Source organism: Cibotium barometz, chromosome 21 (assembly GCF_041138505.1).
Source record: "Cibotium barometz isolate CiBa-2024 chromosome 21, ASM4113850v1, whole genome shotgun sequence".
Taxonomy (NCBI): Eukaryota; Viridiplantae; Streptophyta; class Polypodiopsida; order Cyatheales; family Cibotiaceae; genus Cibotium; species Cibotium barometz.
The window spans coordinates 11,519,811-11,663,989 of NC_141066.1; the positions used below are offsets into that span (position 1 = coordinate 11,519,811).

General features: G+C 41.6%; 2 protein-coding genes and 1 pseudogene across 4 annotated transcripts; 2 read left to right on the forward strand and 1 right to left on the reverse strand.

Moving 5' to 3' along the window:
* Window positions 1-54,301: 54,301 nt before the first annotated feature.
* On the reverse strand, window positions 54,302-105,868 carry LOC147626862 (RNA cyclase family protein). Of its 3 annotated transcripts, XR_015268425.1 has the most exons (8): window positions 105,631-105,868; window positions 105,398-105,547; window positions 64,594-64,775; window positions 64,085-64,260; window positions 55,632-55,830; window positions 55,168-55,393; window positions 54,980-55,042; window positions 54,302-54,779 (listed from the first exon to the last, which is right to left on the reverse strand). XR_015268425.1 is itself a non-coding variant. In XM_086815384.1 (7 exons), exons 1-6 carry the CDS (start codon window positions 105,827-105,829, stop codon window positions 55,184-55,186), a joined length of 1,116 nt encoding a protein of 371 aa, XP_086671510.1. In that variant the 5' UTR covers window positions 105,830-105,868; the 3' UTR covers window positions 54,634-54,779; window positions 55,168-55,183. The 3 variants fall into 3 exon arrangements, 2 of the variants coding, with proteins under 2 accessions (XP_086671510.1, XP_086671509.1); XM_086815384.1 differs by lacking the exon at window positions 54,980-55,042 and having other exon boundaries at window positions 54,634-54,779; XM_086815383.1 differs by lacking the exon at window positions 54,302-54,779 and having other exon boundaries at window positions 54,816-55,042.
* Window positions 67,198-67,973, forward strand: LOC147626863 (uncharacterized; annotated as a pseudogene).
* LOC147626864 (uncharacterized) lies at window positions 81,859-84,435 on the forward strand. Its single transcript, XM_086816060.1, has 3 exons — window positions 81,859-83,060; window positions 83,144-83,465; window positions 83,588-84,435. Exons 1-3 carry the CDS (start codon window positions 81,859-81,861, stop codon window positions 84,047-84,049), a joined length of 1,986 nt encoding a protein of 661 aa, XP_086672186.1. The 3' UTR covers window positions 84,050-84,435.
* Window positions 105,869-144,179: the final 38,311 nt, after the last annotated feature.

Here is a 144,179-nt window from a genome sequence, read left to right on the forward strand (position 1 = left end):
GCGTCAGTTGTGCCCAAATTAGACGAAGTGCTTGTCATAATTGAGCCGTAGTGCTCATAACCCTTCACAATCTTTTAACAGTTGCTAGAAGATTGTGATAAACTTTGGCAATAAGAACCATGTACAAGAGTAGTCTTGATGTGGTTATGCCTTGGGTCCAAACAAGTTGCTTACTGTTTGTAGCAACACGAGAACCTTGGCCCATAGAGGCAAGCTGGCCTTGTTGGTAGTAACAAAATATGGTCACTACTTGGGCCTAGAGATTAGTGACTAGTTTGATTTAGTCACGTGATTGCCTGGTAAAAGTAATCCCTAAGGTGTGTATTACTTGGGATAAAGGGGCTAGTAGTGCTGCTAGCAGTACTCAATTGAATGGTTTATCTAGGAGTACTAATCTGAGGGATTAGCAGACGCCTAGATAATAATAGCAGATTTAGGATTGATTTGTAAAAATCAAAGGTAAATCTGAAGGGGTATAGTCTTGAGATGTAATGCTCAATGCCCTTATAGAAGTTGATCGACGAAGAGAACTGTTCTTAAACTTACTAGCATGGTTTTCTCTTCTTTTTATTGCCATGCGTCGACATCCCACTGCTCGAGAGTTTGTGGTGATCTTTCGAGAGGGGAAAGAGCCTTTTTATATGTCACATCAATTGGTTTGGTGGTAATTTGATGGTATGGGACATCAAATTCTCACGGAATCGATTGTAGTCTTGGTGGAATGGGACGCCAAGGCTTGTGCATGTAACTTGACTCTTTGGCAGGTCTGTATGTACACTTGTCTATAGTGATAAAGTGTGCAAGATAAAATTTGAACTTTGAAAATTACCAAATATAGCCATAAGTTGGGATAAAATCCAGTTACAGAGTTCGGAGAAGCTCTAGGTAGCAAGACCATGATGGTGTACTATTGCTAACAAAGTGATTTAGTTCCGGAGTGATCTAAATCTAGAAGTTAGCAGTAAGACTAGTTTGGTTGGACAATTTCATGCATGGGGGACGCCCTATAGCATTTTGCAAGCGTAGTCTTGCCTATGTTCAACATAAGTGTGCGATTGTGAGCACATTTTAGTTGCTACCATATGAATTTGGGAAATATATTACTTTCCTACATAAGCAATTGTAATATTGCATGACAGGCTATTTTGCTTACAAAGTTCATGTGCGTATAAACCCTATAAGTCGTATGACCCCTGGGGAATGAGTGGAGCATTTCTAGGATTTAATAAGGTTTTACATGGCAATAGTGAGTAGTATCTCACGCCAGACGAGCCTGGTTGTTGTTAGTATCGGATCCGACATATGAAGTGTACATAAACTCGGGCTAAGTTAGGATAGGAGGCTAAGCCGGAGAGCTTAGTGGTAAATCCTACTGTATCTGGTGAGTTTTGCCTTAACCGGAGTGTTAAGAAGTAAACTCAAAGTCTGGGGCTGAACTGGAGTGTTCGGAGGCAGACATATCTTTTGTTAAATCGAAGAATTTAGCAAAAGATGAGCTTGGGGTGAACCATGGTACCCAGGAAAAAAGCTCTTCACACTAAAATAGTGCACAATAATTTTAGGGTGATAAAAATCCATCGCAGGAATGTTTTACAACTTTCCATAGATGATAGATAAAGACCATGTACTTTACGGAGTTAAAGTATATAGGTGGTGACTTCGGCGCCACATTTTTTGTAAGAAGTCACCAGTGGTGTGGTTAGGTTAGCCGAGACTCCACAAGACCTATGCACTAGTTTTTAAGTTGACCTCTATGATAAGGACGTCCAAAAATTCGTGTTGTAATACCAGAAATTGTACTGCAATGTGCAATGGAGGGGTTAATTTGTGTAGTCACTTCTTAGCAGCAAGTGACTTAAGCATCTTGTTATAGATGGTTGTATATGGTACTCCCACTCGGGGGAGGTACGCCATTGGGTACGGAGTTACTCACAGACTAGTATGGAGCTACTAGTGTGATGATAGTGGATACGTAGTTACTCACTACTAATACATAGCTGCTAATAAAATTAAGATCCTCGAGTGAAATACTCTAGATCAGCATTTTAAATTACCGAACCACAATCCATGAGTATCGAGGTACTCATAAATATGTTGACGTTGCTCAAATTGAGGGACCGATTTGTTCGATGGTATGGAATAAGCAAGGAGAGTGGAGTAACTTAAAAGTTACACATCACTAGTCCTAGTGAGTTGTCGAGGTCATCCGTAGTTTGATGATCCCCTCTACCTATCAGATAACATTCAATTTTGCAAGCCCTGGCATTTAATCCGTAGTGATTATGAGTGTGGTGTGAGATATGGTTATGAAGTTCTTACAAGAGTACTCGTTTATTTGCTTGTCATTGGTTATAGCTTGGTAGAGATTGCCACCTGTGATGGGTAGGTAGCTTTGCCGCTATAATGAGGAGGCAGCAAATAATGTTCTCATAGTTATACTTCATACCAACACCAAACAGGGATAGGATGAAATTCCTAAGTTCATCATCACGAAGTACTGTGATGTTTGCATTTATATTGAATGTATGATATAATGAGACATTGGGCTTGTGTAATTACCAAGCAACCTATGGCTTCGCAGCAAGCTCAGTCATTATCTGTGGATTGACAATGTGGTTATTAGTAGTTTGGAATTTTCTTGATAGATGGTACAACCCACCCACATGATTCATAAGTGTGTAACCGCTTATGAAGGTTAATAATATGCAACAATGAAGCACTTTGTTACAAGTGTGAAACCATTGATCTATTGCAAAGCAGTTTATCAATAGTACCACCATATGTGCGTAGACACTATACCACATCTTCGTTGCAAGATGTTTAAAAGTTTCTTGGAAGGACTCAAGAATATAACATATGATATTAATCTCGGTCTAGATTTGTTCTTAGACCTATGACACCAGCGCGTAGTCCGCTTGAGATTAGAGTTTTTGAGGACAAAAACCTCAAATATCACATAAGCTCGAATAGTTATGTGAGTCCAGACAATACTTGAAGGGATGTGTCTGGTAATAGCAACAAAGAGTTGTAAGTGATTGGATGTAACTCTAGACACCCGTAGTGGTGCAAGAATCTTTATCAAACATCTCCACATACTATATGGCCCCCGCAGATATAGTATGGCATAAGAGATAGAAAGTTTGAGTGTTATATTTGAAGGGAAATCTTCAAAAAGTTACATTTACTCTGAGTTAGAGTGGAGTTTAACCATCCATAGATTGATGGTAGTTAAAAACTCAACAAGATTCTAGAGCATATGCTTGTGCAAAGATGTTACTCTAAGAAAGAAAGTATCTCTTAGCTTTGGAACTAATCCTTGTGATGCATGATTAGATTGGCTCTAGTTTATTTCTCCTATGGCCGTAGAGCTTTCCAAGGAGAAGTTTTAACAAGTTGGTGATGCAACATGGTAGCGTAGTCTACAAATATCTAGTAGCATGGTCTAAGAACTTACGCTACTAGAGTGCTCTCCAGTACATTAGCTTTTGTGCTAATGACATGATGCAAAATCAAGGCATGAAATTTGCCTTAAGGTTTTGGTTGAAATACCAAATCATGGCTTGTGTAAGCATGATCCTGCCTTTACAGAGGTCTGGCACACTGTACGCGTACGCACTTTGTCACAGCCTCGCCCACCTCCCTCGCCGACACGTAATGCTAGTCCGGAGAGACTGGCCGTAGGTGCGACGGGTAGCGAGGCAAGAGTTAGTCCGGAGAGGCTAGCCGAGCCTTCGAGGTATAGTTTTGATAGTCCAAGTGCGGGTCATCCTGGGATTCAGAAGACCTATGCACTAGTAAAAAGACAGTTTTATTGGCCTAGTTTGTTTAAGAACGTCCAGACTTATGTGCTGAAATGCAGTAAGTGCCAGGTCAATAAACATGAACGTTTTAAGGTTGGAGGACTACTCCATCCGCTGGAGATTCCTCAAGGAAAATGGGAAAGCATTTTCATGGATTTCATTACCGGTTTACCCAGACGAGTCGAGGAAATGACTCGGTGTGGGTGGTAGTGGACAGGTTAACTAAAATGGCAAAGTTTATTGCCACGAAGAAAACTGTAAAAACGCCAAAGTTGGCAAAACTCTTTATTGAACATCTCTACAAGCTATATGGCCTGCCCGCAGATATAGTGTCAGATAGAGATAGAAAGTTCAACAGTCATTTTTGGAGAGAAGTCTTCAAAAAATTGGATACTACTCTGAGTATGAGTACGGCGGACCATCCGGAGTCTGATGGTCAAACAGAGGGTTAACAAAATACTCGAGGATATGTTGCATTCTTATGTAAGTAAGAAGCAATCAAATTGGGAAGAATATTTACCCATATTGGAGTTTGCTTATAACAGCTCCAAGCATTCAGCGAGACGACAGGATTTACACCATTCATGTTAATGTATGGATTCCAGCCAAGATCTCCGATGGCTGTAGGCCTAGAAAAGGAGAAGATTCAATCTGTCAAGGATTTCCTTGAAGATATGAATGATATGCTCAGAGTCGCACGTGAGAGCATTTGTAGCGCTCAACATTGCGCTAAAACTTATGCGGATAAAGGACGAAGAAAGGTGACCTTTGCAGAAGGTGACTTTGTATTCCTCAAGGTTCATGCGCAGTCAGAAACCATGAAAACGAAAAAGTGTGATAAACTTTCTCCGAGATATTGTGGTCCTTTTAAAATCCTTAAGAAGATTGGGGACGTAGCATATAAACTTGAGTTACCGGAGAGTTCTCAAGTCCATCCTGTCTTCCATGTCAGTAAACTGAAGAAATCAGTTCACGGGTTAGAGAACGCAATTTCTCCAGAGATTTTGGTGGACTTGATAGAGCCACCAAAGATACCATATGAACCGAAAAAGATTCTAGAGTATCGTGACAGACAAACCCGACATAAAGTGTACCAAGAGGTACTTGTTAAATGGACAGATAAGGATGAGGTGGTAGCTAACCTGGGAACGCCGTAGTGCAATTTCCAAAAGGTTTCCCCAGTTTGTTTTCGAGGACGAAAACTCTTCTTAAGGGGGGAGTAATGTCACGTAGGCTGTAATGCATGTGACCGACGGCAGACCGGATGGCCATGTCTAGGGTTCAGTGGGAAAGGACGCCCATGCGGAGTCATGGGCGGCCAGGCTAGTGTGGACGGCAGCCCACACACTATATAGCCTGGGGGATGAGGGGCAATCCTCATTCTTCCTCTATGGCTGGGTGGTGAGCCAGAGGCCGTCCCCTCTCGTGGTAACGCCCGTTAGCGGCGTTATGAAAATGTAACAGGTTATGTATGCAAGTTGAGGCTATCTTGCCGGATTTGTTGCCAGGTTTATGCACATTGTGACATGCGTTAGAGAGGTGCTTGAGCTTTGCTTTGGCTCATGTTTACAGATGGTCTTGATGTATGATCTGTGCGGATACGAGACATGTGGTCTCCGTACTTATGCATAGCTATTTGACAGGTTACATGTTCATGTATGGCTCACTCGACTGGTTGACATTTACAGGAGGTGAGCGAACAATGTGTGCTTTGCATACAGAAGACTGTCAGGGCTATTTGTTAGTCGATTTTTTGCAGGTTTGAGGGCTGTTTTGTGGGCTGAAAATTCAGCCATCTTTCCCTCCTTGCAGGTGCCTATGTTCGGCTCAGTTGTGGGCTGATTTGTGGCACATTTGTGGGCTGATTTTGTAGCTATTTGAGGGCTGAAACTTCAGCTATTTTTCCCTCTTTGCAGGTGGTCATTTATGCACAGTTTGAGTGCTGAATTTGGTTGGTGATGTGATTCATCGATATCGCATATCATTTGGACACAGATTTGTGTTCTTGTATCCACTCTCGCAGGAGTGAGATTGTTTGTATGCTCGTAGTGGTGGCTACGGGTTATACATAGTCACAAGTTATAGGTTCTGCAGGTTTACAGGTACAGGTTCTGCAGGTTTACAGGTACAGGTTACGCAGTTGTCAGATTTTGCAACACTACTTGTGGGATGCGTTTTGAGCATTGTGTTTGTTCACTACTTGCGCATATGGTTATGCGCTTTACGCTCGGTTGAGAGCTGTTATCCCCGTGTTGAGTCGTTGTGATTTTCTACTTGGCTTAGCAGAGGTCGAACACTGCCTTTCTGTTATCTTTGATAGAGCTATACTTGAGATACAGTTTGCATATGCGAGCATCAGGTTGATGCGATTTTATGCTTGATTAGCGTAGTGGTTGAGTGGTCTCCCACTTTGACGCATATACAGTTTTGACATCCAGCTAGCAGATATGTGTGATGATTCCGAGTCTACGATGATGACTCGTGAGAGACGATGGTCTTGTTCTTGTCGACAGTTCAGATGTTGGCATTGTGGTCACACAGGACACATTAGACGACGTTGCTTCAGACGTATGAGGCAACAACGACGATGTATGCATGATGCATGTGTGGTATTGACACAGACTAGAGAGGTGGCAAAGTATGCTAGTGACGGTGATGTCACGTTTACCTCTAGTGTTCCTCTTGTTTACATGTCTGGTATAGGTGGCACTTCTTCGCGTTGGTTGCTAGATGATTGTGCAGAGTTCCACATATCCTCGCGTCGTGAGTGGTTTAGCACTTTCTCTAGTGCGAGACTTGGCCATGTTCATCTTGCTGATGGTTCAGCGTATGACATAGAGGGTGCATGAGATGTATGCTTGTCTTTACCCAGTGGTGCATCTTATGTGCTACGGCATGTGCGATATGTTCCTGGGATTGCGCAAAGTTTGATCTCAATGAGACAGCTAGCAGACAATGGATGGCGTGTACTGCTTGGAGAGCAGTCATTTCGCATGCAATTGGGTCGCCTAGTCATTGTGCGAGGAGCTAGGTCCTACATTGTTTACCCATCGCAGGTTTCTGAGATACGAGACGGTATAGTCTCAGTTACGACACTGACGTGTGATGAGCGAGAGACGAGACGTCTCATTCGCAGGTGAGCTTCAGTGTGCTCAGGAGCCAGAAATGGATGCATTGTTCTTTGATGCATCCGATTCTCTTGAGGATACAGCTGTGCATGATATGTCTGTAGTTGAGTTAGCGATTTGCAGAGGTAGAGCCGCTTTGCTCTACTGAGTCACAGCAGGGCGAGCCATCGGGCGAATGTGTTGACATAGAGAATATCTTCTTTATGGAATCTCGTTCTTTCAGGTACTTTGGAGAACGGAAAGAAGAAGGGATCGTCGATGAAGAGGAGGACCCGGAGTTCGAGGACGTTTGTACCGGATGAAGATGAGGAGACTGCGCAAGCGCTAGGGGCCATCGGCTCGCACGAGAACCCCATCGATATTTTACACAACGAGGACTCCCCGCCGCAGCCTGTGTACTATGAAAAGTTCACCTCCGTTTGGGAGAGGCCTACCATTGTGGATGGTCGTGCCAGCTTTCTCAAAGGAATACCTGAAGGCGAGGATTTTGTCCCGTTGGGAGACAAGAGCCCTCAAAAAGATGCTTGCTTCATATCTTGACTTTCAGTTTGTAGTCTCCGAGCTAATGTAAAAAAACACTTATGCATTAGTTTGAATTATGCAGTTTCTAGTGTTGTTTCTTGTTTTGGGCTTTGCTCCCTTGTGAAGCAACCTTGTAAAAAGTTGTGGGATCCCCAATATGAATAAAGGTTGTGCTTTTACACATATGTCTCTCGCTTTTCAAAGTTTTGTTTGTGAATATGTCGGGTGCATCGCAATCAAAGTTGTAAACGCTCTGCCTCTATTTTTTTCGAATTGTTAAGACAATAGCTAACGCTCTACTTATCTTCGTTTAAAAAATATTACAATCGAAGTATTCAAATTTTAAACCTTAGGTGCTCTAAACTAAGGTTTCATTTTTTTTGTACCTTAGTATAACCTAAGGTATTAATTAATGCCCCGCGCGACAGCGGGGCATTAGTTAATGTACCTATCAAAAAGTTGTGAATATGTACCTACCAAATATTATTCATCACATGCCATGAGGTGAGTGTTCAAGAACAATGTCATAAAGAGGGACGTACCCTCCAGCTCCGAAACGAGGATTTGTAGAGGCAATTCCTCTCATTCGCCTCAAAAAGTTAAGACCACACATAGAGGGACAAAGCAAAAAGTCCTTATAAATCAGAATATTATTGTGGTTGCATGGCCAATTTGCTCACAATGAGGCTGACTTGGCTTCCAGGATTTCTCGTTCCCAGAAAATCTACGATTCAAGGGTTTAGGGTCTAGGGTCTAAAAACTGGAATACTGCAAGACAACTAGCGGCAACGCAAGTGGAGAAAAAAAAAATGCAAACAGCCGATTTTCGGGGGCCGGCTTCATGCTAGCAAAGTGATGCACCGGTAAAAAGAGTCGAGCAGGGCTACTTTTGAGATTTCTCGTTCACAAGATCGCACTGTGACGCGAGTGAAGAGGATACGTCTCGAAAGTAGAAGGGAGCGAGCCAAGAGATTTCTCATTCACAGGATCGCACTGAGGCGCAAGTGAAGAGGATACGTCTCAAGACAAAGAGGTGGCTAACGTTCCTACCTCAGCGGGAAGTGATGAGTAGGCAGAAAAAGGTGCTAAAACATATTACATTCATGGCTCTAGCAAAGCTCAAACTCCAAGCAGTCACAAAAGGACCTTCCAGAATTCCGTTGTCAATATCACAGTTTAATGCTGCTCACAATTTATCCAATCACACGACAAAGTTTAATGCTGCTCATAATTTATCCAATCACACGACAATACCACTTTCAAATATCAAACTGAAAGGGAATTTGAACAACAGCTGCTGATGGGTCGCAATATCCAAGTGCAGAGCTTCACACACTAGACATCAAGTCGATGCCCATGGTGTTTATTATGGTGAGCAGAGCTCAGCACCTCAGCAACCGACCGGGCAGCGGCAGTCGGACCGAGACCCCAGACTCTTGCAGCACCTGGCGAAATTGCTGAGCCTCTCGCTGATCTGGTTGGCGGGGCAGTCGTTGCCGGAAGCGGCTCCTCCGACGCTCTTGCAGCAGGCAACGGTGGCGGCAACGTTGCCACCGCACTTGCAAGCCTCTGTGGCAGTGCACAGAGCGATGATGGTGACGATAGCGAAAATGATCTTCATCATGGCGATAGGATACCTAGACAAAGAAGAAAGGATACCGACCCAGATACTTATAAGTTATAAGACGTTGCCAATGCACAGAGCGATGATGGTGACGATAGCGAAAATGATCTTCATGATGGCGGTTGAAGTCATTAGTGTGAAGGTGCGGTCCAGCCGCCAGCGCCAGTGGCAATGCACAGAGCGATGATGGTGACGATAGCGAAAATGATCTTCATGATGGCGGTTGGACCGCACCAACTTGGCTCTGTGGCAATGCACAGAGCGATGATGGTGACGATAGCGAAAATGATCTTCATGATGGCGCTTGAAGTCATTAGTGTGAAGGTGCGGTCCAGCCGCCAGCGCCAGTGGCAAATAATAAACGACGGGAAGAATCAGCAAGGTGGGTGTATTTATATCCAATCAATAGTGCATTTATATTCTCATGGGCCATGGCTGTCTTATTGTGTATAAACAATTCAAAACTATCACGTGAAGAAGGTGGGCAGTCTTTGGCTATCTCTTTGGCACATGTCCAGAACACCTTCAATATGCATCACCCCTCGCCATACACCATCTCCCATGGAGGGAAAAATGATAGGAAATAGGTGGTATTTCCCTTATGCCCTGCAAAATGGACAAGAAGGGAAAACAAGAGTGCAAACCTGCATGAAAGCACTACCTCCTGCTATATATAGAGTATATGCAAAGGAAAACTCAATCTATAAAACGCTTAATTTTTAGGATGACCTCCATAAAAAGCAGCAACTCAAATAATTAAAAAATAAAACTACGCGTGGAAATTCACAAAGGACCTAATAATTCTTTACTATACCACTGCCTCTAGTGCTAATAAAGGAGACCATGACAAATAGCATTCCATGCTCTAGGCCTCACTATAACCCTCTCTCATTTTTCTATTGGATCATAAGTCATGCATGAAGGAAAATACATTACATCTATATTCTTCTAAGGAAAAACACATCCCTATTCCCCCTCCGTGAGATAAACCATCCACTCCTTTTCGCCTCCATGACATAAGCCCATAAGGCTATCTTTTAAAACTTGGCTAAGACATCAAGATGTTTTTACAAGCTTGCGGCGGGCTCCCACCACCTACCTACAAAGAACTTATGGAATATCTGGCATGTGTACATGATGGTCCTCATCTTTTATATAATGGTTTAGCACCTTAAAAACATGTATACACAATCCAAAATAAGTAGCCCTATTAAAGTCAAGCCTAGTAACAAGATTTAATAGCAATGATAACAAATCCAATAGGAGCTACTTATTCTATTGCAAAGCTTAACATGTATTAATTAAAATATCAATAAAAGTACTTCCTATAGTGCAATGACCACAAACCATCAATTACTATAAACTACTTTGCGTTGGTACTTTAGCTAAGGTATCTCACTAATATATGCATTCAGAACCAAAAGGCCAACAATTGTGATATTCTCATGATTCAATTTTAGATTGAACCTTTAAAAATGTGGTTGCAAAGCTTGCAAACTTTTAAATTACAAGCTAAATAAGTGGCTGAATTATAAGATTTATTGTATATGAGATATAAGTCCATAAACAAAGTAATTTCAAATCGTTAGCGAGAAGAAACAAGCCACTTGCATTAAATCAATACATTCAACTATTTGAAGAAATTTCCTAGTTCTCATATACTTTGTGCTCACTATATCTTTAAGACAATAAGTCATATCATGCACATAGCTTTCCATTTATAAAACTATACACTCACTTTATTCCTACTTTATTACCCACTAGCAAAAGGACACTTATTAATGCTTTCTAATGTACACCATTTCACTTTCTAGTTTATACCATTTCACACTTTCTATGCAAGACCTTTTCCTTAGGCCTACTACATTCATGGGATCTATTTAATTGCACATCATGCATTTCCTCTTTAGAGTCCAAAGAAAATCACCCACAAGGTAATCTCAAAATTAACAAAGTAGATATTATCAGTGCTCAACATAGTGAGGGTAATTTTTGTTTTAAGAAAATTATTCTTCAATGTTATGCTTTCTTTGTCCATTGCAGCAACCTTCAACATTTAACATAATTGTAACAACACATGACATGCTCCACTATAAGAAAGTGTGTCTGAAATAGCGGCAAAAAAATAGCGGTTTTTGGTTGGCCACTATTTTTTTTGACCAAAATAGCAGCTTTTTGGCCGCTATTTTTTTGGTGCAGTGTTTTTCGGTGCAGTGAAAATAGTGGTCTTTTGGCCACAATTTTTTTGACATGGTGAAAAAATAGCGGCCTTTTGGCCATAATTTTTTGGTGCAGTGAAAAATAAAAAAATAGCGGCATTTTGGACTGAAATTTTTTGGCACGGTGAAAAATACTGGCCTTTTGGTTGTAATTTTTCCCGCATGGGGAAAAATAACGCCCTTTTGGATCATAATCTTTATCACATGTTGAAAAATAGAGACCTTTTGGACCGCAATTTTTGGTGTGGCAAAAAATAATGGCCTTGTGGGTCGTAATATTTTGGCATGGTGAAAAATAACAACCTTCTACGACACTATTTATTCGTCCAATTGAAGAATTACAGTTATTTTTATGTGCCATGCGAAATATAGTGACTTTATGACCGTAATTTTTTTCCAACTTCATTATCATAATATGTTCCATTTAAAAATCTTAAAGTTAAAAAAACATTCATAAATAATACATATGGAAGGCATATTTAGGCATCCATAATACCATAAAAAGTAAAAGAGAGAACAAATCCTTTATAATAGAAATGAAAGAGAGAGGTTTGCTACAATTGCACATCATCCCATGTCCCTCACATGTTTCAAAAACAAGTAATAAACCTCTAAATTATGAAAGTGGAATGCACTTTGCTTGAAATATTCATTTAAATATTCAAGAATATACTTCATTTACATTTTGAGGCATATAGTTCATTATCATAATATATTCAATTTGAGAATCTGAAATAAAATGATCCATATTTATAAATAATATAAATTGAAGGTGTAGTTATGTATTTACTATACTTTTTAAAGAGTTAAAGAGAGAATATTGTTTTCATAAAAAATAAAATGATCCATTGTTCATATGCGATACATACTAAAGATATAGTTATGTATCCATGACACCAAACATTGTTTTAACAAAAATTTGGCTACTATTTTTTGTGCCCTCTAACTTTGAAAATAGATTCTGATTGAAAAGGTCAAACTTTGTACAATAGATACTTTATACAACCAACTAACATGATTATATTATCATGTGACACTAGAGAAAAATGTTTCCAAGCATTGTTAATCCTACTACTTTATACCCCTACTTGAACAATTGAAAGATAGGTGGTGTACATACGCACCGTGCTAATATGAGCCATTGTTGATTGTTCTCTCAGACAGGTGGTGTGCATACACACCATGCTAATATGAGCCATTGTTGATTGTTCTCTTAGATACATGGTGTACAAACACACTGTCTCGGACAGGTAGTGTACATATACACCATACTACGAGCAGCTGGTGATTGTTCTCTAGGATAGGTGGTGTACATATACACCATCTTAGTGTCAATATACACCTTTCGTTTATTTAAATAAACACTGGAAGAAATTTTGAAACACATCGCTAGAAAAAATAAATCAACTCTTTATTTCAAAAGTGGATTTACATGACTGAAGATCACTCTTCTATACATTCTCATCTCCTCCTTCACTTTCATGGGTCCGTGCCTCAACTGTTGAACTCTATGTAGTAGGCTCATTTGTTGTTGGTCCTGTCATCAAGGTTTGCATTGCAATCACATCGGCTTCTACTTGTACAACCCCTTCCAATGTGGACCCTCCCTCTCCAGTTCCATCTATGCCTCCTTCCAATCTTGTGTCACCCACTACACGTCCAAGTCTTTCTCCTTCCAATCTCATGCCACCCATGCCACCCTCTCCACTTGCATCTCCTTTGAACATGAACTCCTTTTCGGCTTCCTTTGCATGTCTAGAACCTCCCAGTGCCTTTCCTTTTCCTTCCATTACCTTTACTTCTCCTTCCTCTCTATTCCCCCCTTCCCTTATGATTATGCCCTTCTCGATTTGCCTCTGTGAACTCCGATCCATTTCAATTTTTGTGCGGCGTTCCAAAAGTCCTTCCTCTGATGCATCCTCGGATCCAGATCCTGATCCCTCTGTTTTTGACCCCTCTGTTCTTGACCCTTGTCTCTCTTGCCCTTCAGTAGCCTCAAATTTATGTACGCAACTTAAGTATGCATCGAAGAACCTTATTTATTCAGGTTAATCAATGATACACATCCACGCGATTATGCAACAAAGTCCTTGAAGGTGAACCCATTCCGTACAATGCCACATCCAAGTTCATCATCTGGTATGCTTCCACCATTTCCTCGATCTGAGGGATGCTTTGGTCTATGATATTGTAGCTTTGCCAGATCTGTTTTTGTTTTTTTTGCCTCCTCAAAAAGTAGTCATTGTTCTCTTTGGAATGTGTACTGCAGGACCGTCACCCCTATGCACAAATACAACCATGAAGGGTTCCAAGACTTGAATGCCAAAGTAACCTACACAATTTTGATCATATTGTAGCACCATGCCATGCATCACCTTTGCAATCACTCCTTTGAACAATGAAGATGTCAAGTTCACTAACAATGCATCATGTTGTGTGTCAGTAATTATCAACATTAGTGTCGCCCTTTCTTGTTGGGCCATGGGACCTTGTAGCACTGATCATACAATGTCAACAATCCTTGATAATGCAAGGTCTTGCAGCTCATCAAAGAGGAATAAGCATGGACTCAGCCAAGGTTCCCCACCCTTTATGAATTTGTCTTTTGTAATTCCCCTCACAATGATAAAGCCTGCCTCCTCTTTCGGTAAATCTATATTATAGGAGAAAGTGAAGTTTTGGAGGCTAATTGCAAGTTGAGATGCACCTGACAATGCCTTTTCCTTTTCCTCCTTGTACAGTGAATCAATGCATGGAGGCATCTTCGCAGATAAATCCTTTGTTGGTGTTGCAGCCTTATCCCAACATTTCATCCACTTGTGTGCCCAACTTTTCTCCACTATTCTTTCTAGTCCACGCGCCTTTTCCTTTTCCACCTGCAATTTTTGATTCTGTCCGAACGCCAGAGATACTTCAATGCCTTGTATGCAGCTTCTGATTTGATTTCTTCATTGACCACTTCCTTGAGATTGGCGTGCTTGTTCTTCTTTCCAAAGAAGCAAACACCATTCAATAACCTAAGACAGATGGCTTTTATCATTTTATCCGTACAATATCTCAGTGGCCTCCACCAGCAAATAGTCATAGTCCTTAGAGTTTTCTATCTTTTGCCCATCTCATGTTCAGGCGACTCGAAAGACATCTTTCCAGCCTCAAATGCAATGCAAACATGTACAATACTTCGAAAGGCTTCTTCCTCGTGATAGACAATGAGCATGAAGTCTTTGTATATTGAACTTGCTGTCTTTGGACAAGCCTATCTTCTTCTTCTTTTCAAATGATTCGTTGTTTAGCCCGAGAGATTCCAATATGTACTGTTAACCAAAAAAATGAACTCTTGTAAATGTAATGAGTAAGTGTGTGAATGCATGTGTGGCATTAGTTTCATAGAATAATACATGTCCATGGCCCCATGGTTGAGGTGGCAAGGAGCTCCATGTGCCACCCTCCATGTAGGCAAGCATCTTTTGAATTATGCATATAGGTTAAGGTGTGTGCATTATAATATGCATAAATGTGATGAGATGGAGGAGCATCTTGAATGGGTCATGCCTCCACCTCACCCACATTTAATGAGAGGGAAGCTAGTCAATGGTCCAATAATATAAATAATTTGGGAGGACAAGATTCATGTGTCATCCATGGGCCAAGGTACATAAAATATTAGGAGGAGAGGGATTGAGGTGGCATTAAAGCATCATTGTGCCAACCCATCCAAAATATAAAATAAAGGGGATCAAATCAAAGGGTCTAAGATATGGTTTGGAGCATAGGGAAAAAGAAGCCCAACTATTGTCGCTTACAATTCATGATGCGGCCGACTATGGGCAAGGAAGAGGACAAACTTGGAAAAGTAGCATTATTATATTTGGGGGGTTACAACCTCACCTTGCCTATTTAAGAAGGCTCTTTTCTTTGTAATGGACACACTCCTCATTTGACACCCATCATACCTCTTGTAGCAATGCTCCTTTCCACTCCCTTAGTCTACATCCTTCACCTTTTGAGCCTCCTTCTCACTTAGATTTTCTTGCTCCTCCATCGCCTCACTTCCCTTATATTCCATCGATGCCATTTCATTGTATTTGAGCCCCCTTTTTCCATTAATATAGTTTCACTCCATCACTCTTATTCTACGTTTACCCTTTGCGTCACTTTCTACCTCATGTAGAATCTTCTTTTGACATTTGAATCATGCTCCTTCCCTCTCTCCCTCGTCTACCGTAATTTAAAACCGACAGTGCCTCCTACGTCATGGTGCATCACGGCATCCGAAATGTGTTTGTTCGCAACAATGCCACCAAAACATTGCACCTCCACATTTTTGGTGTGGCTGCTGGGATGCGTAATCTCCATGGCCAGCAACATTGAAAAGAGAAAAACGTCGCCTGTGACTATGAAGTGCGGGGCTGTGGCTGTGGTAGCCCGGCTGGCTGAAGCGTAGTGCAACAACTACATGACTACGTGAAGTGACCGCGTGACTACAATCCCGCCTGCGTATTCGGGACTGCTCAATACCGCGCGACTGCGACTATGTGCGCGACTGTGACTGTGTGCGCGGATCTGTGCGACTGCAATTGCGGTTCTACTGCTACTGTCGAATTTTTTTTGGCCGATTTCTGTTTTTTTCGGCCTCTACAACCCCTCCTTTCGCTTCACTATCTTCTTCTTCTCTTTCTCTTTCTCTTTCTCTTTCTCTTCTCCTCTCTTCTCCTTTAATATATATAACTATATATATATTTAAGTAGAAGGATTTAAAGAGGAGTGGGATTTGAACCCATGACCTCCCAAATGACAAAAGCCTACATTACCACTAGGCTAGCTAGGGGTTGGTGATTTTATTGGGGGGATATTGCTTATATGGTGAAGCCCTTTTGAGCCATAACTTTCTAACCATGAGGAATTTCCTCTTGATGTAAAAAGAAAAAGAGCTTCATTTTATGTGCTTACTTCAAGGGTTGAAAAATATTTTCAAGATTGCTACTTCAACGCATGTGACACGTGGAGGGGGAATTTCATGTCACTTCTCGCCGAAATCGAAGACTTGGTACTTGGGCCCCAACGTGTGGATGGAACCAACTGGCGTGAATTGTTCCTGAATCTCCACATCGACCTCCAAAAAGTTATAATCGAGCACCTTTCCCATGGAGACGATGGTTGGGACTACTTGTCGTGGATGGTTCGTGATGGTGAGCTCGTGATACATTGGGAGAACTTCGACTTCACGTCCAGTCATTGCGCCATCATCGAGCTTCTTGCAGCCTCCGAAGTAATCAAACGGGTAACCTTCTACCAAGGCTGGAATGATCTTGAAGACTGGAGTGAAATCTTGCGTATTTGCTTATTGGTTCCTGTGGACAAGCTTATGTTGGATGATTTCTTTACAACTTCACTTCAACGATTCTTAGGAATCAGATATGGTTGGTGATGTTCCGCCCAAGGAATCCCTTTGTACCTAACCAACCTTTCCAACCACATTTTGAACTTCATGTTGTAATTCTTTTTGGGTTGAAGATTAATCATCAACAACGCATTGTTAGTCTCTTTGGGGCAGAATGCCTTGGTGAAGTTTTAAGATCCCCCCATCCTCTCCTTCTTCCTATCCTGGACTACCACGAAACTTGGGATGTCCGCATTTTGGTTTTGGTATAATGTCATCTTGGATATTGCAATTTGATGGAGCTTACAAGCCCTCAACAAAGGCCACTGGCGTGGGTGTAAAGCTCACTTCACCGGGGGGAGAGGTATATTGTTATAGCAAATCTTCACCTGCGAGCACCTGCAACCAAGCTGAGTATTCAGCACTAATCTTTGGGCTTCAGAAAGCTCAAGAACATCGCATCCAACAACTCGAAGTGCGAGGAGACGCACAACTTGTGTGTGAACAAGTTAGTGGGAGGTGGAAAGTACGAAGTGAAGGCTTGGTTCCACGACATCAACAAGCTTTGGAACTTTGCAAACAATTTGTCGAGGTAAAGATTCAGCACATCCCTCAGTCTCAAAATTCAGTTGCTGATTTCTTAGCACGTGAAGCTTGTACATTGATCACGCATGAAATGAGTGGAGGCACTACCGCAACAAAGCCACAAGCCACGTATGAGAGTAATCCCTTGTAAAGAGTGTGGAAGCTGTGGCCATCGGGAAGCCAAGTGTTATGCATATCTGCTGCGAGTCTACCAACTTCAGACGACCATCAGGAAAGTCCTCAGGAACATTTCTCAAAAGAAGAATGCCAAACCGCACACCTCTTGAAGAAATAGCCTGGCGGCTCGAAGAGCTAGAGGAAGCTGAAGGTGATGTGCAAGCTCTTCAGTTGTTGACATTTGTAATGGCATTCTTGTTTGCTTTGATGAACAACCTTATGCAACGCCAAGCCCCTAATCCTCGTATATGAAGACCAGTCTGGAATGGATACAGTGCCTCAACCAATAAGGGTTGGTCCTTTCAAGGTGGTTTATGAGCTACTCTTTGCTAAAAACTCTTCTCGCATAATATATCACAATAGGCCAGTTACACCCTACCCTGCCTATGTGTGTTTTGTGGATGTATCTTCGCCTAGCTTTCAGTTCAAGCTACCTCTTTCTATTATTCGCCGGTAGATAAAACTTCACCTCCCTTCTCCCTCCTTTTTTTTCTTCCTTCTCCTTCCTTCCTAATGGCAGACATCCCTGTATTTTGTGGGAGGATGGATGAGAACCCGAAAGAATACTTGGTGGCATTTAAACACAAATGTGTCTCTTTGAATTTCTTGACTGAAGATCATTGGTTAGTGATCTTACCAACCTTTCTGGAGGGCCTCGCCCAAGTTTGGTATGAGAAGCAATCGGAGGCTACACAACAAAGTTGGCCAAGGCTATCTGCAACAATGGTGGAGCATTTCCGGACGGAGGCGGAATGCGAGAACGTTCATCAGTTGGTGGCAAACCTAGGACAATCAGAGGGAGAGTCAGTGCGACGGTATGTGGACCGTGCGACTGAGCTACTTGATCGTCTTACTGCCATGCAACCGGATAATGAAGTATTCCAAGCAGGAATGACCACTTATTTGCTGAGTTGCTTGACTAATGGAGCGTTGGATGAGTTCCGATTGAAGCTCAAGTATGAGGAGCCTACTACCATGGCACAAACGCAGGAGATTGCTCAAAAGGTTGACAAGGTACTTTCTGACCCCGCTTCCAAGAAGAGCTTCATGCCACCCTTTCCTCATCCATCCGCTCATCCTTATCCTTCCTCATCAGCTAGACCTCCCCACCATCCATCCCCTCCATATTCCCAACCGCCCCATCAAGGTTTTCCTCCACCTACAATGAAACCTCAACTCCAATCCCCTTTTCCCCAAGCTCCTTTTCCCCAACCTCGTCCCCAAGCTCCAATACTTCCCATCCCTCTGCATCATGCATCTGGGGACCCAGCTATAAATGGGATTGTTAAAGCCCTCAGTGATCTGCAATTGGAGGTAGTAAACATGAAGAATCGGGCCAATCGACCTCCTCGTGATCGTGCTAATGTGGTTTGCCATGGATGTAATCAGAAAGGACATTATAAAAATGAATGCTGAAATGGTCCATGATTGAATCTACTTGGCGAATCAGACCCTGAAGATTCAGACATAGAGGTGCTGGACCTTGGTAAAAGGGCACGTGATGATGAAGCACCGAGTCGTAAACCTGGTCGTCCAAAGAAAAGAGTGACGATAGCTGATCCGCCCATAGCTAAAGAAGTGGAGATGGCCGAAAGTTCTGCCAGCCCTAAGGTGCCGAAGACGCGATGAAGTAAGTGGAAACCTTCTCACTTCCCTCTTGGAGAAGGACAAGAAGACTACTCAATAGTCGATGATCTTGCGCATCGCACCATGAATATCACTTTACCCCAACTTGTTGCACTCAGTCCTCGAGTCCGAAGAGAACTACAACAAAGCATATCCACATGGAAGTCCAAGAGAAGTGGGAAGGTACAAAATGTTTCTGCCATCTCCGAAGATATCGAACGCCACCCTCATACGGTTGATATGATTATAGATAATTGTCGGGTAAAGAATATATGTGTGGATGGTGGTGTTGCATGCAATGTAATGGTGCCTAGGATTATGAATGCACTCAACCTCAAGTGCACTAGGAAGTCATCGACCTGAATCAAAGTAGCAGATGGACGAAGGTTGCACACACATGGTGTTATTGAGGACCTTCCCATCACAGTTAATGGAGTTACAACCACGGTGAACTTCTACGTGGTAGACATTGAAGATACTGGGAAGAACCATCCGGCGATACTTGGGAGGCCATGGTTGCGGCAAAGTGATGCTATTAGCTATTGGAAGACGGGACACATGTCTTTTCGGTAGTATAAAGAAAAGATCCCGGTGCAACCAAGGGGAGATCCTCTGGTGGAAGAAGAAAGTTCCTCTTCATTGTCCTCTCTTTCACCTTCACCCTCATCTGACTCAACTGGAGACACAGACGGGGGGGAGGAGTTCACCGATGAGGAGGTATATGTTCTGGATGTTACCAGCCCACCTGGAGAAATGGTAACTGCTACTTCCCAACAACTCCAATCTATGCTTTCTAATGACCTAAGTCCCGAGGAAAAGGATGACTTCCTCGAAATGTTCAAGGATTTCCCAAAACTCTTTGCCACAAGCTATCATGATTTGAGACATGTGACAGCTATTGAGCACCAGATAGATCTCAAGCCAGATGCCAAGCCCGTGGTACAACACTACAGACACATGGGACCAGTACAAACAGATGCTTTGAGGATGGAGATCACAAAGTTGGAGGACATTGGGTTCATCGTGCCCGTTCACAACACCGAATGGGTGTCACCGGTGGTTGTCACTCCAAAAAGAAATGGTAAGTGGAGGATTTGCATTGACTATAAGAAGTTGAATGCGGCAACCAAGAGGGATTATCACCCTTTACCTTTCCAAGATATTATTTTGGAAAAAGTAAGTGGGCATGAGTTGTATACCTTTTGTGATGGTTACGCAGGCTTATATCAAATCCGTATTGCAGAGGAAGATGTTATTAAAACCACTTTCACTACACCATGGGGTACATTTGCTTTCAAGGTGATGCCGTTTGGGCTCACTAATGCTCCTGCCACCTTTCAACGTTTCATGCAGATGGTATTTGCCCCATACTAAGGAGATTTTATTGAAGTCTTCCTTGATGATTTTTGTATCTACTCTACACAGCAAGAGCACCTCACCAAGGTTCGCATGGCCTTCCACAGAATTGATGAGGCCAAGGGTAGCCTCAACCCAGAGAAGTGCACGATCGGGGCCACACATGGACGACTTCTTGGGCATATTGTATCTGCAGATGGTATACGCCCTGATCCTAAAAAAGTAGACGCCATTCTCAAGCTACCTCCTCCCTCCACTAAGCGCCAAGTTCGCTCCTTTGTCAACCTAGTGGGGTATTATCGACGCTTTATGGATGGGTATGCTGCTATGACTCGACCTATTACCTTGTTGCTGAAAGACAACGCTGATTTCTGTTGGAATGAAGAGTGTGACCGTGGGTTCACACAAGTAAAAGATGCTTTAGCTTCAGAACCGATTCTCCGCAATCCAGATTGGTCAAAGGAATTCTACATCAACCCTGGATTTGGTACGCACACATTGGCTGGCATTCTTCTTCAACAAGGAGAAGATCGGTTCATGTATCCAATACGCTATGCCTCTCATCAGATGCTCGACACGGAGCAACGCTATTCAGAATCAGAGAAACATGCACTTTCATTGATCTTTTGTGTTGAAAAGTTTAAACATTATCTCATTGGTCGGCACTTTGTAATCATTTCAAACAATGGTTTAGCTAAGCAAGTTTTGCAGTCTTCTCACCCCTTGAGTAGACTTGCTAAATGGTTGGCCATACTCCAAGAATATGATTTTTCTTTCAAAATTGTGAAGGGAGGTTGCTCCAATCTGAAAAATGCTCTCATTGATTTGGGAGAAAATCCTGAAGTAAACCTTCTATCTGCCATCTCTATCGATGATCCATGGTATGGAGGTATTTACAACTTTTTGTGTACCTTTTCTTTCGCCAAGGAATTGATGGAATACTTCGGCGAGCTATAGATGTTGAAGAAGCATCTAAGGTTGTGAAGCAGTACCATGATGGATTCTGTGGTGGTCATGATGCGGCTGATTACACAGCCAAGAAGATTCTACATGCTGGCTATTATTGGCCAACCTTGTTCAAGGATGTCACATTGCATTGTAAAACATGTGAGTTCTAGCCAATTCTTTGGTAGGAAAGATTTGCGTGCTGGACAACACCATCCTGTAATCTCCATTCATCCTTTCCAGAAATGGGGAATTGATTTTGTAGGGCCTCTACCTATTACGGCTCGAAAGAAGAAGTATATCTTATTGGCTACCCAATATGTCACTAAGTGGGCAGAAGCCACTCCTCTTCCAATGGCAACTGGAAAAGCAGTTGTTGATTTCATTTTCGATCGCATTTGCACAAGGTTTGGCACTCCTATGGAGATCATCTCCGACCATGGAGGACAGTTCATGAGTGATGTAGTGAAGTTGATGGATCGTATGGGTATCAACCATCGTACCTCTAGTATCTACTACCCGGCTTCAAATGGTCAAGTAGAATGCACTAGCGGCATCTTATGCAAATCCATTGGGAGGATGGTTGCAGGTCATTGCACACAGTGGGATCAAAAAGTGATCGAAGCAGTATGGGCATACAACATAACCCATAAGACGACAACTGGTCATACTCCTTTTGAGCTTGTATAAGGAACGGAAGCTGTGCTTCCTCTGGAGATTGAGTTGCCTGCCTTGAGGATCGCTTCAGAGCAACAATTGACTGCAAATGAAAGGATGGAAGCTCGACTGATGCAATCGGAAAGACTAGAAGAGACACGCCGACAATCTCTACATCTTGTGGAGATCAAGCAGAATAGACAAAAGGCTCGATTGGATGCAAAGATCCACAAAGGGTGGGAACGACAGTTCAATGAAGGAGATTTGGTGTTGTGCTTTGACAATAGACTTGACCATCAGTTGGATAAGAAATTTCTCCCAACAAGGTCAGGTCCGTACAAGGTGATCAAAGAGAGCAGCAATGGATCAGTGGAGGTGCATGAGTTAGCGGATCCACATCACCAGAAAGTCTTCAACAAGAGATTTCTGAAACCGTTTCATACTCAACTCTGACCCACGGAAATGCTACGCATTCCCTGACTGGGGGGGGAATTTGTTAACCAAAAAAATGAACTCTTGTAAATGTAATAAGTAAGTGTGTGAATGCATGTGTGGCATTAGTTTCATATAATAATACATGTCCATGGCCCCATGGTTGAGGTGGCAAGGAGCTCCATGTGCCACCCTCCATGTAGGCAAGCATCTTTTGAATTATGCATATAGGTTAAGGTGTGTGCATTATAATATGCATAAATGTTATGAGATGGAGGAGCATCTTGCATGGGTCATGCCTCCACCTCACCCACATTTAATGAGAGGGAAGGTAGTCAATGGTCCAATAATATAAATAATTTGGGAGGACAAGATTCATGTGTCACCCATGGGCCAAGGTACATAAAATATTAGGAGGAGAGGGATTGAGGTGGCAAAGCATCATTGTGCCAACCCATCCAAAATATAAAATAAAGGGGATCAAATCAAAGGGTCTAAGATATGGTTTGGAGCATAGGGAAAAAGAAGCCCAACTATTGTCGCTTACAATTCATGATGTGACCGACTATGGGCAAGGAAGAGGACAAACTTGGAAAAGTAGCATTATTATATTTGGGGGGTTACAACCTCACCTTGCCTATTTAAGAAGGCTCTTTTCTTTGTAATGGACACACTCCTCATTTGACACCCATCATACCTCTTGTAGCAATGCTCCTCTCCACTCCCGTAGTCTACATCCTTCACCTTTTGAGCCTCCTTCTCACTTAGATTTTCTTGCTCCTCCATCGCCTCACTTCCCTTATATTCCATCCATGCCATTTCATTGTATTTGAGCCCCCTTTTTCCATTAATATAGTTTCACTCCATCACTCTTATTCTACGTTTACCCTTTGCGTCACTTTCTACCTCATGTAGAATCTTCTTTTGACATTTGTATCATGCTCCTTCCCTCTCTCCCTCGTCTACCGTAATTCAAAACTGACAGTGCCTCCTACGTCATGGTGCATCACGGCATCCCAAATGTGTTTGTTCGCAACAACGCCACCAAAACGTTGCACCTCCATAGTACTTCGAGTTATCATCAAATAAGCAAATGTGTGCAATGACTCTTGCAAACTTGCTTGAATACTCATCGAATGGCAAGTTCCCCTTTCTTGCTTCGTCAACTGCAATTCTGCGAGCTTCACAAAAATGTTGTCCGTCGATCAATTCAGACCTACATCTTTCTAGGAATCTATTTCGCGAGAGCATATACTTTTTCTCTTCATCATCTCTGTACCAGCTCTCATAAATGGCTGCTTCACGAACTATATCTGTCTTTCTGAATGCATCAAAGGCTTCGAAAAAGTCTGTGCACTTGCGGAATGATACATCGGCCAATGATGGATCATTGCTTGGAAGCCTTTTGAATGACATAGGCCTTAGTGTGTGTGAGGTGAAAAAACAAAAGAAAACCCTGCCTCTATAGCCCTTCCACCTCGCAAACTTGGAAACACTCACCCGAACGGGGGCACCACCAGCCACCGGCTGGAACAATTCTCGCACTCACCACCCAACCCACGCCAGACAAACAGCATAAAACAGGGGCACCATAGACAGAAGCAAACACCCAACAATTTATATTTCCCCAAAACACTGTATACAAGCTTCTCCCGACACAGAAGCCTTACTCACACAACCCACAAACAAAACACTCAGGCCTGTCAGCCGAGGATACACCACATCCCTGATCACCACGAACACTCTCGCCTGCCTGCTGTACCAACCACACCAGAATGAACCCGGCCACTCTCACTCTAGAAGGCGCCCACACTAGCTAACCCTCGAGTCCTCTGTAGCCCATCACTTCTGCATGTGTCGTCAGTAGCAGCTCGACCATCATCTCTCTCTCACTCTCTGTCTCTGTGCTGATCCTCTGCCAGCTCGCAACAAACCCAGGCAGCTTATCTGCCCTGCTATCGGCCCACCACCAAGCAGCAACACTGTCCCCTCTGTCTTCTTCACTCGGCACTCACTCTGTCCACTTCCCTGTCTTCTAGGCGGCCCACACCAGCCAGCCCGTCACCTGCAACTTATCTGCATCCCTCTTGTCCTCGCTAGCAGCTCCCTTTGATGCCAGCACCCGTCTCTTTCCCACAGGCAGCGCCCCACCAGCCTCTGCCTTCTCCAACATGCATGTCCTCCATATCCACACTCCCTTCACACGGGAGGTTCCACGCTTCAACCCAAACGGTGGCCTTCACCAAGCTCCATGCTGCCTGTACACGCCAGCCCACCAGTCACCAACTCTAGTCACACACGCTCCTTGACGATGGTCGCCAGCCTGAACCCTTGCAGCTCCAACCTTTCTCTCTCTCCTTGCGCTGTCTCCTTTGCTTCCAACCAGCTCACACGTCTTGACGCCAGCTGTGCCTCACAGCGCTCCACGTTCACCTGCACATGGGAGGGCCCTATGTATACACGACGGCCACCAGCAGCTGCGCCAACTGTCTCTTGCCCTTTCTCTTCGCACCAGTCACCGGCTTTTCGACGCCCGCCAGCTAACCCACAAGCCGTGCTCTCCACGCTCAGACACGGTTGCGCCCACTCAAAGCTCCAGTCGCCAGCCAGTAGCTGCGCACCATGCTCACCTCTTTCCTTGGCTTGCAGAGCTGCGCCTCTGGGCCCCCCACTCAAATCAACACGGCGACTTCCCTTTTACTGCACGCTGCCGACTCGCCAGCTCCTACGTTCTACTTGTTTCTGGACTGTGTGCGCTGGCAGTAACTCCAAGCTCCACGCACACTTTGCTTTTTTGGCCATTTAATATTAAATATTTATTTTATTTTGCCTAAGATGGCCACTCCCTTAGCTTTCACACCAAATGCCCAATACTACCTTGGCCACTTCATTTTGATTTGCCCATGCTTTCCATACCTTCAACACAAACCGGCTAGTGCCCACTCATCCTTTGGACGCGCACACACTTCAAGGCCATCGAGTAGCTGAAACCACCTGCATACCGCTCACCGGACAGGCCTGCAACCAGCCCAAAACCAAATCCGTCCATCTGTACACCTGGAGACGCATTCAAAGCCAACCTCTGCACACAAGCCATGCACACGTATATACACGGACCCAAAAGACCTCTCAGAAAAACGCCTGACATACTTTGCCACCCCCCCCATCTGCTAGAGCATTCATGCTCAGCAGCATTAGACCATTCTAGTAGTCATCCACCAGGATCAAAAGGAAACAGCAACTCACCATCCCATTCCCCAGTATCCCTCGAACACCATGGCTACATCACTGCATACCAGAAGTCAACCACGCGCATCACAAAATCATTTCCATGCACTTCGCCCACAACAACCCTCCTCATCTTCAAAACCTGTGGCATTGCATCATTTAGCATCCCATCCATCAACACCAATGAAGGCCAGGTTCCAGCATCTCGACCTTTCTGCACACAAAAATCCACATCCTCTCCAATGGGAGTGTCCACAAGCACTTCCAGCTCCTGTATTTCAGGCATCTCTTCACAACCATACAGCTCAGCTGGTTCAGAACCCTTGTCCTCCAGAGACTTTGCCTTCAGCATTTCAGCAATCCGCAAGGAAGCCTTTGCCACATTCTCAACCATATCAGCATCCATCTCCACCTCTGGCTCCTGTTCATCAAGGCTAGCAACTTCCCAGATATCATCCTCAAGCACAATGCTCACCACACAACGCTCTTCATCAGCCAAATCTTCATGCATACCTTCTTCAGTGTTGCCAACCCCCCTGGTATCATCGTCCAAAGACTCCCCAGGTACCATACCACCATCAAGATGTCCCAGAAAATCCATAATAATGGAGTCTTCCTCCATGCTCTCCACATCCGCATCACAGGCCATCTTCACTTCATCACAAGTCTCTACCCCATCCTCCTCCCTCGTAGAATCTGTCAAAGAATCATCCTCAAAGCATCCTGTATCCAGCTCCTCTTCCTTCTTATCATCAGCCAATCCCAAGGCATCATCCGCTTTGCTTCCCTGTGCATGTATGTCATCCAGATCCCTGTCATGTACAGCCACAACTTCCCCATCCAAAGAAGAATCCACTGGCAACTCCTTATCTGCACTTTGCTCCTTCACCTGCTCTTCATTCACCTGCACATGCTTTTCAAACTTTGGAAAAAAATCAGAAGGCATATAAAACATACCCCTCTCCACCTGTATCGGCCTCTGAGGCTCCTGTCTCATCAAACCTTGCATAGGACTCTTACCCACCTCAACCAGATTAACCTGCATATCCCTCGCAGACACAATACCTTCATACGGATAAATACCCATCTCCATCTGCTTCAAAACCTTGCCTTCCTTTTCCCTAGCAACCCTAACAGCATCATCAAATGACCTGGGATTCTTCAACTCAACCCTGATCCTCAAATGGGGTAGCAAACCATCAATAAACAAACTCTTCTTCAAAAACATAGGAGGAACTCCCTGCTTCAATGTCATACACCACTTACCCCACAAACATGTAAATACCTTCACAAAATCATCCAATGATTGTCCATGTACCTGCTTCAAGACGCTCAGCTCCTGCCAAAGCACACCATAATCCTCCACTTGCTGAAAACGCTCCAAAAGGCCTTCCTTCAACCTGTCTAAGGTCAAGACACCAGCATCCTGTGCTTCAAAACCCTTCAGCCAGCTTCGGGCATCTCCCTTCAAGAAAATCTTTATCAGCTTCAGAACCTGCTCTTCATCCGTGACATGATTGCTAATGCATGCCAACTCCATCTGCTCCAAAAAGTCACACACATCTTCTCCTTTTCGGCCATGAAACTCTGGATAGGACCACATCATGACAACATGTACCAATCCCTGAGCTCTCCTCAGCGGAACACACGCCCTTCTAGGCAAAGAACAACACCAGAGCCACTCCTCAGTGGGGGCACCAGAAGGATGTGAGGTGAAAAAAAGAAAGAAAACCCTGCCTCTATAGCCCTTCCACCTCGCAAACTTGGAAACACTCACCCGAACGGGGGCACCACCAGCCACCGGCTAGAACAATTCTCGCACTCACCACCCAACCCACGCCAGACAAACAGCATAAAACAGGGGCACCATAGACAGAAGCAAACACCCAACAATTTATATTTCCCCAAAACACTGTATACAAGCTTCTCCCGACATAGAAGCCTTACTCACACAACCCACAAACAAAACACTCAGGCCTGTCAGCCGAGGATACACCACATCCCTGATCACCACGAACACTCTCGCCTGCCTGCTGTACCAACCACACCAGAATGAACCCGGCCACTCTCACTCTAGAAGGCGCCCACACCAGCTAACCCTCGAGTCCTCTTCAGCCCATCACTTCTGCATGTGTCGTCAGCAGCAGCTCGACCATCATCTCTCTCTCACTCTCTGTCTCTGTGCTGATCCTCTGCCAGCTCGCAACAAACCCAGGCAGCTTATCTGCCCTACTACCGGCCCACCACCAAGCAGCAACACTGTCCCCTCTGTCTTCTTCACTCGGCACTCACTCTGTCCACTTCCCTGTCTTCTAGGCGGCCCACACCAGCCAGCCCGTCACCTGCAGCTTATCTGCATCCCTCTTGTCCTCGCTAGCAGCTCCCTTTGATGCCAGCACCCGTCTCTTTCCCACAGGCAGCGCCCCACCAGCCTCTGCCTTCTCCAACACGCATGTCCTCCATATCCACACTCCCTTCACACGGGAGGTTCCACGCTTCAACCCAAACGGTGGCCTTCACCAAGCTCCATGCTGCCTGTACACGCCAGCCCACCAGTCACCAACTCTAGTCACACACGCTCCTTGACGATGGTCGCCAGCCTGAACCCTTGCAGCTCCAACCTTTCTCTCTCTCCTTGCGCTGTCTCCTTTGCTTCCAACCAGCTCACACGTCTTGACGCCAGCTGTGCCTCACAGCGCTCCACGTTCACCTGCACATGGGAGGGCCCTATGTATACACGACGGCCACGAGCAGCTGCGCCAACTGTCTCTTGCCCTTTCTCTTCGCACCAGTCACCGGCTTTTCGACGCCCGCCAGCTAACCCACAAGCCGTGCTCTCCACGCTCAGACACGGTTGCGCCCACTCAAAGCTCCAGTCGCCAGCCAGTAGCTGCGCACCATGCTCACCTCTTTCCTTGGCTTGCAGAGCTGCGCCTCTGAGCCCCCCACTCAAATCAACACGGCGACTTCCCTTTTACTGCACGCTGCCGACTCGCCAGCTCCTACGTTCTACTTGTTTCTGGACTGTGTGCGCTGGCAGTAACTCCAAGCTCCACGCACACTTTGCTTTTTTGGCCATTTAATATTAAATATTTATTTTATTTTGCCCAAGATGGCCACTCCCTTAGCTTTCACACCAAATGCCCAATACTACCTTGGCCACTTCATTTTGATTTGCCCATGCTTTCCATACCTTCAACACAAACCGGCTAGTGCCCACTCATCCTTTGGACGCGCACACACTTCAAGGCCATCGAGTAGCTGAAACCACCTGTATACCGCTCACCGGACAGGCCTGCAACCAGCCCAAAACCAAATCCGTCCACCCTGTACACCTGGAGACGCATTCAAAGCCAACCTCTGCACACAAGCCATGCACACGTATATACACGGACCCAAAAGACCTCTCAGAAAAACGCCTGACAGTGTGATCTTGCTAGCACCAAGTGTCCTTGCTTTCCTTGCTTCCTCATACAATTTACATGCAAAATTTCCATCGAGCCTTCTTTGATTTGTGAATAAAGAAGCTCGGTCGATGTAGACAGTTTGCACGGAATACTACGAGATAACTCCCCATACATATCCATCGTCGCTAGTATCATGGAGCTTTGGGATTATACTCAAATTCGTAATCATTGCATTTGCAAGATTCTCTTCTTCCTGTTCTTCATCTTCACTGTCCTTTGAATCAAAACCTAGTCTCTCACCTTCTTGCAATTCTGTGACTCTTAGATTTGCTCTTTGTGGCATCATCCTTTTCTCTCCTCTTCGAGGTATAGGTACAACTTCCAGAGGACCACTTGTAGTTTTTTTCTTTCGCTCGCCCTGCCTGCCTTGCGCTTGCATTTGGCTACTCTGATGGTAGAGCCTTGAAGTGCACCAGCCCCATTGAGATTCGGCAATGAATTCCATGTTAATTTCAATGCATTCAATCCATCATTGATCAAGGGAAACTGTGCTGAATCTGATACTTGCCGCACAAAATACATCTTGGAACTGGTCCGCAACTTCAATGTACGTTGACCTTGGTTGCTCGAGATACAATTGGCTATCATGAATCCATCAGTAGTGGTTTTAAAACTTAAGATTTGACCACCACCATGCTGTGCCTCGAGAGAAATTGGGATGAGTCACATTGTGTTCGGTGATGACCAAATGATAGTACTTGATCTTCGGTACTATGTACCAAGCATGTTCAAGAAAATTGGTGCTTACATTGACCTCAACACTAGTGTTTATCATTCCTGAAATACACAATGGCAAACAAATTAAAATATGAAGTAATAAAAAATTAAACTTATTTTAATCCAATATAATATAATATAAACTACTTATTTAACTATGTGATTAAATATAATGTAATATAATCTAATATCACTAAACTAATATTTAATAATCTAATTAAACTAATTTAATCTAATATAATTATTAAACTATGTGATTAAATATTATTAACAATAAAATCAAATTATACTAATTATACTAAATAAATTAATCAATTAAATCATTTTAACTAATAAGACTAATATAAGTAAACTAAACTAATATAAATAAGTAAGTTAAACTAATATAGATAATTGAATTAACCAATTAAATTATTTTAACTGATAAATATAATAAGTAAACTAAACTAATATAGATAATTAAGTTAAACTAATATAGCTAATAAAATTAACCAATTAAATTATTTTAACTAATAAAAATAATATAAGTTAAAAAAACTAATATAGATAATTAAGTTAAACTAATATAGATAATTAAGTTAAACTAATATAGATAATTAAATTAACCAATTAAACTATTTTAACTAATAAAACTAATATATATAATTAAATTAATTAATTAAATATAATTAAACTATACTAATTAAATTAATTAATCAAATATAATTAAACTATACTAATTAAACACGACTAATTTAGATAATTAAACTAACTAATCAAATATAATTATTAAACTATGAGATTAAATAATATTAGGAATAAAATTAAATTATACTCATTATATTGATGAAATAAACCAAGTAAATTATTTTAATTAATTATGTATATAGATAATTAAACTAATAATATGATTAAAGTAAACTAATAATATAATTAAACTAAATTAACATAAATAATTAAACTAATATAGATAATTAACTATAACATAAAACTAGTCTACTTATTTTAACTAATAAAACTAATAAATATAATTAAACTAAACTAATTAGGATAATTTGATTCTATAATTAAACTAAACTAAACTAACTAACTAAACTAAACAAATTGTTTCAACTAAACTAATTTTTTAAAATTAAACTTATAATTAACTAACTAAACTAAACTATGCTAACTAACTAAACTAAGAAACAACTTTTTAAAAAAACTAAACTAAACTAACTTAACTATGCTAATAAGTAACTAACTAAAAAATCGTAACTAACTAACTAACTAACTAAAAAGCTAACTAAAAGCTTTTAAAAAAAACTAACTAACTAACTACAAGTACAAGCTACCTAAAGCGGCTGCCCTACCTTAGGCAGCCTGCTCTTTTGTGCCTATGCCTTGCCACTGCCTATCCCTGCCCCCTGACCTATGCCGCCTACTATTGCCTGCCTTTATGCCGCCTGCTGCTGCCACCCTCTACGCAGCCTGCTGCCTGCCGTCGCTACGCTCTATGCCGCTTAGGTTGGGGAAGGGGGGGGGAGGGGGAGGGAGGAAGGAGGGGAGGGGGCCGAGAGGAGGAAGAGGAGAGGAGGGGAGGAGAGGATGAGGCTGAGAGGAGGAGGAGGAGAGGAAAGAGGAGGAAGAGGGGAGAAGAGGAAGTAGAGGAGGAGGAGGAGGAGGAAGAGAGGAGAGGAAGAGGGGCGGAGAGGAAGGAGAGGAGGAAGAGAGGAGAGGAACGAGGAGGAAGAGGGGAAGAGGAAGAGGAAGGAGCTCAGCAGGAGAGGTAGTGGAGGAGAGGAGGAGAAGGAAGGAGTAGCCATGGGGAGGAAGAGAGGGGAGAAGGAGGAATGGAGGAGTTTACCGGATGTTGGAGGAGAGGTGGAGGTTGGAGGAGAGGTGGAGCAGATTGTGAGAATGAAGGGAAAGGAATGATGTTATATAGATTGTTTTGGTTTTTTTGCTTTTTGAGTTTTTTAAAAAGTTTTTTTTTTATAAAAGGGTTTGGTCTTATATAAGAGCCCCTCTCCTCCTCCTCCTCCTCCTCCTCCTCTCATTTGCTCCGTGAGAGTTCTCAAGCAAGATGCTAAGATGGAGCAAGATTTGGAAAAAAAAACTCAAATGAAGGTATAAGTTGGCCGCCGCCACATCTTGAGTACATCCATAATGTAACAAGATTTGAGTTTTTTTTAAAGATAAGGCATCCTTCCCATCTTGCAATTTCTCATGTGCCTTAAAAAAAACACACAAACCCTACTACATTAGCAATGCTTTAAAGATGTGACTTAATTCTTGAATAATTTTTCAAGAATTAATGTGTCTCCTTATTATGGATGTCCTCAAGATAAGGCATCCTCCCAATCTTGCAATTTCTCATGTGCCTTTATTTTTAAAAAAAACACAAATCCTACTACATTAAGGTGTGACTTAGTTCTTGAATAATTTTGCAAGAATTAATATGTCTCCTTATTATGGATGTTCTCAAGATAAGGGGTCATCCCCATCTTGCAATTTCTCATGTGCCTTTATTTTAAAAAAAACACAAATCCTACTACATTAGCAATGCTTTAAAGGTGTGACTTAATTCTTCAATAATTTTGAAAGAATTAATATGTCTCCTTTTTTATTCATTCCAAGATATGGCATCCTCCACACCTTGGAATTCACATGTGGTTTGATTGTAAGAAATTTTGAAGAAAATAAACATTTTTGTTTTTTCACACTTGTTGGATGTGTCTTGTTTTTTGAATTTTTTTAAAATTATTAATTTCAACTTGAGACATATTTTTTAAAAAACTGTTTATTTTTTAAAAGTTTGTCAAATGCAAAAATGTAATTTTGCAGACAACGTTCAATTTATGCAAAAAAAATCTCCTTGGAAATGAAAGAGGGTTTAGGTTTAGGGCTTTAGGGCTTTTAAGAAGGTTCTTCCATATTGTAACTTTAAACTCAATTCACTCTAAGTAATTAGGGTTTTTAAAGCAAAAAATAAAATATATATTTATAATTTGATTTTCATGTTAAACTTGAGGATTTAGGGTTAGGGCCCATGATTTTGTAATTGAATAAATACAAATTAAATTTTAAAAAATAAAAAGTCCCTGGTGTTCTGTTTTGCTGAGAAAAATCATGAGGAATATAAAGTTTTGTTGAAATAAAGTGCAATATTTTTTCCTTTCCTTTACTCTACAAGAGGGTATGGATGTGGTGTTGTACGCAAGAAATGAAGTGGTTGCCTTTGCACAAGTACTCAATCTTGATCCCATGAGCGTGTGTCATTTTCAACAATGTGGTGAGAAAATATGTGCAGTGATAGTTACCAAGGTTATTTGTCCGGAAGTACCACTTAAATATCAGCATGGAAACTTTGAAATATTTTGTGATTTACTCCAATGTGAAATTGTTGATATGCAAGCACAAAGAATCCTTTGGGACAAGGAGGAGATGATTCCCAAAACGTTTCTTCATGGAATCACTCAAACTATGTCGAGGGGGAAAAGCGCAATGGATAATGGTTCTCCCTTACAAGCTCGTAAAACTATTGCTTGGGGTGTCGCTTTCCTGAAATCACCGTTACCAAAGAAAGTTTCCTTCAATGTGATGGAGGACACACAACTTTATTATCAAAGAAGAGAGAAGGATATCCGGGTTAGTAAAAGAAGTGAGCCAATAATAGCAAATGATGATTTTTGTAACATTGACCTCGAAATTCTTACTGGGATCGAGGACATAAATGATGATTGTGGCCGTGAAATAGACCTTGAGATTCTTACTCGAGTTGAGGATATAGATGCTTGTGGCAAAAGCACTAATAATTTTAGTGACATTGAAGTTCTTACTGGAATTGAGGATATATACATTGGATGTGGGAAAAGCAAAAAACAATCAAGAAGTTATGCTAATTTTAGTGACATTGACCTTGAAGTTCTTACTAGAATTGAGGATAAAGATGTTGGTTGCAGTAAAAGTGATGAACTATTAGGGATTCATGCTAAATTCACTGACATTGACCAAGAAGTCCTTACTGTAATTGAGGATATAGATGTTGATTGTGGAGCAAATGCATCAGAACAAGACATTTGTAATATCAGCGACATCAGAGGTGAAGTTCTTACCGGAGTGGAGGACGTAAATAGTGTTTGTAGGAGAATTGACGATATCAGTGAAGCCAAACCAATTCAATCAAACACTCAATCAGTTGTGTTTGGCAATAGATTGACTTCAAGCAATGTATCCAAAAGATTACCTTTCCAAGGCTCCAGAAATCTTCAATAAGAGGTCAAGTTCATTCAAGTTTTGACTTCATAGGTGACAAAGGAATGCAATCAACGAGCCATGGTGTCACTAGTGGGAAGCGAAAACTATTAAGATAAAAAAGAAAGTACATCAATGTTTAGAGGCAGCAAATCATGGCTCCAACTTCCGAATCCAAAAGACATGTAATGCTACCTGAAGAACACATACAAAAAACTATCATGAGAGTTTACTGTAAGAAACTTTGCATTAAAAGAATAACAAAAGAGGATTTTGAGGCTATATGTGTTGGTGTATGGAGTAAGACAGGGACAGATCGACAAAATCCTCTTTTTCAAGAGTTTTCTTGCTTCCTTCAACAATCTCAACGCAAGTCAGATAGAATGTCAGTCATGCAAACCTCGATTGATATCGATAGTTAATGGGATGTGCATTTGCAATGACAAATATAGATTATTTACTAGAATAGCTCATGTGGAGCATTTGGGCAGAGGTCAAAGGTAAAGTGGTTTATAAAATGCATGAAAACATAGGAAAGTTGAAAGCACAAAGAAGCACTATGAATGCATCTGCGACTTTAAAATAGATCTTTGAGGAGAATGCTCTACCACAACCACACCTTCAACAAACTATGCCAGATGGAAGTATGGTATGCCACCATCATCTAGCTCTAGGAATGACAAGGAATGTTGTGCTCGAGACTATCAACAAAACCTTACAAGAGAGAGAAGAAAGACAAATTTCAAGTTCCACACTATACAGAATATGGCGCTTACAATTTGGGAATGTGAAAACACCTTCAAAGCAACGGAAATGCTATAGAACATAGAAAATGCGAGCAACTTCGAGAAATATATATAAAATGGTGATCAATACATTTACATCACATGCAAGATGCTAGAATGTTGTATGCCTATTGGAGGGACAAAGCAATATCAAGTATGAACAAGTCCATGTGCATAACCATTGATGGAATGGACCAGAACACAACAACTTTGCGAAGGTTTAGACAAACCCCACCTTCGTTGGAGGGTAAACATGGACTAAAAACTGACATATGTGGCGTATTAGTTCACGGATATCAACTCTTTTGCGATGTTTGGATCGATAGTCTACATGAGATCGATAGTAACCAAGTTACAACGTCCATCATGAAGGCACTATGAAAATTCAAAGTTGATCGAGGATGTTTACCTCGCATCTTGAGAATACAAGATGATAATTGTTGGAAAGAAAATAAGAATAGATACATATTTGGATTGTGTGAAATGTTAGTTTCTTTGAAAATATTTAAGGAAGTGGAAATGGGGTTTCTTCTTGTCGGGCATACACATGAGGATATTGATAAGATCTTTAGTGTTATATCTGGAGACTTGAAATCAAAGGACGTTTTGACTATGGAGGACATGTTGACGAGAATAGGGAAAACAATTGGTGGCTCTAGAAAGGAAGAATCAGAGGTGGCTCTCTTGGATAGGATGGTGGACTGGAGAATGTTTATAGAGCCACATTTGAAAAATAATGATGATGCAGCAATAGGTCATCCTAGCCCACATTACTTCAGGTTCAACGTACATGGTACCACTCCAATGATGCAATGGAAGTACTACTCAGTAGATGGATATGATTTATGGAGTCAACCATATGCTTTGTTAGAAAACGTAACATATTCTCTTAAACAAGATCAATTTGCACTCTCTAAAAATAAGGAACTTGATAACGATGAAATAAAAGGCTTGGAAGCCTTAATTTCTCATGTCAAAAATTATATGCAAAAATATCCCGAGCAGATTGAAAAAAGTACGGAGATAATCAAATAAAGCCTCGCTTTTGTTGAATATCTAAAAGGAGAAGAGAATTTACCAAGCACGTTTCACCTGGATTTGTTTTGGCCACATGAAGACGAGTCTGAAGCTGGTTTCAATTGTAAGGAAACTACAACAGTAGATATAGAAGAAGCAGAGCAATGCCTCTTACCTCACAAGTATTGTGGTAGGAAGGGTGATAAGACCTTGCCAGAGTTTGTTCCAGTTGATGAAATCCAAGAAGGTATTTTCGTTGCCGTTTGCGTGCTTGATCCTGAAATGAACATGGATGACCAAGGTGGGCCAATCTGGGTGGAAAAGGTTGCACAAATAAGAAAGGATGAAAATGAAAACGCTGACACATTCACCGCCTTGTGGTATGAGCCCAAACCTTTGAAAAGTCTTCCAAAAAGATTTACTATGGAACAACTTTATGAAGGTTGTTTGAAAAAGAAACGTAAATGGGTTCCAAACAAAGAAGGCTTGACTGAAGTGGAAGTGAGTAGCATTATTAACTATTGGAAATAGAGGACTCGAAGTATGAAAAGAAAGCATGGACATGATGTGGAAAAATCCATCATAATTCCAGATAGTAGCCGCACACCTGTCAGATATCACTTGAAAAGACTAGATTCATGCACATGATATATGTGAGTCAGAGGACTCTAAAAGAGATTCAAAAGCATAGGATAATATTTTTATGCATCCATTTATAAAAATGGTGTATCTTTACACCACCTCTATGTGGGTATAACCAACTCTTATGTTAGGCTCATCACTAATTTAATCAGGAAATTTTGTTTAGGGGATAAAAAAGAAAGAATTATGAAGTGGAGAAATTCATCTTTACTAGTTAAATCATAGAAGAAGAAAAATGTATTCATTTTTGAACTCTAATATACAAAATAGAAATCTTAGCAAGTAATTTAGCATTATTCAACAACATGTCCAATGACCTTTCTATTTTTTGGTTTTTAAAGGCTATTTTTATGCAAATGGAACCTACTTAGTATTCCAAAATTCTTATTTTTTTAGTGTATGGGGGTGAAAATAGGTTGAGGTGACCGATTTGGAAAAAAGTCCAAAACAAGAAAAAAAGTCCAAATTTTTCGAATATGGTGTTAAAGAGAACATTGCTTTTATAATAAAAATGGAAGAGAGAGATTTGCTACAATTGCATGTCATCCCATGTCTCTCACATGTTTCAAAAACGAGTAATAAAACTCTAAATTATGAAAGTGGAATATTCATTTAAATATTCAAGAATATACTTCATTTACATTTTGCAACATACAGCTCATTATCATAATATATTCAATTTGAGAATTTGAAATAAAATCATCCATATTTATAAATAATTCAAATTGAAGGTGTACTTATGTATTCACAATTATACCATAGAGAGTAAAAGAGAGAACATTGTTTTCATGAAAAATAAAATGATCCATTGTTCATAAGCGATACATACTAAAGATGTAGTTATGTATCCATGACACCAAACATTGTTCTCATAAAAAATAGAATGATCCCTTGTTCATAAGTGATACATACTAAAGATGTAATTATGTATCCATGACACCAAACATTGTTTCCACAAAAAATAGAATGGTCCATTGTTCATAAGTGATACATACTAAAGATGTAGTTATGTATCCATGACACCAAACAGAGTAAAAGAGAGAACAAGTTTCTATCAAGAAATAAATAAATACACTACATTCTAAGACTTTGCCTCTATATCCTGACTGCTTTGGGGCTCTTCTATAGAGATAACATGTTCTTCAATAATATCCACATGAGGCATGCATTCCTCCTCATCCACCAAGACATCTATTGATGGTGTGCAAAAATCCCTAAAAAACCTCCACCAATGAGAAATCCATGACATTGTTCTCATTTGTGTCATCATGCCTTCCCCTAGCATAATGATGCAACACAATATTCCAATTAGGTGTCACAGGGTCCTAGACATAAAACACTTGTTGCAAATGCTCAGGCATAACAAATGGATGGCCCTCCATGTCATTTTGTCTAAGTGTTTTTGTCACATCTAATGAAAAAAATCCATTGTTGTCGATCCTCATGCTTGCACTCTTTCCCACTATATTTGGTTTTACAATAGAAGTGGAACCATGCTCAATTTCCAAAATTCTACAAATCCATCCAAAATGGCAAAGAATGGATGAAATTGGATTATTTTCTCTTGAACTGCTTTGACTCCAAGTTCTAAAGCATGTTGTGATACCACTATCTTGAGTTGATTTACCAAAATATGTATCTCTAGTGCGAAAATGATAGCCATTCACCCACAATCCTGTATATGATGTTGCACGATTCTTTGGCCATGTTGCCAAATCAACTCGGATGGTATCCAATATCTCATCATTTTCATGGTGCTATCATTTGTCAAAAATATATTAATAGTTAATATCCATGATAAATAAAATAAATGAATATCACGAATTATAAATATAATGGAATCATTAAGCACAAACCTTCTCCAATAGCCATTTTGGAAAATCACTTGCATAGTTCAAGTTAATGGCATCCTCGGTCTTCCTTTTTTTGGATAAACACATGTCCTCCTCAAATCTCCGATTATTAAAAAAAACATAACCCTTAGTACCTTTCATTAGATATAAAAAAAGGAAGTAAATCACTCATTAAAAAAAATTCTCATTTATAAAACATTTGTGTTGAATTGTCCAAGATACACAAGTGAGCTTAATGACGCATTACTGCATCAAGATGGAAAATTATCCCCTTTCCTTCAAGAACCACACTATTCATTCGTGGATCTTCCTCCACATCCCACACTCTACAAGAACTGTGCTCAAAAGCCTGGATGTACTTTGTATAAAAGCCACATGCCTCTTCAATTGCATATCCCACTACCATACAACCCTTTGGCTTTGCTAAATTCTTCAGATATTGCTTTAAAGGATTCATGCACTAGAAGAAAAAGCATTTGAAATGGCAATGCAAAAGGGCAGCCAATGTGTTGGCCGCCCTTTTGTTAGGCTTAAAGGGTGGCCAAAATGATATTGGATGGACAAAAGGGTGGCCAAAATGATATTGGATAAACAAAGGGCGGCCAAAACAAAAGCTACCCTCTTTTTCCTCTAAAAAAGGCACAAAAAGGGCAGCCAATCAAGGCCACTCTTTTTTGAAACAACTAAAGGATGGAAACAAGGGTGGCCAAATAGATCAGCCCTTTTTTTGCAACAAAAAAAGGGCCAAAAAAGTTGCCACCCTTTTTTGCAATAAATAAAGGGGGGCAAAAAGGGTGTCCAAATAGGTCCACCCTTTTCTTGCAACAACAAAAGGGTAGATGTAGACGGATGGAGTCGTCTACAGTAGAGAGAGGAGGAAGGGGGTTCGTTGTGCTCGAGGCAGTATGCCGTGAGGGGGGTGAGTGCCTAGTACAAGCAGAGGACAATAACATCCCAGGTGATGTTGTAGTCCAAGATAGGAAGGATGAAGGGGTGAGGGGGAGGCTAACACTTCCGCTAAACGTCGCCACCAAAGAAGAGAGCGATGCGTTGCTGGTATAGGACCTTCCTATCTACGATGATCCCTATGTTAAGTTGGGGATGTGGCTGGTAGGGTTGGTTGGGAGGAAAGGGGAGTCGAGGGCGGAACATCGCTGTCAACACTGAAACATGTAGCACAAGAAGACCGAGAGAGAGAGAGAGAGCGTCAAAGGGTGTGATGGGACACTTCCTTGTATTCCAAGATGTACAACACCAACTGTGGGGATGAATGCAACCAAGAGGATGGGTGTAGCGGAGGGGAGGAGTGCAACCCAGGATAGTCGGAGACGAGGTGAGAGGAAAACCTTCGAGAGAGAGAGCTACCAAGAGCGTCACCAGAGAAGTGATCCTGTCTCCTTTCCTTTCTCCCCCCTTCTTCTGTCCAGTCCTTGATTCTTATCTTCCCCTGTCAGAGGGGAGGGCCTGAGGCATTAGATGCACCGCCAAAGTTGAGTGGTGGTGACGAGGCCGTTCATGGAGTGGTTGGAGTTGCAGGGCATCTTGCAGGAGGGGTACCACATCGTATGGTGAGAGCGAGAGGCATTTGTGCCGTTGCAAAGGAGGAGTGATGGAGAGGAGATGTGGAGTGACGGGAGGAGATGCGTCGGTGAAGTGGAGACAAAGGTCATGACTCTGGTGGTAGGTACCATGGTGAGGTGACAACAAAGGGGTAGGGATGTCAGAGGCTCCAAGGAAGAGTTGCTTGTCAGAGGGCCAAGGAGAGGGATAGATATTCATGGTGTTGCCGAAGGTGAGGTGTCAGAGGTGAGGTGCCGGAGGTGAGGTGTCGGAGGTGAGCCATGGTTACCGGAGCCATCTACAGGTGCCCCGGCCCTAAATCATTCACCGTCCTCGGTGAATGCACTGTCAGTATTTCTCAAGCTTAAGGAGAAAAAATTACATCTTTAGGAGCAGGGAAAGGGTAGCTGCCTCATTACAAAAGAGATCATCCCCACATGGGGTAATAAAAAATATACATCCGAGTGCTGCAATGAGTATAGAGGAACTACATCAAAATAACAATGGAGAATGCTATACAGTAGAATATCATCTGAATACAAAATCCATGATCATATCCATAACGTGAATGCAATGGAGAAACCCTAATCTGAGGACTCTGTTTCTCATCGTCATCTCCTGCATCGGCCTCCATGTCTACTGAGGGGAGAAGTGTTGGTACAACAACAGGAGGTGGAGGTGGTGGTGAGTGAGATGTCTTCATCGAGGCAGATGGTGGAGGAAAGGATATCGATGGAGAGGGAGATGTCATAGGAGGGGATGTGAATGATGGGGTAGTAGGAAGTGTTGATGGCGAGGTAGATGTCTCATGCGATGAATGAGATGAGATCATAGGAGGGGAAGCAAGAAGTGTCTGATGGCGAGGTAGATGTTGAAGAGGTTGTGATGGACGAATAATCGGAGGGGTGATGTAAGGTTGGAAAGGGAGAGGGGAAGAAGGAGAGGGGGTTGCTGAAGAGGTTGTCATGGCCGATGTATCGGAGGGTTGATGTAACGAAGGGGAGAGCGTAAACGTAGGGGAATGTGCTGAAGAAGGTGAAATGGGCGTGGTACCGGAGGGGTGAATAAAGAGGGAAAAGGGTAGGGGGAAAAAGGAGAGGGGTCACCGAAGAGGTTGTGAGGATGATCTACCGGAGGGGTGATGTAAGTTGGAAAAGGGGGAGGGGGAAGAAGGAGAGGGGGTCGTCGAAGAGGTTGTGATGGACGATGTACTGGAGGGTTGATAATAAGAGGGAAGAGGGGAGGGGGAAGAAGGAGAAGGGGTCGTTGAAGAGGTTGTGATGGACGATGTACATGAGGGGTGATAATAAGAGGGAAAAGGGGAGGGGGAAGAAGGAGAGGGGGTCGCAGAAGAGGTTGTATGGACGATGTACTGGAGGGGTGATAATAAGAGGGAAGAGGGGAGGGGGAAGAAGGAGAGGGGGTCGTCGAAGAGGTTGTGATGGACGATGTATTGGAGGGGTGATAATAAGAGGGAAAAGGGGAGGGGGAAGAAGGAGAGGGGGTCGCAGAAGAGGTTGTATGGATGATCTACCGGAGGGGTGATGAAAGGTAGAAAAAGGGGAGGGGAAGGAGAGGGGGAAAAGAGGGGGTGAGGGGGGGCGGAGGAGGGGAGGAAGGAGAAGAGGTTACCTTTATCACCAATAAGTGAAGAGGAATTAGCAACAAAGTGAGTTGATGATGTATGGGATAGTAACAATCCAGTTAAGCGTGCTTGGGTTGGAACACTACTGGGATGGGGGACCTCCCGGGAAGTGTTGAGAGTAAGCTCACTGTGCTCCCTCATGCGCAGCCAACGGCGCCAACGATGCCTTAAGTGCCAAGTATGCCAAGGACTATGCCTTTGTCGGGCGCTCAAGTGTGGAGGGCCGGGAGGAGACGGCGGTGAGGATGGGGCACCGGGACGGTCGCTTGGAGGGCGCTCAGGTGTGGAGGGCCGGGAGGAGACGGCGGTGAGGATGGAGCACCGGCGACAGGGGGCACCGGGAGGAGGGGTGGGTGTGGCGGAGAGGAGGATGGAGCACCGGCCGGCAGGGGGCGCCTCGTTTGGAGGGCGCTCAGGTGTGGAGGGCCGGGAGGAGACGGCGGTGAGGATGGGGCGCCGGCGGCGGCGGCAGGGGGCGCCAAGAGGAGGGGTGGGTGCGGTGGTGAGGGTTGAAGCGTCAGTGGAGGGGTGGGTGCGGCGGAGAGGACGATGGAGCACCGGCGGCAGGGGGCGCCTCGCTTGGAGGGCGCTCACGTGTGGAGGGCCGGGGGGTGTGTGCGGCGACTGTGAGGATGGGGCACTGGGAGAAGGCGTGGGGAGGGTAGGAGACGGCGGTTAGGATGGAGCATCGACGGCAAGGGGCGCCGGGAGGAGGGGTGCGTGCGGTGGTGAGGGCCAAAAGCACCGGTGGAGGGGTGCCAGGAGGAGGGGTGGGTGCGGCGGAGAGGAGGATGGAGCACTGGCGGCGGCGGCAGGGGTCACCAGGAGGAGGGTCGGAGTTGTGTGTGCGGCGGCGGTGAGGATGGGGCACCGGGAGGAGGCATGGGGAGGGTAGGAGACGGCGGTGAGGATGGAGCACCGGCGGCAGGGGGCGCCGAGAGGAGGGGTGGGTGCGGTGGTGAAGGTCGGAAGCACCGGTGGAGGGGTGCCGGGAGGAGGGGTGGGTGCGGCGGAGAGGATGGAGCACCGGTGGCGGCAGGGGGCGCCGGGAGGAGGGTCGGAGGGGTGTGTGCGGCGGCGGTGATGATGGGGCGTCGGGAGGAGGCGTGGGGAGGGTAGTGAGGAGGCGACGGCCACAGGGCGGAGAGGAGAGGGGCTGAAAGCACCGGTGGAGGGGTGCCGGGAGGAGGGGTGGGTGCGGCGGAGAGGAGAGGGGTCGGAAGCACCGGCGGAGGGGCGACGGGGCAGGGGGCGCCGGGAGGAGAGGAGAGAGGCCGGAGAAGTGGATGGAGGACCGGCGGTGGGGAGGAAGGATGGTGGGGTCGGTGAGGTTGGGGTTTACTCCTTTTCTATACCTCTTTGTATTCCCCACCCTAGCTTAGGTGTTTCATACATACATACATACATATATACATACATACACACACACACACGTACATACATACATACATACATATATACATATATACATACATACACACACACACACACGTACATACATACATACATACATATATACATATACATGCGTGTGTGTGTGTGTTGTTACTCCTTTTCTATACCTCTTTGTAATCCCCACCCTAGCTTAGGTGTTTCACATGGCCAATGGCCCTACCATTGTAATAAAGCTGGCTCATATAAGGCTTGAGCTATATCGAGAATATGTTTTTGGGACCTCGTATCGGTGGGCCTGGGCAAAGCCCACTTATATATATAAGAGACTTATGGGAGTGTGTAAAGACACTTTTGATAATACAATCAACATTTGAGCTCAAGCTTGGGAGCTCCTTCATTCTTGCTTGTCTTACATGCTTTCATGTTTATGTTTGTCACAAACTATGGAGTCTTGTGGAGTAGCTAGTTTACATGTGTGAGTGCATGAGTGTGTGTGTGTGTGTGGGCTTGGGATGATGAGCTTGCTTGATTCTTCCTTGTGAGTAGCTAGATGTGGAATATGATTGAGAGAGAGAGAGATTGAGTGAGAAGAGAGGAAGCTTGCTAGCTTCTCCCTCATTGAGTGATTAGGTTACAAAGGTAGAGCTTGAGGGCTTGACTCTCCTTGAGGTTTCCCTTCCCACGTTCAATGTGCTTTCACGCTCAAGACGGGTTGTACTCCTTCGTGAAGACAATGCTTGTTAAGAAGCTACAACTTCCATGAACAAGAGGTACCATTGCCAAGGAGTAGAACCATTACTAGAGCAGAACAACAGAGACACTCTATGGATCCGCCACCAACAAGCTTTGTGATAGTGAGTAGCATAAGCCAACCTTCTTCAAAAGAAGAACAAGAAGTACTAGAGAGAGGATTGTGACTAGGGTGCACGCTCAAAACCAGCATAGTCCTCAGTTTATGACCCAAGCACCGAAAACTTCCAAAAGTGTTAAAAACAAGAACCGAGGTAAGGATCATAGCAAGTGAAAAGCTACATTTCCCTCCTCGGAGCCAATTAAAGCACCCAATCAACCAGGGACCTCACAAAGTCCTAGTGTGGTAGAAACCTAAAGCACACCATCCAAGTTATGATGAGATTGAAGATGTTTCTGATTCAGTAAACCTAATACCCTTGGATGAAGAGAAGGGGTTAAACGGTCTTAACAGATATGTGCTAATAGAGAGAACCCCATAGCTCTAGGAGAGCGTATAAAGATCTTCACAAGCCTATAAAGAAGAACAAACAACCCACGGGTTAAAAGTAATTAATGATCCGAGTTATATAAAAATAGAAATCATCCTAGAATTGCCACTTCAAATCACTCTCAATGAGGAAAGTGAAGATGCATCAATCATAATGGACCAAAAAGACGAGTGGTCAAGAAAGCCATTGGAGGGAAATACAAATTCAGTGGATTAGAAGAATCCCTTCCCAAGAAGTTACAAGCTTACCCTAACCCAAGAAGAGAGGAAATCATACATGAGTTAGTACAGCTGACTTAGCAAAAATAGATGGGCCAATTTGACCAATTTCTATGTTTCCATTGAGAACCCCTGTCATCACAACACCGTAAATTGCCTACGGAAATGCAAGAGTCTCACAAAGAGCTTAAAAATGAACGAAGAGCTCCAAGAGCTTGAGGAAACCAAGAATATGAGATTTCTCCACATGAGCACATGATAAGAGAGAGGCTCGACCAAGAGAGGCAATATGCCCTCAGATAATCCCTAATGGGAAGATACACAAAGAGACTACCTTCCATGGGTGCCATGTAAATCTAAATCTAGCTCATTACCTATTGCACCATCCTTTATGGGTACAGCCGACAATTACAAATGTGTCAGCTTTTAAGGCCTACTTTAAAAGGATAAATGGGAGCCTCTCCAAAGCAATCCTCTTGGACCCAATCACTATAACTTTGGTGGAATACTTGGCATGTAAGCTAGACACACCAAGCTAAAACAAATAACCCCCACAATGAACATTCAAGGATGTTCCAGTCAGTGTGTGGTTGGGAAGTACTATGAGAGAGATGATATGAATGCCCCCATTGGGAGGAGTGACTACTCTACTGCAATCCTTGATGGGGGAGCAAGAGTGAGCATTGCTACCAAAGACATGTTGCAAAGATGGGGAAGCAAGCCTCTAAAAAGGGCCAAGATAGTCTTCAAGCTAGTAGACAAGAATTTAGGAACCCCTATGGGAACCTTAAAGGACATTGAGATGACATCATGTGGCCTAACCTATGTGCATACATTTGTTGTTGTTGTCAACTTTGGAAGGCCCACCAACTACAATATGTGATTCTTGGACGACCATTTATTTGCCAATTGTTGATGATTCATGATTGGGGTTACAATGGCATCATCCACATGTTAAGAGAGAAATACCATTAAGGTAAGCCTAAAAGACCATAAATATAAATAGGTAACCACAAAATTCATATCGATGACTTGGGCTTAGATATATGACTGCTCGCTCGGATTCAATATACATGCATCACTTTAGTGGAAAAAATAAAGATGTGAATCATTGCTTCATTACTAGACCACAATGGACGTATGTCTTACACCGATGGGAACACACGGACCTAGTAGATGTATCAATGGGAGGAGTGAAAGCTAAGAGATTTCTATCAAACCATGATGATAAGCAAGTGACATCAATGTGGGAATGTTGGAAAGCTCTATGTGAGCACAAAATTAATCAAGCAAACCATTCAAAGATGACTAATCTACAATTGAAAGTGTGGATGGAGCTTGATAACTTTAGCAAATTCTTGAGACAACTAAGAGCTCAAGAAAACTACACTGATGATTACACGATGGCCATCAAAAAGCTCATAAAGGCTATTGTGGATGCATGGGGAGAAAAAGACAACTTATTATTTAGTAAGGGTAAGAAAATATTTGATGGATATAATAGAAGGTCACTAATTTACTTTTTTTACATATGAAGCACATTCTTGATGTTCATGGACTATATTTCATCAAAGAACAAAGACCCTTGTTTGGAACACCCAAGGCACCATGGAAAAATCACACTATGAAGAATGAATCAACTACTTCCAAACTACATGCCGCCATGCTAGTAGAAAAACAACAAGAAACTCTATGCATGAACTAGTCAATTGGTTTTACATGCTAGTTGCAAAGGATTAAGGCGCATGCCAAGACTTTGTAGCTCAAAGGTCTAAATTCGTTTTAATTTTCTATTTTATATCTATATATCTATATATTTATATATTTTTTAAAATATTCTTAGAAATTTTATTTAAAATAGCAATTTTTATTATTATAAGAGGATTGGCCATTCTTGTGTATGACTAGGGAAAAAGATATAGAAAGGAAGATTGAGCATGGAGGTGTGACCCTTGTGCATCTAAAAGCTTTGCAAAGGGCTAGTGGAGAATGCTGGGCTCAAGGAGGAGAGGGTGGCAATGTTACAAAGGCATCATGCAAACAAATCATGGTTGAAGAGCAACGGATAGGCCTAAACCCCCACCAGAAGGTGGCCATGGACTCCTCAAATGAGCATGTACACAGCAGGAGAGACTGAAGCCCAAACACTCCTCACATCACAAGGGGATGTCTTTAAAAGGTTGGAAGAAATCCAACTCTTGGTGGACATGCTTCCTAGCATAAAGCTTATGGTAAAGAAGTAAATCCCTTCTCCATCAAAGCTTATGGCAAATAAGTATGTCCTTCAACAACCAAAGAAGCATGTCCAACCATGGCAAATAAGTATGTCCTTCAACAACCAAAGAAGCATGTCCAACCATTGGTGGGCATGCTTCCTACCACCACAAAGCATGTCCAACCATGGCAAATAAGTATGTCCAACAACCAAAGAAGCATGTCCAACCATTGGTGGGCATGCTTCCTACCACCACAAATGCATGTCAAAAGTCTTTCCTTCACCCAAAGAAGTGATGGAAACTTTCCTTTCCTTATCCATCAAAGCCCCACTTAAACAACCAAAAAAAATCCACCCAAATCTCGAGAGCATAAAGAAAGTCATTCCCATCGTAGGATCCTCGATTCCCCTGAACGAGATCCTGCTAAAGGAGAGAAGGTGGAGATCCAACCCACAAGAAGAGGAAGAATGCTCAAGAAGGTGAACCAAAGGGTGCAAAGAAGGGCAAAGTTCAAGAGAGTGCAAAGAGTGCAAAGAAGAGCCCCAACAATAATAGAAAGAGGAGGCAGTGGGTGCAAAAAGAAGGGAAAGGCATAAGGTCCCCAACAACGAAAAGAGGATGTGAAGAAGGGCAAGGCCCAAGAGTCCCAAAACAACAATAAACAACAAAGAACGACAAAGGAGAGGAAGGGAAAGAAAGAGGGTGGACTCACTACCAATGCAATTCCACTCCCAAGAAATCGGGATCTCACCTCTCCCACCTCCATAAGAAGCCTAGCCTTGCACTCCATCTCTACAAAAGCTAAAGCTGGGCCAAAAAGGCATGAAGCAACTCATGCTTCATTTGATAGGAAGTCCAACCCCAAGGGTTAGAAAGACAGGGTACAAGATGAAGCTATTCCATCTAAGCCATGGGGCAAGGAGAGCTTCGACCATAGGCCACCAAAGCTTAAAAAGAATTCATAGAGCCCTCAAAAAGTAGTAGGAATTTCCAAGAGACCCAAGAAGCCAGCAAAAGTCACATAAGGACCTCCAAGAAATAAGAGAAGATGGAGACTAGGCACCAAGGCACTTAGAGAGAGCAAGTTCTACCAAAAGACCTAGCATCTCATTTGTTAGAGGGCTCCATGCTAATGACTAGCCTATGAGATCACTTAGGAATACATATCTGGCATGAGGTACACACCATAAGTAATAGAAGCACTATAAGAAGCATCAGAGTAAATGCTCACATCTTTTTGAGGATACAAACTTATGTGCCATACACACCCACAAGGAAGCAATCCAAGACAAGAACATGCAACTAGCAAGGTGAATCCGTGAGATCACTCAAAACTACATCCACACCACCTATAGGGTAGCAATCCAAGACAAGAACATGCAACCAGCAAGGTGAATCCGTGAGATCACTCAGACCTACATACCTGGCATGATGAGGTACACACCATAGGTAATAGAAGCACTACAAGAAATATCAGAGCAAATGCTCATAGGTCTGTTTGAGGATACAAACTTATGTGCCATCCATACCCATAGGGTAGCAATCCAAGACAAGAATATGCAACTGGCAAGGTGAATGTGTGGTGATCGTAGCCTTGGATAAGCCAGATGATAGTATATATTTTTTCTTGTAATTTTCACCATGTGAGTGGTAGCATTTCTTATGAATTAAATGTGTTTTATATTCTTTTTAATTTGTTTATGATCTTTAAAAATAATTTCATTGGTAAACATGTGCTAAGGGTCGCGCCCTTTAAGGGGGCTAATTTGATATTTTATATTTGAAAGTGGATGTGCAAGGAGACCATGTAAGCTTGATTTGCATTATAAACACTTAATTTAGAAACTTCTCAAGCTTGAGAGGGGTTGAGAAGTGAAAACATTGAGAATAGTAGAGAAAAACCATAAAATTACACTTTACCTCTTATTTTTACTTGCTTCTCTATCTTAGAAGAAGCCCCCAACCAATGAATTGGTTAGTACAATCCTCTCCATCTAGATCTATGACTTCATCATCTATTTCCATTGGCTCTTCCATATTGACAAGAACTAAAGCAAGCATGTTGTTTTTATAATTTGTAGTAGGGGTAGTGGTTGGCATATTGCTAATCACTTTGTTAGTGTGTTTCTTCGATTTTTAACAATTTGTTTCAGAGGACCTCTTGGATTTTGCAGGTTGTGAGGTTCTTGCTTCTTCTTGAAGTAGTCTCTTCGTTTGAGAGAGAGTTGGAACTTTCTCTTTGGGTATGTTTTTAGAATCCTTTGTTTTGGAATCTTCTATGTAGTAGTATCTTGAACATTCTTTGAATATTGTGTGCCTTTCTTGGTAGGTTGATGCGATGTAGTGGATACGTTCTGATCCTTACGAGTTTTTCTAGTGCCCATCTTAGTAGTCTCTACAAATGGAGTGGATGATAATAAGTGATACTTTGCCTTCATGAAGCCTTTCACAAGCTGGGTGTAATTCTCAAGTCATGATGACTCAAGATCCTCATAGCAAGTGAGTTTGAGGGAAATCTTCCCAATACTATTCTCCAATCCGTCTTTGCTACCTTTCATCTCAAAAAGATGAAATCCACTGAATGGAAGCAAGATCTTTTTTGCATAGGTTCTTACCTTTTGCATCAAATTATTCAAGGACTTTTGTTGGGGTTATCATCTCCTAGGAGACAAGGTCTTCCTATGGTTTGAAAACACTTCCCTAGGGGTAGAACCTTTGGGTAGTCCCAACTTCACTTCACTAGGGATAGAACCTTCGGCCAGTCCCATCTCCACCAGGCATGCAGGGTTCCCCCCTTTACTACCTAGAAGGCCCCATGTATGGCTAGGAATTATTTCCATTATATCACATGACCGCCCTTAAAGGGTGTGGCTGAAAATTGTCGTCGGACAAAGCAGACTTGTTTCAAAGATGAAATTCATTATATACATGAAGATCTGTTATCTAAGTCAAATTCATTATATACGTGGAGATCTATTATCTGAGTGAAAGTGCTTGACAAAATACCTCAAGCGCTTTCCAAAGCTGGCATCATCATTGCCATAAAGATGAATTAGGAAACCAAAATGTACTTGTGGGCTAACATGTGTGTTCATGTATTCAATTAGGTCAGTTAGCACTCGACAATATTCGTCTCAGTCCTTCTAAGCACATCGATCTTTTATGGGAAGATATGGAATAGCTCATCAAATTTAGCTCATTAGATCTATCGTTATAATTGGTCCTAGCAATGAGCTTATCAAATGCGCCCAATCAATAGGAGAAGCAAAACCTAGAATAGGCAGACTTTCAAGTCTTACCATATGCTTGGGAATTGGGAGGGATAATGTATCTAACTCTCTACAAAAATAAACCTTTATTTGTAAAAAAGGAAGAGGGCTGGTTTGGAAACAAGACCTTCCCAAAATTAGCATGCATGGCTCCGAATATCCCAATGAAGGATTCCAGTGGCTACCATCAATTCTTGATAATGGGTACACATTTAAAATCATGTCAACACCACATGAGAAGGAAAGTATAAGTAAAACAAACATAAAACTTGCAAACTATAATAGTGAACATCAAATAAAGAGAAGCTTACAATGAGTTGGAGTGTAGTTGTTGGGGTAGATGGATCCAAGTTCATGTCCCTAGCAATGTACACATGTTGTACCTTGGCCAACCACTCATCAAGTTCATGTCCCTAGCAATGTACACATGTTACCAAACCACACATCATGATTTATTTTGAACTTGAGAATACATCCTTTCCAATGGTATTGCACCAATACCCTTCTTTGTTTCTTCACCCTATGAGGGCCTCTACATAAGGGCTACGCATAGTCACCCAATCATCAACCTTGAAGTTCATAGGCTTCCACACACCCTCTTCTCTTACATTATGTAGGATGCATGAATATATGGCAGTGGTCCTTCTAGATACATCTCCAATTAAGAAAGGGCGAGGAGGAAGAGATCGAGAAATAATTGCAAGTTGCAAGCTCCAAGAACTTAGAGAGAGAGAGAGAGAGAGAGAGAGAGAGAGAGAGAGAGAGAGAGAAAAGGCTAGAAGCTTACCATATCCACAAGCTAGAAGATCTCAAGCAATGATGTGTGTGTGTGTGTGTGTGTGTGTGTGTGTGTGTGTGTGTGAGAGAGAGAGAGAGAGAGAGAGAGAGGGACAAAAGACTAGAAGCTTACCATATCCACAAGCTAGAAGATCTCAAGCAATGATGTGTGTGAGTGTATGTGTGTGTGTGTGTGTGAGAGAGAGAGAGAGAGAGAGAGAGAGCGAGAGAGAGAGAGAGAGAGAGAGAGAGGTCTAATAGTAGATGAAAGAGATAGGTTGAGTAGCAGATGAGAGAGAGGGGGGAGAGAGAGATGTGAGAGATGGGAAGAAAGATGTCTAGCAATATATGAGAGAGAGAGAGAGAGAGAGAGCTCAAAATAGTCCCAAAATTTTTTTTGAATGTATGCATGAAAAGGATGAAAATCTACTTTTTTGGAGGGGAAAACCAAAATTTTAAATTTTGGGTCCCTGTACATTATGAATTTTGCAAGTGGGAGGGGAGTAAGTATGTTGGCACACCTTTTTAGGACCATATAAGTTGGACCACCTTTTTAATAGGGACCACACTAAAAGTGAGAACTTTTTAGGGGTAACATCCAAAAGAAGAAGGAACCACAAATGTCATATTTGTATGCAAATGGCATCTTCCTATTGGCCCTTGACTTAATCCCCACCCAATCAAAAGATTAAACCTTAGTCCATATTGAGATATTTCCGGCCATAATGGGAAATCACTTTTAAATTGGATCTGTGAAAATGTGGCCATGCCACTATATCTATCTATATCCATTAAAACTATATCTATCTATATAGGGTGCCACCATCTATTAAAATGTGATCGTGCCCACCACTATATCTATATATATGCATTAAAATTGTATCTATCGATATAGGGTGCAATTGTTTGTGGGGTAAGTAGTCTATAATAGCTATAATGTCCTATATAGGGTGCAATTATTTGTGGTAAGTAGTCCATAAATGGCCTATTGAAATCGCTCTTGGTTTGGGTCTGTGAAAATGTGATCGTGCCACTATATCTATCTATATACATTAGAACTAGGTCCTTAACACAAGGATTGAAGTTCCAAAAGGGAACAAAGCAATTGATGGAAAATTATGAGTTGCTTGCATCATGATTATGCATAAACAAACCAAGATACTATCATAACTTAGTGGATAACATCATGGTTGTGCATAAATATATCATAATATTATTGTAATTTAATAAATTGTGTACATCTTTAATATTGAAATTGATCACCATCAAGATTGAGTGTTTACACCAAATAAAAGCTATGTTTTGCCCAAAAAAGCAATATTCTCAAAGGCAAGATCATACCCTAAATTCCACAAATAAAGTGACGATTTAACACAAGGAGATTACTATTTCATCCATTAATGGTGTGCGTCATTTAAACGCTCTTTGTTGGCTACTCACCTCACTTGAAAGTAACCTTGGTGTTGTGATTGCATGTATAAGTGTGATCAAACACATCACATGGGCTATTTTTTTGGAGTGTTTGTGAATGCCAATAGAATCCAAGTGAGGCTAGGTCACCTTGTAACTAAAGAGGGTCCTAGATCCAACAAAGTTGGATAGGCTATTTCATTACCTTGAAGAGTGGTGAGGAGAAATTTAGACAATCATTTATCAATTGCTTAGATTTATTATAGCAAAAGACAATCAATTTTGAATAATCTTGAATATGCAAGTATTATTCTATATTTGTGGAGGAGCAATCCAAGGACATGCTTGTATTAGTGAACGATCTAGAAATAATTTGAGATCTTTTAGTGGGATAAATGGATTGGTGATTAATTGCAAGCATTACATGTGTGAACCCTAAGCCATAGTTTGGTGAAACTATTTCTCCCCTTCACATTCTTAATGCTAGTTATTTTGTTGGATTGATAACAATTGGATATCCTTAAATTATTGGATTGATAACCATTGGACATCATGAAATCCAATTGAGATTACTAACTCAAGATCTAATTTTTTGGATATCCATGAAAGCCTACCTCCTAGAGAAAGCAAATGTGATTAAACTCTTGAAATCATTAAAGGAAAAGTGAGTGAAGGATATGATTACTTGGATATCCATGTACCAAAGAATAAATGAAGCTCCCACATATGAGAATATTCATGTGTCTATCATTTTGTATTAGTCTTTATAATCACTTAGTACCACATTGTCTTTATGTGCAATAGTTGCTTTATAGTATGGAAGACATAGGAGGAGTTGATCTAAAAAGGCTAGCGATCTCTTGAGAAAGTCCTTATCTTATTACTACCTTTTTTTTTTAAAGTACCAATGATTTTAAAGGTAGTGAGCACGTGGAAAGATCTCAAGAGCTGAAGTCTACTAGAAACATTGAATTACTGAAAACCACAAGAAGACGGAATCTCATTCATGAAACATGTGCAATTTTAAGCGATTTTATCCATCTTCATTAAAATGGAAATTACTCTTTGCCAAATATCCAATTTTACATTGCCGCAAAGCTTTTTTTAAGCCTTTTCCAATTGTGTAGTTCAATTTTCAATCCCATGGTTAAATACAAAAGAACAATCCTCTATTTATTAATATTTTTTGAGGTGCCTTTGAAATAATAACTCCTCCATATTAAAATGGTCATAACTTGATTGGCTGTTTTGAAAACTTTTTAGATAAGCATGAAGCTCTCTTTGAGACCTATGCACCTATGTAATTTAATACTCGTGCAATCATTCAATTAAAAACAATAATCCTTTATTTACCTAAAATTTGTATCTTCTTTGTACTTTAAGAGAAGAGAGAGGTGAGAAAGTGTAGTTTTCATAGGGGTGTGCTTGAAAACTCAAAATGTGACCAAAGCAAAACCCTGAACTTGTGTCAAAGTCTACAACAACCCAATACCTCTATACACGAGAAGCAACATCAAATGTCTCCTCTCCTTTACGGTAGGTAGAATATTTTCGCTTAACAAAATTGGACAACTTGGTTACAATGTTGACAAGTTCACATCATCATAGCCTATGGTGCTACAACTATAGCACCAACTCTTGGCGAAGTTGATATGCAACATCAAGTGTCCAACTTGATGACTATATCCTTTCAAGGTAGCTAGAATAATCACTAAACAAAATAGGACAACTACTTGGTTACCATGTTGACAAGCTCACATCATCATAGCCTATGGTGCTATAACTATAGCACTGGCTCTTGGTAAACTCTTGATAGGTAACTAGACTACACAACAGTGTCACTAATCAGTGCAGCATCATTGGCCATGCTCATCAAACAAGCTTTGCCTTGGGTCCCTCCCTCCTTCCCTCTCTCTCTCTCTCTCACACACACACACACACACCTACTTTGAGCTGAAGGTGTGCTAGACATCGCACACAAGCAGTCCTCATAGAGGGCACCATTCCTTCTAAGAGCCGAATGACCTTGTCCCCAAAGATCCAATGGTATGTGCATCAACTACAAATCAAGGGCATACTCTAGCACCATTGAACGATATTGCCTAAATGTATTCAATAATAAGAGAGGATCCAAAATGACAATACCTACCTACATCCTTGTAAACGCAAAATCCACATAGAACCTAGTCCTTGTCTCTTTAAACCTAGCTTTTTCTCCTTCCATGTTTTATGACTTAAAAGTTTATTCATGGTCACATACGCTATTATATGGTCTCATAGATCCTCTTGAAGATGTTCATATAATCTCTCTCTCTCTCTCTCTCTCTCTCTGCTGCTAGTCAGCACAACCAAGAAAGGACCAACTCTCTTTAAAGAAGAAGCACCCCACCACACCCCCGGCCCAACGATATACAGATGGAACAAAATAAAAAAAACACCCCATGACTAGCTAACTAGGTCTCTTGGTGCTGGCCCAAGGGGAAACCACCATAAGCTGAGCTTCCTAAAAGGTTCAAATGCAAAGACATTGAGGAGTTCAATCTGTTCTTTTACCCATCATGCTAGTAAATTTGCCGTGCATTGAGAATCGCCTTCTCATCCTAATATTTAAGCAATGCTTTATACATGGTATAAGAAACTTTTCAGTACACGTGTCTCACTTTTGCAACACTCCTGCACACACATGTCCAAGTGAGGGAAACTGTAGGTGTAACAACCGATTTTTTTGTGTCTCAATCATAAAGAGTGAGTGTTGAACTGCTGAATGAAAGCCACTCTGTAAGCTTCAATAAAACTTGAACAGCAAAAACGGTAATATGTGATTCCTTGAAGTGCTGACACCACATTGAAAGGCATTTACACATGCACCAAACCTGGATGTCCTTCCAAAGTGCAAAGCAGCTTAGAAAGGCACCAGACAAGTTGATGTGCGTAACCTGAGAGAGAAAACTGTGAGCCTTAATATTTCTTAAGAATTGAAGCCTTTGACACCCTTCCAAAACTACAGGACAGCACCAAAATCCAAAAAGGCATAATTCTTCAGATTGATTGATGGACATACCCCCTGAGATGAATAACTATGATACTTTTCTGGTTATATTCCGGTAGCCACTGCCTACACAAACCAGAATAATGGTCCCTGTTGCCGGGTCTGGCTTGATGCTGAATTGAACATTCAAAAACTCCTTAATTAATCTCAGCACTCGGATTGCGTGCGGGGAAAGCTTTCCAACCCTGACCTTGCTCACATCCTCTGGGCACAATGCGCACAGCAGGAAAAGTAGGCCCTGCGTTTAAAAAACAAATTCAACAATTACAAAACATATACACGCATGCATGCATACATGTGCGTGTAATACATACAAGCATACATATATACAAACAATGTGTACATGCATGCATATACATATACATGCACCCATGCATGCACAAACATTACGCGCGCATGCGCATGCATGCACACACAAATTATGCTCAAGATACGTGGGACAACAAATGACTAATGCAAGTGAAAAGAGAAGGCACCTGATGAGACGAATCAACAACACCACCTCGCCGTATTTCTTCTAAAAGCAATCTTGATGCTTGAGTTCCAAGATCTTCAGGCAACGATGGGCTTTGCTTTTCATCAAGCTCTTGTGCACCGTGATTTGAAACCGCTTCTGCACTTATGAGGCATCCTGTTGTAGTCTCAGCAACCAAGGAGATTCCATAACCTGGAGAGCTTCAGCATTGACCATACCATTAGACACGGGGCAGTTTTACCTCTACCTTACAATACACATTTCATATTTGACTTGGCAGCCTAGTGTTTGCAAACAGCAGAAAAGGTGAGCAAAAATTACAATCATACAAGCCAATAAAGTTAACCAACATTGAACAAACACAAGTTGAACAAAAATAGTGAAACCCCGAGGAGCAATCTTGCTATATAGGAAACAAATGAGTAAACAAAAAATTGCAGAACGGCTCACAAAACACCGACCTAGATGACATTTCACTTACTTTTGACAAATGTCAAGGCCTCTTCTCAAGGATTGATTGCAAAAATGGGTTTAAGTATTACCATTTGAACTCACTAATGCCCCAGCTACTTTCAGGAAAATTTATAGTGGTTGTCTTTCAATAGTCTGCTTGTCTACAATGACCCTATCTTGGAGTGTCATGTGCACGCACATGGACATGCTTAATCCTATGCGAATCCCTAATTTGCAACAGATGAACATCAGGATTTGAGCAGTATACTCTATTTCAGGCTTGAGGAAGGCTTAAAGTGGATCAAAACCCTTTTGAACACGCTTAAGAGGGGATATCCTCCAGTCAGCACTCAACAGTATGAAGATATATTAGGGTCCATGGAACTGACCGAGCAAGTTAGCCAATTGATTATGAGCGATCGAGAGGGTACAGGTTCTACTATTTTCCAAGCTCATCAGAGCCAAGCCTTCGGTACCCCACCACATTTTACTGGCAGAGTTTGGAGCCTCACCTTTGGTCCTCAGCGGATCCTCAGATTTGGAGACACAGTAGAGGGTCGCACCTAGTTTCCATGGCTTGCTTTGACTTCATCCCAGGCTCTGGCAAATGTAGGTACTCAGAGATGCTGGTTCCATAGACTTCGTACATGATTTGATCTTTTGGGGGCATGGTGACCATGCAACATTGTCTCAGCACTAAACTCAGCAATGCTAAGTCCCACAAGAAGTGCACAGGTCGAGACCCCCAAAAGCCAATTGATGTCACACAAACCAAGGGGGAGGGTTTCATGGGAGTTGGTAGCCAGTCGAGACTGCAAAGGAAGGCTTTTAGGGAGCAACTCCAAGGGATGAAGATCATACAAGGGGCACGCCATGATCACTTTTCAAGAAGAATGATTCATGTTTGTGTTTAGAGACAAGGTAAGGGGACAAAGTGAAAAAGATCCCCAGATCTCTACATCAAATTTGGAGTGGATTTAGAGACATTAAGGCAAGGTTTTCAGTGAAAAGGTTGCTAGGAAGGAAAGGATGACAAGTATGGGAGACCATATGTGGAGACAAGGAATGATGACAGTCATCCAAGGTCAAAGGTTGGAGTCCCGTCATCAAGTTTAGCAGAAGCAGATGTAAGCCTAGCGGGGCGTGCCGTGACAGACTCAACCATGTTTCCAAGAGATAAATATAGAGAGAGAGAGGGGAGAGAGAGAGAAGAGAATAGGGATCTTGCACAATACACCACACTAAGCAAGGAACAGGCCCCGCTCCCTTTCAGGAATTTATTCAGGAACAATCCACGGGCACGCTGGCCAGGATCAATGCAATCAATGAATACAAAACAAACACATATGCCGATGTAAGATATCCAAGTTGATGTCGATGTCAAGGCACAAGATCTCTAATGCCGAGCACACCACGAGAATGACCCACAAGTATCTTTTACTAGGCTAGTACCAAATCCAATATCCAAATCCCATGAATCCAAGTCCAATGAATCCAAATCCAAATCCAAGTCCATATCCAAGTCTAAATCCAAGTCCAAGTCTACATCCAAATCCGAGTCCGAGTCCAAGTTTTATTTCCAATCCAATCATCAAGTCCAAATCCAAGTCCAAGAATCACTCCTATAGCCTTGTCGATGAAGAAAACCATGGAAAAGCTCTTTCTGGCAAGAAAACTGATATAAAATCTATTTTAATGGTTTTCGAGCGATAAAACCTCCAAAAAGCAGTTTGTTAGGGTTTTTGGAGCAATTTTAGGATTTCTAAAATTTTTAGGGTTTTTGAATTTCCAATCCGTACAATCATGTACATTCCGTACGGCTATACGGATCCGTACAACCGTACGGATAGATACTGACATGGCACTACAGTTGATGGGGTACTCTGAATCAGTGCGGGCAGCAATGAAAAATTCCATTAGATGATGATGGAGAAGATGATCTCCACGCTTCAAGGAAGATGGCAACGTGATGAAGAGATTCTTCTTCAACTTGATGCTCAAAAGAGAGGCTCATGCTTCTTTTATACTTGGGAAAGCGTTGCTTTTTGCCAAAAAGTGATGCTTTTGCCTTTTACTTTGCTTTTGGTCTTTTTAATAGTAAAATATTACTCAACTTTAGTCAAAAGTTCTTGTTTTGCTTTTCCAGCTTCAAGGCCTTGCTTTTTGGCCTTGGAGCTGCTTTTTGAAAAAGTGGCTTTAAGCTTTTTGACCCAGTTCAGTCTCCTCTTTCTAACGGTGCCCTTGGCTCGCGGTCAACCTAGTTTGACTTTTTGCTTTTGCTTGCTTTTTGAGCAAAACTGATGCTTTTTCTTAACCAAACCTTATGGACCCTGTCCCCATGTCTTCTTCCAAATATCTGGTGTCCTTCATCATGTGAAATAGAGCTAGGAGGGCCAAATAGTTACAATAGATGTCATGTGCATGCACATGGACATGCTTAATCCCAAGCCAATCCTTGATTTGCAACAAATAAACATCAAGATTTATGAAGTATACTCTATCACACAGGCTTGAAAGGTTAAAGGTGAACCAAAACCTTGTAGGCCAAGCTTAGGAGGGCATGTACTTCCAATCGACAGCATAAAGATTTATTATTCGGGTCCACAGAACTAGCTGACAACAGGTTGACCAATTTATTACTCTTCCAAAGACCTATAAAAGGCACCTTGTTGCTCATTGTTGGAAATCTCTCTTCTCAAGGAGCTAGGTCATAGATTAGGTATTATGTTTTCTTTTTGAGAAGGCCAAGGGCCACAAAATCATGTATCTTTTTAAACCGTATGAATATACTGAATATACAACCATCTCTCTCTCTCTCTCTCTCTCTCTCTCTCTCTCTCTCTCTCTCTCTCTCTCTTCTTTGTCTATGTTGATTATTCTTACATCAAGAGTTCCTATGCAGTACTTAGGGCTGAAAGAAGACAAGCCAGGGCCCAATAACATGGAGCCTAGGGACTCTACCCTATCCCAGCAGTCAATGCACACAGGTGGAACAATAGACTTGAGAGAGTAGTGTGAGTTGCAGATCTTCACCGACAACCATATTGTTTGCAATACTGTATTCATATGCATTGGTATGGAAATCTAGTCAGAAATGCCATGCCACTATGTACTTTATTCTCCCAAGATCGATAAGCATTATTTGAAGGAGGGGTTAGTCGTTCCAGCTCACTGTGCATCTCTTGTCAATTCAGCAAATCACATCTTGTATTGTGCTTGTTGTCCATTAAATCTTGGTGTATTTAAGTGTATTGATTAGCGTTGTGTTCAACCAAACATTCCACACTGAACAGTGGAATTACATTGGTATTAGAGCATACGGTTCTCTTTCACTTCCATCGTGAAAGACGATCACTGCGAACACTAGCTATCTCTACACTTACAACACTATGGACAACCATACAATGAATATTGAAGATGCCAATACAAGAGGCAAAGACAATGAAATGCATGCTTCCAATGCTTTACAGGAAAAGCAAACTCATGTGGTGCATACGGAACATGTGGGACAGCCATCCCATGGTAAAGAGAAAATGCAAGAAGAAGAGTCCATAGCCTTAAGGGCTAAGCTTACTTGTACGCAGGCTCTTCTTTATGCACAAGAAGGAGAGTTGAAGCTCTATTGCCAGAATCCATTGGTACATGATCGTTTGAAGACCAAGAAAGCTGTATCTTTTATGGATCATGCCATGGCAATGATGTCTCAAGAGTTGCATAAGCAACCAAGGGATGCAGCACGTGCATACTTAACTTGTACCAAGGATACCTATGAAGAAAAGGCACCCATCCCACATGTCTTGGTATCCTCACAGTTGGTTGAACAAGAGCTCATGTCTAAGAGGATGAATCCTCATGCTATTAGACACGAACCGTCAACGACTTCACGCCATGCATGTGTATCTTATATAGCCCGTGAAGGATGCAATGTTTATGACAATTGTCAAAATGTATTCCAAATGCCAAAATGTGCATGCACAACACATGCAACATGGGCTGCTGAGCAAAAAGAGCAGTATATGAGCGAGGGAAAATGCTTTACTTGTGGCAACACAGAGCATATTGCAAAAGCATGCCCAAACAAGAAGAAGTGTGATAATGTGCAAGCACCAAAGCCCAATATGCATATGGTTCCGGATGTGGAGGACAATACTTCACATGATAGCAAAGACAAGGTTGTATGTGAAGCTTGGGGACAACTTAAGGATTAGCCCGCTTTGTTCATGTTTGATGATTGTGCAACTAAGAACTTAAGGATCAGCTCGCTTTGTTCATGTTTGATGATTGTGCACCTGAGAGCTTCATATCTACACTGATGGGGCAACTCCTTTGGGTATTGAAGTGGGGGACATGGGTCTTCAAATTGAAGCAGGTACTGCTTATAAGACCAACAGAATCACTTTCATGCATAAAGACCGAGAGCATGTAATTGATGCTGGTGAACACGGTGATACTATCCCCATTGTATCCCATGACTGCCTTCGCTGGTAGAGAAGTACAGGTTATGCCAACTATTAGCAAGTTGCGCATACACATTCGAGGCTACGTGGATCATGAAAATTCTTGTAGCACCTTTGAATGGTTGTGATGTATTGCTTGGAAAGCCTTGCACACGCGCATTGATTCGCGCAAGGCTTACAAGACCAACAGAATCACCTCCATGCATAAAGGCCGAAAGCATGTAATTAATGCTGGTGAAGAGGCCCCATTGTATCCCATGTACAATGGAGTGTGGATGGATCCTACAAAGATAAATACGATTCGGAATTGGTATAAATTGAGATTGGTGCATAAGATCCGTAGGTTTCTGGGATTATGCTCTTACTACAAGTTCATTCGACACTTTGCATGGATTGCTTCTACTTTGCATGACTTGACAAAGAATAAGACTATATTTAAATGGACTGATGTAGAGAGAGTCAAATTGAAAGATGCAACTACACAAGGTCTAGTGTTGATCATTATGGATTTGCAAAAGCCATTCATTGTCGAATGTGACATGCTCTAGCTTATGAGAGCCGTAGATCACCAGAGTTTGAGGTTTTTTCTTACCCAAACTAAATTATCGAAGAAGCATATGAGGATGGCCAACTTCCTCTCTATGTTTCATTTTCAGATTTTACACACCCTAAGAAAGAAGAATATAGTGGTAGATGCATTGTTACGAAAGCCGTATGTATCAGGAATCTCAGTTGTCTCTCATGGAGACTTGTCTGCCATGCATAATTTGTCACCAACCTGGACATTTCCCAGTATGAAAGGGGTCTGGTGGACTCCAGGATGTCTAAATATTTGGGAAGTACAAGCTTTGGGAATGGGGGATTATCCTGGAATACAAAGGATCACACTCCTAAAATTTATGAGTTGCTATTTTTGGCCCGACTCTGATGGAAATTCTGTTCGCGTCATTTCATCTAGAATTGAACAGATGCCAAGAGTTGTTAAAGTACTTATGCCAAATGGGCTACTAGTTGGGATATTTTTAGAGTAAAATTATGGGAGAACCCAACTCTTAGATTGGGACATGTGACAAGAAAGTGGATCAAAGTGAGACAAGTGGGCTCACACTTGTCAAAAAGTGGATCAAAGTGAGACAAGTGGCCTCACACTGGTCACTTCAGTTATTGTGTGGCTCTCTACTTGTCATTATAGCCTTCTCTTGCCATTTTAGCTCATGGGAGGCCCAAATCTATAAATTGGAGTCCTCTCTCTTCATTTGGAGAGGCTCTCTTGTTGCACACTAGCCTCTACCACCATTACAAGCTGCCCTAATGATGGCTACTCTCTCTCTCTCTCTCTCTCTCTCTCTCTCTCTCTCTCTCTCTCTTAGGCTGCCCATGAAGTATACCGGCTGTTGGGGACTGTTTTGGAGGCTTCCATCATGAAGAAATACTGAAGACAAGGTATTTAATCATTTTATTATGATTTCCAACCATTGTACCTACTGTACCAGCCATTGTACCGGCTGCACCAGCCCTTGTACTTGCTGTACCAACCACTATTCTGGCTGTACCAGCCCTTGTACTGGCTGTACCAACCACTGTACTTACTGTACCAACCACTAGTTGTACCAGCTGAATGGAGAGTTGAACCTGTTGTACCAACTCTATTGCATGAAGACCCGTGGTTTTTGGGGAAGAATCAATACCCACACGGAGGTATATGGATTATATTGTTGGCTCGGTATTTCTACAGCCTGCGTTTCGGCTTGGTTGCCTCATGTTACTCTGTTATGGCATTTGTATATGGATAATCCGGCATCTCCTGTGGGAAGAGTAAGGCCCTCAAAGCTTGTACATGATATTCTCCTTGGGTAATAAAATACTCCCGGGGGGGGGGGGGGGGGGGGTCGGCCCATTCCGGCCTCTATGCGGTGTCACATGTGCAAGCTCTTTCAGCATTTGTGGATGTTTTGTCTAGCTTTTATGTTTTATGCAAAGTGATGATGGATATGTGTTAAGGTTGTGGCCATGTTTAAATGTTTTAATATGCATTGATGGTATCAACAAGTGCGTCAAAGGCCCTAGTCCCGCGGGCACCGCGAGTTTCATGATTTATTTCATATGGATGCTGATTTTGCCACTGTTTTGGCACTGCTCATGCACATGCCTCATATGTGATAAAAGAGGGTTACCTACGTGTGGTGTCTGACACACCTTCGAGGGCTGCTCTATGATCCAAGAATGCTTGCCAACGGGTGGTATCCTTGAATTTGAGTAGTGGGCAGGCATGTGTGGTGTCTTTGCTTGCTCTCCATGCATCCACATATGGTGTGCAATCTATGCCCATTTTCCGACATCGAATCGTGGCGTCTACCTTGGCATACTCCCCTCCCTTCTTACAGCCCAACCACACGCACATGTAATTCCCGGATCTTCCTCCTTTTATTCTCCTCAATCGTGTAATGAATAATAGTGGACGTGTGGTATCCTATGTCTTCTGAAGACCTCTGTCCACTCCTCCTCAACTTCTTTCTTCACTATAGCAGCCCACCCTCGTTCAATCTCACTTTTGGTCTCCAATATGTCCTCCTGGAGCTTCACCTTGAGGTCTGCAACTTCAGAGAGGATGGAGGGACTAATTTCTCCTTCTTCCTTCTTGCAGTCATGTATTTCTCCGTTGAGCCTAGTAGTCGCTTTCTCCATTCCATCTAACTGTCTAGCATGTTGTTCCTTCATCTTAGCCATCTCCTCTCCCATTCGCGGAGATCTTCTTGAGTAAGTCAATTTTTTTTTCAGCAGCCATAGGCAATCTCTGGTAAGCACACCGCGTCCATTTGGTTATGTGCTTACGTTGACTTGGGCATCAATCTTGTCGAGCACTTTTTTGCTATCCATCCCACTTGCTCGATCTGGTTATTTTGGCTTGGGAACTACTTCTTGCCTTTCTCAAGTTAGACTCAAGGACACAGGTAAGGACAGGAGCAAGCCCGATGTGCGATGAAGTAAGGGTGGGAGTGGCTCCTGGTTAATGAGTCTGGGCTTGGGACACATTATATCAGAGGGCAAGATGGCCAGGCAAAGGCAAAGGCAAAGGAGAGGCAGAAGCACAATGATGGAGGCGGCCGGAGTCTAGACTTGGGACACAATATATTAGAGGGCAGGATGGCCAAGCAAAGGCAAACGCCAAGGAGAGGCGGAAGTGCGCAAGCGGAGGCGGAAGGAGCAAAGCGCAAAGGCGGGACGAGTGGGCACAAGAAAGGTGGAAGAAGGGTGGGCAAAGGAGACACGGCGGGAGCACAGCGCGGCGTTGGCTGTGGGCTGAGAGGATACGAGCGAGCGAGCGAGCGAGAGAGAGAGAGAGAGAGAGAGAGAGAGAGAGAGAGAGAGAGTATTTTAAATGTCTCTTGCAATCTACAAAACCATTCTTCAATACCAAGCCTATGTCAGCTCAATTTCTATAGCATGCTTTTACAAGCGAGAACAATCCCATCACAAAACAGTGAATGCTTCTTAAAAGGAATAGAAAATCAGTTGGATCAAGTTTCATAATCCTTGGACTTACTTGCCAGATCCCTGACCCGAGTAATGGTCTGTGAATACGTAAACATCAGGTAGAAAACTATTCAACACTCCACGAGCAGAATCAACCATGCGGTTGGACATTTGAGGAGAAACCCTTGTTGAGTAAGCAACTCCTCTTATTCTTTTCACCATCCCTTCATCAATCCATGAAACTGGCTGCAATAAGTGCCAAGATGCATGAGGACCAATATCTGCTAGAATTAGGTGTGTGTGCGAGTGTGCCCACGTGTGTCTTACATACAATAATGGCTTTGAGTAACATATTCCATAATATTATTATGTTGATGTGTATATAAATATGATTAAGTATTGTAATATATAGCATTCACATAAATAAGTGTAATGTTATGATATAAATTGTTGTTATACAGTCCTATAATACACATTTGTTTGTTTAATGTAATAAAATAATGTTTTGATATTATAATTAACAGTATAAAATTATAATATATATTCACCACAAGGAGGTGGAATTTAAAGAAATCTTACGGTTAAGCCAGTGTGCACAATTGGAACTTTCAAATGCACTTCCCCACCACCCTGAGGTGGGGCACCCCTTGTGAGGATTTTGAGCTCCACTTCCTCTATTGGAATGCCAAAATGCTTTAACAAGGGCAAAGTAGTTATTCGGAATGTGTCCACACATGGGTCCTTACAGTCATTTGTTATGCCTGCAGCAAAAAGATAGAAAAAATCACAACATTAGCATTCTAGAACTGTAATTTTGAAAATAGACAAGCAATTTTTGCAGCGAACTCCACTTTGAGATTTATAGGGGCGCAAGTTTGATGTCAGCAGTAAATGTAGGCTGCTAGGTTCAAATATTCCTTAATACAAAAGTTCAACAATTGGGCAACAGAGAAATAAGTGCACATGTCCTCAAGCACTCAGCATGACCAGACACGAGCCACCTATAAATGCCCCTATTGACACTACCATCTACTTCCACATGCCAACTATTCTCGTCTTGACACGGCCTAATCAATAAAGCCATGCTGAAAAGGCCACACTACGTTGCTAACCTGCATCTGCAATTACCAACTGCTTGACAATGCATCATGCTAAGCTCATTCCAATATCTATGTCAACCTGGCACTCCCTTAAAAGCAGTCTTGAAGCCACAAAAGCCATTACTTAGATCCTAACTACATAGCTATTAGCTATTTTGAGCGCAGGCAGCTGGGTATCATACCTCCACGTCCCATCTATATGATATGCAGCCATTTTACCACCGTTTAATGCTCGCTGCACAAATTTAATCTGCCCTGTGGCAGCTAGCCTGCTGTCTGCATCTTTTCCGGGAGTTTTGCATCCCCCAACAGGCTCAATTCAGCCTACAATGCTCCAGCAACTCTTCCCCATGTATTCATGCTGCGACCTGTCTTGCCACACGATGCTGGGGCCTTAAAAAAGATGCCTTGTCGAAGGTAAATTCAGGGTGTTACTACTAGGGCTTCTGCTTAAAAAGGGAAAATCAGCTTGAATAACCATTGTCTACAAAAAAGGGAGGCTATAAAGCTAAGACTTGCCCTACTTTGCTCGGCTTAACTGCAAGGCCAGCATGCCTTAGATTTTAAAAAATAAAGAGAGCATTGCAGCCCAGGTTAGAGATTTTGTAGGACATATATATACCAAGAACATGTCCAAATTCACCTTATAACAAAGTGCAATTTATAACCTCATGGTAGTCATCTGCAAGACAATGAACCATCAACTCCATCATGCATAGTATGGACTAGACATCCCCACTAACGTCATCAGTGCCAAATAGTGGGTGTAGAACTTTGTATCAATATATGCCCCCCCACACACACACCCCATGCACACACACACACACATAAGAGCATAGATTCATACAAAGGTCTACGTACCGAGTTTCTATCTGAGCTCCGGAGATAGACGACAGACTCAGCCATAATGAAGCCTAGCACTAAGGATCATAACAGATAGAAAGAATTATTACAACAAAAACATAGTTAATAGGGCATATGCACCACAAAAGATGGAAAGAATTAACACAAAATCAACTGGTTGCAACTTGGACGAAAACTTCACAATGTGAAATTTGCATGTCACTAGTGCAATTTATAGCCTCATGTTAGTCATCCGCGAGACAATAAACCATCAACTCCATCATGTGCCTACTAATGCCTACAGCTTGTCCGATCAAATAATAACTACACTATGAACTGTTCTTTTCTTATGGAATTCCTCTACTTGAACTCGTCTACTGTCGGCCAAGTCCTTGGACAACAAACAAACTCTTCACCCAATGGTTGCAGCTATTCGTCCAAAGGATGTGTCTCTTCGCCTAGAGTCATGACTATTGATCATGGGATGTGTCTTTTCATTCGTGTCTCTTGGACTCCTATATAAGGAGCCTGTTGTATCACAGTTTCAATCAATCAATCAATCAAACATCTGTGTTCAAGTCTCTCGAGTTTACTTTCAGTTTCAGTCTTAAATACACAGATAAGTGGATGAAATACTAAGTAGTAACAGTAATCCTCACAGTGGTATCAGAGCAAAAAAAAAATTTCCCGGGCCTACGGTTGTGAGCCTCTCACCCTCTCCGCTCTACTCCCCTACCCGATGTTGTATGGAAGCAGAAGAAAGATGGAACCTACACTTACGAGTATGAGGTAACCCTAAAACTTCTTTACTAATTACACATACATAAGACAGATACACAGATGTGTGTGTGTGGCATACCCGGTATGTGTGCGGAGGTGACTTGCCGGTAACCCTTTGTGTGCCTTTTCATCGGGTCGTGCCCTTTCATGCGCACTTCCTCCATCAGCGTTGGTGCCTCTTCATCGCATGGTGCCTCTTCACCGCAACCATCGCACCTTTTCCCAAGAGATGGCACCTCTTCGCGATGCCCCATGGCTGCGCACCTCTTGGCCACTTGTGCAATAAGCGCTAGTCCTACAATTCAGCCAGCGCAGGGCCCTTTTTACGTGCAGCCCTTCATGGGTTTAATAAACGGCAGCCTACCCAGCCGGCCAGCCCATTAATTAACTTGGGCGTTTTCACACCTCAGCCGGTCCTTTTTATTAACTTACGTGCCCTTTCGATAAGTCAAAAAAAAAAAGGGAGAATATGGGACCAACGCAACGAAATAATCAGCCGGCCAGCCCATTCGCTCCTCTCTCACACTGTTCTAGGGAAGGTTCTGTCACGCCAGGTAATTCTCTCCACTCTGGCACATATTCACCTTCTCAACCAGGCGTCCAATGGAACCCAACAGCAATCAGCCAGAGCTTTACATCTCGTACATAGACGAGGTCCCGGAAGCCATATTGCCCGAAAATCCTCGCCTAGCCCCGGAAATAATTATTATACCCGATACACCCACACCGGAGCCCGCCGCATTACCCGAACCTGTTGCAGAGCCTGTTCCGGCACCCGAACCCGCACACGTTCCGGCTCCCGAACCTGTTCCGGCTCCAGTTCATGTACCAGGTCCCCTGGAATATTTATTATACGTCAGTCACCGCCACGCCACTTAGTTACAGGCGTGGGTGATCTGGCATATTTACTTGACGTGTCCAGCACACCATCTTGCTCATTACGAGTTTATTTTGGGACGGTACCCACATCTTGCATATTCCCTAGACGAGTGCCGTGTGGATGCAGTAAACCGGATCATCTCGCTTCAGTCCTTGGTTCGAGTATACAGGGAGCTCATTGTGCCAGATTACACTCCATTAACCCTTGCAGAGACACCTCCTGTCGACGAGGTGGAAGACTTCGAGCCTTCGGAGTTAGGCTCCAATTTCTTAGAAGAATTGGGAGACGATTCACTGTCACTCTCTCCTCCAGCAGTACCACATATTTCACCAGCTTCTCCGCGCTACTCACTCTAGCAGATCCAACATGCCATCTATCTCCGAGGAGGAGGGCCAGCAACAAGACGAGCAAATGCAGGCCATTACATCATTACGCGAGCAAATGGAGACACTTCAGCAGACTTTTTCGACAAGTCTCTCTACCATCAGCAGACGACTCGATCAGTTGCTGCGGCCCCATCCAGCGCGCACACCAGCCAGTGATCGACAACCATCTTCTTCAGAGTCTTCGGTAGCAGAAAATGAAGATGAACCAGATCCAGCTGCCGAGGTAAACAATGCAGAACTCCAACTTCTTTATAAAATATTTAATGCTGCACAAAAAAAGAAACTCGATGTCAAACTGCCTGCCCCTTATAATGGTCGCCGCGACAAGCGCGTGCTTGACCAATGGATATTCAAAATGGAGGTATATTTGACCAATACCGATTTGGTCGAAAGCAAGAAGGTTGCTTTAGCCAGTTCACTACTCAAGGATACAGCACTTCTATGGTGGCAACGACGTGTTGCAGATGGTAAGCACACTCCTACTTGGGATAAATTCCGGCGCGTCCTCCGCAAGGCCTTTGAACTTGCCAGTGCGGACTACCATGTCCGGTCTACTCTCCGCTGCCTGAGGCAAACAGGATCCTCAGCCGCGTATATCACAGAGTTCCAACGTTTAACTCTGGAAATTGAGAGCCTCAGCCCCGCTGACAAGCTACACAGCTTCAATGCCCACAACCATACTTCAGTGCCTGTTAACCTTTCCAATCAAGTTTTGAGCTTATTGGGATTTATTGGCCAGCATCCTATCAATGTTCTTGTTGATAGTGGATGCTCAACTAATTTTGTGGGAACTACTCTCGTCAGCAAGTTGCGATTACCTACTCAGCAGAGTGCGGAAGTTTTCCAAGTGGAACTTGCAGATGGTTCTTTCTTGCATTGCAGTAAACGGATTCAGCAGTTGCATTTTCAGATTCAGGACTATCAGGATCAGCTGAATTTCTCTATTATGCCTTTGTCACACTATGACATGATTCTTGGACAGTCTTGGTTATATGAGTATGATCCTTTGATCAGCTTTCGAGATCATTCCATTCGACTTTATCATAATCATCGAGAAATGGAATTACGAGGTCTGTTTAATTCTAAGCCGATTACTGTGGTTTCTGCTATGCAAGTCAAACGCTTAGTGCGTAAACGCGATAGCACTTCTGCCTTAGTTATGTTGCGAGAAGCAGAAGACAATATAGTTGACCAATCGGAATCCTTGCCATCAGATACTTCTTATTTACAGCAGTCCTTCTTTCAACCTTATATGGATTTATTTCCTGAGACGAGCTGCCAACGACATTGCCTCCTTGACGTTCTGTAGATCATAGGATTGATCTAATCCCTGGACAACCACCGCCAGTTCGAGCTCCTTATCGAGTTTCTTATTCAGAGTCTCAAGAAATTCAGAGACAATTGGCAGAGTTGTTGGATAAAGGTCATATACGTCCAAGCAAAAGTCCTTTTGGTGCTCCAGTTTTATTGGTCAAGAAGAAGGATGGATCTATGCGACTTTGCATTGATTATCGTGCCCTTAATAAGCAGACAATCAAGAATAAGTTTCCCTTGCCTCGCATCGATGAGCTCTTTGATCAGTTGCTTGGTGCGAAGGTATTTTCGAAGATTGATCTGAAGTCAGGCTATCATCAAATCAGGATTCGAATTGGAGATGAGTATAAGACAGCTTTCAGAACAAAGTATGGACATTATGAATTTTTGGTCATTCCTTTTGGGTTAACCAATGCCCCAGGTACTTTCATGACTTTGATGAATGACATCTTTGGTCCTTACTTGGATAAGTTTGTCATCGTTTATCTGGATGACATTTTGGTCTTCAGTAAGACTTTAGCAGATCACAAGCAGCATTTGCAGATTGTCTTCGAAGTACTCCGTACGAATGTCTTGTACATCAACAAGAAGAAGAGTCAGTTTTTCAAAGATCATGTGGAATATCTTGGACACATCATCTCTGGACATGGTATTGCAGTTGATCCTAAGAAGATAAAGGTCATTGTTGATTGGCCTTTGCCACTTAGAATTTCAGATGTGCGATCTTTCTTGGGATTAGCAAATTTTTACCACACCAAGGTTCACAAGTTCTCAGATATTGCTGCTCCTTTGACAGCCCTTACAAAGTTAGATAAATTGCACTGGTCACTTGAAGCTCAAAAGTCCTTTAATGATCTTAAGCATGCGTTGACAACTACGCCTGTTTTGGCTATTGCGGATCCCACTCAGCCGTTTGACATTATGACAGATGCTTTGGATAGAGCATCTGGAGGCGTTCTTATGCAAAATGATCGTGTTATTGCTTTTGATAGTCATAAATTTTCGGCCATTCAAATGCGATATCCCGTTTATGACAAGGAATTTTTGGCAATTGTTCATGCTTATAGAACGTGGAAGCATTATCTTCTTGGTGCAGATTCAGTGGTTAAGACAGATCATCAGTCTTTGACTTACATCTTTACTCAACCAGTGATGAATCCTTGTCAAGGACGATGGGTTGAATTTTTGGCGAATTTTCACATGGCGATACTCTATGTTCCTGGATTACAGAATGTGGTAGCAGATGCTTTGAGCCGCATGCCTCGAGCTACGAACTTTGCTATCTCCAATGTGCAGATGGAGATTCTTGCATGTTTTAAGCATGAGTATTTGACAGATAGAGACTTTGGAGATGTCTTTCGAGCTCTCAAATCTCTTCATCCTACTGTTGCAGAAATGAATATGTTTGCCGCATATACAATTGCAGATGATTTACTTTATTACTTAGATCGCATTTGTGTTCCTCACAATGCATCTTTGCGGAAACTCCTTATTCAAGAGCATCACGAAGTACCCTTTGCAGCTCATCCTGGAATTAACAAGACATATCGTCTGTTATCAGCAACATACTTTTGGCCTCAGATGCAACAAGATGTTATTAAGTTTGTTAAAGCTTGTCACTCTTGTCAAATTATGAAAGCTTCGCGACAACTTCCTCAAGGATTGCTTCAGCCTTTGCCAGTTCCCCAGGAAAGATGGGAAAGCATAAGCATGGATTTCATCACTACTTTGCCGCGTTCGCAGAAAGGCAATGCTCAAATTTTAGTAGTGGTTGATCGGTTTTCCAAAATGGCACATTTTATTCCTTGCAAGAAGACAGTTTCTGCTCCAGATCTTGCAGCGTTGTTCGTACAGCATATTTTCAGAATTCATGGATTGCCAAGATCTATTGTTTCAGACACAGATCCGAAGTTCACTGGACATTTTTGGACTTCCTTATTCAAATCTCTTGGTACGAATCTCTTGTTCAGTTCTGCTTATCATCCTCAGACAGACAGACAGACAGAAAGAGTAAATCAAATTTTGGAAGAAATGCTTAGACATTATGTTCAGACAAGATTAGCTTCTTGGGAAGAATATTTGCCTCTTGTGGAGTTTGCTTATAATAATTCTCAGCATTCAGTCACTGGACTGACTCCTTTTCAAGCAGCATATGGTCACACTCCGCTTGTGCCTACAAACTTTGTTCTTCAACACAAGGTGGCATTAGCAGATCAGTTGGTTCAAGAAATGCAAGATATTCTTGTGCAAGTTCGAGACAAACTGGTTCATGTTCAGCAGAAGTATCAGAAGTATGCGAATAAGCACAGAAGGCATACTGAGTTTCAAGAAGGTGACTTGGTTTTGCTTTATGTTGCACCGCATCGATATAAGACAGTAAAGTCAATCTTTCCGAAGTTGCGACCGCGTTTCTATGGTCCATTTAAAGTTATAAAGAAGATTTCAGTTGTCAGTCATAAGTTGGATCTTCCACCATCTTGGGAAAAAATTCATCCGACATTTCACATCTCTTGGCTCAAGGAATACATACAAGGAGATTCATCTATTCCGGAGTTATCTTCTTATGTTCCTGAGATTGAAGATGATCACATTATTCTGGTTCCTGAGAAGATTCTTTACGTTCGTCAGAAAGAAACAAGACGGAAGATTACTACAGAATTTCTTGTTAAGTGGATGGACTTGGATGAGTCAGATTCTACTTGGCAGACAGATGAAGAAATGCAACAATATCCTCAACTCCTCCAAGAATTCTTTGGCAGACGACAGACTCTCATTTAATCACATGGGTTTTATTTTAAATGGGAGGGAATGTCACGATTGTGACTTAGTTCATTATACACAGTCTCCTCATGGTTACAAATACTGAAGTGACATGATTACAGAGGACCCCTACACTCGGATGGTCACGACTCTTCGCTCTAGAGACATGCCTCTTCATCAAGAGCCACACTCCTTCGACGACTGATCACACCCCTTCGCTCTATGGTTGCAACTCTTCACCCAATGGTTGCAGCTATTCGTCCAAAGGATGTGTCTCTTCGCCTAGAGTCATGACTATTGGTCATGGGATGTGTCTTTTCATTCGTGTCTCTTGGACTGCTATATAAGGAGCCTGTTGTATCACAGTTTCAATCAATCAATCAAACATCTCTGTTCAAGTCTCTCGAGTTTACTTTCAGTTTCAGTCTTAAATACACAGATAAGTGGATGAAATACTAAGCAGTAACAGTAATCCTCACATAATCCTTGAGATTAATGACCTAATTCGATAGGGTTAGGAGAGCTGAGGGATTAGGAGAAACCACGCTAGGGTGACAAAGGTTATTATTATAACCTCATTATTGGTTAGAGTTCGACCAAGACTCCAACCACGCATGCAGTAACGCATAGGTCGCCATGCATGTCACGTGCACCCATGCATTGTGGTACACGCTTACAAACTCGCTCATCAACACTGCAAGAATCATGTACAGAAGTAGTACCTTTTAGGGTAATTTTGTCGTATGATGTGACCCCTTTGTGAGCCCAATCCGGGACATGTTAGGCACGAGCTACGTAGGTCAGTCTCCCAACCTTAGAGTGTCAGATCAGTCCTCTTAACCCACTGTGGAGAATTCAGCAAGTTTTCATCATTCAAATGCATCTGGATGTCAGCCATAGTAGTAGCATGCATTAGAGGCATGTAGGTGCATTACATGTAGAGGGGGCCAGCCAGCCCCAAGGCAGCCCCCAAGGTGTACACCTAGATGAATCCAAAAACATGCTCAAATTCACCTTATAAGAAAGTGCAATTTATAACCTCATGGTAGTCATCCACAAGACAATAAACCATCAACTCCATCAAGGTGGGCTTGCCTTGCAAGGGGGGTAGCCAACCCCCTACCACCTTTAGACTCAACTGGCAACATATCTGGAGACTAAGGAGCAGTCGACCTTGGTTGCTGTACCCCTGTATGGTCAACGAATCTAAGAGAATAAGCGGCCCAGCTGCCGTACCACTGTACGGCTTGTGCCACAGAGAGAAAAAGGGTGCCCCGCTGCTGTACCACTATACAGCCTGTAGAGAGGTAAAAACCGTCTACTGTACCACTGTACGGCCGGCTGAAAAGAGGAGGTGTTGTTGTCCAGCTACTGTACAGTTTGCGCGCAAGAGAGAGAAGGCTGTCCAGCCCCGCTGTCCACTGTACGAGAGAAGCTGCCTGCTGCCCATTGTACAGCCAGCACAAGGGTGGGAGAGAAAAAAACGTTTTTATCTGTTGCCCGCCACCCTCTCTTCATGCACATGCTTTCTCCTTTTAAAGGAGTCGACCAGCCCCAAAATAGCTGTGCTTTTCCCCTTTTGGCCAAAAGTGACGACCAGTCCCAAAATAGCTGTGCTTTTTCCTATTTTGGCCAAAAGTGACTGAATAGCCAAAAATATCAACTTATGTGCTTTTTCCCAGCTTGTTGGTCAAGATTCCTCTAGGCACCTCCTTTTGGTCCACATATGCATGTCCAGAAGGTGCCACACTTTAATGAGGCGTGAACCTGTCGCCTTAAAAATCAAACCAACAAATAAAATTCCTTGTAGTTCAAACTTTGTTGCCATCTTTCACGCCAAAATATGCCGGTGAATGCTTTAGCTTTCTTTTGTGGAAAATCCCTGTTCGCACCTTGGTTCCGGATAGTGTATGAAACACTGTTCAAGATTGGTGAGGAGACCAAATTGGTGACATTTGGCAGCCACCCGACCAGCATACAAGTAGCCGACTAGCATTTTATGCTAGTCGTGAACACTTGCTACAGCCAACTAACATTTAATGCTGGCCGACAGCAGTAAGAGGCAGCCAACTGGCAGCATGTGGACATATAAAAAGGCACAACCTGTTCAGTCCCAAAATATGCAGGTACAGATCAGAGATTATCATCAGATAACAAGCATGTATGCTTAGGCTCTTGCCTATGCATACTTACAGCCATACTTGTGCTCTCAGCCCAAGGCAAAGAAGCTCAGTCTCTTCAAGAGTATTCAGCACACCTACCCTCAGTTTCGGGCCAGTGTATTTCTCTCAAAGATAGCTTCAAGGTCACCTAAAGCTTATGCACAGTTCTAACCAGCGTTTGGTCGCTTTGCCCAAGAGTTTGGGGTCAATCAGTCAGTTTGTCCGCTCAGTCTTGTGGACACAGTTGAGCTTGTATATAGTTCTCATGGGGGGGGGGGTGTTAGAAGTCATCTCCTGTCCAGTTTTATACACCAGGGCCTTTGTTGTGGGTGTGCCCGCCCTTATGAGGTGTTTTATCATTTTTCCCCACTCTCCGTATTTTTCCCCTATTTTTTCCCATTTTTCCAGTGGTGGGGAGGGTTGCCAGAGGATGCCAGGAGCACTCCAGTGCTGGCCGACTGCATGTTTCTCAGTCGTGGGCTACTGGACTGCTGGCCGACTGCAGTTTATCAATCGTGGGCACTTTTCTGCTGGCCGACTGCATTTATGCAGTCGTGGACATTTTTCAGCAGTCGTGGGCACTTCCTATGCTGGCCGACTGCTCTCCCAGGGGCATATATATAGGCCCCCAGCCCCATACCACTATGTGTATCATTTCTCGGGATCTTCTTGTGTATATAGAGCAGAGTTACACGCCTACTTCTCTCTCTCTCTTGTGCTGTTTTTCTGCTTGCGTTTTTGCTCTTGTGTTCCTAGATCTGGTCATCATCTCCGCTGCGTATTCTGACATGGTATCAGAGCCCTAGGCTCTAGATAGGTCTTGGGATTTGTGTGAGCAAGAGGGGGACTATTTTGTGGCTGATTGGTGGACTGTTTTGGACTGTTCGGGAAGAGGAGAAGCAAAAGGAAGGCGGGCTGATTTGCTGGACAGCCACTTGCAGGTATTAGTTCTTCTTTGTTCCCACCCACCCACCCTTTTCAGAGTACATCCCCGCAATGGCAGATCTGTTTGAGATGGCCGAGAGGCATGTGAAGATCCCGACACTCCCCACGTTCCCGGTGGACGGTCAGTTGGACGGGAGTAACTACGGCATATGGAAGGTGATGATGGAATCTGTTCTGGAGTCTTACGACCTCGCCGATTTCGTCGTTGTTGGTGTTCCACGGCCGGAAGTAGAGAAAGGGGAGTTACCGTCAACCCGAAAGGACTGGGAGGCTCAAACACAGATGTGGGATCGTGTCAACGCCAGGGTCCGTTCGTTTATCTTTCTCAACTGCACACCACAGGTAATCAATCATGTAAAGCACATGACGCTGGCCAGAGGTATATGCACCTTCTTCTCCTCTACAGCAAATTCGACACCACCATTGTTGGAAGTAAACTGCACATACAGAGAGCTGCAGTCCCGCTCTGATACCAGTTGAATGGGAGAGATTAGGGTTAGAGTTAGAGTTCATGTGTGGGAGACATACACAGAGAAGCAAGGGAGAGAGAGAGAGAGAGTTGTGGGGATAAGTCAACTCATGGGAATGAGTGTGTGACTCCCCTATCACACATGTATATTGCACTAGTACACATAGTGCACTTAGTACATTAAAAGTACTAAGTGTACTATGTACTATAACTTATGGGCTTGTACACACTATAAGGGTGGGCATAGTGCCTTTACCCCAACATTTTGTTGCTCTCCGGGACAAAGCAACAGACCAAGTGGTTTGGGAAGGCGGAGTGGAGAATGGAGTTTACAGGCTTGCAGCACTCTCTCTCCCAAGTCCTCTGGTTTGTGATGACTGGCAGTCTGGTAATGGCCACTCAAGTGTGGATACGCTGCAGGTGCGGGCTTTCCGGGACCAGATGGTGGATAGCTTGCCAGTAGATGGCAGCAGTTGGCAGGAACTTTCCAGTACTGATGTCGGTAGTTCTTGTGTTCGTCAGTCAGAGGAAACTGAACAGGTCACTTATGCTCTGATGTCTCGTAGTGTTCGGGACATAGAACTTCCAGTAGTTGAGGATGTTCTTTCCACGGGGACCTTTCGGAAAGCCAGGCAGGTGACAGGTGCTTACTTGCAGAAGGAGGTGGTTTCTCCAAGCTTTGTGGTTCCGGACTCAGAGGGGGTGGTTGACAGGTTTCATCAGGTTTCCAGGACTTGTTTTTGCACCGTAACAGGTGTTGATCCTTGTGAGCTGTGTAATGTCTCGGTGACTCAGAAGCTGTATGGTTCATTGATCTGGTTGATGGACACCAGATTGGCCGGGAGCTTCCTGATGAGGCAGTTGAGCTCATGGTTGCAGATGTCTCTTTGGGAGGCAGGATTGCGTTTCCTGTGGTTTCTGCGGCATGCGAAGGATCATGGACTCTTGTACACAGGAGGGGGATTGTTGGATGGAGTCCGACTCCACGGTTGGAGTGACTCGGTTTGGGGAGGAGATCCAGACTCAAGGGGATCTACTTCAGGCCCAGGAGCAGTTTTACGGAGCAATTGGAGACAGTCATCTTTTGCCTTGTCGAGAACAGAGGCAGAGTACCGGGCTGTTTGTGATGCTGTTTGTGAGGTGGTGAACATGCAGAGGTTGCATTGCAGGTTAGGCTTCCACTGGAGGAACCCATGGTCATCTAGAGGCACGTTGTTCGTGAACAGATCGTTGCTGATGACATCTTGCTAGAGTTCTGTTCGACGGAGGACAGTACGGTGGACCTCTTCACGAAGTCGCGCTCTCAAGATCTGCTCAGGCGGCACCCCAGCTCCCAGTGGTTGGTTTCACAGCCAGGAGTTGAGAGGGGGTGTTAGAAGTCATCTCCTGTCTAGTTTTATACACCAGGGCCTTTGTTGTGGGTGTGCCCGCCCTTATGAGGTGTTTTATCATTTTTCCCCACTCTCCGTATTTTTCCCCTATTTTTTTCCATTTTTCCAGTGGTGGGGAGGGTTGCTAGAGGATGCCAGGAGCACTCCAGTCCTGGCCGACTGCATATTTCTCAGTCGTGGGCTAGTAGACTGCTGGCCGACTGCAGTTTATCAGTCGTGGGCACTTTTCTGCTGGCCGACTGCATTTATGCAATCGTGGACATTTTTCAGCAGTTGTGGGCACTTTCTATGCTGGCCGACTGCTCTCCCAGGGGCATATATATAGGCCCCCAGCCCCATACCACTATGTGTATCATTTCTCGGGATCTTCTTGTGTATATAGAGCAGAGTTACACGCCTACGTCTCTCTCTCTCTCTTGTGCTGTTTTTCTGCCTGCGTTTTTGCTCTCGTGTTCCCAGATCTGGTCATCATCTCCGCTGCGTATTCTGACCGGAGGGGGGGCTGCTCTAGTACCCCATCTAGTGTCGTCTCTACTACATCTATTTCAGATTCATGTATGCTGTTTTAAAGGATTGCTAAAGACTCACTAAACTCAGGTTTAAAGAAAGGCTTCGTTGTTTCACACGGTCCTAGCTCGGTGCATACCACATTGGTATCAGAGCTTGGGACGTGATTCAACCAGGCAACCTAGGGTGAGCAGACACTCCGGACTCTAGTAACTTCTTTCCACCCTTCTCAATCCTCCACAACCCCAAACCATAGCCTCGACAACAGTTATCCGTGCCTCACTGAACTTCACCAAGTATGACCATTCAGTTGTGACTCAATTTATTCACCAGTTTGTAGCCACTTTCCTCTTTGAAAAATCACAAAAACCCGAGACAAAGTCCATCTGGCAGCTCCACACCTCACGGGTGATACAATTACTTGGTGGCAACATTGGTCCTGTTTATGCACAGATTCCTACACGGACTTACCGTACTATGATTGGAACAGCTTTGTGTCAGATTTGAAGACCAGGTTTCTACCTCCACAGTACATGACAAATCTTGAAGATGAGTTCTACAAACTCACCAAGAATGGTTTCCCTGTGCTCACCTACTCGAATAAGGTGATCACATCAACTCAACAGTCGGGAAAATCCGAGGAGGAGAAGCTCAAGCAATTCATTCGAGGATTGGATCCAATCATTCAGTTCCCCGTTCGAAATTTTGAACCTCAAACATATGACAGGGCTTTGATTCTTGCAAAAAATCATGAGATGATGCTCAATGAAGGCAAGCCCAAGATCGCTCCAGTCACCCCCAAACCTCAGCATCAGAGCAGCAAACGCAGACCAACCAGCAGAACCAAGTGTAACCGCTCCCTACAAGAGGCCTGACAAGGATTCAAATTCAGATCTCATTAGAGAAGTTCATCCCCTTTCTGATGCTCAATGAAGGCAAGCCCAAGATCGCTCCAGTCACCCCCAAACCTCAACAGCAGCAGCAAACGCAAACGCAGACCAACCAACAGAACCAAGTGTAACCGCTCCCTACAAGAGGCCTGACAAGGATTCAAATTCAGATCTCATTAGAGAAGTTCATGCCCTTTCTGATGCACTCCAATACTATAGCCGAGTACAAGAGCTGCAACACATGCTGGGCAACAAGCAACCTGAGCAAAGACTACATCCAACTTCCAAGTCACGTACATACTCATCGGCTGCAAAAATCTCATCCTTTGTACGAAGGATGGGTGACAAGATCACTTTGCCATAAATAATCTCAAATGGGACCTTTTCCATGGAGGCATGTACTGTGTTATTGTAGGCAAACTCTACAAGTGGAAGATACTTCTCCCAAGCACTCTTTTGATCTGCCACATAACACTTCAACAAATCCAACACACGTAGTCCTGGGATCTCTATCCCCAACAATGGACTTAGGCATACCATGATGTTTGAATATGTGAGCAAGGAAAAGCTTCACCATATGATCAACTTTAATGGTTTTCTTGACGGGCAAAGAGTGAGCTTGCTTGCTAAACCTGTCAACTATGGTCCAAATAGTATCATTCCCATGCTAGGATCTAGATAAATCCATAATGAAGTCCATAGTAATGCTTTCCCATGGCTGCGAGGAAGTAGGCAAAGGCTGAAGCAAACCTGGAGACTTTTGCTAATCAAATTTCACCTTTTGACAAGTAATACATGCGCGTACATAAGCCTCAATGTCTTTACGCATGTTTGGCCAAAAGAAATATCTTTCTATTATGCATGTCGTAGGTAAAATACCTCTATGACTAGCATAAGGTGGAGCGTGACATTCCCCCATACCCTTCGGACGCATATCCTTCACCACACATAGGCAATTATCCTTCATAAGATAACCCTCTTTGATCACATAAGAGGCATGTGAGTGACCAGCCATCAAATCAGCCCATATATGGGAAAAATCAGCATCCAAATGATACAAATCACGCATGGTAGATAAGTCCCCATGAGAGGCCACTGAAACTGCAGCAATATAAGGCTTCTTGGACAAAGCATCTGCCACTACATTCTTCTTTCCTAGAGTATGTGCAATCTGAAAATGAAACATCGAAAGAAAGTTTGCCATTCTCATTTGCTTCTCCGAGAGCTTTGTTTGAGATAGAAAGTACCTCAAGCTTTGGTGATCTGTCTTGAGTCTTGACTACAAATTCAACCCCAAGAAGATAATGTTTCCATATTTTTAAGGTGTAAATTACAGCCAAGAGCTCTTTTTCATAAATGTCCATATGGATCTCAGCATCATGCAATTGACGGCTCTCATACGCAACTACATGACCCTCTTGATTTAGGAAAGCCTCTATACAATTCCCACATGCATCACATTCCACCGTGAATGGCTTTTGTAAGTCGGGAACAATCAACACAGGCCCACAAATGATAGTGTTTTTGAGTTGCAAGAAGGCATCTTGCTCATTCGAAGTCCATTGGAAGGTGGCTTTCTTCTTTGTAAGATCATGCAATGGCGAGGCAATCTTAGTGAAATGCCTTATGAATCGCCTATAGTATGAACATAGCCCAAGAAAGCTACGGACCTGATGTACATTTTGCAACTCTGGCCAATTTCGAATGATTTCAATCTTAGCAAGATCCATTCTTACATCCTCTTTGGATACAATGTGCCCCAAATAGTATATCTTTGAGAGGAAGAACTCACTTTTCTTAGCATTTATGAAGAGTTTATACTTTCGCAACTCTTCAAACATGGTAGCCAAATGAGCGTTATGCTCCTCATTCTTGGAGAAAACCAAGATATCATCAAAGAATACACCTGTGAATTTACGATGGGGTCTAAATATTATGTCCACAATACGGTTAAATGTTGCCGAGACATTGGTGAGGCCAAAAAGCATCACCAAAAACTCATATAATCCAAAAGCTATCCTGAATGCGGTTTTATGGACATCTTGGGATACCACACGAATCTGGTGATAACCACTCTTTAAGTCTATACGGCTGAAACAGGCCAAGCCATCAAGCTTATCCAAGATGTCATCTATGCGTGGGATTGGAAACTTGTTCTTAATGGTGAGCTTGTTTAGAGCTTGATAATCCACACACATGCGGAAGGATCCATCCTTTTTTTTTGTACAAGAAACACAAGAGAACAAAAGAGGTTTGTTAGGTGGAGAACTTCCTGACACAAGATCTATGCGATGATCATCAGGTCTCTCAGGAGGTAGTTCTCCTGGCAATGCATCGGCAAAACAATCTTTATATGCATTAAGAAAATTCAGCCTATCTTGAGTCAAAACATCCACATTCACATTACTTTGTTCAATTTTGTCATGAACAAAAACCAAGTACGCGGAAAGACTCTTTTTCATTGTCTTGTTAATTTGGATGTGAGATACAACTGGGATGGAATCCCCTTCTTTGCCAGCATCAATGACATGCATGCGGCCTTTATGCATAAAGGTAATCCTATTGTTTTTATATTCTTTGCGGGACTCAAGCCTATGATGCCAAGGCTTGCCAAGCAATACATCACATCCATTGAGAGGGGCTATCAAGAAATGCTCATGATCCAACTAACCCTATATATGTATGCGCAACTTACCAATAAGAGGAGTCACCTGTACCTCTTTGCGAACAAAAGCAACTTTTGCCTCAATCTAGGGTCCCATGCAGTGTTGCATAGAAACACGTTTCATACACTTTCAAAACGTACGAAACGTTTCGTACAGTATGAAACGCGTTTCATACATCATGCAGTTTTTAAAAACCTTAAAAAACGTTTTCTTTCGTGGATTCGTACGGCGCAGATTATCACGCTTCCCAGTGGCCGCCGCATGTGAGTTCGCCGATTTGCATGACATCCTTCTTGTCCTTCCATCGCTTGTGTCGATCCCCTGCTCCTTGGTGTCCTTGGGCCTTGTGGAGGTCTTCCAAAGGGGTAATGTCATGTTTTGCTTTAAGTTGGTTTTCTCAGCACACTTTTTTCTCTTCCATCAATATTTATGGCATATCTTCCACGGTCCACCCTTGCTCTATTGAGATTAGTTTATGTTATGTGTCGCACTTGCAGGGCCAACAATCTGCATTTATCCTCGTCTTGTAGGATGCCTCGAACAGGTGATTCTCTTTGGAACAATGTCACCTTCGAGTCTAGATATGGTGGCTCAGGCTCCGGAAAGTGGAAAATGCAACTTTTGTGCTGATAAGCACCATGGCAGTGTCACCAGGTTGAAGGCACATTTCTCACAAACAAAGGGTTTCGGCATTGGGCCATGTAAGCATGTGCCAAAAGAAATCTATGATAGCCTCAAGGCTTGGAAGGCCATGCAGCTAGGTATCCCCCTTGAGGATATCCCCAATCTGGGAGAGCCTGAAGTACGTCAAAGTGTCTCCAAGAGGACTCGCAGTATCAGAGAGGAAGATACCAGTGGTGAGGTTGCAGGTGGTGTTGCAGGTGGTTCTAGCTCGGCACCTCGAGCCAAAAGAACTAGTCTTCCAGTGTTCAAGAAAGGACATGTACAGGCAGGGATGCTAAAGGCTGCCATGAAAGAGGCAACGAGGGAGTTGATGAAGTTGTTTATTCAATGTGGATTATCCTTCCACATTGTCAGGACTCCTCGATGGAAGAAGGCAATGAGAGCTATCTCCCGCATTGGGTGTGAGTGGGATGGCCCCTCCTACGAGACATTGCGCACTACTGAGCTTCGCAAGGAGCAACTGGCTGTGGAGATGGAGATGGAGCCTCTCAAGGCCACTTGGGCAAAGTATGGTTGTACTTTGCTTTGTGATGGATGGACAGATGCGCGGAAGAGAAATGTGTACAACATTCTTGTGTCCTCCTGCAAAGGCACAATGTTCATTCGTGCCATAGATGCATCGGTGCCAGGGATAGTGGTTACAGGGGAGTTCATTATGTCCCACATGCGCCAGGCAATCAATGAAATTGGGCCTGATAACATTGTGCAGGTGATCACGGACAATGGGTCCAATTGTGTATCCATGGGCAGGATGTTAGAGGAGGAGTTCCCCAAGATTGTGTGGACACCTTGTGCAGCACACAGCCTTGACTTGATGATTGAGGATGTGGGAAAGCTTGATTGGGTGAGCCATGTATTTTCAGCTACATCTACCATGGTGAACTTTGTCACAAAGAGGCCAAAGGTTTTGAGCATGTACAGGGCCAATAGTGATCTTGAGCTTCTAAAGCCCTCCAAAACTCGGTTTGCATATATGTTTATTGTGGTGGAGAGACTAGTGAGAGTGCGACATGGCTTATTACGCACTGTTGTGTGTCGTGAATGGACAGCATGGGAGGACAAGGATGAGCCCAAGTCTATAGCATTCTCTCGTATGGTCACGAGAGATACTTGGTGGCAGGATGCAGAGGGACTTGTGAAGGCACTTCAGTCCATGTATAGTGTCCTTCGGCTCACAGACATGGAGGGAAGTACCATTGGGCTGCTTTATGAGTTCATGGACAGAATTGGTGAAGCTCTCAATGATTTCACTACCTTGTCGCGTGACAGGTGCTCACCCTTGGGCTTTAACTTTAGTCTTTGAGTTATTTTATAAATCTTGATCCCTTATGTATGTCACATGTTACATGTAGAGTTCAAGATATTAAGGAGATCTGGAATCGGCGTTGGGATTGGTTTCATAGGCCAATCCATGCTGTTGCTCACATTTTGCATCCCCTTTGGAGGAATGAGGAGCAATACCTCAATGAGGAGCTAGAGTCAGGATGGATCGAGTACATTACCAAGTTGGTGGGAGTGGGAGGTGATATACAGCTGATGAGAAAGCTCGAGGATGAGCTTCTCATTTACCGCAACGGTAGCCATATGTTTGGGCGAGCTACTGCATTGCTCAGGGAGACACAGTTGGAGCCAGTGTCTTGGTGGGAGAAATACGGTATTGGGACACCCAACTTGGTAAGGTTTCTTGATTCTTGAATCTTGTATCTTTGTCTCGTGAGTCCTATTCTTTCAAAATCTACATTCAAATGCTACTCTCTTTTTGACTCTAACTTAACATTCTTTTTTGTGCAATGTAGAGACGGATTGCACTGAGAGTTCTCTCCCAAGATTGCAGTTCAGGGCCTTGTGAGAGAAACTGGAGTACATGGGCTCTTTTTCACACGAAAAAGAGAAATAGACTCTCCTCAGCACAATTGGAGAGGCTTGTCTTTTGTCATTGCAATCTCCGATTGCTAGAACAAAAGGGTCATCCCATTGAGCCTCGCCAAGTGAATCCAGATAAGATTGATATCATGAAGTGCAAGGAGATTCCCGACATTCCTCAGGAGGAGAGAGACATCTATTCTATGCTCTATGAGGAGATCATGGCTCCGGCTCGCACTACACGATCTTCTCGAGAGGCTAGTACTAGTGGTGCACCTGCACCTCTAGAGGATGAGGCCTTTGAGGACTCGGCTACCGGCAGTGACCTTGAGAGTGAGGCTGCAGAGGCAGAAGATGCAGATGAGGATGAGCATGAGGATGCAGATAGTAGCTAGCAGCTGCCAGTATCATTTTATTTGGACATGTTATTTAGTTTGAACTTTGGACATGTTATTTATTTTGATCTTGGATTTTGAGTCATGAATCATCACCCACGTGGTGATGCTTTTGATTTTTGTTTAGTCATCAGTGATCACCCACGTGATTTGTGATATCATCATATCTTACATGTATTCTGTTTTTATTGAAATGAATTCAATGTGGTCTCTTATAAGTTATGTCAATAGTTTTTTCTTTTGTATATTTCAAGTAAAAAATATACATGTTTTTTCTGTTTTGTATGAAACCTTTTTTTACCCGTTTCTTACCTTTTATGAAACGTTTCAAAACGTATGAAACCCGTTTCATACCTGCCGTTTCTGAAACGCCTGGCAACTATGGTCCCATGTCCCCAATCTCTATGCCCAAGGCGGCTACCATCTGTGTAGAGATGAAGTTATCTGTTGCACAATCATCAAACATGAATAATAAGACAGGCTAATCCTTGATTTGTCTCCAAGCCTTGCATACCACTCTCTTTGCCATCATGCTCAATGTTACCTTGCACATTGGGAATGGCATGCACATTTGCCTTGGATGGCTTGTCCTCTTGCTTTTGCTTGCAGGTAAACATGTGCTCTTTACTACCACAAGAAAAACATTTCCCCTCTTTTGCATATTGCTCCCTTTGCTCGGGGGTCAAGCCAAACTTATTCTTCTTTGGTGCAATGTCCTTGGATGGGATACGTTCAGCTTTACCTCCCTTTTGGGCTTCCCGAAAGCTCTTTTTAGGTGGCTGTCCACCTTTTTGCAGGTTTGGGACAACCCTCTCTTTGCCCTTAGAACCTCCTTGATCCTGCTTAATTTTAAGCACCAATTGCTCCGTAGCAAGAGCGGATGCTATGAGCTGCTGAAGGGTGTGTTTCGGGTGCAATTCGATGCCCCAACGATAAGCTGGTTGCAACCCGGATCGAAACTTCCTTTTTCTTTCACCTTCGGAGAGTTGCATAAAGGGAGTAACCTCAAGCAAAACTTTCCAAAATTTGTTAACATATTACTGCACACTCATTGTCTTTTTGCTCAAGTCTATCCAACTTGTGTGAGAGAGTTTGCTCTACATTTGAAGGTAAAAATTGGGCATAGAATCTGTCCTTGAACTCTTTCCAAGTGCAAATGGGATCTTTGGTGGTCTTTTCAGTGATCCACCAACAGGCAACTGTCCCCTTCAAAAACATATACCTAGATGAATCCAGGAACATGCCCAAATTCACCTTTTAGGAACGTGCATGTTATATACTCATGGTAGTCAATCCACAAGACTGTATAACTATCAACTTCATTATGCATAGTATGGACTAGATACTACGACATCCCCACTAACGTCATCAGTGCCCAATAGTGGGTGTAGAACTCTGTATCAAGATATGCTCTCACACACGCACTCCACACACACACACACACACACACACGAGCATATATTCACACAAAGCCCTTCGTACTGAGTTTCTGTCAAACCTCCGGAGATGTAGGGCAGACTTGGCCATAATGAAGCCTAGCACTAAGGGAAGTAGCAAAAACATGCTTGCATGACGAATTTTAGACTTCTCAGTGAAGTCCTCATCACTAAAAGCAATGTCAAACTGAGCCATGAAAGCAAGCACCTTGGAGGCATCATACTCTCCATGAAAGGCATCAAACTTCACGGACTTGTCCCCTACTTGAGCTTTTTGGGATGTGATTCATGTTCTTCCATCTTTCTCTTCCCCTTATCGAAAGGGGCAACCCTCTCTGCATAGGCTTCATGTACAACCAAAGATGTTTCACGAGGGACCATGGCATGTGCTCCATGAATCTCTGGCCCAGAAGCATGTGACTTTCCTAAATGATGCAATGTCTCACCACGAGACAACTCAATGGGCAAAGTCTTTTGGCTTGCATGTCGACCTCTCTCTCCATGATGAACAAGCTTTGAATCCACCAGGCTATCATGTCGCCCACTAGCTCCAGCATGCACATATCTATTTCCTCCTGTTCCATGAGTAGATGCATGGCGAGAAGTGACTGATACCTCTTCCTGGTGCACAAAAGACCTCAACCGTTGAGATGTTGGGTCTCCATGCTTCAAACGAGGTGGATTCTTGAATATTAACTCCCCATCCTGTCCTTCTTTGAAATCACCCTTTCAGATGAGATAGGAGAGTGCCAACTCCCTTCGCTTCTTGCCCACTTCACGAGCCATAGACTCAAAGGTCATATCACCATAGCATCAGCTTTCCTTGCTTCAATGACACTTTGTACATGGGGATCTTCATGCAAAAATTTCAGCTCTTGCTCCTTTGCTTGCAAAAGCTTCTTCATGTGCTCCAATTCAGCCCTCAATGCATTGGGCTCATCCTCATACATAGGATCTTTTCCATGGGATGGTTGTCCCATCAATGCACTGTCATAAACTCTCTCAAGAGGCTTGTGCCTTCCATGCAATACATCAGAATTGCGAGAAGCACTAGACTAACCTCTTGAATTTGGCACTTCCAAAGGGTTGCCTTAGCTGTCCATTGAGTCAAGTGTCTGTGTTTGCTTCCGATCTCAAAATACCGTGTCTCCTCTCGAGAAAGAGAGACGACCGGGCTCTGATACCAATGTAACCGCTCCCTACAAGAGGCCTGACAAGGATTCAAATTCAGATCTCATTAGAGAAGTTCATCCCCTTTTTGATGCACTCCAATATTGTAGGCGGGTACAAGAGCTGCAACAGATGCTAGGCAACAAGCGGGTACAAAGAACTGCACATGGGTCAACATCAGGTATAGTCGGGTACAGCACTTGCAGGTGTAGTCGGCTACAACACTTGCAGGTGCAGTCGGCTACAGACCGCAAGTATAGTCGGGTGCAAAATATGCAAGTACAATCGAGTACAAATTGCAAGTACAATCGGGTACAAATTGAAGTACATTCGAGTACAGACTGTAGATACAATCCGGTACAAATTGCAAGCACATTCGAGTACAGCAATCCATGCAGGTACAGCAATAGGTGCAGTCGGATATAGCAATCTAGGCGGGTACAACAACAACAGGTACAGTTAGGTACAAGGCAGCAAAACAAAGGTGATACAAGGCTGCACACGGGCCAATTTCCAAGCGGGTCCAGGAGATGCCTGCTTTCCATCAACCACTCCCCCACTAACCATCCACGTGTGGGGAAGAAATATTTCTCCATGCAATACATGTTGTAAATATTATTATTAAACCTTAATAATGTTGGGCACCCACATTAAATCAAGTGTCCAGCCAATGTTTTAAATGTGTGTAAACACCCAACCTTATAAACATTAAGGTTTACATCACTTAATGGATTTTACATTTGAAAAGGCCAAAAAGGGTAATACTTACCACTTGTTCACATGCCACACCAACACGTCAGCAGATAGCACGCCCACGGTACACTGGGGGTGTCCCTGTCCAGTGTACTGGCACGACATAGCAGGCAAACACACGAAAACAAGTCATGCGAAAACAAGTTTATGCATACAAACATAAATGCAACGTAGCACATGTAATGGACGAAATCTCCCTTTCATGAAACTTGTACAAGGATTTCTTGTCGGGCACAAAACTGGTGCGACAGAAATGTGAAGTCCTGGTTTTCCTATGGAGTGAGAGTCCCATAGGCAAAACACAAGTCCTAGCATGGGCCTTCCTATGGAGTGACAATCCCATAGACAAGGTCGGCACAAATATCAGTCTTGCCATGGAGTGACAGTCCCATGGATAAGACGCAATCCTGGTCATACATGGGTGGCAGCAAACAAGCTCCCGTCCATATGGCACAATAATGGTCACACCGAGGTGGCACAAAATTGGTTCCTGTCCATGTGACACCAAATGACTGACCCTTTTACATGGGACACTGGCCTGGCCACATGTGAACATGGTACAAATCTGGCCGCTCTATGGAGTAACAGTCCCATAGAAGTGGCTCCAGAAATGGAGACGGACCAAATGGTGACACCAAGCGTCTAACCAACAAGCACGTAAGGGGACTCCCAACAACAAGGATCAAAAGAAGGGCCATAATAGCTCTGGGAAGGAACGACAAGATGAACCTAAGAAGACCCCTGAAGAAAAGATCAAGGATGGCCTTATTGGAGGATTCCTACAGTCAGATGAGAAGGAACGATACTTCAAAGAGAACCGTTGTTTTTTTTGCCACCACACAAGACATTCCAAGGACTGTACCAAATGGCAGGCGACAGAGAGCAAACAACCAGCCTCTACAGTGGCTACTGCCACAGCTATACCACCCCCCTCCACCCCGACCCTCAACCACCAATGTTGTTCAACTTTTGCCCGCTTTAAATGCGGTACCCACAGTGGTATTCGATGATAAGCAAGAGGGTGGAGTTGAGAAGTGTCAGAAAGGTCTTATCAAAGCTTGTGGCACAGCGAAGGGGCAACAATTTGTTGTCCTCTTTGTCATGGGCAATTCAAAAGATGCCATCTTTCTACAGTTGGCGACCAAGATGAATTGTACCCTTGTGCCGTATCATTTGGACGTGGACGGATTCACTCCCGGCCTACGTACTCATATTTCCCAAAAAGCTGATCAGTTTGCCTTCATAGTTCAGAAGGCCCAATTTCACAGGGACTTCATTGTCTCGCCCCTTCTCGGGCGCGACATGATCCTTGGAATTCAGTGGTTCCGCCAGTATGAGCCCATTCCTAATTGGAGGCGAGACACCTTCACAATCGTCGAAGGTTTGCCTGAGCCTACTCTCATTCGCGAGGATCGGAGCATTCAAGGTATTCCACTTATTTCCCACCTTCAAGCCACGAGAGCTATCAAAAAGGGAGCTGAGTGTGCGATGATCTATGTCCGCCTACGGCAAATAGCGACATCCACCGCGACTCCATTAGAACCGCAGATAACCGGCCCCCTCCAAAAATTTCAAGACATCATGTTGAGGGATGATCTTCCACCAAGACCCCCACCCTCTCGTCCAAAAGACCATCGTATTGAATTGGTACTTGGAGCTAAACCACCCAATAAGTTTCCATATCATGTTTCCAAGGCGTTGGAAGCTGAGTTGGAGACGCAACTAGCACAGTTGCTGAGGTCTGGTTTCATCAAGCCTTCTTCCTCTCCATTTGCTGCACCGATTCTGTTTGTGCAGAAGAAAGATAAGACCGTACGTCTCTGTGTGGATTACCAAGCCTTGAACAAGTTGACAATCAAGAATAAGTTTCCCATGCCAAGGATAGAGTACATCCTTGAAAGGCTCAACGGTGCTCAGTACTTCACAAAGATCGACCTCATAAGTGGCTATCATCAAGTCAAGATTTTCGAGGCCAATATCCCAAAGACTACCTTTCAAACAGAATGAGGGCATTATGAGTTTGTGGTCATGCCTTTTGGTTTGACCAATGCACTAGTGACATTCAACAAGACGATGTCATGAGTCTTCGCCATACTCATCGGTATATGTCTTTTCATTTTTTTGGATGACATTCTTATTTTTTCTACCACTGCAGAGCAGCACGTGAAAGATGTGCAGCAGGTCTTGCAGCTTTAGCGAGACAAGAGAAAGCCTCTAAAGCCTTACCTGTTACACGTAAGGCTTTAGAGGCTTTCTTTGCTTTGCAAAAGGCAACTTCCGAAGCACCGGTTCTTAACCTCACATCATGGGATCACCCTTTTGAGGTAATCATTGATGCCGGTAATCTCACAATAGGAGCATTTTTGCAACAAGAAGGCAGACCAGTGGTGTATTATAGCAGAAAGTTGAATGTTGCAGAAAAAAAATATTATATATATGGCAAAGAGTTGCTAGGGGTTATCACATCCTTGAAGCAATGGTGGAAACCTTTTCTTTATGGAAGGAAATTCACTGTGAAGACAAACCACTAGGCCTTGAAGTGGTTACAAGCTATGCCAAGTGCCCAGTGAAGCGATAGACAGTACCGATGGAGTCAATTGTTTCAACAATTTGGAGGAATGATTAAGTATGTACCGAGTAAGAACAACCCCATCGCAAACGCTTTGAGTCGCAAAGGTAGTATTCAGACAGTACAAAAAACTACTGTGTTGGAAATACGAGGAAAAGATTTAGACAGTATGAAGACATAGTATATATATTATAGATTGTCAAGAATTTGAAACTCCTTACAGTATGGTCCTTTATTCAGAACCAGGTCATTACACCATTCAAGACGGTTGGCTCTTTTACAAGGATCGACTATGTAGGGAGAAAAGACCAACACTCCTCTATGATGCCCATGATTCACTTGTTGGGGGTCATCGTGGGATCAACGAGAAGTTAGAAAGATCGTTTTATTGGCCGAAGATATGCAAGATGTGTACAACTATGTTTCGCAGTGATCCATATGTCAAAAAGTGCAAGTACCTCATACCAAACAAGCAGGGCTACTTCAGCAACATTCCTGAGGATCTGTTTCACGACATTTCGATGGATTTTATTAGACCCCTTCCCGCATCTATTTGATCTCGGAATACTCAATGTATGACGATAGTTGATAGATTCAATAAATTTTGTATGCTTATACCATGCAAGCAGACGACCACAACAGAAGATATAGCCTGGCTCTTTCTCCGACATTGGTATCCAGTTTGTGATTTGCCACGGAACATTGCTTCAGATCAGGATCCAAAGTTTACATTTCACTTCTGGCAAGCTCTGTTCCACAACTTTGGTACCAAATTGCAATTGTCCAGTGCATTCCATCCCCAGACCGATGGCCAAACCGAGATTTACAATCAGTTGACTTTCGATGTGCTTAAAGCGTACTGCCATGATCAACAGTCGAATTGGAAGCTTAATCTCCCGTTGGTATGACACGTACTCATACAGTGTTGGCAAAACTCCATGTGAGACAGCCTTTGGTCGAAGATTTGCATCCCTTCTCGATGATCTCTCCTTCCTTGGAAGCTAACAAGACAACAGAAACTTTTTCAGTCATCATTGAGCCCGTCAAAGAGCATCTTACCAAAGCTCAGGAGGCTTACACCAGCCAGGCAAACAAGTCACGGAGAGACGTCGATTTCAAAGAAGGTGAATGGGTATATTTAAGGATCATGAAGCAAAGACTCAAGCAAGTGGACAAGCGCTGTGCAAACTTGTCATTCAGAAGTTTTGGTCCTTTTTTTTTTTTTCTGAGAACACATCCTTTCATTAGTTATATAAAAACGCCCGTAGGGCTACAAAAGATCCTCTCTGCTCATAAGAAAACAGAGCAGAGAACAAAGCAAGGCAGCCTGGGAGACTCTCCCTAGGTGCTGAAAAAAATACAAGTATCAGTACAAAGAACTGAGAGGCTATATCATACAATAGGAGGGGGGAAAAGCCAAACAGGTGGCCTGTAGTGCCAACGGGGGGACCCCGCGTGTAGGGTATAGAAGGGGCCGCTGCGCCAAGTGGTGTGAAAGGCCTGGCGCCACAAGATCGCCTCATCCGAGTCGCCCCGGATGCGGTCATACTGTCCTCGCAGGGTGTGGATCAACTCCTGCCAGATCCCCCGAACAGTCTCTGCTGGTGGCTCCCGTCTCCCCTCAAAGGCCCTGAAGCACCGGGCCCTCCAGGTGAACCATATGGTGAGGCTGCTGAGGAGCTCCCATCGTAGATCCCTCTCCTATGTCCAGCCGGCGGACGAGAAGTCCGGTGAATGAACAAGGCGAGGCTGGCCCCTAATGAATCTGATGGCCTGGTTGTCCTGCTCTGTCTCATAGCCCATAGCAGGCCCTGACGAAGTCGACCAAGCAGCGGCGTGGATTGCTAAACTCACGAAACTCAGGATACATCCTAAGTTTCGTGCAGAAGTTTTGGTCCTTTTCCCACCATCAAAAAGATAAGCAATGTTGCCATGCAACTCAGATTGCCAGACAGTTGGACGATGCACGTCGTCTTCCACGTCTCTTGGTTAAAGCCTTATATTGGACTGAATGTTCCAGAAGAGCAGCAGCTAGAAATAATTGATGAAGCAGATGTGATAGAGCCTGCGCAAATCCTTCTATATCTCTGGAAGCATGGTTCTTGACGATGTCTTCACCAATTTTATATAAAGTTCAAAGATCGAGGGACCCATGAAGCCATTTGGCTAGATGAAGAATTCTTCCTCGAGTATCCACAGTTACTAGAGGACTATCTCGAAGCTATGCAAGCCTATTTATACTAACTGGAGGTTGGTCATTTAATAAAGTTTATATTTATAAATGCCCAATAATGCAAATAATGCTAAATAAATACTATTAAATATGGAAAAAATACCAGATAAATCCTAGTAAATTCCCTAAGGCTTCTGGGATGTTCTAAATGATGCACAGGCATATGAATGCATATTATGCAGGATGCAGAGTGCTTTCTGATGCAAACCCTAAGGCTTCTACTGACTCTACATGCATGAATGATTCTCTCCAAGTGGGTTAAGGGACTTGACTGACTGACTGACCTGCTAAGGCTGAGGAATGACCTACGTAGCTCATGTCTGACTTATCCTAGACTCAGGATGTACAATGGGATCACGACCTACGACAATTATCATCCTATTGGGTTCTAAAACTGTACAACTGCTGCACTTCTGATGATGAGCCATCTTGTCACCATGCACTGAGTGCAGAGTGCATGTGACATTCCCTCCTGATTAGCTTGGCGGCAGGTTCATGGCTTCCAAGTAGTCCGCCAATAACTGGGGATACTCCTGGAAGAACTCCTCGTCGAGCCATACGGCTTCGTGGGTGCCTCGATCTCGAAATTTCGTATAGAACTGACGAATCCGTCGACCGGAACCATGCTTCCATCGATGAAGAAGTATCTGCTCAGGCTCAATAACTTCTGCCTCGTCTACCACGTCTGGCTGCTGTTCATCTGAAACATCAAACACTTCTGGACCAACATATAGTTTTAGCCAAGAAACATGGAAAACATCATGCATTGTCCAACTGGCAGGCAACTTTAACTTCATTGAGACATCACTTATCTTCTTAACTATTGGAAAAGGGCCAAAACTACGGAATGAAAGCTTGGGACAACGTTTGCCCACTTGTTTCAATCTTTGCTTCATGATACGCAGATAGACCCAATCCCCTTCCTTGAAGTGGACATCTCGTCTAGACTTATTTCCCCGTCTGCTATATGCTTCCTAAGCTTTGGTCAAGCGGTCCTTGACTGACTCAACTAGTATTGCACCCGCGCATTGCTGCGGCCGACCAAGGTTCCAGAAAAGAACTATTCCCTCTCTACAACCATCTCTCTCTCTCTCTCTCTCTCTCTCTCTCACACACACACACATGCACATGCACATGACCCTCTCCCTCTCTCTACCACGTACACACACTCTCAAATGTTGAAACTCTCTCTCTCTCTCTCTCTCTCTCTCTCTCTTCTCACATGCACACACATATACACACCTGCTCTCTCTCTCTCTCTCTCTCTCTCTCTCACACACACACACACACACACATGCACACTCCCTCTCTCTTCTTACACTCTCCCACACATAGAAGCGCTCTCTCTCTCTCTCTCTCTCTCTCTCTCTCTCTTTCAATCTCTCTCTCTCTCTCTCTCTCTCTTACTCTCTCTCTCTCTCTCTCTCACGCACACATACACATATGTAAATATATAGTATATACAATATTATGTTTTAGATACATAAGCCTATACATAGACACATATACTTATACATATATACATGTATTTAAAAATATAAATACAAACATCAACATAATTTAATTAATTTTGATTAAATTTTAATGTGCGGAGATGGGTGATACTTTTAAATATATAGATAGATATATCATACACACATCTAAACACACACACACACACACACACAAACATAAATATGTATATATATATACATACATATGTATGTATATATATATAAATGTAAATAAAAACACACACATGTATACACACATATACATATATGTTTTCTATTTAATTTATATTTTATTAAAAGATACTTTTTATTCTCTTTCTCTCTCTTTTCACCCTCCCTCATTACATCTCTCTCTCTCTCTCTCTCTCTCTCTCTCTCTCTCTCACCAGGTTTGGCCCATCTCACTCTCTCTCAAGCACATTCTACACATAGATGCAGATGTACGCACATGCATGCATATACGCGCTCTCTCTCTCTCTCTCTCTCTCACACACACACACACACACACACACATGTACACACCGCACATACACTAATCTAAACACACGCTCTCTTCTCCCACACACACACACACACTCTCTCTCTCTCTCTCTCTCTCTCTCACACACACACATGTACACACTGCACATACACTAATCTAAACGCACACTCTCTCCTCTCACACAAACTATCTCCTACATAGAAATTATCTGTCGCCTCTCTCTCTCTCTCTCTCTCTCTCTCTCTCTCTCACACACACACACACACGTACACACCGCACATACACTAATGAAAACACACACTATCTCCTCCCACACAAACTATCTCCTACATAGAAATTCTCAGCCTCTCTCTCTCTCTCTCTCTCTCTCTCTCTCTCATGCACACACACACTCTCTCTCTCTTCAAGCACACTCTCTCACATAGAAACTCTCTCTCTCTCTCTCTCTCTCTCTCTCACACACACACACTTAAATGGATTTACACACATATATATAATTTTAATTAATTAAATTTTAGATTAAATTTTAATGGTAGGGATGAGTGGTGAGGTGTGCTCACTCTCAAATAAATGCATCTTTCATGTAATCTCTCTCTCTCTCTCTCTCTCTCTCTCTCTCACACACACACACACACACACACTCAATTTATACATCCACCTATAATCGTAATAGACCACCTATAATCGTAATAGACCATACAATTATCTTGTCAACTCAACTCATACATCCACCTATAATCGTAATAGACCATAAAGTTATCTATACTCCACCAATGACATTGTGGAAGTAGCAAACCATTCAACGGCTAGTGCAACCTTTTTTATTTTGTGCTTTTACAAAATGACTACCAAAACGACTCACATCTATGATGGTCCTCACAAATGACTACCATCAAAGACTTTATACACTTGGACATTGTCCCTCGTAAATGGTGTGCACCAAGGATGATCCTTCTTAGCCCCATGATGCCATCCATCAAACAACTATTTTTTATCCCTTGTGATTAGGTTAGGGTGGGTGACTGACTACAACCATAAACATATGACTCAATGTCCATTTTGTTAATTATCTCATGTAAATAGTTGATGTTATGAGATTTTTATCGTTAGACAACTCTTTTTAATAAGTCTTTTTACATGCATAACCATATAGGTAAAGACATAAATCAAAAAGTCATATGGCCAATACTTATAGGTGAAAATGTATAAAACATATAGGTGTAGACATAAATAAAAATTCATTTAGCTAATCATTATATTAGGGTTTTCATACCTAATGTCCATGGTTAAGATATAAAACCCTAATGGCCTAATGCTTGCCTATAAATTTGAACACTCAAAAACCCTAATGGCTACTACTACCTATATGCACATGCACATGCACACTATTTATATATACATGTTTTTTCTTTAAATGCCTTTAAAAAAAGAGTCTTTCGCCGTAATTAACTATTTTCGATCTTGTTGAGGCATAATTGTTAAAAGAAAAACAACGTTTCATTTTCTAGGGAAATTTTTAAATGATCAAATATTTTGTTTTTTTCTCAAAAGCACACGCATTTTATCTCTAAAAATACTATTTTTCCTTACAATATTATGTTTTAGATACATAAACCTATACATAGACACATATACTTATACATATATACATGTATTTAAAAATATAAATACAAACATCGACATAATTTAATTAATTTTGATTAAATTTTAATGTGCGAAGATGGGTGATAAGTTGTGGTCACTTTTAAATATATAGATAGATATATCATACACACATCTAAACACACACACACACACACACACAAACATATATATGTATATATATATATACATACATATGTATGTATGTATATATAAATGTAAATAAAAACACACACATACACACATGTATACACACATATACATATATGTTTTCTATTTAATTTATATTTTATTAAAAGATACTTTTTATTCTCTTTCTCTCTCTTTTCACCCTCCCTCATTACATCTCTCTCTCTCTCTCTCTCCAGGTCTGCCCCATCTCACTCTCTCTCTCAAGCACATTCTACACATAGATGCAGATGTACGCACATGCATGCATATACTCTCTCTCTCTCTCTCTCTCTCTCTCTCTCACACACACACACACATGTACACACCGCACATACACTAATCTAAACGCACACTCTCTCCTCCCACACAAACTATCTCCTACGTAGAAATTATCTGTCGTCTCTCTCTCTCTCTCTCTCTCTCACACACACACACACACACACACATACACACCGTACATACACTAATGAAAACACACACTATCTCCTCCCACACAAACTATCTCCTACATAGAAATTCTCAGCCTCTCTCTCTCTCTCTCACATGCACTTTGAAGTTAGTTTCTTTTTGATCCCACATGCACTTTTCTTTAACCGATACCCCGAAGTGGATTGTAACCAAAGATGTATTCTGATCTGTCCTATAGGTCAGCTTTGGCCTCGACAGGACGTTAATATATCTTTCTTTCTTTCTTTCTTTCTCTCTCTCTCTCTCTCTCTCTCATGCACACACTCTCTCTCTCTTCACGCACACTCTCTCACATAGAAACTCTCATGCACACACACACACTCTCTCTCTCTTCACGTACTCTCTCTCATGCACACACACTCTCTCTCTCTTCACGCATAGAAACTCTCTCTCTCTCTCTCTCTCTCTCTCTCTCTCTCTCACACACACACACACACACACACACTTAATAGATTTACACATGTATATAATTTTAATTAATTAAATTTTAGATTAAATTTTAATGGTAGGGATGAGTGGTGAGGTGTGCTCACTCTCAAATAAATGCATCTTTCATGTAATCTCTCTCTCTCTCTCTCTCTCTCTCTCTCTCTCTCTCTCTCACACACACACACACACACATACACTATTTATATATACATGCTTACATACCTATAGATACACACACATACATAATATATATAAGTGTGTGTATCTATAGGTATGTAAGCATGTATACAAAGATTTCATTGAAAGATGTGAGATGAGATCTTCTTAGATTCAAATTCAAAATTGCTTTGGAAGATGTGAGATTTGGCTCCTCCTTACGACTTGAAGGAGGAGTGGCCATTTTGAAATAGGCCCCCCTCCTTTGCCCACGTGGAGGGAGGGCCACTCTCCCTTAATCCTGTATAGATGATCTCGGAAAATGCTTCCGTGGTTTTATTAGCCTCTAAAGATGGAGACACCATTCTCGTCAAAAGAGAAGAAAAACGGCGATCGAAGGCTGCTTTATATGGAGTCCGTCCGACACTGGATGAATGAGTGTCGTTCAAGATAGCTTGGACCAATGGAAGATAGTGCTCCCATTTGGACTGCTGGTCATGACAGTATGACTTGAGGACATCAAAGGCCAACTGGTTATAAATTTATGTCTGGCCATCTGTCTGGGGATGGAATGCACTAGACAACTGCAACTTAGTTCCGAAGTTTTCAAATAATGCCCTCCAGAAATGCGAGGTAAACTTGGAATCTCTGTCTGATGTTATGGTGCTAGGCAAACCACAAATTGGATACCAATGCTTGAGAAACAGACGGGCTACGTCCTCGGCTGTGGCCGTATGCTTGCATGGAATGAGCATGCAGAATTTACTAAAGCGATCCACAATGGTAAAACACTGAGTGTTACGAGATCCAGTGGATGCTGGTAGAGGCCCTACAAAGTCCATAGATATGTCGATGAAAGGTCCGTCGGGGATAGGCAAAGGTTGAAGTAAACCTACCTTCTTTGTATGGGGAACCTTGACTTTTTGACAAATCTTACAGGCTTGTACATGTGCATAGACATCACGCCTCATCTTTGGCCAATAAAAGGACCGTTCTAATTTCTCGAGAGTACTGTTGATACCCCTATGTCCTCCAACTAAGGAGTCGTGGGCATCGTGGAGAAGAGCAGAACGCTTTTCTCGAGTAACACAGAGACGGTTCTTGTAGAACAACCAACCGTTCTGTACTGAATAGTGGCCAGGCTCAGAAGTGAGGGCCAAACTATACTGAGTACCAAACTCAGGGGAGTCGACATATTGGTCTTTCATACTATCCAAGTCCTTTCCCGTGATTTCGAGAATGGTAGCTTCGTGGACTGCCTGGATGCTGGACTTTCGACTGAGAGCATCTGCTACTGGGTTATGCTTACCAGGGATGTATTCAATCATACCTCCAAACTGTTGGAAGATTTGACTCCACCTGGCCTGTCGATCACTCCACTGGGCACTTGGCATAGTCTGAAGCCACTTAAGTGCTTGGTGGTCTGTTTTCACTGTGAAAGCCTGTCCATAAAGAAAAGGCTTCCAATGTTTGAGCGCTGTGATCACACCCAAAAGCTCTTTGTCATATACTGAATAATTCTTTTCGGCGACATCCAACTTTCTGCTATAATATGCCACGGGTCTATTGTCCTGCTGGAGGACTGCACCTATGGCTACATTGCTGGCATCGGTGATGACCTCGAAAGGTTCGTCCCATGATGCTAACTTTAATACAGGGGCTTCTGAGGCACCTTTCTGGAGTGCGGAATGCATCAAGTGCCTTACCTGTAACTGAGACTTTCTGCTTGCGAGTCTTCACCCCCTTGAGCAAGTCGATAAGAGGTGCTGCAAGGTTGGAAAACTGATGGACATGTGTGCTATAGGCCTGGCAAAGACCTACGAATGAACGGCTTTCTTGGGCGGTCTTAGGAATGTCCCAATCTAAGATCTCCTTAACCTTTGATGGGTCCAGTCGAATCCCATCGAAACCAATGATGTAGCCCAAATACTGAACTTCCTAAAGATAGACTTTTTGGCGTTTATGTAGAGCTGATTATCTCGCAAAAGTTGCAAGACTTTCTCCACATCTTTCTCATGCTGCTCCGCAGTGGCTGAGAAGACTAGTATGTCATCAAGGAATATGAAAACACACTTCCCAATGTGGACTGCGAAAATCCTAGACATCATCTTATTGAACGTTGCGGGTGCATTTGTAAGCCCAAAAGGCATGACTACGAACTCGTAGTGACCACGCTCTATCCGGAAAGCTGTTTTTGGAATGTCAGCTTCAAAAATGAGGACCTGATGGTAACCACTCTTGAGGTCGATCTTAGTGAAAAACTTAGCACCGTCTAAACGCTCCAAAATGTACTCTATCCTGGGCATAGGAAACTTATTCTTGATAGTGAGTTTGTTTAATGTCCTGTAGTCTACACAAAGGCGTGCAAACTTGTCCTTCTTTTGGACAAATAGGATAGATGCAGCAAATGGGGAGGAAGAAGGCCGAATGAATCCGGCTCGGAGAAGGTCAGATAACTGCTTTTCTAACTCGCCCTTTAAAGTCTTGGAAAGACAATAGGGAAACCTGCTAGGAGGATCTGATCCAGGGACCAAATCAATGTGATGGTCCTCAAGGCGAGGGGGTGGGAGACTGGGCGGGAGATCGTCCCTAAGCATAATGTCCTGGTGTCTGGATAGGAGGTCTGCTAACTGAGGGACTCAAGATGTAATGGATGCTACTACTGAGGGAGGGGCTGTTTGAGCACGAACATAAAGGAGTGCTCCTTCTGCTCCCTTGCGGATAGCTCGTCTGGCCTGGAGATGTGAAATCAATGGGATGCCAAGAATGCTTCTATCCCCCCGAATCATGACAGGCTCAGGAAAACCTTTACAAATAGTAAAAGTGTCCTGCCCCCAATTGGGAATAGGCTCATACTGACGAAACCACTGAATTCCTAAGATCATGTCACACCCCAACAAAGGTGAGACGATGAAATCTTGTTGAAATGAGGCCTTCTGAACTTCAAAGGCAAATTGCTGTGCCTTCTGGGAAATGTGGGTGCGAAGACCAGGTGTAAACCCGTCCACATCCAGATGATATGGGACTAATGTGCAGTTCAATTTATTAGCCAACTGGGGAGAGATGGCGTCTTCAGAACTACCCATATCGAAAAGGACTACAAACTGTCGGCCCTCGGCAGAGCCATAAGCTCGGATGAGGCTCTTCTGAGCAGCATCACTCTCACCCTCCTGCTTAGCATCAAATACCACGGATGGCATAGGATGCATGGAAGGTAAAAGTTGAACTCCATTTGAGGTAGTAGGCGGGGCTGAAGGAGCTGGGGAGGCTGTGGCAACTGTGGCAGAAGAAGCTTTGGCGGCTTGTGCCGCTTGCCATTTGTGGCAATCCTTCTTGACAGAAAAAACATCTATTTTCTGACTGGTACTTTCTTTGCTCCTCTGGAGAAAGATAACCTCCAGTAATGCCTGCTTTAGCCTTTTCATCAGGGGTTTTCTTAGGTTCTTTATCCTTCTTACCCCCTGAACTGGAGCTATTACTGCTGTCCTTCTTAGCATCTTTAGAAGATGCGTTACCTTTCCCTGTCTGTGTAGCTGATTGCTCTGCTGCTGGGGTTTGGTACTGGACTAAGATGCCTGCTTGGGCTTGCCCCCGTTAAGCTTCATTTCTTCATTCTGAGCGAGAGTCAGAGCCCGGTCATATGTACTTGGTTCAAAGTTACGAACGGTGAACCGAATGTTAGAGTCCAATCCACGAATGAATTGCTCCATCTTGGCCTGCTCAGATAACCCTAACTCCTGTGCTAAAGTAATAACCTTACCGGAAAACTGAAGCACTGGGGATCCGTTCTGTCTGAGTCCATAGAACTCGTCTTTCAGACCGGTCATGTACTGGGGTGGGAGAAATCTGGTCTTCAGGTCATGGACAAAGATGTCCCAATCAAAGGCTGTGACACCTGTGGCCTGGTCTGTATGAATACTAGACCAATGCTGCCACCAAGTGACTGCTTCACCAATGAGATCGGAAGCCGCTAAGTGGACTTTGTCTTGTGGGTCTGTGATTCTAGCTAATGGAAAATGAACATTAAACTGATGAACAAATTGATTAACTGATGAATGATCACACTTACCATCATACTTACTGAAGTTTGGTTGACTGCGAATGATGGTGGTTGATGCTGCTGCGGGCTGCTGGCTGGTGACACCTATGACTGGGGAGACTGAGGAGAGCTGCTGATACCTCAAGTGTATGGCCTCCTTTTCCCGTTGGTGTTCGAGTAACATACGTTCTCGATCAAGCTCACGTTGGTGTTCCCGAGCGACGAGTTCAGCCTGACGCCGGTCTTCGTCGATCCTGCGTTGGGCTTCCTCATAGTCCCGTCTTTCTTCTTTTTCTCTTTTCCTTCGGGCCTCGTCCTCTCTCCTTTGTTGTTCCATCTGAAAGAAGAGGGAGATGTAGTCGGGTGCTGTTGGAGGTGTAGAAGGACGTGCTGCTGCTGCCTCCAAGAGTTGGAGACGCTCCATGAGCAGCTGGTTCTAAGCTCTAAGAAGAGCTATGGTGTCTGCTGTAGGCGGAAGAACAAGGTCTCCTTCGGGGGAGACGTCTTCCGGCTGATGAGTACTCTCTCCTGTAGACATGATGCTGAAGTCGGTGGTCGTGCCGGAACGCAATCTAACCATCCAAGGATGCCCCCACGCTAGGATACGGTGTGTGTGGACAATCTGAATCTGATACCAATGTGATATGCAGCGGAAGTCTTTGTATTGGAAGATCCTGTCACACAAATGCTCACACCCTCTTCTGTATCCTGAGTTTCGTGAGTTTAGCAATCCACTTTAATACTTCAAACTTTAAAGAGTTGAGAGAGAGAGAGATGAGAACTATACACCAGATGGGGTCCCGAATTACCCACTGAAGGGCCCCCTATCTCGATAACGAGATAGTATTTGCTTTATTTCTTTAGAGAGAATGACTGTGGACTGTAGATAAGCCAAACGCAAGATCTCGGAGGATCGGAGAGTGGCTGATCTGTACACTGCTGTAGAAACACCTCGATGACCTGATCTCGAGCCTATGAGGAAGGGCTGCACACCTGAGGCTGAGAAAAGAAGAAGGTGGACTGTTCTACACTATGTTAGAATGCTGAACACACTTATGAATGCTGTGTTACCTTCACCAGATGACTGCTGCATGTATGGATGATGCACAGAAGGCTGGATGCTGATGCAAACAGTTGATTCAGGACTGGAAACTGCTGTGGACAGAAACGCAGACCTGTAGGGAAGCTGCTGAACTGAAAACGCAGGTGTTCTGAGGCTGCTGGACAGAAACGCAGGGGATCTCATGCTGCTGAACAGAAACGCAGGTGATCTGATGCTGGACAGATGCAGAAAACACTGGCTGAAACCTGGCATTGAACTGGGGCTGATCTATATGCTGAATCAAGGCCTGAAGTGATGCTGAATGCAGGCTGATTGGATGCTGATAACAGGCGCCTAGGGCTGACTGAAGCAAGGGGTTCTCAAGGGCTGGAGAAGCAAGCTTATGAGCTCCAAGGGCTGGATTAGTCTAGGGCTGAAGGCAATGATACTCCTAGGGCTGAGGAGGAGAGCTCTTAGCACAATGAAGACTGAATGAAAAAACTAAGCTCTATGCAAGCCTATTTATACTAACTGGAGGTTGGTCATTTAATAAAGTTTATATTTATAAATGCCCAATAATGCAAATAATGCTAAATAAATACTATTAAATATGAAAAAAATACTAGATAAATCCTAGTAAATTCCCTAAGGCTTCTGGGATGTTCTAAATGATGCACAGGCATATGAATGCATATTATGCAGGATGCAGAGTGCTTTCTGATGCAAACCCTAAGGCTTCTACTGACTCTACATGCATGAATGATTCTCTCCAAGTGGGTTAAGGGACTTGACTGACTGACTGACCTGCTAAGGCTGAGGAATGACCTACGTAGCTTGTGCCTGACTTATCCTGGACTCAGGATGTACAATGGGGTCACGGCGTACGACAATTATCATCCTATTGGGTTCTAAAACTGTACGACTGCTGCACTTCTGATGATGAGCCATCTTGTCACCATGCACTGAGTGCAGAGTGCATGTGACAATCTCCCAATCTTAGAGTGTCAAGTCAGTCCTCTTAACCCACTATGGAGAATTCAGCAAGTTTTTATCATTCAGATGCATCTAGAGGTTAGCCATAGCAACAGCATGCATTAGAGGCATTTAGGTGCATTACATGTAGAGGGGGCTAGCCCTAAGGCTAGCCCCAAGGCAGTCCCCAAGGTGGGCTTGCCTTGCAAGGGGGGTAGCCAACCCCCTAGCCACCTTTAGGCTCAGCCGGCAACATATCTGGAGGCTAAGGAGCAGCCCATGTGGACTTGGGCCCAATCGGCCAGGTCTGGCAGCCACCCGACCAGCATACAGGCAGCCGACTAGCATTTTATGCGTCGTGAACATCTGCTACAGCCAACTAACATTTAAGGTCAGTCGCAAGATTTAATGCTGGCCAACAGCAATAAGAGGCAGCCGACTAGCAACATATGGACATATAAAAAGGCACAGTCTGTCCCAAAATATGCAGGTAACAAGCATGTATGCTTAGGCTCTTGCATGTGCATACTTACAGCCATACTTGTGCTCTCAGCCCAAGGCAAAGAAGCTCAATCTCTTCAAGAGTATTCAGCTCACCTACCTTTAGTTTCGGGGCGGTGTATTTCTCTCGAAGATAGCTTCAAAGTCACCTAAAGCTTATGCATAGCTCTGCCCAACATTTGGCCGCTTTGCCCTTGCGTTTGGCGGTCAGTCAGTCAGTGTGTCCGCTTAGTCTTGTGGACACAGTTCAGCTGGGGGGGGGGGGGGGGGGGGCCTTCAGTGGGTAATTAGGGACCCCATCTGGTGTCATCTCTACTACATCTATTTCAGATTCATGTATACTGTTTTAAAGGATTGCTAAAGACTCACTTAACTCAGGTTCAAAGAAAGGCTTCGTTGTTTCACACGGTCCTAGCTCGGCGCATGCTACAATGCCAAAGTCCTCTATGGGGCAAACCGGCATGGATTTGTGGGAGTCCGACCTTAGCCCCTAGCTCGGGGGTGGTTCAAAGCATAGAACCTACGGTTGGGAGGTGAGCTAGCCTACATCCCTCTCGGGGGGGTTGTACTAACCACTTGTGTTTCATGTTTAGAAGATCCGTGGGTTGTTTTTCCTCGTCGATATTCCGATTTTCATGCGTGAAGTGTATTTGTTCCTCCCACTTCTTTGTGATTTCCAAAATCAACATGTATTGTAGAAGAAGGATCCCTTTTGAGAACAAGATAGGTACTTGGGTTCGACAATTGTGGTCATGACAAGAGCACTTGTTTACCATGGCACCTTCTTTCACCTCTCAAGCATCTGTGGGTGAGGAGGAGTAGACACATGGGAAAAGTAGGCATTGGAATTTGGCAGACATGGACATTATGTTTTTATAGCATAAGGCAATGGGGAAGCTAGGTTTTCTTTCCTAGCCCACCAAACCCTCACCTCATCGCGCAAGGTGTTATTCCTTCACCATCACTTTATGGGGTGGTCGTTTGGGGAGTGACTTGATCCGAGTAGATTTCTGTTTTTTGGAGTGAAACATTTTGATGGTTCCTTCCAGATACCTCCAAGCTGTTTTCCCTCCTCAAGGGGTTCTATGGGCTATACACACCCACAGCCAGCAGCCATAGGTGGAAGGAGAGTTGTTTGAGTATGTAACGAGAAGCAGATTTCTTGATAGCTTCTTGATTTGTATGCACTCGCAATGCCTTAGCTGAACAACTTGGACCAAAATTCTTCTTGATTACCTGGACTCGTCGGTAGACCAATCTAAAGGAGTAGATATGGACCATTGCAGAAACCCAAGAGTGGTTGATCTCTTGGGAGGCTCAGATGGAGATACGTGCCTTGGGGTCCCATCTCGTATATGATATCTGGCAGATTATTGTTTAGGATATTTGAGTGGGTCCAGTTGTAGATGGGTGATTTGCTTCTAGGTAAAATCCCTAATCTGTAGAGAAAAATTTATTGTAGACCATTGACTTGGGAGACATAGAAAGACTTAAATAGAAAGATTGTACACAAAGCTCATATTACGGTTGGACACTTTGCTAGCCAGCTTCTATTCCCCTCACTGTATCTCCAAGCTCCGCTTGGGTGGCTATGTGCTTCAATGTCTTCAAGCGCAAGCATAAATCAGCATCAAAATGATGTTTTGTCAGCATCAAGCGCTAACCTTATGGTGTGTTAGGCCAAAGGCAAAAATATTTATGCATGAATGATGTATAATGCATCTATCAAAAGTTTTGGTTTAGGTGCCAGAAAATCAACATTGTCCAATCTAGGGTTCAAGATGTAAGGTTTACCTTTCAAGGTGATGGACAGGGGAGACTTCCCAAACAGACCCAAGATGATCAAGGGTTCTAGGAAGTAGCCGATGGCACGGCTTGTTCCACAGACATGAACGAGACCGCGTCCTCCCGCAAGAAGGCCGGGCTTGTAGCGTAGTTTGGTGCCTACAGACCAACAATAGGGATTAGGGTTTCACGCAGAATCGTTAGAAAGGTCATGCAGGTGAGACATGAAGGCATTAGAAAACCTGTTTCGTTGATTTCCACGACGCAGCCGTCGCTGATCTTCTCCATGAGTCGGAGGAAAGAGGCCTCGTAGTCGCGCAGGCCGGGCGCCGCATCGTCCACCCTGATGTCCGTGATGCGGATAGGGGTGCCCGTAAGCGTGGCGAGGACCAATCGGTGCCTGAACTGCTGGGCACCTCGCAGCTGCAACCCTACCGCCATAGCTACTTGAGCTCGTGATTGCCGCACTCTATGTATTAAGATGTCCCATTCTTTCACATGTGTCCGTCCGGACATAATGCTAGCAAACCAAATTTTTCAAAGTACTATATTTCAAAAAACAAGATACCCATTTTTTTAACAAACACGCTAGAAAAATGAGATGAAAAAAAAAAAGTGAGGAGGGAAAAAGAGGGATGTCAATTATGGGGGGTATGATGATTTTTTTTGGAACAGTAAATAGGAAGCTCATGAAGCAGCCCAGGGAATGATTGGTGAAGTTTTTGTTCTTAAAGCTCATGCATCATTTTATTGTGGCAGGGAGATTTTTACAGGATGTTGAAGAGTTTTTGTTGACAGGGATAATTCCAAATGGTATTGAAAAATCAAAAAAATATGGTTTTATCAGGAAAGCTGCAAGGTATGTGATGGTTGGTGATGCTTTGTATTTGAAGGGAATTGACTTGATAATGCGACGGGTACCTTGGAAAGAAGAAATCTATAAAATTCTTAAGGAAAATCATGAAGGAGCATGCGGTGGACATTTTGCCTCAAAGATTACCTTGCATAAGGTATTGCAGGAAGGTTATGTATGGCCAAGTATACATAAGGATGTTAATCATTGGTGCAGGTCATGCATATATATTTCATATTTACTTTTAGGTTTTAAAGATGTTAAATTTATTTGCTCCTTGTTTTCGTATCCATTTTCTTGGTAATATCTTTAAATCCTATGAACCTTAAGGAGATCTAGCTAAATATTCTTGAACAAAGAGCTATTAAGTAGAGAACTCCTCCTGGAAAAGAACCAAAGCTCTCCCCCTATCAAATAGGTAATATCTAGGATCAAACAATAAGAAAATAATTAAAGATAACCCAAGAAATCTCGAGGAAAATGAGAGAAGACATCATTGCACCAATCAAGCAAATCCAAGAATGGGATATTATAATTAGAGATAAATGACCATCCAAAACTCAAAGCACCTCCATAGAGAATTTGAGAGTATGAGGTAACCAATATGTATTTTCACCCAAATAGACTTTATTAGTTATAAATAAGGAGTTTTGAATCATAAATATGACCTAGTCTATGAGACCCATCCTCCATATCCCATGAACCTATTAGCAGCCATCTATTGTTTGTTTATTACACACTAGGGCCTCTGTTGTGGATGTGCCCGTCCATTAGGTGTTTCTCCATTTGCCCCTGTTTTTCCATGTATTCCCACTATTTTCTATGTGGACATGGGGTTGTTGTGCTACCCGACTTGCTCCTTTCTTCTGGTTGACTGGTCATCTGACTCCTAACCTGTTGTACAATGGTGGCTGACTGAGTTTGTCTGCCCGACTGTGGTATTTTGAGGTCGTGAGTAGATGGGGCTGTTGTCGGCCTACTTTGAGCTGGTTGACTAGAAACTTAGGGCCATATATATAGAGGGCCTGCCCCCCACACTCCATTGTCATTGGGTATTATATCGGATCTTGTATATAGAGCAGAGTTCATATACAGCTTCTCACTCTTTCTTTTGCATTTGTTCTTCCACACTTAGTTCTGCGTTTTCAGGCTGGTTGTTCTCTTGCGTTTGCTCATCTTCATCATGGAGTCTTGCTGCATGTGCTCTTAGTTGTTTGTCTCATATCCGTTGTGCATTCTAACATGGTATTAGAGCCCCAGGTGGCTTGAAGGTTGGAGACTTTGGTGATCTTGTGGGATTGTTTCTTGAAGACCTTGGAGCTTGCGGGAGATTTGAAAAGCTTGCGGGACTACTGGTTTTTTGGTGCTAATTGGAGATCTCGGGGGCTATTCAGGAGTTGGATATTGGGTAGAATGCTGCCATCACTGTTGGTGGACAGCCACCTTGCATCTTTACAACCTCTTCTTCATTTTTTTCCCCACCCACCCTTCCTTCACAAGACCAAAGTAACCCACCCAAGATGGCAGACTTGCTTGAGATGGCTGAGAAGCACGTGAAGATCCCTTTTGTCCCCACGTTCCCAATGGATCAACAGTTGGACAGGACCAACTATGGCATCTAGAAGGTTATGATGTAGTTTGTATTGGAGTCTTATGACTTGGCTAATTTCATTATTGTAGGTGTTCCATGGCCAGAGTTCGAGAACGGGGAGCTGTTACCCTCTACTCGGAAAGAGCGGGAGACTCAGGCATAGTTGTGGGATTGTGTCAATGCCTGTTTACGTTCTTTCATCTTCCTTAATTGCACACCACAGGTGATTAATTGTAAAAAACATATGACGCTAGACAGAGGGATTTGGCAACATTTGCTTCTCTATATAATAGGGTATCACCCATGAAGCGGGTCTCCGTGGAAGTGCAGATGCGGGTGATGGATCCTGCAAAGTCTTCGACGATGTGGGAGCACATCAACAAGTTGTAGGCTCTTGAGCAAGAGGTTCTTTAGGCTGGGAAGGAGATATCATCAGAGGACATGGCCATCACTTTGTTGTCTCATCCAACCTCTTAGTACTCAACTTTATACTCCTATTTGATCACCAGTGGTGGCAGGCTCAGCACCATCACGTGGGAGGAGCTTGTGCCTATGGTCTTGGACCACGAAGAGAATTTTAGGAATCCTACACAGAGTGAGGTTCTCATGCCTTGACTGGACAACAGTCAAAAGGCCACAGTATAAGAGCAAAGGGAGGTCTTCACAGGAGAAGTCTTCCCAGTAAGAGCCTGACGTGGATGTTGATGCCTTGAAGGCAAAGATGACCTGTAACAATTGTAGCGACAATGGCCATTATTGGAGAGAAAATGTCCTAAGGGGAGCACCCACTAGGGTGCAAATTCCTCAATAGTAATTGTGAAGACTCCAGCTTTTGTGCACTTGGAGATTATGGACACAACGTTTCATCTTTTTCAAGTAGGGAGGTAGTTAGACTCGCCGCCGCTAGGGACACTCAGGACTGGATTCTAAACAACGGTGCTTCCAGGCACATGAAATAAATCTTAAAAATAGAAGAAAAAAGGTAATTAAATTCTGATAAACTGAAATATGTACAACTTTTAGGGGTTAGATAATTAAAATAATAGAGTAGCTACATTATCTAAAACTTATACCATGTAACTTCTTACGCTATAATGCTTTTCAAAATCTTGAACATTGGCATACCACCAACTTTAAGAAATGGTAAAGGAGATGTTTCAAAAAATCTTCAAATTTGAAAAAGGTTTCCAAAAGACTTCAATCCCATAATTGATCCCCAATTGTCTTCTCGAATGTTGTTCTACAAAAAAGAAACCCGATGACATGTTTAGAGGTAAAATTTCAGACCTTTTTGAAATGAAAAATATTTTCTTATTTTACTTCATCAAATATTAGTTAAAAACCATCCATTAAAAAAAATTCATCAATAATAAAAGTTATAGGAATTTCAAATCCATTTACACTACATATATTCTCTACATTAATTTCTAAAATTAATAACCCTAAAATAATGCAAAAATATTAACCTCATAGAAATAACCCCTTTGGGAAATAAGACCATAATTCTTATAGCTCTTCAAAGCTAATTAATAACACATTAAATATGTAAACCTTTATCATTCAACATCATTTCTACATAAAAACAATGTGTATGCATGCACTTTTTAAATTACTATATATACTTTCTAAGAAGTTATATAGTGAAAGCAGATATTGATGTATTCCTTCAGTACTTATTGCGATTAGAAGTGATTTACATGAATAAATGACCATTTAAGGTCATATTAAGAAAATGAAATTTGGGATGCTTGAGGGTTAACTTTTATAGGTTACTAATAAGTTGGATAAATGATCATATAATCTGTTATGCCAAATGTCAAGAATATATATAGATAGATAGATAGATAGATAACAATGTTATCATTGTTTATATTTTTCCATAAAGGTGTGGTCCATTACATCATACCTAAAAAGTACAGTTTGAGGGGTAAAATATCATCAAAGTCACCTCTAACTTGTATATTGTGTCTTAACCCCAAGAAAGTAGTAATAATATTCCTTTCTACATAGTATCACTTTGTTATTTACAAAATATAAAATAAGATAATGCAAATAAGAAGTTTGAAATACTACTCAAAATACAATTAGGGCCTTTTAGTCATGGCATCTACCTCCCATTAGAGATGGGTGACAAATATTGCTCATCATACTCCTTGCTCTACCCATAACCTAATCTAAACACCCCAAAAATGATTAACCTTGGAGTTGGGTTTCTTAGATTTAAAAATAGTCAAGGTTATAATTAAATACAAAGATAAAGTTTAGGTGCTAATTCTTGCAATTGGTTTTGGTATCTTAGTTGTGCACAAAATAAGCTTTCCTCAAGTTTACCATTACTAGCCATGAATGTGGCTACATTGTTATGGTGGTGCTTACATAAGGCATGTTTCTTCCTCTACCCACCAACGAAGAGGTTTACTAGAGCTAATTGCAAAGGGTTTTAGGTCTTTTTCATTTTTATGAATATCAAAATTTCTCATCAAATTAAAATGTGTTGATGCATGTAAGGTACCTAGCTTGGTCAATTCTTTGAACACTCTGGTGAGGAATCATCCTTTGTCTTTTTAGGATTTTTATGCAAAGATTTTATAGGAGGAGATGGTGATTATTCCTTCTCAGTAAGCACAAACAAAAGTGAGGTGAATGGCTCCATTATTCCCTCTCGTTTGATTGGAAAGAAGAAGAAGAAGAAGGAGATGCTTCTACAATAATAAACCCTACTCATATATAAGAAAAGTGAAAAAGGAGGATAGCTCATACTAAGAATGGCATATTGAAGCCCACCAAAAGGAGTCAAGTAATAATTTTGAAGTAAAGTTTGGGATCATTGAATCTAATCCTTGAGTCCTGTGCAAGTGACTCTTTCACCATCAAATGCAAACAAACTTTATACTCAAGAAATTCTTGCACTTGCATTGGTTTCAACAACTTTGTATGCATAAGTCCATACATCATGGAAAACCTCAATCTTGCTTTTGCGTGCACTTTAAACAATATCACCATAATGTTCTATAGTCCTTATATCTTCAAAAGCATATTGTCCTTTGTCTTGACTCTCAATTGATAAATGCCTTTGATAGGCATTTCCACCCATTGCCCTTGAAGATGAAAATTCTCGGATTGGCCTTGTTTGAGAGAAGCCTTGTCCTTGTATAGTATATATTCTTGAAGAAGGTTTCTTGGTATAAACATTGCTTCTTGCTTGCATAGCATCAAGATCCAATTCATCACGATCCTCATCAATTGAGTTCATGATATCACGGCTAGTAGCCCAGGGCCATATATATAGAGGGCCTTCCCCCCACAATCGATTGTCATTGGGTATTGTATTGGATCTTGTATATAGAGCAGAGTTCATACAGCTTCTTACTCTCTCTCTTCTGCATTTGTTCTTCCACAATTAGTCTTGCCTTGTCAGGCTGGTGGTTCTCTTGCGTTTTCTCATCTTCATTGTGGAGTCTTGCTATGTGTGCTCTCAATTGGTTATCTCATATTCGTTGTTTATTCCGATAGAACTGACCAATTATCACCAACAATCTTCTCCTTTGATATCGAGTCCTATGCATTAACTTAGCTAATTAAAAGAGTTATACATATCATTTGAATTCATAAAAAATATAAGAATATGGAGAGAGTAGAATAAAGATTCTCTTAGTAACTATGCCTCCTCTTAACCTAAAGGCTAACTCACCACATGTTGAAAATGTAGGGCTTAACACCTAATCACATAGAAAAAACATAATGACAAGCAAAATGATATGGAGAAAGAAACTTTTTCATTAAATTTAGGCCTCTTAAATAGGAAAATGTACAATAAAATTACATCAAGTCCAATCCATGATTATGTGGTGATTATGCTCCTTGATTATCTCCATGATTCTAGCCTCCACAGTCAACAATGCATGATATCTTTAAGGCTACGTAGGTGTATCAATTCCCTAAAACTCATGGATTCTCCTACAATTACCAAGCATCTAGGATGACTAATAACTAGGTCAAGATTATGGCATGAATGTTAGACCATGTGGACTTTAACCCCTTGACCCCAAGGGCATGAATATGTGTTTCTAACTCTAATACCCCCCCCAACAAATAGTCATGGCAATGATGTTGTTAAATGATGTCTATGTTAACTCCATGATGTCTATGTTAACTCCATTAGGTTGCTCTAGTTATTGCTTGTTTTTATTCTCTTTTGTTCTTTCCCAAAATTCTAGTCCCCATGTGGGATATTAGGTAAGCTTACAGTGTAGACATTTATGCCTAGAATAGAGAGGTGACCAATAGAAAGGGGCTTAGTCCTAGATGATCTAGAATGCCCATTCATATGTAACATAGTTGGCCTCACAAGAGATCTCTTCTTTCTTTTCTTCTTCACTAAGTCTCCTCCTACAAGGTAAGCCTTTCAAGCCTGGTTTTATTAACCTTTGAAGGATCCCTTCTTCTTGAAGAAGGCCTCCTCTTTAAAGTAGTCTCCCCACCTCCTCTTTGAAGTAGTCTCCCTTCGTTTACTTCATCTTCTTCTCTTCCTCAAGAAAGAAAGCTTTAACATCCACCATTTTTGGGCAATGAAAATTATAGAGTGTGGTAACAATGTTACCAAACTCCTCTCAAAAGCACTACAGTGAACATCTTCCTCGATGGTCTTCTTAATACCTGCAAGTTGTGTCAACATGCTCTTCATGTAATTTAGGTGAGTTCCAAGTGAATCTTTTGGATTCATTTTTAAGTCAAGGAATTTTATGAGAAAGCATATTTTAGAGTTTTTATCTTGGGATCCAACTAGAACATCTAACTCTTCCCAAGATTCATTAAATGTATCATTCCCATCCACATGGTGTGTATAATTATCACTTGAGCCTAAAGCAATTATGGCAAGTTCTTTCTCATCCCTTGCAACCCATGTGTCCTCACCATCCCTAGTTCTAGGTTTCTTTTCTCTCCCATTTGCAATATTCCACAAACATTTCTTCAATAATTTTTACTTACCGTTGGCTTGTGATGTGTGGAAGTTATAGCCCTCAAACTTATTTATCTTTGTTAAAGTGGCCATGAGTGAGGGAAGGTCTTGTCTTTGAGAAACCTTTCTCAAAATATTGTCTAGTATCTTTATAAGATGATTGCATTAGTGTTAAATAATAGAATTACTAATAATTACAATCAACAACCCCAAACGCATTTGTTGCAAACATATAGTGTGCATTGGAGTGACTGATTTGATTACTAAACCAAAGGGAAAATGCAATGTAATGGCATAGAAGGCTTTAGTAGCTCTTGATTGTCTGAGATCTAAATCACTAATGGCCCAAAAAACTCAGATTATTAGCACTAAATAAGGTATTAATGAAACCAATTTTTTATTAATATATTTAGAAGGTACCTTGATTTTTACAGCACAATTAGAGGGGAAAATGAAGGGCCTTTTTCAATGTGAAGTAATGGAAAGCTATAAAAGGTCACCAATGTGATGATTGTATCCCCAATGATCCAAAATAACTATGATTAATGTTAAATAATCACCAACTAAAAATATTCTCATTGTTTGAGAGGTGAGAAAAAAGGGGACTTATGGAGTGTTGTTTTGAGAAGATAATACTTTCAATGAGCTCAATATGTTTTTGGTCAATAAGGACCATTTAATCTTCTTAAGATTAGATCCCACAAACACTTCGTTATGTCACTTAATAAAGTATTAACAAAGATATTACTAAAATAGCTCATCATTGAGTGCCCAAGCTGAGATATCATAGTAGGCATCGTGTTTTGCAAAAACTATCTCCATGGTCGTACAGAGCACCATAAAAAACCCCTAGCCAAAAGGAATTAGAGTAGATGAAGCATGAGAGGCACATGAGATTTTTCCTACAAAAATAGTTCTCTATAAATGGGCAAAGGTGGAATGTAGCATGCATGAACATGTCTTATGAAGGTGCTGAGAGTGGTCACACTTGAGCTGCTAAGAGGCTCGAAGCAACCGTTTGCCAGATGGTTGGCTATAGAAGAAGGAACCAAAGCCCCGTTAGGTGTAGGTGTTGAAGAAGATGGAGAAGGAATCAAAGCCCCATTAGGTGTAGGTGTTGAAAAAGATGGAGAAAAAGCTTAAAATGTTATATCTTTAAAAGTATCAAGTATATGTGCTAATGATATTAAGTATGAGCTAATAGAGATAAGAATGAGAAAAACTATGAGCTAATAGAGATAAGAATGAGTTAGATCTATGCTCCGATACCAAATGCTGGAAAGCTAGGGCGTCACGGTGGGATCATGGAGCATAATAGGAAGCTCATGGTATTACAACCATGAGATTACTAATGAAAAAGATTAACACTTTAACATAATGACATGGAAAAAGAGATGGAGCAAATGCGTTTTTTTCACTGAATTCAGGCCTCTTAAATTGGCAAAAGTACAATGTGATTAGATCAAGCCTAATCCATGATTAGGTAGTGATTATACTCCTCGATTCTTTGTTCCCATGATTATCTCCATGATCATAGTCAACAATGTAGGCTACATTTAAGGCTATGTAGGTGCATCAATCCACTAGCAAAACTCATAGATTGTCCTACAGTTACTGGGCATGTAGGCTACATTTAAGGCTATGTAGGTGCATCAATCTACTAGCAAAACTCGTGGATTCTCGTACAGTTACTAGGCATCTAGGATGAGTAATTGCTAGCTGAAGACTATGGCATTAACCTAAGACAATCTAGGATGAGTAATTGCTAGCTGAAGATTATGGCATTAACCTAAGACCATCTAGACTCTAGCCCCTTGACCCCAAAAGGAATCAATATGTGTTACTATCTCCAATACTACACACCTAATGAATATCAAACAAGCAAAGCCAAAGGAAGCCATATATGTATGTAGATATTTGAACTCTGGATGTGCTATCTTACATATGGCACATTAAATTTAAACACTGCTTGTTAATTAAGCTAGAATAACTAGCTTCGTCTCTTCTCCATGGCAACAATGGGGCTTATTGATACACTAATAGTATGATTTCTTATCGGTACATAGCATACGGTTCGATAGGTCTAAAAGATCATCCACCCTTAAGGTTTCAAGTATCATTGTGCAAGAAAAGGAGTGTTTCTCTAAGCTCATATAGCATACGGATCAAAAGGTCTAAACGATCATCCACTCTTAAGATTTTAAGTAACATTTCAAGGAAAGGAGTGTCTCTCTAAGCTCATAGCATACGGTTCAAAAGGAAAGGAGTGTTTCTCTTTGTCTTTCCCTCTCTCTCTCTCTCTCTCTCTCTCTCTCTCTCTCACACTAACACACACATACAGCACAGCACAGCATGAGTACTAAGACACCATTTTTCCTATAATTCTATATAAACGTCGCCCTAATTAGGAAAAGCATATTGGATTAATCGTGATCAGCATACCTGTGACCTGTGTATCACACGAGCTGGCTGCTGGCAACGAATGTAGTACAATATGGCACTCTATCTTCCATGGCGGGGCACCTAATACGAACTAGGGCAGATTGTACATGTCCCTCGATCTTCCATGATTCGTAATGGTGCTAGTGTTGGCATGGTGACTCTTCAAATACTGGAGCCGGGCAAGAAGGTATTGTGTTCGGTGGCACTTCATGATCACCTCTACCTCATCTAATGTGTCTGCTTTGCCTCTAATTACCAGCTCCTTATCGCTCTTGTACTGTAGCAGTTTGTACCTTAATTTTGCAGGCAAGCCTGCAACGAGACGCTGGCTTTTCAACACCTCCCATTCCACTGATTTTGCCACTTCCATATTGCCTCCTTTATCTTTATAATTGACTCTTTGTCTCCTAGCAGCAGCCCCTTCTTCCGGATCCACGTGAGGAGAAGCCAGGTTAAGTGCATCATTATCTGTATACTTATTTGCTGCAATATTCTCCCGGTCGCCACGATCGTCATGCACTAATCTCAGTAGAGTTAATCCAGAGTATTGATCCAAGGCCTTACTGTTTCTGTCATCACGGCCTGCACCATCATGGAATGATCTGGATAGAGTATCTGAGCTACCGGAGGCCCTTGTCCCGTTAATAATATTATTCAACCAGAGTGCAAAGCTCCCCTGAAAACTCTTCCTAGGCCTCCTAGTACTGCGAACTCGATGAAACGCTTTAACCGGCCAGCCCTGTGGAGGAGAGGGAGGTCGAGAAAGACTATCTTCTGGAGACCGCGCCGCCCTCTGTAACCTATCGCCGTGGCCAGCTCCGCTGATCTGCAGCGAGTAGATATAATCTTCCTTCTTCAATCTTTTCTGTCTTGAATCTGAATGTAGTATTGCTTCTCTAGCTTGATTGGCGTGTGCCTCTCTAGTACTACCACTCATGCGGCCGTCTACATCTCTAGTACTTTCGTTGGACGGCTTGTTTGATCTGCCATTGTAATGTGTGTGTGCATCATCAGCAGGTGGGGATCTTGGCGATGTCCTTGACCTCTTACGACCGCCGCAATTGTCATCAGCTTCTGAGGTGTTGAGATCATGATGGCGTGAATGCGAGTTCTTACGCCGATCATCGTCCACGTGTAGACCAGGCGCTCCTGAACATCTTCTGATGTACATTGTCTTCAAACGCAAAGTAGCTGCAAAAACTGTAGGTTAAGAGCGAAATACAAACACTGGGGTAATAGTATAATATATATACACACACGACTTGCCGATCATTTAAGGGACTTTCTGGTGTGTAACCATGGGGTGAGCGAAAGAGCTGAGTCTTCCATAAGTTTGATGCTTATGAAATCTTGGCACTTATAATGTCACTTAACAATGCTAAGGTCTTGACACTTTTTCTCATATATCTAGACATTGTTGAGATGAGCACAACAAGGAGATAAAAACGTGGGGTGAAACAAAATGTGGAGTGTCAACAAAGCTACTACGTAGTAGAGAGACCAAATTGAGCTAATCATATCTCTTAATTAGTTTAACATATGTGTCAATAGATATGCTATGTAGCACAGAGACCAAATTAAGCTAATTATGTTTCTTAGTTAGCTTAATTATCTTTAACATATGCTAATTAACATGGATAAGCACCCAAATGAGGTATATTGAGCTGGATCTATACACAACAAAGATAAAAAATTGTGGACTTTATAGAGCTACAAATCTACTAATAGTAAAATAAAGAGCCTTCATTTGATGTATTTGAGCAAGGTGATGCATGTGGTACAACATGTATGGGTACAAGGCTTCAAAGCAACAATCATTGCATATGTTCGGATACTTGGCTGAAGATTTCAACAATAAATCTATGGACCAGAAGGTAACTAATAGACTGTTATGGTAATGTATGCGAAATAGTGAGTTATTTTTGAAAACTTAAAGCAAGTGTTGAGCTCATCTATGTACATGGGAGCACGCACGATGCAAATACAAGTATCTGAACATGTGTATGATATATTTTGGATGTGTATGAGGTTGAGTCAGTGAATGTACTGCATGATAAACTTCTTGAAAGGAAAAGGGCTTTGGAATTTAATGATAGGTTTTTCAATTTGTGTGATAGATGGGATGTTATGTCATATCTAGGATTCAAATAATCCCAAAGATGCATCGAATACATTGGTGAAGATGTATGACACAAACACAAAGGCAAGCAAGCAAGATCCAATTGAAACAAAAGATACACACTATAATAGGGAACAATAGGAGTGTGAATGACTATATCAAAGCATATATAGATGCATTGGCATCTATTTCAGTGCACCAATTGATGATGATGATTTGATTGATGTTACATTAAAAGGTTTGGGCAAAGGGTACAGATCATTTGACACTTCTATCACTATGATAAGTGATCCCCTGGATTTTAAAGAGGTGATTTCACCACTTATAAGAGTTGAATCTTGCATTAGGTACATCATCAAGTAGCAGTGGGCATGCAAGGTATCAAGCATTTTACACACAAAAAGGTGTAAGAAGCAAGAAGAGATCCTTTTTTAGAGGACGTATAGGTGGATGTGGTTGGCAAGATAGACCACTACAAAAAATAGAAATTTTAGCCCTCATATGGTGCACCATTGATTAGTGTCAAAATTTGCTTATATACAAGTGACTAGATTTCACACTAACCCGACCAAGCTTAAAAAAGGTCTTAACTCCTATTACTAGTCTTAATCAACTGATGCTTAGAGAGTGGGTTGCCACATAGTTCGATGAACATGAGATGAGGAAGCATGGCATAGCTTGAAAACACGTAGGCCGCATGCATTCCCCTACAAGCTTGATAAAAATCCCACACCTAATAGAATGCTACATACTTGGATCAACATGAGATGAGGAAGCATAGCATAGCTTGATAACACATGAAGAGTGGCTTGATGTTTTGGGAGCTAGTACCAATACCCTTATAGTGGTATGTTTACCACGCATTGGTCTACTATTTGCAAGGCTACCCCATGGGTCTCTAGATGTTAATTTGCCATTTTTATGATAAGGTTCGTTGGTTCTATGGTCTAAGTTTTCTATTTTTTCTAGCATTTCTTTTAATAATACTCATGCTGCTCCCTTATTTAGAGTCCCCCGTCATAGTTGCCTCATATCCATTATGGTAGATAGGAATGGTTGCATTTATGTCGTCATTTTCATAGTAATGTCCCAACTGATTGACCATTATTATCTATTTGAATTTAGGAGCTTCACTCTGTTTCCTTAATTGGTATAAGGTCTCGACCTCTAGTTCATATTCCTGTTTAACTTGTGTGGCCCAAAAGCTCCTTTGTTGAGAATATAAGCTTATCAACATCAGCTAATGAATATCATTAGATGTGTGGATAGTAGTTTAGTAGTGTCTGAACAATAATGGCCATGCCCAACTAGCCAAATATGTGTAGACATTAGTATTAGGTTATTTTATGTATGAACGTATCACTTGTAGAATGTGCTAATTTAGGTGAAGGAGAATGAAGGTAGCTACGGAGCTTCTCTACATTGTGTGAGATGGATTAATGGGGAATTAATGAGAGAAATTAGGATGTCTGCATCTCCATTGGTCTCTTCTATTATATTTTCTTGTTAGCAAATCTTGGTGATCTTCTTCAAGGGCTTGGTGTGACTGTATGTGCGTGAATGAAGAAGAAGCTATGAGAGCTCTCCATTAAAGTTACGAGGAGAAGGTGGAAGTTGTGGAACACAGACACGTCACAGATCTAGAAGCTTGGCCCAACTAGTGAGTTGCTCTAGCTCTCTATTGTTGTAAATTGCAAGCACTTTCCACTAAAGCCATAGGAAGCATATGTGCAATGTATGCCAATGTAAAGCTCATGTATCGGATGTATATAGACTGAGTTTATGTTTGGCAAAGCATAATGGCTAGTTGTTAGGAAGTCTTCTACTACCCTCCTTTAATATATACCAGTAACAAACAAAAGTTACACCCCCATGGTTGTGGTTTTTATTCCCCACCAAGAAAGGTATGGAATTAAGGTAACCACTTATCCATTCATACCTATGATATAATATTATTTCCTCAAAAATGCTTGAGAAACCCTAGGTAAGCCAGCACTCTTCTTTGTCAAAATATTGCAATTCTTGTAAAGTGGAAGTAACCTACATTGGATTTTTTGAACAAATAATATGCATTGGTAAAAATCCACGGATTATTTGTGATTAATGCTAGTGGAATCCAAGACACAAAGTCTTATAATTCTAATATGAAAGTAACCTACATTGGATTTTTTGAACAAATAACACGCATTAGTAAAAATCCATGGATTATTTTTTATTCATTCTAGTGGAATCCAAGACACACTAATGCTCAAAGAAGAGTGGATTACAGCCACTTACTGGCACATAAATTAATGAGGTTGCTTTGCTATGCTAGTTCTAGGCACCAAAATGGTGATTGTTGTGCATGACAAGAAAGAAATGGCTTCCAAATCCTCACCATATTAACTACCCCTCCAAAGCAAGTCCCATTCACTTTGATAGAAACTCCTCACTAAATAAATCCAAAGCCTCAATATAGACACACCCTTATGAATCTAATTAACTTGGCCTCGATGACGTCTTTGGTAGTATCTTCTCTTCCTCTAAAACATCCTTTCATCACCATCTAATGAGAAAACTAAATAATCCCATACTGCGTCAAGGGAAGCCTCATTAGAATATACACCAAAATATCTTGTAAAGTGACATTGGGGCTAAGGGCCCATGGTTCAAGCCACTCTTACTAGAAGGTATTTTGGCAAATACATTCACTTATGAAGATGACAAGAACTCATGGAAAATCTAAGTAGATTGAGATATTAAGGGGCTTGATTATAGGAGATAGTGGCCACTTTATGGTGCTACAATAAGGGGAGATAATGTCGGAGGCATAAATCACTAAACTTTCCAGGTATTAGTGTGAGATAATTACTTGTACCCTTGCCTATATAAGAATCTCACATCTAATGCAACATTTAAGGGGAGATAATGTAGGAGGCATAAATCACTAAACTTTCCAGGTATTAGTGTGAGATAATTACTTGTACTACCCTTGCCTATATAAGAAGCTCACATCTAATGCAACATTTAAGCTTATTTTACTTAGATGCTCTCCATACTTACACCATGACTATCCTCATGTCATTTGAGCCATGACGAATGCCAACAATTGGTATTAGAGCATAGATTTATCACCCTAGTACTTATATTATCCCTTAATCACTATGCTTAATCTTAATTAATATCTAATGATCTTTTATGCATTTTATTCTTCTCCTCCAAAACCACTACTTATTGGTGTGTTTATTGCTCACTCCACACCACTTCATTTCCATAGTGATCACTTGGATCCGCTTCCCAGCTTGAAGGCGTAGTCGTAGACCATATCAATCGATGTGAATAGTGCACAACCCCCATCACCTACACATCATCATAAATCATCCTTTTGGGGGAAATAAAATCCCAGAGCCTTTGCTTCCTATTAGACGAATCCTTCCACCCCTATGGTTTTTAAAAGGTTCTCTACAGGCCTATCAACTTAGTTTTTGAAGAAAATGGCATCATCTAGAAGATCTCAGCTTGGGAACTCTCTACTACCTACTTTGGTAAATTTGAGATTAAGCACATCTATGACCTTTTGACTTTGAACATTATCACCATAGTGTTCTATAGTCCTTATGTCTTCAAAAGCATATTGTTCTTTGTCTTGACTCTCAATTGATAAAGGCCTTTGATAGGCATTTTGTTGGAGCTATATATGTGACTTGTGACTAATATGATTCATTCTTATGGAGCGTATGTGGTGTATCTTGTCTCGTCTCTCTCCCTCTCTCAACATGGTTTCAAAGCGATTCTAATCATAAGGGAAGCATCTTATGATTATGATTTCATGTCTTACAAGATTGATCTTTGGTAACAGTTTTGTGTAGGGTTGATTGGTTCTTTGATTATATGTTGCCTACATGATTTTATAGCTCCACTTGTTGTAATTAGAATTGTTTCTTAATCGCGTCCTTAAAACCAAAACCTATCAATCGGAATCCTATCAAAACGGTTTGTCAATCGGAGTTCTAAGTCAAAAGTTAGGACAGTTCAGGCAAACTGTATCTAAAATAGTAAAACAGGTTCTTTGTGAGAGCAAACAGGTGCTTTTTCTTATTATTATTTTCGTCTTTTATGGACCTCTAAGTTTGCTTACGTCATGAGACACGAGTTTCCACTTTTAGAATTCTAATTTTGGTTCACGTTCTATTCTTTACACGGTCACTTTATGCTCGTCGTCTGGTGCATGCCTATTTTTGGCTACGTTTCTCATATCTCGTACATGGTCTGCAAGTTCTGCGATCTCTTGTACGTGTTATCACAACCTTACATGGTAAACACCATACTTGTTAATGGATTTCCTTTTGGGCAGCGTTCTGTTCCTCTTTTCCAACGCCAAGGATTTCGTGGTTGGAAATACAAGATGCTATTAATTTTGGAAGGAGACGAATTGGCAGATATTGTTCCTGGTATTCTTGCATGCCCTTCTCAACCTATTGATCCACTTCAGAATATCGAAGGTCCTATTTTTGAACGATGGAAAATTGATCATGCACACTAGATTCGTCTCGTGATACGGCTGCTCGTCGATATATACTTTCTGCCCTTAACGATTTACTCATGCTAGATGTTTATCTGTTATCCACGTCATATGCTATATGGGACTATCTTATCATTATGTTTGAGAAGAAAACTGTTACAGAGATTCTGTATCTCCGTAATCTTCTGGGCAAGCTTCAATTCAAGGCACGTATATCCATGTCTAGTCACATTAAATCATTCAAAGGTATTATGAATCAACTTTTTGCTACAGGGGCTCCTATTCCTCGAACTGAATTGGTTACACACCTTCTTGATACGGTGAAGGATCCTTTGTATGATAATATTGTCACTATATTATCTAACAAGGATGGAATTGACTTTAAGCATACATGTATTTCTTTGATTGAATATTCTCAATGTCATGATCGTCAGACGTCGGTAACTCATGAAACGGTCATGAGACTGCCCAAGAGTACACAGAATCAGAGACAGTCTTTGCTGTCTGGGGACGTCCATTTCAGCAATGCCCTTCTTCCTCCTCCCAATTTACATCTCATGGCTTCCAAATAGGAGGTAATTCTTCTTGTTTGAGATTTCCTCAAAAGCATTGTTCTTATTGTGACAAAACTAGTCACTTTGTATCTGATTGTTGGGCATGAGAGTACGATGAAGAACACGGTATTACAAATAAGCAACCTCATTTATCAAGGGGTTCTTCCTCTTCTGCAACATGTGAATATTGTGGGAGCACAAGGCATTCATCCAATCGATGCTTCAAGAGGCATTATGATGAAGCTCAAAATCAAGCTTATGCTACTCAACAAAATCCTCATGATGAAGACAATGTTCATCAAGAGGGTGATTTGTATCATTATAATATCTCTCCAAAAAAGGTACTACATGTTCGTGATGGTTCTCTCTTTATTGTTCGTTCTGGTGCTATTGGCAACATGACATATGAATTGCAATGGTTACACAATTATCATCCAATTCCTATCAAGAAAGTGGTTTATCGTGCTGATAATACAACTTGCCAAGTAATGGGTATTGGCGACTTGTATTTGGGAACTTCTTCCTCAACCAAAATACTGCAAGGAGTTTTATATGTTCCTGATTTACAAAGAAACTTACTTTCTATTACGTGACTTGTGGATCTTGGTCTATTTGTTGGATTTGATAATACAAAGTGTCGCATCGAAAAGGATGGCACCACTATTGCGGTTGCTCCTCGACATGGTGATCTCTTTGATTTTTCATTGAATGAGGATGTTGCAAATGTTGTTATAGCTCTAGGAGATCTGGATTGTAAGCTATGGCATCATCGGTTTGCTCACTCAAATTTCTCAAAGCTTCTTGATATTCATCGTCATGATCTTGTGAGAGGTATGGACCTCAAATCTCACCCGCATATGGGGATATGTGAATATTGTGCTCTAGGCAAACATCATCGTAAGCCATTTCCAATGTCTACAAATATTCATTCAAATAATCTTTTGGATTTCATTCATACTGATATTTGTGGACCCTTTCCTCCATCCAAGTCTTGCTACCGTTACTTCATTACTTATATTGATGACTATTCACACGTAATACAAATGTCTTTTTTCTACGACATAAATTAGAAGCATTGGACACATTTGAGAGGTACCAAATATCTGTGGAGAATCACACTGGTCGAAGAGACAAAATTCTTTGAAGTGATAATGGTGGTGAATGTATTTCCAACTTATTTCATGATCATTTCATCAACCACGACATCCACCATGAGTATACCATTCCATATTCTCCCCAACAGAATGGAGTTGCAGAGCGAAATAATCATACAATTTCGAATGCAATCAGATGTATGCTTATTCATTCTGAATTATCTCGCTCTTTTTGGGCAGAAGCAGTAGTGATAGCCATTTTTGTTCAAAATCATCTTCCAACTATTGCACCTTCTGGTAAGATTCCAATCACAGCTTGGACAGGCCAAACTCGTTCTGTTGCACATTTCAAAGTCTTTGGGTGTATTGCTTATATTCATGTCCCAAAAGAGACACGACACAAGCTAGAACCTTCAGGTTTGGAGGTTATTTTTATTGGTTATTCTGACAACTCAAACGGTTACAAGTTTTATGATCAAAGTTCTCAAAAGGTAATTGTTAGTCGAGTTGTTATATTCAATGAGCAATTGATGGTAGGTTCGTGGTCCACAGATGGTGCTGATGATACAAAAACATTACTCACTTCTTTTCCTTTTCTACTTTTGGACAATGATTTGAATGATGACAACACTCTTTTGATGGATATTGGAGACAAGTCTATTGATGGATATTGGAGACAAGTCTATTGATGTTCATCCTACGGTTTCAAAGGAGACTGCCTACAGATCTTGATATCTATGTTGATCTTCCTATTGAACTTGAGCACGGTGCAAATCATGTATATGATGATGATCTTGAAACCTTTAATCACGTATTGGCTGTTTGTGAAGATCCTTCAACTTATGCAGAAGCTATGTCCTCTCCATAAAAAGAACAATGGAAGGAAGCCATGGAAGCTGAATATGAGTGTTTGATCTCGAAAGGTACATGGGTTCTTACCAATCTACCTTCTGATCGTACTCCTATCAAATGTAAGTGGGTTTACAAGACTAAAACAAAGGCAGATGGATCCTTTGATAAATTCAAAGCTCGTTTAGTTGCAAAGGGATACTCACAAATTGCAAGGATTGACTACCATGACACTTTTTCACCCGTAGTTCATAGAAATTTCTCATTTTCTAAGCCTTATAGATGTGTATCTTTTATGAAGAAGAATATACATGCAATTTAAACCTTACCACATCTTTTACCTAGTTTTGGTTTTATTCTTGAGTATTTTCAAATGGATTTAAAAGTCATATGAGATTTATCACACCTAAAGAGAGAAATTTAAAATGGTATACAAAATTCACCTGTCCTCATCTAACTCCACGTCCTCTATGGTTTCTTAATCACACCTACCAGTAGGTGAATATTTGAGTTACTTTGTATTCTAAGGTTTCATACATCTTTTCTTTACATTAGCACACCTCCCCAATGACTTCTTAATCATACCTATCGTTAGGTCAATATTTGAGTTACTTTCTCTTCTAGTGTTTCACACACCTATTCTTCTGCTTTAAGGAATTACCTTAAGTTTTGACACAAATAAAACATCTAGAGCTTACAAATGAAATAGCATTTCCTTCCTTTAGGAAATAACCTTAAGTTTTGACACAAGTGAAAGAAATTATACTCACAAATGAAATTCTTTGCAAACATATTTGACACAAATAAAATAGCTCAAACTCGAACCTTAAGTCTTGACACAAATAACCTTCAAGTTTCAAACAAATAAAACAACTTGGATTCACGAATGAAATTCTTTGCAAACATATTTCAATAAATATTTATACTAAACCTACCATGTATTTTATTATTTAAACTAAACCTAAACATACCTTGTACTTATACTAAGTTCTTTGCAAAAATATTTCAATACAATATTTATACTAAACCTACCATGTATGGTGTTGTTTTGTTGTTGTACATAGTTTTACGCTATGTTATAATTTTACTACATCTTATCTTCATAATACAACTTGAGATTCTTGTGATGCATGCTTTGATCACTAAGATAGCATTATAGCTAAAAGATCTCTTTCAAACAAGTTAACAGAGTATAAGCTTAATATCTCTTGATGTCTAGGATTATGATTTTTTCTTGTAGCACTCTTGGGTTTGTGTACTTTTACTACCCTTCTTGAATAGATTATACACATTTTCTTGTAGCACTCTTGGGTTTTCTATCCTTCTTGAATAGATTATAAAAAATTTCCATTTTAAAGAAAATTAAAACCAGCATACATTAGGTTTTTGCTACATCCTACATCATATTTGGACTCAATGTATCACAACAACAAAAAGAAAAACAATAATGTGTGTAAGAATCAACTACCATAATGCAAACAAAAATAATCTTGTATAAACATCTACAATACAACTAATAATGTGTATAAGCATTTACTACCATAACGTAAACAAAAATAATTGAGTTGAGTGTATTTTTCTGCAAGAACTATCATTAAATAAATCTTAAAAATAGAAGAAAAAAAGTAATTAAATTTTGATAAACTGAAATATGTACAACTTTTAGGGGTTAGATAATTAAAATAATAGAGCAGCTACATTATCTAAAACTTATACCATGTAACTTCTTACGCTATAATGCTTTTCAAAATCTTGAACATTGGCATACCACCAACTTTAAGAAATGGTAAAGGAGATGTTTCAAAAAATCTTCAAATTTGAAAAAGGTTTCCAAAAGACTTCAATCCCATAATTGATCCCCAATTGTCTTCTCGAATGTTGTTCTACAAAAAAGAAACCCGATGACATGTTTAGAGGTAAAATTTTAGACCTTTTTGAAATGAAAAATATTTTCTTATTTTACCTCATCAAATATTAGTTAAAAACCATCCATTAAAAAAATGCATCAATAATAAAAGTAATAGGAATTTCAAATCCATTTCACTACATATATTCTCTACATTAATTTCTAAAATTAATAACCCTAAAATAATGCAAAAATATTAACCTCATAGAAATAACCCCTTTGGGAAATAAGACCATAATTCTTATAGCTCTTCAAAGCTAATTAATAACACATTAAATATGTAAACCTTTCTCATTAAACATCATTTCTACATAAAAACAATGTGTATGCATGCACTTTTTAAATTACTATATATACTTTCTAAGAAGTTATATAGTGAAAGAAGATATTGATGTATTCCTTCGGTACTTATTGCGATTAGAAGTGATTTACATGAATAAATGACCATTTAAGGTCATATTTAGAAAATGAAATTTGGGATGCTTGAGGGTTAACTTTTATAGGTTACTAATAAGTTGGATAAATGATCATATAATCTGTTATGCCAAATGTCAAGAATATATATGGATAGATAGATAGATAGATAGATAACAATGTTATCATTGTTTATATTTTTCCATAAAGGTGTGGTCCATTACATCATACCTAAAGGTGTGATCCATTACATCATTGTTTATATTTTTCCATAAAGGTGTGGTCCATTACATCATACCTAAAAAGTACAGTTTGAGGGGTAATATATCATCAAAGTCACCTCTAACTTGTATATTGTGTCTTAACCCCAAGAAAGTAGTAATAATATTCCTTTCTACATAGTATCACTTTGTTATTTACAAAATATAAAATAAGATAATGCAAATAAGAAGTTTGAAATACTACTCAAAATACAATTAGGGCCTTTTAGTCATGGCATCTACCTCCCATTAGAGATGGGTGACAAATATTGCTCATCATACTCCTCGCTCTACACATAACCTAATCCAAACACCCCAAAAATGATTAACCTTGGAGTTGGGTTTCTTAGATTTAAAAATAGTCAAGGTTATAATTAAATACAAAGATAAAGTTTAGGTGCTAATTCTTGCAATTGGTTTTGGTATCTTAGTTGTGCACACAATAAGCTTTCCTCAAGTTTACCATTACTAGCCATGAATGTGGCTGCATTGTTATGGTGGTGCTTATATAAGGCATGTTTCTTCCTCTACCCAACGAAGAGGTTTACTAGAGCTAATTGCAAAGGGTTTTAGGTCTTTTTCATTTTTATGAATATAAAAATTTCTCATCAAATTAAAATGTGTTGATGCATGTAAGGTACCTGGCTTGGTCAATTCTTTGAACACTCTGGTGAGGAATCATCCTTTGTCTTTTTAGGATTTTTATGCAAAGATTTTATAGGAGGAGATGGTGATTATTCCTTCTCAGTAAGCACAAACAAAAGTGAGGTGAAGGGCTCCATTATTCCCTCTCATTTGATTGGAAAGAAGAAGAAGAAGAAGATATTGAGATGCTTCTACAATAATAAACCCTACTCATATATAAGAAAAGTGAAAAAGGAGGATAGCTCATACTAAGAATGGCATATTGAAGCCCACCAAAAGGAGTCAAGTAATAATTTTGAAGTAAAGTTTGGGATCATTGAATCCAATCCTTGAGTCCTGTGCAAGTGACTCTTTCACCATCAAATGCAAACAAAATTTATACTCAAGAAATTCTTGCACTTGCATTGGTTTCAACAACTTTGTATGCATAAGTCCATACATCATGGAAAACCTCAATCTTGCTTTTGCATGCACAACCTTTTGACTTTAAACATTATGACCATAATGTTCTATAGTCCTTATATCTTCAAAAGCATATTGTCCTTTGTCTTGACTCTCAATTGATAAATGCCTTTGATAGGCATTTCCACCCATTGCCCTTGAAGATGAAAATTCTCGGATTGGCCTTGTTTGAGAGAAGCCTTGTCCTTGTATAGTATATATTCTCGAAGATTAAGGTTTCTTGGTATAAACATTGCTTCTTGCTTGCATAGCATCAAGATCCAATTCATCACGATCCTCATCAATTGAGTTCATGATATCACGGCTAGTAGCCCAGGGCCATATATATAGAGGGCCTTCCCCCCACAATCGATTGTCATTGGTTATTGTATTGGATCTTGTATATAGAGCAGAGTTCATACAGCTTCTTACTCTCTCTCTTCTGCATTTGTTCTTCCACAATTTGTCTTGCCTTGTCAGGCTGGTGGTTCTCTTGCGTTTTCTCATCTTCATTGTGGAGTCTTGCTATGTGTGCTCTCAATTGGTTATCTCATATTCGTTGTTTATTTCGATAGAACTGACCAATTATCACCAACAATCTTCTCCTTTGACATCAAGTCCTATGCATTAACTCAGCTAATTAAAAGAGTTATACATATCATTTGAATTCATAAAAAATATAAGAATATGGAGAGAGTAGAATAAGGATTCTCTTAGTAACTATGCCTCCTCTTAACCTAAAGGCTAACTCACCACATGTTGGAAATGTAGGGCTTAACACCTTATCACATAGAAAAAACATAATGACAAGCAAAATGATATGGAGAAAGAAACTTTTTCATTAAATTTAGGCCTCTTAAATAGGAAAATGTACAATAAAATTACATCAAGTCCAATCCATGATTATGTGGTGATTATGCTCCTTGATTATCTCCATGATTCTAGCCTCCACAGTCAACAATGCATGATATCTTTAAGGCTATGTAGGTGTATCAATTCCGTAAAACTCATGGATTCTCCTACAATTACCAAGCATCTAGGATGACTAATAGCTAGGTCAAGATTATGGCATGAATGTTAGACCATGTGGACTTTAACCCCTTGACCCCAAGGGCATGAATATGTGTTTCTAACTCTAATATCCCCCCCCCCCCAACAAATAGTCATGGCAATGATGTTGTTAAATGATGTCTATGTTAACTCCATGATGTCTATGTTAACTCCATTAGGTTGCTCTAGTTATTGCTTGTTTTTATTCTCTTTTGTTCTTTCCCAAAATTCTAGTCGCTATGTGGGATATTAGGTAAGCTTACAGTGTAGACATTTATGCCTAGAATAGAGAGGTGACCAATAGAAAGGGGCTTAGTCCTAGATGATCTAGAATGCCCATTCATATGTAACATAGTTAGCCTCACAAGAGATCTCTTCTTTCTTTTCTTCTTCACTAAGTCTCCTCCTACAAGGTAAGCCTTTCAAGCCTGGTTTTATTAACCTTTGAAGGATCCTTTCTTCTTGAGTCCATCTTTGTTGAAGAAGGCCTCCTCTTTAAAGTACTCTCCCCACCTCCTCTTTGAAGTAGTCTCCCTTCGTTTACTTCATCTTCTTCTCTTCCTCAAGAAAGAAAGCTTTAACATCCACCATTTTTGGGCAATGAAAATTATAGAGTGTGGTAACAATGTTACCAAACTCCTCTCAAAAGCACTACAGTGACAACATCTTCCTCGATGGTCTTCTTAATACCTGCAAGTTGTGTCAACATGCTCTTCATGTAATTTAGGTGAGTTCCAAGTGAATCTTTTGGATTCATTTTTAAGTCAAGGAATTTTATGAGAAAGCATATTTTAGAGTTTTTATCTTGGGATCCAACTAGAACATCTAACTCTTCCCAAGATTCATTAAATGTATCATTCCCATCTACATGGTGTATATAATTATCACTTCAGCCTAAAGCAATTATGGCAAGTTCTTTCTCATCCCTTGCAACCCATGTGTCCTCACCATCCCTAGTTCTAGGTTTCTTTTCTCTCCCATTTGCAATATTCCATAAACATTTCTTCAATAATTTTTGACTTAGAGTTGGCTTGCGATGTGTGGAAGTTATAGCCTTCAAACTTATTTATCTTTGTGAAAGTGGCCATGAGTGAGGGAAGGTCTTATCTTTGAGAAACCTTTCTCAAAATATTGTCTAGTATCTTTATAAGATGATTGCATTAGTCTTAAATAATAGAATTACTAATAATTACAATCAACAACCCCAAACGCATTTGTTGCAAACATATAGTGTGCATTGGAGTGACTGATTTGATTACTAAACCAAAGGGAAAATGCAATGTAATGGCATAGAAGGCTTTAGTAGCTCTTGATTGTTTGAGATCTAAATCACTAATGGCCCAAAAAACTCAGATTATTAGCACTAAATAAGGTATTAATGAAAGCAATTTTTTATTAATCTATTTAGAAGGTACCTTGATTTTTACAGCACAATTAGAGGGGAAAATGAAGGGCCTTTTTCAATGTGAAGTAATGGAAAGCTATAAAAGGTCACCAATGTGATGATTGTATCCCCAATGATCCAAAATAACTATGATTAATGTTAAATAATCACCAACTAAAAATATTCTCATTGTTTGAGAGTTGAGAAAAAAGGGGACCTATGGAGTGTTGTTTTGAGAAGATAATACTTTCAATGGGCTCAATAAGTTTTTGGTCAATAAGGACCATTTAATATTCTTAAGATTAGATCCCACAAACACTTCGTTATGTCACTTAATAAAGTATTAACAAAGATATTACTAAAATAGCTCATCATTGAGTGCCCAAGCTAAGATATCATAGTAGGCATCGTGTTTTGCAAAAACTATCTCCATGGTCATACAGAGCACCATCAAAAACCCCCCTAGCCAAAAGGAATTAGGGTAGATGAAGCATGAGAGGCACATGAGATTTTTCCTACAAAAATAGTTCTCTATAAATGGGCAAAGGTGGAATGTAGCATGCATGAACATGTCTTATGAAGGTGCTGAGAGTGGTCACACTTGAGCTGCTAAGAGGCTCGAAGCAAGCGTTTGCCAGATGGTTGGCTATAGGAGAAGGAATCAAAGCCCCGTTAGGTGTAGGTGTTGAAGAAGATGGAGAAGGAATCAAAGCCCCATTAGGTGTAGGTGTTGAAGAAGATGGAGAAAAAGCTTAAAATGTTATATCTTTAAAAGTATCAAGCATATGTGCTAATGATATTAAGTATGAGCTAATAGAGATAAGAATGAGAAAAACTATGAGCTAATAGAGATAAGAATGAGTTAGATCTATGCTCCGATACCAAATGCTGGAAAGCTAGGGCGTCACGGTGGGATCATGGAGCGTAATAGGAAGCTCATGGTATTACAACCATGAGATTACTAATGAAAAAGATTAACACTTTAACATAATGACATGGAAAAAGAGATGGAGCAAATGCGTTTTTTTCACTGAATTCAGGCCTCTTAAATTGGCAAAAGTACAATGTGATTAGATCAAGCCTAATCCATGATTAGTAGTGATTATACTCCTCGATTCTTTGTTCCCATGATTATCTCCATGATCATAGTCAACAATGTAGGCTACATTTAAGGCTATGTAGGTGCATCAATCCGCTAGCAAAACTCGTAGATTGTCCTACTTTATTACTGGCATGTAGGCTACAGTTAAGGCTATGTAGGTGCATCAATCTACTAGCAAAACTCGTGGATTCTCGTACAGTTACTAGGCATCTAGGAGGAGTAATTGCTAGCTGAAGACTATGGCATTAACCTAAGACCATCTAGGATGAGTAATTGCTAGCTGAAGAGTATGGCATTAACCTAAGACCATCTAGACTCTAGCCCCTTGACCCCAAAAGGAATCAATATGTGTTACTAACTCCAATACCACACACCTAATGAATATCAAACAAGCAAAGCCAAAGGAAGCCATATATGTATGTAGATATTTGAACTCTGGATGTGCTATCTTACATATGGCACATTAAATTTAAACACTGCTTGTTAATTAAGCTAGAATAACTAGCTTCGTCTCTTCTCCATGGCAATGGGGCTTATTGATACACTAATAGTATGATTTCTTATCGGTACATAGCATACGGTTCGATAGGTCTAAAAGATCATCCACCCTTAAGGTTTCAAGTATCATTGTGCAAGAAAAGGAGTGTTTCTCTAAGCTCATATAGCATACGGATCTAAAAGGAGTGTTTCTCTTTGTCTTTCCCTCTCTTTGTCTACTCTCTCTCTCTCTCTCTCTCTCTCTCTCTCACACTAACACACACATACAGCACAGCACAGCATGAGTACTAAGACACCATTTTTCCTATAATTCTATATAAACGTCGCCCTAATTAGGAAAAGCATATTGGATTAATCGTGATCAGCATACCTGTGACCTGTGTATCACACGAGCTGGCTGCTGGCAACGAATGTAGTACAATATGGCACTCTATCTTCCATGGCGGGGCACCTAATACGAACTAGGGCAGATTGTACATGTCCCTCGATCTTCCATGATTCGTAATGGTGCTAGTGTTGGCATGGTGACTCTTCAAATACTGGAGCCGGGCAAGAAGATATTGTGTTCGGTGGCACTGCACGGGAGCTTGGCCGTCAACATTATCTAAATCGACATCCTCATTCTCACGCTTCTCTAATTGGCGCCGCGCCTCTCTAGTCTCGCCTGTCGTGGTAATTACCTTCTCCTCTCCTACAGCTGCCTCACCTTGCAGTCTCATGATCACCTCTTTCTCTCGTAGGACTTCACCTTCATCATATAATTTGTGTGCTTTGCCTCTAATTACCTGCAGCTCCTTATCGCGCCGCAGCTTGTGTTCCAGTCTCATGATCACCTCTACCTCATCTAATGTGTCTGCTTTGCCTCTAATTACCAGCTCCTTATCGCTCTTGTACTGTAGCAGTTTGTACCTTAATTTTGCAGGCAAGCCTGCAACGAGACGCTGGCTTTTCAACACCTCCCATTCCACTGATTTTGCCACTTCCATATTGCCTCCTTTATCTTTATAATTGACTCTTTGTCTCCTAGCAGCAGCCCCTTCTTCCGGATCCACGTGAGGAGAAGCCAGGTTAAGTGCATCATTATCTGTATACTTATTTGCTGCAATATTCTCCCGGTCGCCACGATCGTCATGCACTAATCTCAGTAGAGTTAATCCAGAGGATTGATCCAAGGCCTTACTGTTTCTGTCATCACGGCCTGCACCATCATGGAATGATCTGGATAGAGTATCTGAGCTACCGGAGGCCCTTGTCCCGTTAATAATATTATTCAACCAGAGTGCAAAGCTCCCCTGAAAACTCTTCCTAGGCCTCCTAGTACTGCGAACTCGATGAAACGCTTTAACCGGCCAGCCCTGTGGAGGAGAGGGAGGTCGAGAAAGACTATCTTCTGGAGACCGCGCCGCCCTCTGTAACCTATCGCCGTGGCCAGCTCCGCTGATCTGCAGCGAGTAGATATAATCTTCCTTCTTCAATCTTTTCTGTCTTGAATCTGAATGTAGTATTGCTTCTCTAGCTTGATTGGCGTGTGCCTCTCTAGTACTACCACTCATGCGGCCGTCTACATCTCTAGTACTTTCGTTGGACGGCTTGTTTGATCTGCCATCGTAATGGGTGTGTGCATCATCAGCAGGTGGGGATCTTGGCGATGTCCTTGACCTCTTACGACCGCCGCAATTGTCATCAGCTTCTGAGGTGTTGAGATCATGATGGCGTGAATGCGAGTTCTTACGCCGATCATCGTCCATGTGTAGACCAGGCGCTCCTGAACATCTTCTGATGTACATTGTCTTCAAACGCAAAGTAGCTGCAAAAACTGTAGGTTAAGAGCGAAATGCAAACACTGGGGTAATAGTATAATATATATACACACACGACTTGCCGATCATTTAAGGGACTTTCTGGGTGTGTAACCATGGGGTGAGCGAAAGAGCTCAGTCTTCCATAAGTTTGATGCTTATGAAATCTTGGCACTTATAATGTCACTTAACAATGCTAAGGTCTTGACACTTTTTCTCATATATCTAGACATTGTTGAGATGAGCACAAGAAGGAGATAAAAACGTGGGGTGAATCAAAATGTGGAGTGTCAACAAAGCTACTACGTAGTAGAGAGACCAAATTGAGCTAATCATATCTCTTAATTAGTTTAACATATGTGTCAATAGATATGCTATGTAGCACAGAGACCAAATTAAGCTAATTATGTTTCTTAGTTAGCTTAATTATCTTTAACATATGCTAATTAACATGGATAAGCACCCAAATGAGGTATATTGAGCTGGATCTATACACAACAAAGATAAAAAATTGTGGACTTTATAGAGCTACAAATCTACTAATAGTAAAATAAAGAGCCTTCATTTGATGTATTTGAGCAAGGTGATGCATGTGGTACAACATGTATGGGTACAAGGCTTCAAAGCAACAATCGTTGCATATGTTCGAATACTTGGCTGAAGATTTCAACAATAAATCTATGAACCAGAAGGTAACTAATAGACTGTTATGGTAATGTATGCGAAATAGTGAGTTATTTTTGAAAACTTAAAGCAAGTGTTGAGCTCATCTATGTACATGCATGATGCAAATACAAGTATCTGAACATGTGTGATATATTTTGGATGTGTATGAGGTTGAGTCAGTGAATGTACTGCATGATAAACTTCTTGAAAGGAAAAGGGCTTTGGAATTTAATGATAGGTTTTTCAATTTGTGTGATAGATGGGATGTTATGTCATATCTAGGATTCAAATAATCCCAAAGATGCATCGAATACATTGGTGAAGATGTATGACACAAACACAAAGGCAAGCAAGCAAGATCCAATTGAAACAAAAGATACACACTATAACAGGGAACAATAGGAGTGTGAATGACTATATCAAAGCATATATAGATGCATTGGCATCTATTTCAGTGCACCAATTGATGATGATGATTTGATTGATGTTACATTAAAAGGTTTGGGCAAAGGGTACAGATCATTTGACACTTCTATCACTATGATAAGTGATCCCCTAGATTTTAAAGAGTTGATTTCACCACTTATAAGAGTTGAATCTTGCATTAGGTACATCATCAAGTAGCAGTGGGGCATGCAAGGTATCAAGCATTTTACACACAAAAAGGTGTAAGAAGCAAGAAGAGATCCTTTTTTAGAGGACGTATAGGTGGAAGTGGTTGGCAAGATAGACCACTACAAAAAATAGAATTTTTAGCCCTCATATGGTGCACCATTGATTAGTGTCAAAATTTGCTTATATACAAGTGACTAGATTTCACACTAAGCCGACCAAGCTTAAAAAAGGTCTTGACTCCTATTACTAGTCTTAATCAATTGATGCTTAGAGAGTGGGTTGCCACATAGTTCGATGAACATGAGATGAGGAAGCATGGCATAGCTTGAAAACACGTAGGCCGCATGCATTCCCCTACAAGCTTGATAGAAATCCCACACCTAATAGAATGCCACATAGTTGGATCAACATGAGATGAGGAAGCATAGCATAGCTTGATAACACATGAAGAGTGGCTTGATGTTTTGGGAGCTAGTACCAATACCCTTATAGAGGTATGTTTACCATGCATTGGTCTGCTATTTGCAAGGCTACCCCATGGGTCTCTAGATGTTAATTTGCCATTTTTATGAAAAGGTTCGTTGGTTCTATGGTCGAAGTTTTTGATTTTTTCTAGCATTTCTTTTAATAATGCTCATGCTACTCCCTTATCTAGAGTCCCCCGTCATAGTTGCCTCATATCCATTATGGTAGATAGGAATGGTTGCATTTATGTCGTCATTTTCGTAGTAATGTCCCAACTGATTGACCATTATTATCTATTTGAATTTAGGAGCATCACTCTGTTTCCTTAATTGGTATAAGGTCTCGACCTCTAGTTCATATTCCTGTTTAACTTGTGTGGCCCAAAAGCTCCTTTGTTGAGAATATAAGCTTATCAACATCAGCTAATGAATATCATTAGATGTGTGGATAGTAGTTTAGTAGTGTCTGAACAATAATGGCCATGCCCAACTAGATAAATATGTGTAGACATTAGTATTAGGTTATTTTATGTATGAACGTATCACTTGTAGAATGTGCTAATTTAGGTGAAGGAGAATGAAGGTAGCTACGGAGCTTCTCTACATTGTGTGAGATGGATTAATGGGGAATTAATGAGAGAAATTAGGATGTCTATGCATCTCCATTGGTCTCTTCTATTATATTTTCTTGTTAGCAAATCTTGGTGATCTTCTTCAAGGGCTTGGTGTGACTGTATGTGCGTGAATGAAGAAGAAGCTATGAGAGCTCTCCATTAAAGTTACAAGGAGAAGGTGGAAGTTGTGGAACACAGACACGTCACAAATCTAGAAGCTTGGCCCAACTGGTGAGTTGCTCTAGCTCTCTATTGTTGTAAATTGCAAGCACTGTCAATGATATTAAAGCAAAGAGCTGGCTGCTCCAAGGAAGATAAAAAAAGATGAGCTTTCCACTAAAGCCATAGGAAGCATATGTGCAATGTATGCCAATGTAAAGCTCATGTATCGGATGTATATAGACTGAGTTTATGTTTGGCAAAGCATAATGGCTAGTTGTTAGGAAGTCTTCTACTACCCTCCTTTAATAAATACGAGTAACAAACAAAAGTTACACCCCCATGGTTGTGGTTTTTATTCCCCACCAAGAAAGGACGTATGGAATTAAGGTAACCACTTATCCATTCATACCTATGATATAATATTATTTCCTCAAAAAAGTTTGAGAAGCCCTAGGTAAGCCAGCACTCTTCTTTGTCAAAATATTGCAATTCTTGTAAAGTGGAAGTAACCTACATTGGATTTTTTGAACAAATAATATGCATTGGTAAAAATCCATGGATTATTTGTGATTAATGCTAGTGGAATCCAAGACACAAAGTCTTATAATTCTAATATGAAAGTAACCTACATTGGATTTTTTTGAACAAATAACACGCATTAGTAAAAATCCATGGATTATTTTTTATTCATTCTAGTGGAATCCAAGACACACTAATGCTCAAAGAAGAGTGGATTATAGCCACTTACTGGCACATAAATTAATGAGGTTGCTTTGCTATGCTAGTTCTAGGCACCAAAATGGTGATTGTTGTGCATGACAAGAAAGAAATGGCTTCCAAATCCTCACCATATTAACTGCCCCTCCAAAGCAAGTCCCATTCACTTTGATAGAAACTCCTCACTAAATAAATCCAAAGCCTCAATATAGACACACCCTTATAAATCTAATTAACTTGGCCTCGATGACATCTTTGGTAGTATCTTCTCTCCCTCTAAAACATCCTTTCATCACCATCTAATGAGAAAACTAAATAATCCCATACTGCGTCAAGGGAAGCCTCATTAGAATATACACCAAAATATCTTGTAAAGTGACATTGGGGCTAAGGGCCCATGGTTCAAGCCACTCTTACTAGAAGGTATTTTGGCAAATACATTCACTTATGAAGATGACAAGAACTCATGGAAAATCTAAGTAGATTGAGATATTAAGGGGCTTGATTATAGGAGATAGTGGCCACTTTATGGTGCTACAATAAGGGGAGATAATGTCGGAGGCATAAATCACTAAACTTTCCAGGTATTAGTGTGAGATAATTACTTGTACCCTTGCCTATATAAGAATCTCACATCTAATGCAACATTTAAGGGGAGATAATGTAGGAGGCATAAATCACTAAACTTTCCAGGTATTAGTGTGAGATAATTACTTGTACTACCCTTGCCTATATAAGAAGCTCACATCTAATGCAACATTTAAGCTTATTTTACTTAGATGCTCTCCATACTTACACCATGACTATCCTCATGTCATTTGAGCCATGACGAATGCCAACAATTGGTATTAGAGCATAGATTTATCACCCTAGTACTTATATTATCCCTTAATCACTATGCTTAATCTTAATTAATATCTAATGATCTTTTATGCATTTTATTCTTCTCCTCCAAAACCACTACTTATTGGTGTGTTTATTGCTCACTCCACACCACTTCATTTCCATAGTGATCACTTGGATCCGCTTCCCAGCTTGAAGGCGTAGTCGTAGACCATATCAATCGATGTGAATAGTGCACAACCCCCATCACCTACACATCATCATAAATCATCCTTTTGGGGGAAATAAAATCCCAGAGCCTTTGCTTCCTATTAGACGAATCCTTCCACCCCTATGGTTTTTAAAAGGTTCTCTACAGGCCTATCAACTCAGTTTTTGAAGAAAATGGCATCATCTAGAAGATCTCAGCTTGGGAACTCTCTACTACCTACTTTGGTAAATTTGAGATTAAACATTGTTAATTATGACTAATGATGTGTTTATGGTACTCAATCTCAAGTAGATACACTCCTATTGATGCTCTATAATTGCTTTGCTCTAATCTTGGTGAGATCTACTCCAATCACAAGTAGATACACTACTATTATGATGCTCCAAAAATGCTTTGTTCTAGTCTTGGTGAGATCTACTCCAATCACACGCTCCAAGTGTGTTTTGTTATGCGCTCTTATAACAATAGATTATATTAAGTAATTAGTGATTAGTGAGCACTAATCTTATTTTTTTAGCCATTAAGGGTTCATGCATACCATTTCGGGTTTATCGGGAGTCTACAGCACTTTATCACCTCACATTGCAAAAGCTCTGGGATTTAGTGCTCCAAATCAGTCTATTCTCTGTTTTTATGCGTTAAATTGGGTATTGTGTTTGTCATTCATTTATTAATATTTATTTACCACTAATCAAAATAATTTGGGCATTCATTGGGGATCTGTCTATAGTTCTTTATCACCTCACATTGCAAAAGCCCTTTGATTTGGTGCTCCAAAAGCCCACTCCAAATCAATATATTCTCTATTTTTATGCTTTTGGGAGTGTTTTTGGCATTTATTGATTAATATTTCTTTACCACTAATCAAAATAATTTGTAAAGAGTTTAACACTTTTAAACAATAACAAGGGCATTTTTTATTATTTTCTCCAAAAATAAAGTCTATTATATTCATACGCCTCTAAAAAACAGAAAAGAATAACAAAACACGGAGAGGTAAACCCAAAAAAGAGAGAAAAAGACATCCGAAGGAAAAAAGAAAAAACCGTCTTAAAATTGTCTATCCACAAACAATCTGTCACGTAAGCTCTCATTAAACCCCCTATCAAATAACTTATTTCCTTCACCATGCTCTCTTTTGGAGGGACATAGATTAACTATGCAACTAAAAGAAAGGAGAAAGAGGATGACTCTTTTGGAGGGACATAGATTAACTATGCAACTATGCAACTAAAAGAAAGGAGAAAGAGGATGACTCTTTGGAATGGAGTCCGGAACACGGGATGTTGTTTATATGGAGTCCGAGACATGGGATATCATTTACATGGAGTCCAATACATGGGTGAAGGTCACCATGGAAGCTTGGGCATGAGCACCAAGAAGATGTAGATGTTTATAGAGTAAAATATGATAAAAAAGGTACAATTCACATGAGACCTATGCCTAATATAGCCCAAGGTCCCCTAAAGTACACACTTAAAATGACCCTAAGCCCAAGTGCATAAGCACCATTCCCCATGTGCATGTGCATACCAAATCTAATTCATTACAGCAACATTGTTTATGACTACAACATCGTTTGCAACACTATCCCCAACCCAACTCACCATAGACAAAAAAATCTAACCAATCACAAGGAGAGAAAATATGAACAAAAATTTACAATCCCACTCACCATAGACAAAAAAATCTAACCAATCACAAGGAGAGAAAATATGAACAAAAATTTACAATCCCTATGGGCCCTATGCCTAATATAGCCCAAGGCCCCAACATGTAAATGACCCTAAGCCCAAGGGCCTAGGCCCCCATCCCCCTTGTGCATGTGCATACCAAATCTACTTCATTACAAACCATCCCCTCCTACAATGATTCCATCCTTGAAATCAAAGGGAAATTGTGCACAAAAAAATTAAATACAAAGGATATATAAAAATAGCCCTATACATGAACAAATGCCACCATTGCAGATAGCTAATACCAATACATGAAACTCATGACCCCCGGTGTCAAATGGAAATGATAAAGAACTATTCATAATGAGGCTAGTTGAGTATCCTCTAGGATCAAATGGAAAAGACCCGAGTATCACCCCAAAGATGAGGTAGTCCATACAATCGGGACCGCATATGGACAAAATGTAAATCTAAGCCATGTAGACTCCAAAGCAATGGCTCCCAAAGTGCTTGGGATTGAACACAAAACATAGAAAGCCCATGTAAGTGACATGACCAGCCAATCCTCTTGGGTCAAATGGATAGCCACAATGTAGATCATCTAACCGTGAAACAAATATGTGACCTCCCAAATCAAAAGAATAGCATAATGGTGCATCCAAAAATTTGGAACATACATCCAACACCACATTAGTAAGAGGAACTCTATCATCCATTTTGCCATTGCATCGAGTCTTCCTATCTTATAGGAATCCTGACTAATAGCCACACCATGCTGTGATGTACCATGGCATGCCACATAATCATATATAGTACATCTTGCATGACATAAGATGCATGTGAAAGTGAATGCCCCGTTCCCATTGATCATAAGATCATATCAGCATCCACAAAATGAAAAGGTACATGCCTCATAACTAGCATCCCCGTGAAAATAGATGTCATCCTCTAAGCAACGAGAATAAAAATACCAATATCCCCTGCATTAGGAGAATTGTCATACCTATCACCCAAGTATAAAGAATCTCCAATAGGTGTATGTAAGGCACATGCACATAACTATGATTAACATAGGCTAAATCCTTGCATGCATCACCATCACCACATGTGTAATAATCCCTAGTGCCCCAAGTATGATTCTCAGATTTAGCATAGGCATAATCCCTCTCTATACTAGACTCTGATAAGGCATCCACACATGACGAGGTCTCATAAATCTCACAATCATAAATTTTTGAATTTGACCTCGAAAAAGAATCATAAGTTGGATTCACAAATGTACTCCACGGACCACCTTTCAATGCGTGACCAACACTATCCATAGGTGAATCCAAGGCATGGCTTTCCACACCAAACAATGCGTGAGTAATACTAATCGATGCATGAGCATCACATATGCCCACACCATGATCATCGCACAAAGTAGATGCACAACTATCCAATCTCTCATAAACATCGCTATCCATGTCTTCCACAAAGTCATCATACCCATGGGTACATGCATTAATAGAAGGTGTAGTGTTAAGTCAATCCCAAGAAACCCAAGAAGCTTAGTCCCAGTACACATGTGCTTGTTGCCCATAAAAAATGTGAAGAGTCCTTGAGAAAGGTGAAGGAAGCTCATCCTCACAACTGTAAATGGGCTAGAGTTTTGTAGCCATCATAAATGAAATCATTGGCTCACAATGAGCCACTACATCAACACATATGGACGTTTCAAGCATAGGAAAAAGATCTATTCATACTGGAATACAATCCGCACATGAGATAGTGTCCAAAACTTCTTACACTTGAGTGTATGACTGCACAATCACTTGATTTTCAAAAATTTCAGCAAGTGTGTTATCTCTAAGGATACCCTCAATGAATACAAAAAGACCCACATAATCATAGTCCATGCAATGACCAAAAGGTTGAGTAAGCGAGTAGCATCTTTTTTCCCTTTTGATATCCCCACTCAAGCATGAAGTGTAGCCAAGAATGGGTACCACCAACTCATTCATTTCTATCTTGCTTAGCCCTTCAAACTTGCCCTTGTGATTGACCCTTTGGGTATGCATGTGGACAATTCCCACCAACACCATGATCTCATCAAGACTAATGTGGACCTCATCAATTTGCACAATAATTTGAGATACTTCTATGAAATCTTTGTCTAATCTTTGCATAAAACCCTCTATAATTTCCTTCTCTTTGATTTTAATATAATGAAAAAGGAAAAGTACCAATATCTCTCCATATAACTAGATAGAGAGTCCTCATGTGAAAATATCATGCATCGATCTCTAAAGCACTTTTGCTCTTGGGTGGTCTCACAAGTGTTGCACAACATCATATGCCAAATTTGGCCAATCCCAACAATATTTGGGCATTTCCTTCAACCACAAAGATCTAGATCTTCCCTTGAAATGCAAATTCAGTATCTTCACTTTGTCAATCTTGCCACAAGGAAAGGCATGACAATAGATGTCCCAATTATGAATCCAATCCTTGAGTCCCATGCAAGTGACTCTTTCACCATCAAATGCAAACAAACCTTGTGCAAATAGATATCCTCTTTTGAACCATAGACTACCCACTTGAGCAGACACCATATACTCAAGAAATTCTTGCAATTTCATTGGTTTCATCAACTTTGTATGCATAAGTCCATACGTCATGGAAAACCTGAATCTTGCTTTTGCATCTACGACCTTTTGACTTTGAACATTATCACCATAGTGTTCTATAGTCCTTATGTCTTCAAAAGCATATTGTTCTTTGTCTTGAGCCTTTGATAGGCATTTTGTTGGAGCTATATATGTGACTTGTGACTAATATGATTCATTCTTATGGAGCGTATGTGGTGTATCTTGTCTCGTCTCTCTCCCTCTCTCAACATGGTATCATAGCGATTCTAATCATAAGGGAAGCATCTTATGATTATGATTTCATGTCTTACAAGATTGATCTTTGGTAAGAGTTTTGTGCAGGGTTGATTGGTTCTTTGATTATATGTTGCCTACATGATTTTATAGCTCCACTTGTTGTAATTAGAATTGTTTCTTAATCACGTCCTTAAAACCAAAACCTATCAATCGGAATCCTATCAAAACGGTTTGTCAATCGGAGTTCTGAGTCAAAAGTTAGGACAGTTCAGGCAAACTGTATCTAAAACAGTAAAACAGGTTCTTTGTGAGAGCAAACAGGTGCTTTTTCTTATTATTATTTTCATCTTTTATGGACCTCTAAGTTTGCTTACGTGCATGAGACACGAGTTTCCACTTTTAGAATTCTAATTTTGGTTCATGTTCTATTCTTTACACGGTCACTTTATGCTCGTCGTCTGGTGCATGCCTATTTTTGGCTACGTTTCTCATATCTCGTACATGGTCTGCAAGTTCTGTGATCTCTTGTACGTGTTCTCACAACCTTACATGGTAAACACCATACTTGTTAACGGATTTCCTTTTGGGCAGCGTTCTGTTCCTCTTTTCCAAGGCAAAGGATTTTGTGGCTAGAAATACAAGATGCTAGACGAATTGGCAGATATTGTTCTTGGTATTCTTGCATGCCCTTCTCAACCTATTGATCCACTTCAGAATATCGAAGGTCCTATTTTGGAACGGTGGAAAATTGATCATGCACACTAGATTCGTCTCGTGATACGGCTGCTCGTCGATATATACTTTCTGCCCTTAACGATTCACTCATGCTAGATGTTTATCCGTTATCCACGTCATATGCTTTATGGGACTATCTTATCACTATGTTTGAGAAGAAAACTGTTACAGAGATTCTGTATCTCCGTAATCTTTTGGGCAAGCTTCAATTCAAGGCACGTATATCCATGTCTAGTCACATTAAATCATTCAAAGGTATTATGAATCAACTTTTTGCTGCAGGGGCTCCTATTCCTCGAACTCAATTGGTTACACACCTTCTTGATACGGTGAAGGATCCTTTGTATGATAATATTGTCACTATATTATCTAACAAGGATGGAATTGACTTTAAGCATACATGTATTTCTTTGATTGAATATTCTCAATGTCATGATCGTCAAACGTCGGTAACTCATGAAACGGTCATGACTGCCCAAGAGTACATAGAATCAGAGACAGTCTTTGTTGCTGTCCGGGGACGTCCATTTCAGCAATGCCCTTCTTCCTCCTCCCAATTTACATCTCATGGCTTCCAAATAGGAGGTAATTCTTCTTGTTTGAGATTTCCTCAAAAGCATTGTTCTTATTGTGACAAAACTAGTCACTTCGTATCTGATTGTTGGGTACGAGAGTACGATGAAGAACACGGTATTACAAATAAGCAACCTCATTTATCAAGGGGTTCTTCCTCTTTTGCAACCTGTGAATATTGTGGGA

Excerpts from the sequence above, each read along its gene's own strand:
- LOC147626864 (XM_086816060.1), top strand. The coding sequence starts at position 81,859 with ATGCAGCTAGGTATCCCCCTTGAGGATATCCCCAATCTGGGAGAGCCT. Across the intron at positions 83,061-83,143 it reads ACTACCTTGTCGCGTGACAG|AGTTCAAGATATTAAGGAGA; the intron begins GTGCTCACCCTT and ends TGTTACATGTAG. Across the intron at positions 83,466-83,587 it reads GTATTGGGACACCCAACTTG|AGACGGATTGCACTGAGAGT; the intron begins GTAAGGTTTCTT and ends TGTGCAATGTAG.
- LOC147626862 (XM_086815384.1), bottom strand. The coding sequence starts at position 105,829 with ATGGCGGTAGGGTTGCAGCTGCGAGGTGCCCAGCAGTTCAGGCACCGA. Across the intron at positions 64,261-64,593 it reads TTGTGCACACTGGCTTAACC|CCAGTTTCATGGATTGATGA; the intron begins GTAAGATTTCTT and ends CACTTATTGCAG. Across the intron at positions 55,831-64,084 it reads TCGGGTCAGGGATCTGGCAA|CTCTCCAGGTTATGGAATCT; the intron begins GTAAGTCCAAGG and ends TCAATGCTGAAG.